At 37.6% G+C, this 106,399-nt stretch overlaps 6 protein-coding genes across 20 annotated transcripts in view; 3 read left to right on the top strand and 3 right to left on the bottom strand.

Moving 5' to 3' along the window:
* The first annotated feature begins 1,444 nt into the window (after window positions 1–1,444).
* Window positions 1,445–43,322, top strand: LOC107673033 (integrin alpha-10-like). Its single transcript, XM_016466461.1, has 31 exons — window positions 1,445–1,687; window positions 2,172–2,383; window positions 7,442–7,553; window positions 7,763–7,872; window positions 7,973–8,061; window positions 14,877–14,991; window positions 15,111–15,238; window positions 17,292–17,440; window positions 23,069–23,219; window positions 28,545–28,710; window positions 30,016–30,089; window positions 30,232–30,376; window positions 30,491–30,639; window positions 33,948–34,091; window positions 34,305–34,508; window positions 36,038–36,168; window positions 36,343–36,509; window positions 36,644–36,786; window positions 36,980–37,090; window positions 37,203–37,288; window positions 37,526–37,667; window positions 38,937–39,029; window positions 39,138–39,214; window positions 39,487–39,576; window positions 40,093–40,177; window positions 40,268–40,381; window positions 40,478–40,585; window positions 41,409–41,522; window positions 41,632–41,727; window positions 42,751–42,864; window positions 42,997–43,322. The coding sequence occupies exons 2-31, from the start codon at window positions 2,332–2,334 to the stop codon at window positions 43,051–43,053; spliced, it is 3,516 nt and encodes a 1,171-aa protein (XP_016321947.1). The 5' UTR covers window positions 1,445–1,687; window positions 2,172–2,331; the 3' UTR covers window positions 43,054–43,322.
* A 95-nt stretch (window positions 43,323–43,417) lies between these two features.
* Window positions 43,418–54,259, bottom strand: LOC107673034 (DNA-directed RNA polymerase III subunit RPC3-like). The gene is made up of 15 exons (XM_016466462.1): window positions 54,146–54,259; window positions 52,968–53,114; window positions 52,579–52,843; window positions 51,626–51,829; window positions 49,214–49,296; window positions 49,020–49,124; window positions 48,719–48,811; window positions 48,434–48,514; window positions 48,266–48,317; window positions 45,857–45,917; window positions 45,623–45,773; window positions 44,504–44,605; window positions 44,368–44,417; window positions 44,130–44,279; window positions 43,418–44,033 (listed from the first exon to the last, which is right to left on the bottom strand). Exons 2-15 carry the CDS (start codon window positions 53,112–53,114, stop codon window positions 43,952–43,954), a joined length of 1,626 nt encoding a protein of 541 aa, XP_016321948.1. The 5' UTR covers window positions 54,146–54,259; the 3' UTR covers window positions 43,418–43,951.
* A 615-nt stretch (window positions 54,260–54,874) lies between these two features.
* LOC107673024 (E3 ubiquitin-protein ligase RNF115-like) lies at window positions 54,875–64,944 on the top strand. Its single transcript, XM_016466442.1, has 9 exons — window positions 54,875–55,003; window positions 56,033–56,091; window positions 59,182–59,236; window positions 59,384–59,652; window positions 61,538–61,606; window positions 62,001–62,073; window positions 62,162–62,255; window positions 62,496–62,611; window positions 64,137–64,944. Exons 1-9 carry the CDS (start codon window positions 54,926–54,928, stop codon window positions 64,254–64,256), a joined length of 933 nt encoding a protein of 310 aa, XP_016321928.1. The 5' UTR covers window positions 54,875–54,925; the 3' UTR covers window positions 64,257–64,944.
* A 28-nt stretch (window positions 64,945–64,972) lies between these two features.
* On the bottom strand, window positions 64,973–77,731 carry LOC107673025 (glucosylceramidase-like). Of its 3 annotated transcripts, XM_016466443.1 has the most exons (14): window positions 76,746–76,921; window positions 76,560–76,619; window positions 75,556–75,645; window positions 75,185–75,302; window positions 73,614–74,221; window positions 73,314–73,502; window positions 70,451–70,597; window positions 70,231–70,364; window positions 68,316–68,488; window positions 67,947–68,184; window positions 67,613–67,837; window positions 66,406–66,569; window positions 65,713–65,829; window positions 64,973–65,635 (listed from the first exon to the last, which is right to left on the bottom strand). In XM_016466443.1, the coding sequence occupies exons 5-14, from the start codon at window positions 73,702–73,704 to the stop codon at window positions 65,530–65,532; spliced, it is 1,584 nt and encodes a 527-aa protein (XP_016321929.1). In that variant the 5' UTR covers window positions 73,705–74,221; window positions 75,185–75,302; window positions 75,556–75,645; window positions 76,560–76,619; window positions 76,746–76,921; the 3' UTR covers window positions 64,973–65,529. The 3 variants fall into 3 exon arrangements, with proteins under 3 accessions (XP_016321929.1, XP_016321931.1, XP_016321930.1); XM_016466445.1 differs by lacking the exons at window positions 73,614–74,221; window positions 75,185–75,302; window positions 75,556–75,645; window positions 76,560–76,619; window positions 76,746–76,921 and adding an exon at window positions 77,355–77,731; XM_016466444.1 differs by lacking the exons at window positions 73,314–73,502; window positions 73,614–74,221; window positions 75,185–75,302; ... (1 more) ...; window positions 76,560–76,619; window positions 76,746–76,921 and adding exons at window positions 71,853–72,041; window positions 72,153–73,140.
* Window positions 77,732–77,783: 52 nt separating this feature from the next.
* LOC107673026 (28S ribosomal protein S29, mitochondrial-like) lies at window positions 77,784–83,376 on the bottom strand. 2 transcript variants are annotated; one of them, XM_016466447.1, is made up of 13 exons: window positions 83,278–83,376; window positions 82,875–82,916; window positions 82,644–82,769; window positions 81,963–82,064; window positions 81,716–81,824; window positions 81,525–81,617; window positions 81,309–81,439; window positions 80,883–80,963; window positions 80,487–80,660; window positions 80,301–80,360; window positions 79,297–79,386; window positions 78,926–79,043; window positions 77,784–77,962 (listed from the first exon to the last, which is right to left on the bottom strand). In XM_016466447.1, exons 2-13 carry the CDS (start codon window positions 82,911–82,913, stop codon window positions 77,877–77,879), a joined length of 1,209 nt encoding a protein of 402 aa, XP_016321933.1. In that variant the 5' UTR covers window positions 82,914–82,916; window positions 83,278–83,376; the 3' UTR covers window positions 77,784–77,876. The 2 variants fall into 2 exon arrangements, with proteins under 2 accessions (XP_016321933.1, XP_016321932.1); XM_016466446.1 differs by having other exon boundaries at window positions 83,224–83,376.
* A 2,396-nt stretch (window positions 83,377–85,772) lies between these two features.
* The window catches only part of LOC107673015 (histone-lysine N-methyltransferase ASH1L-like), a 25,864-nt gene continuing 5,237 nt past the window's right edge, over window positions 85,773–106,399 (top strand). For 2 of the 12 annotated variants that reach the window (XM_016466419.1, XM_016466421.1), the window contains exons 1-13: window positions 85,773–86,062; window positions 89,897–90,541; window positions 91,278–94,785; window positions 98,898–99,585; window positions 99,689–99,792; window positions 100,551–100,624; window positions 101,094–101,139; window positions 101,854–101,956; window positions 102,110–102,212; window positions 102,338–102,405; window positions 102,571–102,749; window positions 105,029–105,157; window positions 105,266–105,320. In XM_016466419.1, the coding sequence (XP_016321905.1) occupies window positions 90,071–90,541; window positions 91,278–94,785; window positions 98,898–99,585; window positions 99,689–99,792; window positions 100,551–100,624; window positions 101,094–101,139; window positions 101,854–101,956; window positions 102,110–102,212; window positions 102,338–102,405; window positions 102,571–102,749; window positions 105,029–105,157; window positions 105,266–105,320 (5,528 nt within the window). In that variant the 5' untranslated portion in view covers window positions 85,773–86,062; window positions 89,897–90,070. Of the gene's footprint in view, window positions 86,063–89,896; window positions 90,542–91,277; window positions 94,786–98,897; window positions 99,586–99,688; window positions 99,793–100,550; window positions 100,625–101,093; window positions 101,166–101,853; window positions 101,957–102,109; window positions 102,213–102,337; window positions 102,406–102,570; window positions 102,750–105,028; window positions 105,158–105,265; window positions 105,326–106,399 lie in introns of those variants that run through there. The other 10 variants (XM_016466420.1, XM_016466422.1, XM_016466423.1 and 7 more) reach the window with 10 other exon arrangements.

A 106,399-nucleotide genomic window follows, 5' to 3' on the forward strand; every position in this document is an offset into this window, starting at 1 on the left:
TTAAAAAATTTTTAAATGTAATTTCCATCTCCTTCACAAAATGTTATCAAACACAACAAATAATCTGAAATGTGGTGAAATGACAGTGTGATGGAAATTTGATTATGGAGAAGAATGAACAGGCAAATAAATTCATAACCATTTAATAGCTAAAACAGAAATAAGATACAATTCTTGTGTTTTTCATAGCTCTCCTACTCCAGCAAAACTAAATGAGTTTTCTGGGTTGTGGTGAACCCAGAGATGACCCAAGGCCCTACAGTGTTTTGACAAAGTCTTAACACACCAGAGCTGATCATATCTGTGGCATGATTGTGGCAAGAAAAAAATCTACCAAATATTGCTTTTTCAGCCTGCATTTCATGTTTATGATGCTCTCTAAGACTGAGGTCTTTATAATAACTTTTGACGAACTGATGCGTTGGATAAGAGTCATAAGCTATGACAACACGATTCTGTCATAAAAACAAAAGGTTTATTTAAAGGGAAAGGCAAACTAATAGGTAGGCTATCTGTTATCGCAACAAGAATGAGTTGCCAAATCCATAATATATTGTTATTATATTCACTCCGGTTGGAAATTTTAATACTATTTTCTTTTCCCCTCAAATCTTTCCAACAAAACCGCATCTGATGTACTTCGCGTAAGATGAGAGTAAAATAGTGTTACACACACAGAGAGAGAAAGAGAGGGGGGGGTATTTGTGGGCCAGTCTCAGAAAGAGGGTCCAGTTGACTGAGGGAGACGAAGGTCTTGCTGCAGAATCAAGGCGCTCTTTCATTTGCTTGCATATATTTTGGAGACTTGGAGACACGTTGCGGTCGAAAGAAAGCAGCTACGAACGCAATGAAATAAATTTCACCTCAGGACAGTTGTGCAAAAAAAATATTTAAGACAATTTCCACATTGCAAATGCAAGGGATAGATGTTTCTTCTCGAACAGCATTGACAAAAAAATTCCCGGGAAATAATTTTGATAGTTATTTTTGCGCATGTATTCATTTCTGAAACCGCTCGTTTGCAGAAGCTGGACTAAATTTACGCGCGCCCTCTTTTGACTACAGCAGGTGTTGGAGCCGCACAAAACTGGATTTTGAATTAACGCTGTTTATGTGGGGAACAAGACGGTAAGTTAACCTTAGTGTTTAATTTGTTGGTTTGTCAAGTAGATACCAGTAAACTGCGTATTTACCCCGAAATATAAAAGTGATTAAAAAAAAAACTCTGTCATACACCCGCATGTTTTACCAAACCAAGTCGTGAGACACAAAAGAGATGTGAATGGACTGAAGACAATTCAAGTCACCAAAAAAAAAGTAGCTAACATATGGGTTTGGATAACATAAGGGTGAATAGTGAATCATAAAAGTATCAGTTTTGGGTCATATGTCATTGTAATATGCCGATATTTATCATTTGTAATCATGACAGTTGTGCAAAAAAAATATTTAAGACAATTTCCACATTGCAAATGCAAGGGATAGATGTTTCTTCTCGAACAGCATTGACAAAAAAATTCCCGGGAAATAATTTTGATAGTTATTTTTGCGCATGTATTCATTTCTGAAACCGCTCGTTTGCAGAAGCTGGACTAAATTTACGCGCGCCCTCTTTTAACTACAGCAGGTGTTGGAGCCGCACAAAACTGGATTTTGAATTAACGCTGTTTATGTGGGGAACAAGACGGTAAGTTAACCTTAGTGTTTAATTTGTTGGTTTGTCAAGTAGATACCAGTAAACTGCGTATTTACCCCGAAATATAAAAGTGATAAAAAAAAAAACTCTGTCATACACCCGCATGTTTTACCAAACCAAGTCGTGAGACACAAAAGAGATGTGAATGGACTGAAGACAATTCAAGTCACCAAAAAAAAAGTAGCTAACATATGGGTTTGGATAACATAAGGGTGAATAGTGAATCATTAAAGTATCAGTTTTGGGTCATATGTCATTGTAATATGCCGATATTTATCATTTGTAATCATTAGCAACTTATGACTGAACATTGTTGTTATTAATTGTAGAAACATGGTAGCCTATATACGCATATATGTGTACTAATTTGAAACATAGTCAAATAATATTTTAGTAGGCTACTTGTTTTGAGCCAAAACGCGTAAAATGTTGCGAGCATGCCAGAATACTATACAGTAATGTCTTTCATGCGCAGGGAATGTGAGAGCGACGCGTGCGCTACAGTACCGCACTACGAGCGCGTGAGTTATGCCACTGGAGAGGAAGCACATCGCCACCTGAGAGAACATTTACAACCACTGCTGAGAATTACAAACTGAAGGAGGAGAAAAAGAAACGCAATCACTTAATGACAAATGGAGAGTCACAAGTATCTGGTGTTGTTCAAGATCACTGTTCTTCTCAAAGGTGAGTTTAGCCAGTTTGAGTGTTTAATTGCATTGATTTGTGCTGTATGCTTTCTCATGTGATGTTGATTAAAATATATATTTTGTGGCGTTTAAAATTTAAAGCTGTCATCTGTAAGATCCCCCCACTTACACTATTGTAACACAAGCTGTCGACTGTGACCCCAAGGACATTATTTATTTGTTCAGCTTAAGTCCTTTTCTACCACAGATTTACGTTATACTGTACAGTAATTACTGATGTGGCTCAGTTAAGTTTAAGAATAGATTTGATTGTATTTAATTAAAGTGTAAAGCATAAAAATCTTTTTATCTAATCATATTCACTTTCCTTGTAGTAGTCTTTTTTACTGGAATTACTTACATTATAGAGTTACAGTATATCCCCTATTAACTGACTTCATCAAGACATGGAGATTGTGAGGGAGACTTTTGTTTAAATTCGACACTGGCAGAAACTAAGATTTTAGATAAAGTAGCCTACTTATCATGGCACTATTAGGTATACAACATCACATATCAAATTACTGTAAACGCTAGAAATACTGCTTTAATGGACCACAGCAGTTGCAGTTTAAGTATTTCCAGACTCTAGTCAAGTTTATTGCCACTAGCCATTCTGTACACACTCATCATACTAGCTGTTTGTATGCATTGTGTCAGCTAGACCGCATACTAGTCATGCAGTCATGCCCTAATGGTTAGAGAGTCTGACTTGTAACCTGAAGGTTGCGGGGTTCAAGTCTCAGGTCCGGCAGGAATTGTCGGTGGGAGGAGTGAATAATCAGCGCTCTCTTCCACCCTCAAAACCATGACTGAGGTGAGACCCTTGAGCAAGGCACGAACCCCCAACTGCTCCCTGGGCGCTGCAGCAATATGGCTGCCGGGTGTGTGTGTGGGTGTGTTCACTACTGTGTGTGTGCACTTGGATGGGTTAAATGCAGAGCACAAAATCTGAGTATGGGTCACCATATTTGACCACACTACTGTAGGTGTTGGTGTCTGTTTTTGAGCATATATGCTGTGGCCGCTGATGGATTCTGCAGATGCTTTGTGATGAGCAAGCTCTCTTGTGTTCGGCTATGTTCTTCTGTGCTTTAGATGGAGAACACAGGTGTGGACTCTGGGAATTCCACCCCCTTGCCCCCTCCATTTCTCCCTACATTTCTCACTCTCAAACCATTCGCCCCCACCACTTATAGGAGAGTGGATTGAGACATAACATGAAAAATAAAGACAACATGAAGCAGAAAAGGAAAACTAGTAGACAGAAGAAATCCACTAAAATGGTTATCAGTAGCAGATGCAGTATATTAAATCTGTTTGGATAGAAGTGTGACTTGAAGACTGAAAGAAACTGACGTGAGAATCCTTGGAATTTGCTTTACACAACATTGCAGAAAGTGAGGGTGAATGAGAGTCTGTTTAAACTCAGGAAGGGTCAGTAATATGGCATAAATTTTTGATATTAATGTAAAATAAAATAAAATGCAATTCATACAATGAGTTGAAAGACATCTTGTATGATGAACATGTTTTTAATGTTTATTTTTTCTGAAGTGAAATTCAGAAAGCTTTTAAAATACAGATAATTTGATCTTTTTTATGACAAATAATGTTAGTTCAGGTTGTAAAATTACATGTGAAGTGAATCCCCAAAAACCTAATGATATTTATTAAAATTGATATTAAACAATATAAATATATTTGTTAATTAATCATTCATGATATTTCTAAAAATTATATATATTCAAAAACATTTTTGAGAATAATGATTAAGATGTGTACACTCACACGTGTTCAAGACATGAGGAAAATGTTATTTATTTATTTAATTTGTTTTACTCTATGGATTCATCCGATGTGAAAGTGTATCTATTGGCAATAGAACTGGTGGCAAATTCATATCTTTTGAGTTGTATGAAAACGTATGATTTTTAGAAGAAAAAAAACGAAACATGAAGGTCCATCTCTAAGCCGACCCCTAAACCTAACCTTCAGGGGGCTGTAAGCAGATTGGACGAAAAACATATGAATTAATACAAAATTCAAACACAATTAAGCCACCAATTCGCCAAATCAGAAAATAGTCACACAAATTGCCATGACATTGTGTTGTTTACATCAATTTTAGTTACTTTAGAATCTTTGAAAAATTCTCAAAAAAAGTATAAAAGTTCTTTAAAACCATTCATACATTTCTAAGAGCCTATGTTTTAAACTAAATTTTGAAAAGGTTTTTAATTTTCTTTATTGTAGACATTCTTATATTTCATTGACCCAAAAATAGCTTACAGAAACGGGAGAGCTCGTGGAAAAGAGAGTTGGAATAACTAAACTGCACCATTTTTAACATGGATAAAATTGTTTCCCATTTGAGTGGGTTTCTTAGTAACATGTTCTCTCTCAGTAATGTGTCCCATATGTGTTCACATATTAGTCATGCTGGCATGACTGAACTGTACATTTGCATTTCTAATAAGACTCATTCAAAGTGATGTCCATCCAGTGGTGGGTGAAAATGACTATGTCTCAATGTGGTGTAGGAATGCATTTATGTTTAAGTGTATGTGTTTTTGTGTGTAAGGAGTGAAAGAATCTGGACTGCTTTTCCAGACTGTTCACCACCAAGCTACATAAATGTTTACAGTTGTCATGACAGAGCCCTGGAGGCATGGACCAAGAAAACCCACAGAGCTGAAACAGAGGACCAAAGATCCTTTACATCTCTTTCACAGATAGAACCAAACATTGATGAATAAGAGCAAAACAAGTGTAAATGAGAAGAATGAGAAGAGGGGAGTATTTGGAGGCTGATTTTTGATGGGGATAATTTGGCAAAGATAAATTACCCCGAAAAGCCACTTTTGGACGCTTAAATCACACTTAAACATGTTTGAATGTCAATGGGTCTGATGACTGAACTCTTCTCAGAACTAACTTCACTTTTCCTAAACATGTTTTCATCTCAGTGTCGTTTTAAATTTATGAAGTTCACACAAGTGTCCTGCAGAGTAAGTGCTGATGTAGTTAACTATGGACATGTTCCACTAACGCAGTGGTTCTAAACCTTTTTGACTTGAAGGACCCCCATTGTCCAACACAATATTCGAAGGCCCCGGTTAGGATATTTCCTATTCTATTTCTGATGTAATTAAGACAATGCTGCTTGTTCTCATTATATGTATAAAAATCTGTCTACTTGTTTTCTTTTATTATATATATATATATATATATAACCCTCTAACACTAGCACACTAGCACTCTCTATTCTATTTTTATTCTACCTACTTTTCTTTTTATTTATTATAAAAATGATCCTCTATCACTAGCACTCTCTATTCTATTTCTATTCTATCTACTTGTTTTCTTTTATTTATTAAAAAAAAACTTAACCTAAATATAGTATATACTGTATATAGTTGAAAGCTTTGCCTTTAAAATGTTAAAATAAATGACACTTTTACATTTTTTGGTATTTTTGTTACATAACACAAAGACATTCTTAAGTGTGGCTTATTGTAGCATCAACATAAAGGTCATGAGTTTGATTCCTTGGGAATACACAAACTGATCCAACATATACTTTGAAAGCACTGCATGTTGTTTTGGATAGAGTGCAAAACAGGGAAAAGGAGAAATAGGAGCACAAGAGAATTGTGAGAAGACAGGTTAAGTTTTGTGAACATTTAGAAGGGGGAATGAATTACAGAGCATGTCCCATTTGTTCTTTGATCCATATGGATCCCCCTCCATGTTCTCATTCCACTGGAAAGAGAGAGAGAGAGGGTGAGAGACTGAAAGAGAGAAATGCAGGGACCCTGTTTTGAGGTCTGTGGGGTTTGGTTCTCTGCCTGCCCCCTTTCTGAATGCCTCCCCTCTGCTTTCTTGGAAAACAATCCTAAGAAATCCACTCAGAGCACAACTTCACCCACAGTGAATGAGACCCCAGTGTGCGTGTGGGTCAAAACCCGTATCACACTAAACAGAGAATTCCCCTCAGATAGGTTTCAGTGTTGGTATTATACTGGGAGTGTGATTGACTGGTCATCTTTGTTCCACAAGTCTGTTTTGGCCAATGGGGTTGTTTTGAGTTACATTTGCCATGAGCTACAAATCCACCGGTGAATTTCTGCTTCAGCTTCTCTCTCTCTCTTTCAGTCAAATAAAAGCCAGGTCTGTTTGTCATAACAGGGAACCACTATGTTCAGTAGTTAGTTATTACAACCGCCACCCTTCCCTCTCTTTTCCCTCTCTTCCCTTCTCTCTTTTGCAAGCTCTTTTTCTCTGGCCTTTTCCTGTCTCTCTGTCTGTCTGTCACTCCATCCGTCCAGTTCATTCATCAACTACAGCTGTTCTTCACTGCTCTTTTTCTCCAGAATCTTGGAAACTTGAGAAGCCAATATGAATCCTTCTTGATATTTGTCTTTATCTTTGCATATGCTTATCACCTAAGCACTTTTGACCGTCATAGATCCTTTTTGAATGTATTGAAGATTTGTGTGTAGAAATGTGAAGAAATTAAATGTACAAAGCAATATAATCCCTTACAATTTACAGCAGTAACTATGTCAGTTTAGTAGAAACTATGGTTACCATGGTAATGTTTTTGTAAAAGTAGTGTTTGTAGTACATTGAGAACATTGGTTTGTGTTGTTATTTTAACTTTTAATTTTTTATTTTGTACATTTTTTTACTTTTAATTTTATTTGTTATATTTAAAATGATATTATTGCTAAAACATATCAAATTCAGCATATTAGAATAATTTCTAATGGATCATGTGATACTGAAGACTGAAACAATGACTGCTGAAAATTCAGTGTTGCCTTTACAGGAATAGATTACATTTTAAAATATATGAAAATAGAAAACTGTTATTTTATATTGTAATAATATTTCATAATAATTCTGTTTTTGCAGCCATGGTGAGCGTAAGAGACTTTTAAAAACATTAAAAACGTCTTACCAAGCCTAAACATTTGAACAGTAGTGTATGTATATTTGTTTTTTATGTTAACCACTGTATGCATTATTTTACTATATGTCTCTGTTTTAGGGCTGTGTGAGTGTTTTAATATTGATGTGAAGAGGCCACGGATCTTCAGTGGGCCTGAAGATGCTCTGTTTGGCTTCTCTGTGTTACAGCATGAGAACAATGGAGAAAAATCGTGAGTACTTTTCGGTACTTTTTTAGTTTTTACTCACATTTAGAAGTTCTTGATGATAAATACCATTTGGATATTAAATATGGACCCTGACTAGATTTTATTATATTAAGATGTCATCAGGTGATCACAAATTATAGCAAAACAGGCTTATAAATACATAATGTTTTGGTTTTTTTTATATTCTGAGTGACTCATTGTTTTATGAACAGAATTCTGGTTGGTGCTCCATGGGATGGACCACAAAATAACAGGAAGGGGGATATTTACAAGTGCATTGTGGGAGATGAGATAAATTCCAATTGCTCAAAAGTTAACCTAGGTATTGGATCAAATCTCAGGCTATGAAAATTTACATTCAATGACTGTGTTGTGCATGGAGTAGTAGTTTACAACATGTTTTTGTGTTTTTCCCTGTATAGGTGAAAATGCATTTCAGAATGTGTCTCGAAATCTTAAAAACTCTCATTTGGGGATGACGCTGACCACTGCTGCTTCAGATGGCTTCCTGGTGAGATTTTATTTGAAATTCTGTAGACTGTATTTAGATTCCAAAAACATCTCATGTTTGAGTACTGACATCACATCAATATTTGGATTATTCAGTCATGTTTATGTTTATATATATATATATATGTGAGTAGGCATGTACTTATTTGTGGTATGGCGGATAGAATGAGTGGTTATGAGATCCCTTCCTCTGTCTCACCCAACCACCACCATCTGTCATGACCACCATCTATGTGCATGTCTCCACCTGCAAAACAGTGGCCACGATTGGAATGACACGTTATAGAGTCAGTGTTTGTCTGGATGGGTGTGTATTTTTAACAAGATATATATCACTTTCTTTCTTGTGTAGAATACAAAATTAGAAATTTAGAGGAATGTGCTCAGTCGCCCGGTTCCATGCAATTACTATGAATGGGGATTGGAGCTTTCAAGAAAAACATATTGTGATAAAATCTGCTGGAAATTTACTTACCCTCAGGCCATCCAAGATGTACAGTAGATGAGTTTCTTTCTTAATCGGAACAGATTTGGAGCAATTTAGCATTACATTAATGGATCCTCTGCAGTGAATGGGTGAAGTCAGAACGAGAGCTCAAACAGCTGATAAAAACATCACAATAATCCACAAGCACTTGATTCTGACAGCACCCATTCACTGCAGAGGATCCATTGGTGAGTAATGCTAAATTGTAATGCTAAATTTCTTAAAACCGATTAAGAAACAAACTCTATAGTATCTACAGTGGAGATCAAAATTAGAAAACAACCTGCAATTTCCTACATTTTAAGGTCACTGCTTAGTCCTATTTGAAGTTATCCTAACAGGAGTAGAAGGGCAGTTTTAAGCATATTTCATAAATTAATCGTATTCTGAAACACAGTATAAAAAACTGAGATATTTGAAAAAGAACTCTGATCAATATTAGGGTGTTTTCACACTTGGGTCCTCTTTAAAAGAACCGAACCCAGGCCCCTTTAAGTGGACCAAGAGGTGGACCAAGTGAAAAAGGGCCCAGTTTTGTTTATGTTCACACTCTCCCTGTTCCTGAAAGAGGACTCAGATCCTTTTTTGGTCCACTTAAGCAGTAATGGTGTCTCATACCTCTTTGTGTTCAGACTGTTGCTTTTTGGATCTAGTCCAGGTCAGAGTTTGATGGCTGACCCTATGGCCTCCACAATTATATCCTATTCACTTATAATGTATGTGCCTCACTAACCAAGAGATTTGTTTGTAAAGATAATTGTTGTTGTGTTTTTAATATTATTATTTTGTAAAGCAATATTGCTACAAATAGCCTACTGTTGAATGAGCTTATACATTTGAACATGGAATATTTCTCTAAATTTATCTTTTGCACAAAAAATATAAGTTTTGTGCACCTTTGTTAAAAAAACACATTTATTTTGAACTGTTTTCCTTGTTTATGTAATCGTGTTTATTTTATAGCACATTGAAGACGTGGAAAAAAATAGGAAAAATTAAATAAATAAAAGAAAATACATTAAACTGCTTTAAATTTTTCAGGTACAGTAGGTATCCTTAAAAGCAGCATTCAAGTATGGAACAATCAAATGTAAAAAATAAAACAGAATATTATTCATAGTATGAATAATATAGATTCTACTCATTGTCATATCAGGCTGTTGTACTAGAACTACAGTAAAGCACAGATCAGTATATTGATAAACATGTGATTTCTTTCCCAGATGTTTACATTTGCTTGAGACAAAACCAACTGTGTTTATGTGAACTATTGGTGTTTTTGACATTTTAAACATAATAGACGCTGAGACTGTAGTTTAGTACCCCCGCCGGGATGTGTGTGCTCGTAGAACCGTATATAAAAAATGGCAAGGTGCACAGCCGCGTTTCTCTTGGAAGCGGTTGAAATTAAAATAAACGAGTGTACATTGTGAGCTAATAATTTGTAGAGATCTGACAGAAGAAGCAGCCATTATGAACAGCTGATTTGTACAGAGACATCCGATGACCAAACTACAACAGAATTCGCGAATGGAAAAATCAAGTGAGCCTGGGCCGATTTGTGTTGATAATGCACGTTTTTAGCGAACCGTACCTTTAGCCGAAAGCGAACCGTACTCAGACCACCTCCCGAGATGGTCTCGGTTCGGTTCGCTTCTGAGGGGTCTGAGATAATTTGGAGTGTTCACATATGGGCCAAAAATCACGCGAACCGCACTCAGACCCCTGAAAAGGACCAAGTGTGAAAACACCCTTAAAGAACACTTCCAGATACCTCCAAGTTATTGGTGTTAATCTGGCACCTGGTGCTAATTTCCTTAATTATATGACAAACCCTATTTAACTGGCAGCATTCCTCCAATTTTCACTGAGATTGCCACTCTAAAGTGACTGAAACCCTGTGACAGGAGGTTCTCCAGATGAAGGCCAAAGGGAAGACCCTTTCAGCCACTGCAAGAGAAGCTGGTCATTCCAAATCTGAGATTTCTTGAATATTGCAGCTTTACAATGACACTAATTCAGTCCACGTAAGACAATTGCATGAGAAGACAGGATAATGCGGAGATTCTCAATGGGGAATCGGTTCAACACTGCAGCTGGAATTGCTCGCCAGTTCATCGATGAACAGGGTAAGGATCTGTCTCGGCATGTATAATAGAAGTCAGACTGAAATCGCACTCTGCAGTGACCAAGCCTCTCATCAGCAGAAATAATCAAAAGGATAGGCTCACCTTTGCTGAGGAGCATGTTGTGTGGATAAAGGAGAACTGGTCCAAAGTTCATTTTAGTGATGAGAGCAAGTTTAATTTATTTGGGTCTGATGGGAAACCTTTTGTTCGGCATCAAACTGGGGAAAGACTGAAGCCTGAGTGCATAAAGAAGTCAGTGAAAGGTGGAGGAGGAAGTATCATGGTTTGGAGAATGTTTTCTGCAGCAGGAGTTGGGTCTCTTATACAGTTACATGGCAGGGTGAAAGCAAATATTTATCAGAACCTCCTTCAGCAACACGTGGTGCCTTCCCTGCAAGCATCTCCCAATCAGCCTGCAATTTTCATGCAGGATAATGCTCCCCGTCACACTGCAAAACGGGTAAAGCAGTTCCTTGAAGCTAAGAGCAATGAAATAATGAAATAGCCGGCCCAGGTACACTGCAAAACAGGTAAAGCAGTTCCTTGAAGCCAAGAACATTGAAATAATGAAATGGCCGGCCCAGAGTCCTGATCTAAACCCAATTGAAAATCCTTGGCGATAAAGTTATGGCTAAGAAACCAACTACATTTACTGAACTATGGAAGAGAGTGGAAGTGGACCAAGATCAAGGTCCTGCCAGGGGCGCGGGAAGATGTTTTCGGTTGGGGGTGCTGTGTGTGTCCATGTTGGGGGGGTCACAGATGTGCTGAAGTCATTCAAATAAAGGGCATCTACACTTCCTACTCATTCCTGACAGCTGTAATCCTCCAACATTTTATTTGCATTCATCTTTCGTGCTACAGTGGTAACTGTTCTCTAATTTTGATCACCGTGTTTTCCACAAAATAAAGGTTTTTGTTGAAATGCCTTGGATTTTTTGGCAAACATGTTAGTAGAACATTGGTATACCTACAGCTTATATTCCTTCAATTTTTGAGCGATGAAGATTAACAATATTTAAAAAAATTTTTATAATAAAGTATTAATAGATTGTTCTCTAATTTTGATCTCCACTGTACATCTAGCATGGTCTAAAGGTAAGTAAATTTTCAACAAATTGTATTCCTTTAACCGAAGTCTTCTAAAGAGACACATTTGCTTCATATGATGAACACGTTTTGATTCATCAATATCGAACAGAACAAACTGTTTGATTCATATGGATTACTTTTGCAATCTCCTCTTGTACTTTTTGATGTCTAAAAGTTTTGGGTCAATGGACATTCAATGGACAGAATCATTGTTTTAGTAAGTTGAAAAAGAGAACCACATCAATTTATAAATGAATCATTCAGACTACTTTCATTGAAAAGATCCAGTTCAGAACAATGAGTTATTCATAAACTGGACACTACTACTTCTCTTATCAATATGCCAAGGAGAACTAGGTCGGATGGCAGGATTTCAATTAATTATGTAATTTGTGATCTGCTTCTCTCTCTCAAAGCTATCGTATGACCTTAAAAGAATTGAAACAGTAGTCTTAAGGAAGTACAACATCCTGATTTGCATTGAAAGAAAAGGAAATCATGTGGGTTTGGAACAACGTAGATGATGACAAAGTTTTCATTTTTGAGTGAACTGTTTATTTAAAGGGGTCATCGGATGCAAAATTAACTTTTCAAGTTGTTTGAACATAAATGTATGTTGGAAGTGTGTGTACACATACATCCTATAATTATAAAAATCCATCCAGTGTTTTTTTTTAAATCCTTATTTTAAAATCCCCTTTCTCAAACCAGGCTGTTCTGAGATTCCTGTCGGAATGACGTAGTTCTGTACAGGCCCCTCCCACGATAGTTGATTGACAGTAGTGTTTCAGCACAGACTGGACTGGTGTCTTACCTTAGACCCACCCTGAGTGAGCTGTCATCAGTCCGCCATTGTGTTGACTCTGGTGCAGGGTAAGACAAGATGTCTCCGATTAAGCGATTGAGGTGCTTTATTGTTGGATGTAATAATGAATCATATCAACTTGTGCAAAATGAGCATCCGATGACCCCTTTAAGACATAGAATTGAAGAATGGATTGATATATGGAGTGGGAGACAAAGACAAAAACAAGCTAAATCCTCACCTGACCCAAAACTCGACCAGAACAGTCAGTCTTCCTCTTAATATTCATGGTTTCAGCCTCTACAATTCTTTTACCCGCACACACACTCTCTCTTCCACATACACAAGGCTTTTTGTGTCGGAAGAACGCAGTGAACCAGATCAGTCCAGTTCTGGAGCCGCTCCGCTGTGGCTTTGGTGGAATTGCTGGGTGGCTTTCGCCAGTAGTCAGACTTTTTATGAGAGCGAGCGAATGTTTTTCGGCGGAGGGGGTCAGGCTATGTGTGTTCAAACAAAAATATGTTTTTGTGTGTGTGTTTGTGTGACAGAGGGTTAAATGGAGAGCAAGTGAGTACAGCTTCTGGGATGGAGTCACACATAGTTCACCGTGGCGTATGCCAACTAAAACTAGCGCTCACAGCACATTGCAGATTCAAGTATTACTAACTGAAGCGTCTCATTGAATATACCTGTTTGAAGATTTGTGAGTCTGTGATTATTCCTTTGGTCAGTGCTATAACAGGATAGGAATGTGACTCAAGCCCTTTGTAATGACAGGCCGTGGAAAAGCCATAGCACCTCTCACCCTCATCGCCACTTCAGTTCTGTCTCTCGCACTCATTCTGTCCTTTCCTTTCCCTTTCACCATCCTCCCATCCCTCTGTTACAGGCCTTCGTAATAACAGGGTAGGGAGTCGCAGAACATTTACCCACCTTCAGTCTAACCACTCCTTCCAAACCCGTCTTTCTTTTGTCTTATTCTCCTCTCTTTCAACTCTTGGTATGTTTTCTTTCTCTTCATTCTTTGCCTCACCAATCCTCACAATGGCTTTTCAGGCAAATAAATGGCACGCTTTGAAGACATACTATTTTTATGTGCTTTTTTGCCCTACTCCCCTCAACTCCCACCAAGAAAATTTAAATTGCTTCATTGCAGGAGTAGCCACCAACTCTTTTAAAGCATTTATGACAATAACAATAACAACAGTTCTCTATTCATACCGTTCCTTCTCATTTCCCTTCTCTTCTCAGTCTTATTCTTTCTCTTTCTAACCCATTTTTGTGATTATTTCACATAAGAAAAGAAAAATCACAAAGAAGATCTTTTCAAAATCTCTTTCCTTTCTCTTTCTCCAGAGAAAGAGACTCAAATATTCAACTTTTATATAAGCCAACTTTTACGTTTCAAAGATCTCAACAAAACTTGAACTCTGTTTAGACCAATATAACTTCAATATCAACTCAAATATGTCTCATCAAATTAAGTCTCATATGTGCATCAAGTCTGCATTTATTTGATCAAAAGTAGAGTAAAAGTAATATTGTGGAATATTTGAAATAACTGTTTTCTATCTTAATGTATATTAAAATTTAATTTATTTCTGTGATGCTAAAGCTAAATTTTCATCAGTCATTACTCCAGTCTTCAGTGTCACATGATTCTTCAGAAATCATTCTAATATGCTGATTTGGCGCTCAAGAAACATTTATTATCATCATCAATGTTGAAAACAGTTGAGCTTCTTAATATATTTGTGGAAACAATTTTTTCAAAAGAACATTTGAAATAGAAATATTTTGTAACATATAAATGTCTTTAATGTCACCTTTAAAATTTATATCAATATTAATTTATTTACAAAAAGCTTACTGACCCCAAACTTTTGAATGGTAGTGTAATGAAAGAGAAACTTCTGAGCCATAAAATATTCCTCTGTGCTTTTTCATGACCACTTTCTCTTTGCTTCTCTCTTTCTTTCTGTTTCTCTCTCCTACTTTCCCTGGATCACTTCACTTCAGTAGATTTTATTGGTCTGACCAGCACACAGCACTTGCCTCCTTTTTAAACAGAAGACATTAAAAGGCCCAAATACCAGACTTCACATTTACACAGAAATTGAACATGCAATACTAACAAAATCACTGATTTGTGCACATATCATCCACATGCTCTATGAGTTAATGCTGTTCATAATAAGTCTGTAAGGTACCAGTAGTGTTAAAAAATTGTGTAAAGCATAAAGGTGGTGCTACAGACGCTGAATGAGAACTGTATATACAGACTTTCTCTGTATAATCTTTAGGCCTGCGCTCCACTTTGGTCCCAGGAATGTGGTACATCTCTGTTCAGCACAGGAATCTGTGCATCTGTCACCAATGACATGGAGCCCAAGGACGTCATTGCACCCACTGCCCAGAGTGAGATAAACATCCTCTGTCCATCTGACCTATTGGATTGAATAAAATGACTGCACTAAGTTATGCAGTCTTAGCATTTAGCAATTTAACTGAACAAATTTTGTGTTTGTTTTTCACAGGATGCACCACATACATGGACATAGTGATTGTTTTAGATGGTTCTAATAGTATCTACCCCTGGTACGAGGTGCAGAACTTCCTTAGCAACATTCTCAGCAAGTTCCACATAAGTCCTGAGCAAATGCAGGTATATGTTTGTTTTTCCTGAATGATGTAGTTCCTGTTTGTTTAGTATTTTAACGTGGGTTTAGAGGATTTGTTTGTGATTAAAAAAACACATTACAGTATGTTTCTTCTTTACATTACATTTACATTTAGTCATTTAGCAGACGCTTTTATCCAAAGCGACTTACAAATGAGGACAGTAGAAGCAATCAAAACTAACAAAAGAGCAACAATATGTAAGTGCAAATGACAAGTCTCGGTTAGCCTAACGCAGTACAAGTAGCAAGGTATTTTTTTAAATATATATATATATATATATATACACACACACACACACAGAAAAACAAGTAGACAGAATAGAAAAAATAGAAAACTAGTGGTTTTGTAGGCAAACATTAATGCCTTGAATTTTATGCGAGCAGCTATTGGTAGCCAGTGCAAACTGATAAACAGAGGTGACGAGCATTCTTTTCGGCTCGTTAAAAATTAATCTTGCTGCCGCGTTCTGGATTAATTGTAAAGGTTTGATAGAACTGGCTGGAAGACCTCAGCTATCGTCGGATCATCAGGATGGAATGAGAGGTAGAGTTGAGTGTCATCAGCATAGCAGTGACATGAAAAGCCATGTTTCTGAATGACAGAACCTAGTGATGCCATGTAGACAGAGAAGAGAAGTGGTCCAAGAACTGAGCCCTAAGGCACCCCAGTAGCTAGATGTTGCGACTTGGACACCTCACCTCTCCAAGATAGATTGATCTTTAGATTGTTTTGATCAGGGGTGGGCAAACTTTGCCCTTCCAGGTCACTTTCCTTCAGAGTTTAGCTCCAACTCTAATAAAACACACCTGAACCAGCTAATCATTGTCTTCAAGGCTACTAGAAAGCTACAGGCAGGTGAGTTTTATCAGGGTTGGATCAAATCTCTGCAGGAAAGTGGCCTGGAAGGGCCAAGTTTGCCCATCACTGGTTTTGATGATTCTTTTTGATTTAATTTTTGCTTTTAACAGTTTTAAATGAGTAACTCATCTTAGCGTGACAGTTGGACGTATTCAGTCCTCTAAAAAAGGCCTAGAAAAGTATTGACAATTAGTCAAATCTTAAAAGGTCATGGAAAATTCTGTACTTAATGCCACTTTTTCTATTTATTTGCAGGTATGAAGTCTTGCTTAAGTTAGAAATGACTCTTTGTGTGTGCAAAAAGTACTTTTAAAAAACCTCATCCATTTCCTATCCAGTCATTACAAATATTTGGTAAAGTTATGGAAAAATCTTGAAAATTCATTGGTGTATGCATAAACATTCATCAAAGTGAGTGAGCAAAATCTTTACTCTCAAACTGTGTGCTTTTAGGTAACAGAGACCTGGCTGCAGTTTTGACAGATATGTAGAACTGCCTTTTAACTTTAAATCCTGTCATCAACAGCTCCAACGCCCATCTAGCTTTGATGCATTGAGCCAGTATGAACGACTGTGAGGAACAGAACCACAAGCCAGTCCGCAGAGAGAAATGAGCCCAAACAGAAACAGTGCTGACAGGCTGGGGAAAATAAATGACAATATTAATGTGAACAGACAGAAGTTGTGGTTTCTATAGGAGAAGGACAGAGGGGACAGAATTAGAAATGTCTGGGGGCAACATGAGGTAAAAGGAAATTCCTCTGCTTTGTGGAGCATTTCTTCTCATCTACATCTCATTCTGGAGTTATCCGTTCTGCACAAATTACTGCTGCTGTGTGATTTAAAGCAAATTACCTCAAACATCTGCTAGACCATTTTTTTTTAATGGCATGGACCCCCAAATATGAGGATCATCTTCTCCTCATATTTGATCATAGCCTCATCATAGCCTCTAGTTACAAATAGCACAACCCCTAGATTCAGGCTGTTGGTTGAGACAATGTTACTATGTTGGGCTGATCAGGATGCTCGAACAAACACATCAATGTTTTGAAAGCACCACAGAAATGTCTTTATGATGTTTTAATAAAATGTTTCTGCAAACTGAGATGAGAGAAATGTTATCATTAGAAATTATATGCACCACCTTTAACTTTACTGTTTGCGACTGTTTGTAGGTAGGTGTCCTGCAGTATGGGGAGATCTCGGTCCATGAGTGGTCTCTCAGGGACTATCAGACAACACAGGATGTGGTTGAAGCTGCCAAGAACATCAGTCGTCAAGAGGGACGGGAGACCCGCACTGCGTACGCCGTCCAAATGGCCTGGTATGGTGACCCACTGCTCATTAAAAACAAATGTAGCACGGCCCACTCTCTCACTCCTTTATGTACATTCTGACCTTTTCATGATCCCCACCATATCCAGAGAAAATGTAAAGTGTGTAACATAGTTGAATCTATATGGTCAATAGTGCTTTTGTTTTTATGTTGATACTTGTGAAGGTGCCTCCTCAGAACTGTAATTCCATTCCTTCCCCTGAGACTCTCATGCAGGAACAAAGATTTGTTTAAAGAGATTCCTATTCGTTGCACTCTGAGTCCCATGCACACTCTCTTCATTCCTGTAGTGTCTGCTTCTGTCATTCTTCTTTATTGTTATCCTAATACCCTCCAACACACACATATGCACACATATTGGATGCTAACCATAGCAGGCGCTTGCTGACCACAAAAGCAAAGCCTCACAAAATGAAACAAGTCTCAGATTTTCAGTGACTGCTGGGAAGAAACTTTCTACTGTCTGAAAATGAGATTTGAACAATCCAGTCTAATTAAAGTCAAGCTATACATCTTAAAAGGACCATATCATGGAAAACAGAATTTCACTTGCTCTTTTGAAATGAATTAATAACACAGAACTCTGTCCTCAGTACATTTATTGCCATGGAATCGTTTAGATCAAGGTGTATTTTAAAAAAAATTGAGAAACCAAATGACAACACCGCTATTGAATCTAGCGAAGTGAAGTGAAGTGACGTGTGGCCAAGTATGGTGACCCATACTTGGAATTTGTGCTCCGCATTTAACCCATTCAAGTTCACACACACACCGTGAACTAACACCCGGAGCAGTGGGCAGCCAATGCTGCGGCGCCCAGGGAGCAGTTGGGGGTTCGGTGCCTTGCTCAAGGGTCTCACCTCAGTCGTGGTATTGAAGGTGGAGAAAGCGCTGGTTTTTCACTCCCCCCACCGACAATTCCTGCCAGACCTGAGACTCGAACCCGCGACCTTACTAGTCCGACTCTCTATCCATTAGGCCACGACTGCCCCTTTTCTAGAACATGAAACATAACAGCACGACTAGTGTAATCTGATTCCTGAATAAATTACTCTTATGAGTCGGTTCGTTTTAGTTAATCGACAACATACATGTACAGTGTGACCAGTGCAGTCTGATTCCTGACCAAATAACTTTGAGTCGGTTCTTTTAGTGAATCAAAAACAAAGAGCGCAAGCAGTGTTTGATTCCCGAACAAAAATCTCTTCTGAGTCGGTTCTTTTTATTGTAAATCAGAAACATAATGAACTATGTAGCCTGATTCCAAAAACAAATGGCTCTTGTGAGCAAATCTTTATAGTGAATGAAAAACGTACAGTGCAAATGTACAGCCAGTGCTGCCCCATTCCCAAACAAATGACTCTTATGAGCTGATTTAATTGAGTAAATCAGAAACATACAGTAAATAGTGTAGTCTGATTCCAGATTGAATGACTCTTATGAACCAGTTCTTTTTAGTGAATCAAAAACATAGAACACAACAAATGTAGTTTAATCCAAGAGCAAATTAATCTGGTTTCTTTTTAGTGAATAAATATATATTAGGTTATATTATGATGTGTAATGTGTAATATACAATTTGAAAACAATGAAACTGTAACAAGGAAAATGTTCAGGAGTCTAGTCTAAAATCTCTGTCAGTGCTAAACACACAATCCTTCATTTTGTCTTGCACAGAAGTTCATGGATATTTTTTTGTTTATACCAGGTTCTTCAGCTCCCTTACTGTGAGAGTTTGTTTGTGTTTGTGGTGTGTGTCTTTGAGTTTCTACACAATTAAAGACTCATTTAAGACTTTCCACTCTTTGTAAGGCACGCATTAGACTGACACACTCTCTCACGGTAGATGAAGTGATAGCAGTAGTTGGCTGAGGTGAGGAAGGTTGTCATAACATTCAGGTTTGCTGAGCCAGAGAAGGATAGCTGGCTCAGCAGAGCCGCAGGTGTGGTCACCATCCAGTAGACGCAGCCTTCGCCCATGCTGCTGTTTAAACACACATGACCGTGTTGATACAGTACAGTCACACACTCAAACATGAACGTGAGAGAGTTCAAATATAGTAATTAATTCAAACTCGCAGTAAAACAAAAGAGTGTGAGTTAAAAACCACACAAGTCCAGATGTATCACTCAATAAAAGCACAGCAGCATTCTAATAACACCAGCCCCAGCAATTAACAGACTTCTCTGCTCAAATCACTTTCCCTGCAACTTTCTTTCTTTCTTGCTTTCTTTCTTTCTTGCTTTCTTTCTTGCTTTCTTTCTTTCTCTCTTTCTTTCTTGCTTGCTTGCTTGCTTTCTTTCTTGCTTCACCAAAAGAAGTACACGTTAGCATGCTTTTAAAAAGAGAACTTAATACTCTTATTAGTAAGATATCCTTAAGTGCAAACTGAATGTATTGTTATTTACAAATACAGTTAGTTGAAATTAAGAGTGCTTTTTGACCCATATAAGTAGGATTTAAGTACACCTTTATATGTAATTTTATTATTACTTCTACTGTCATAAAATTTTGGTAAAAGTGTATTGTCAAATGTATGGACAAGCATTTATTGTGAACAAAAATCTACTTTATGTAATTTCTATTGGAAATTGTCATGTATTTAAATATATTTGTAATTACAGATTTGTAATGGTGAAGTTGCAGTTTAGTAAAATATATTAACTTTAAATGTAATATTAAATAAAAAACACACTACAGTTAAAATTTCAATGAAATACTTAAAGTATGACTTTTAATTTGACATTATTACAAAGCACACTTTTTAAACATTACGAAATATCGTCATGAAAGTGTAGTCTCTCTAAGTACATTTAAGTGGCCTTTTATTTTATTAATATTATATTATCTGCAAATATAGTTTTTTAAAATACTCTAAACATTTGAAATACACTACAAGTGCACATTCAATACAATTAAAGGGATAGTTCACCCAAAAATGAAAATGACCCCATGATTTACTCACCCTCAAGCCATCCTAGGTGTTTATGACATTCTTCTTTCAGATGAATACAATCGGAGTTATATTAAATAATGTCCAGACTAATCCATGCTTTATAATGGGAGTGGATGGTAGCCCAAAATTTGAAGTCGAAAAAATTGCATTCATCCATTATAATGCGTTTGTGTAAGAAAAATATCCATATTTACAACTTTATAAACGTTAATCTCTAACTTCCGCTAACTGTCGTACGCACGTTTACGAGAGAGTGGCGTCCAGCGGATGACGTAAGACGTAGGCGTAGCGTAAACTCCGGTGAGAATATGCTAGTCTCGCGAGAAACAAGGTTTGTTTACAGCAAAGTAAAACCAGTGTCCTCTTGGCTTATATCGAAATCCTCAGACATTTTTCTTTACAAATCCTCGTTTTGTACTTCTAATAAGTGACCGTTGTTTTGTTTTGATCTCTCCGTTGCACTTCCGCGTTCGTCATTTCTGAGCGGCGCATGCGCAACACCGACCTCATACGTCATACGCCCGGAACTGCTTCCAGTGTACAACAGTGAGCGCAAGCTACATTAAAGTGATTATTACGTTTTAAATATCGACATTTTTCTTGCAAAAACGCATCGATTCGCTACAGGAGGCCTTTGTTCACCCCCCCCCCCTAACTGTCGTACGCACGTTTACGAGAGAGTGGCGTCCAGCGGATGACGTAAGACGTAGGCGTAGCGTAAACTCCGGTGAGAATATGCTAGTCTCGCGAGAAACAAGGTTTGTTTACAGCAAAGTAAAACCAGTGTCCTCTTGGCTTATATCGAAATCCTCAGACATTTTTCTTTACAAATCCTCATTTTGTACTACTAATTCTTGACCAGTGTCACCGCGTTTGCCTACGTCATCCGCTGGACGCTACTCTCTCGTGAACGCACGTACGACAGTTAGCGGAAGCTAGAGATAAAAGGTTTATAAAGTTGTAAATATGGATATTTTTCTTACACAAACGCATTGCGTCGCTTCAGAAGGTCTTTATTAACCCCCCGGGGCCGTGTGGACTTCTTTTAAATTTTGGGCTACCATCCACTCCCATTATACAGCTTGGAAGAGCCAGGACAATTTTTAATATAACTCCGATTGGATTCGTCTGAAAGAAGAAAGTCATGTACACCTGCTTGAGGGTGAGTAAATAACAAGCTAATTTGCATTTTTGGGTGAACTATCCCTTTAAGCACATTGTTTTCACAATGGTTCTTGCTTGTTTTCTTTCTAAATCCCTTTAAAAAGTTTTCATAATCACTAAAATCCCACTGAAACATCTGCGTAACAAATTGTGTATCTTTCTCATAATCAAGAATTTTTTCAAGATTTTCTTCCTCACAACATAAATATCTTAATGGAACAAACATTCTTCTCCAACATTAAAACCTGCCTTCTATTTTTCACATACCACAAAACATTTTTCATTTCTCCTTTCGTCCCTCTGTGTGAAAAATCAGAGTGCCATTTTTTTTCACATGACTTTGATTCTATGTCAATCACAGATAGTATATTCAACATTGTGTTTGTGTTTTCACTGTTGTTTGCTTCCTTACAACATTTACCGTTATTCTCCTCTCCTCTCCGCTTTCACTGGATGTGATTAGCCATAAGGCTGCTGGTTGTTTTTAAACTCTGCACTCTTGCGGGCAGCCACATAGTTATATTTAGCTAGAAACTGGACAACCGCCTGAAAATCACTAAGTTGACTAATGCTGGCTGTGCCACGAAACTTACATCTTGAAAAATGCAGGTTACCCTCACACAAACAGCACAGAAACCTGCTGCATGTATCGGCTGCTTCACAGATAGAAAATTATTTAAATTAATTTGTGTGAATTTTAATATGAAATATGGACGGTTTTCAGCCTGATATATGTCTTGAATTTACAGGAATTATACAGGGGTCCCAAAAAGTATAAACTTAAAATTTAGGCCACACCTAAAATGTAATAATATTTTGCTATTTAACAAAATATTAAACCATATGGCATTTATTTTACATGTGCATATATAGCACAAAAACACTATTCAAGCAAAAGTTTTGGGGCAACTATACATGTCTCATTCATAAATGTTATTAAAAAATTACTTAATAATAAATAAAACAATAATAATAACACAATACTATGTATAATACTGTTGAGTATTGGGGCCAGTAAGATTTATTTATTTATTAAGTTTTTGTCATAAAAAGTATTTTATGCTCACCCAGCCAATCAAGTAAAAACTGTAATATTATTTAAAATTTAAATAACTGTTTTCTATTTTAAATGTATTTTGAAATATGCATTTTATTCCTGTGATGGCAAAGCTGAATTTTCTGCAGCCATTACTTCAGTCTTCAGTGTCACATGATCCTTGAGAAATCAAATGTTGAATTGGTCACTAAATATTTCTTATTATTATCAATGTTGAAAACAGCTTTTGTGCAAAACTCTTTGTGAAAACTGTGATATCTTTTTTAGGATCATTTGATAAACAGAAAGTTAAAGAGATCTGTGTTTATTCGAAATCTTCTAGTAACATTATAAATTGCATTATAATTTTTTTTTCTGTTACTTTTGATCAATTTAAGGCACCCTTTACCAAAAAAAACATTTATGTTTAACTGTTCTCTTTTTCTCACTCATGTGTAGCACGGAGGCCTTTAGTCCAGACAGAGGAGCGAGGGAAGGGGCCACTAAAGTGATGATAGTCGTGACAGATGGAGAGTCCCATGATGGTGAAGACCTTCCTGAGTCCCTGGCTGAATGTGAGAAACGTAACATCACCAGATACGCCATCGCTGTAAGTACAAATACACATTCCTACCATAATTAAACCTGACCCCTGATGTAGGCTGGAAAAACCTACAACCCTTCCTAAGAAAACCAGCGAGCAGCAGAATGTATGCCTGAATATCAGATCTCCACTTAAACAGACCATAATTGGCACTGCTCTATTTTCAGTGTCTCTGCTCAGCTCCACCCGGTTCTCTCGCTCTCTGTCTCTGTTTGAATAATAAAACTGTCTTCCCTCATTCTTTAAACAATCATAACCACATTATTGCTGCTCAGAAATAGACTTAAATGGGGTTCCTTGCCATAAGAGGAATGAACCACACCCAAAAACCTCTCGACACCGACACCCTGCCCCTCTGGGTGGGTCAGTGGGTGGGCGACACTCCTTTACTGCAACCCTAAACCACGACAGGGCAAGAAAAAGACAAAGTGAAGCTGCCACCATCAGAGCCTGGGGTGTCAGTGTAGCCAAAATGGCTTCCCAACTTCAATAGACTGTCTAAAAAAAGTGCTGTAAACAAAACAAAGATGACTGAAGTAAGTTTTACAAAAAAATACTATTTCAGTCTTTCTACTTAAAAAGTTCATGTTTAATTTAATGTTTTTTGCCATTTCTTTGTAATTATTTATGAAATTTACTAGCAAGTTCAGAGTGAAAATAGTTTTAAACTAAATCCTAAACCATTTTTTTTTCAGTGTACTTGCACTTATTGTTGAAATATAGAAACAACATTATTATTGGTATTCCCTAAAGTCCCCCTGAGAAGTCATATTGTTATGCTGAAAATATATTTTTATGTAATAAATTAAAAAATAATACAAATATATGTATTTTTTACAAACAAATAAATAGTATATTTGTTTTATATTTTATATTTGTCCGTAAAGCATCCAAAAGCTGATATTAATACTTACAACATCAACACTTATTTCATATAGAGCTAAGGGCCGGACTAATTCACGTTGGCTCAACCGATGAAGTAAATTTGGTGTAGGTCTAACTGCCTGTTTAACCAATGGAAGGCGTTTTTTTTTTTTTAAAGGGGTCATATGATGTTGCTAAAAAGAACATTATTTTGTGTATTTGGTGTAATGAAATGTGTTTATGCGGTATAAGGTTCAAAAAACACATTATTTTCCACATACTGTACATTATTGTTTCTCCTCTATGCCCAGCCTTTCTGAAACGCGTCGATTTTTACAAAGCTCATCGGTCTGAAAAGCGAGGTGTGCTCTGACTGGCCAGCTATCCAGTGCGTTGTGATTGGCCGAATACCTCAAGCGTGTGACGGAAATGTTACGCCCTTATCATACTGCGATGCCCTGTCAGGCCGGAGCGTAACATAAAACCATGTCTGCATTTGTGATCGCAGAAATGACAAACAACAAGCGCTACTCTACACTGCATTTCTAGTCGTGTCCACTTTCGGAAGGCCAAACAAAGTAGTTTCGCTTTCACAACGAAACACAGCGTCACACCGGTGGCCTAGAGTGAGGAATGGCTAGCGGGCTGAGTGAGAGGAGGCCGGTGGGCTTGACGAACGGTGTGGCCGGCGGATTCGACGAAGGAGCGTTCGGCGGGCTTGCGGCAACCACATGTGACGACCCCGGGCTGGACTCCGCTTCGTCCACAGTGAAAGCCGATCCGGCGTTCCACAGAGCGAAGTTGTAGTATTTCCTCAGCAACCAGTATGGATCAGCTCCAGGCATGACGAAGCAGATATCGTCCTCTTTTGGAAGACCAAACAAAGTAGTTTCGCTTTCACAACGAAACACAGTGTCTCCACGGCATGGCGGCGGCGGCAACAATACTACAGCGAGAATAAAAGTTACGCCTTCTTTCTTTGCGTGAACATTTGGGGATGTTATGCAAATCTTCCCACATCGTGACGTAGATATGTGGGGGCGTGTTAGAACGAGCCGTTTTAGGTAGGCGTGGTTGACTCTTAACTTTTATAAAGAATATCTCTTTGGATTTGAGACTTTAGTCTTTACAACTTTACAGATATTCTTTATGCACCAAGAGCTTGTAACACTCCAAAAAGAAAGGAAAAATTGAAATCGCATCATATGACCCCTTTAAACTTGCATCTTGGAAACTTGAAAGCAGTCTTTATTTTAGCATTTCTGTTTGGTGCAGTCCGCTAGTGGTGCAGAAGTTACACACTTCACCTTTAAAATATTCTGACAGTAGAACTGAGTCTGAACTCCTCACCCGATATTGGTTTCCTTTCATCAGGCTATTCATGATTACAGTCATATGTTATAATGTCTGAAGGCAAACAAGTTTTTTTTCTACAATCTGAGACCATTCCAACAGAACAGATTTTACACAGGAGGAAAGCTGATATCTTTTTCTAATTCATGGATGATTCAGGGAGAGCTCTTGTATATTTTAATTCTGGTATTTGCAATAAGACCATGGTGACCACAGGTAAAACCATTCATGATCCCTCATTACCATGACTGGATATGGCTATAGTTTCTACAAAAAAAACATTTTCAACATTTCTAAGTTTTCATGTTTATTTTATTTAATTCAGCTTTATTTCACTTAACAAAAAATTTATAGTTTTAGTTTTAGTTAACAATAAGACTGATTGTTATTTCCATATTAAATTATATATAATGAAACGTATAATAGTACTTAGTAAGCTATTTAACATTGTCCATTTGGCAGTGCAGATAGTGGCTTAGTGCTGGGGTTTTTTTCAAAGAGTGGTGCAGTTTTAAATTTTCCCCAGTGCAATCTGTAACAAAATTGAATATAAGCCCATTGGATATACAGTGCAGCTAATCCACAAGAAAGAGTCCAAAGAATTAAAAAGAACCAGAATAAATGTCAAACAGTCTGAAAGTCATTTACTGTTCAATTTTAACTGCCTCTCACTGCTGTCCTGGGTGATTTGATATTTCTACTGTACTCCACTCATTGGAACGGAGCACAGCGTGTAAACCTGCTCCTGAATGAGCTTGTGTTTTCCTCTCTTAGACAATCAATGCCAGAATAGTGTCTGGATCTGCAGAGTCATCTGGGTAATATGTCTCTCTGCGTCTCCTCTTGGGAACTGTGGAATAAAATTATGACAGCTGGTTTTAATGACCCACCAGCCAAAGCATAGCTTTCATGTTTTGATGTGTTTTATGTTCTCCCTCTCTCCTTTCTCGTTCTCTTCCTCCTGCACAGAACTAGGGAACGGATGGAAATGTAAAACACTCGTAGGAGAGAAGAGAAACTTCTGAATTGGTGTGGTGTGGCGCAGCCAGGATATGTTTTAGACATTACAGGATAGAGATGCTGGGAATGTGAACATGGTGGGAGGGGAAGCGGGTGGGAGTTCAAACAAGATAGTAGGAATGTGCAGCAATTCACTGTAAATTACCGCAGATATGAACTAAAATAGACTGAATATTGTAGATTTAATTGCTTATTTATTTCTTATGATCTCAAATATCCTCCTTTGCGTGACTACCTTGGCACTAGTTGGGAACATGCTTGGAAAGTTTCTACCAGTTGCATTGTGTTTGAGAGCAGGAATCTGCCCCAGACTCAGATGAGACCCAGTAAGAAATCCTCAGATCTCTGTCCAGGGTGCTGAGCCATCATCTATCATTGATAGCATGAACACGCCTTACATCCAAGAAGGACAGGACAGTATAGATAATTCACAGGAAGGAAAGTGAGAGAGAAGAGGGCAGGGTCAGGAAAGGACCACAAGTCAGGACTCGAACATAGCACTTTCCATGAGGCTATGGGGTCTGACCAATATACAGTAAATGTGGCAGATTATTTTGAGAGCTCTTAAATCTCTAAACTGCAAGAGATAAAGTCACATTGCAAGTTATTTAGTCACATTTTGGCATACAGTATAAAGTCATATTGTGAGATTTGGGGCCCAATTTACTAACAGCTTGTGCCACTTTTGGTATTAAAATATTACAGTCAGGAAAGGCACACTTTCAAAAAATAGCAATGAAAAGATGTGGACACTGTTATTTTTTCAGCTCACCTTACTGCATATGCAATTGAAGGAGTTCCCTTTCAGGCCCAACATTTATGGGAGGAGAGTGTTTAAATGAATCATACTACAGTCTGTGGTAGTCAGTTTACTGGTATTTTTGCCATTATTTAACGCCCCAAAAAAACACGTCTTAACCCATTTGCACCTATGTTGTTAGTAGATTTCATGCACCTGATTATCATTGGCTCTGCTTGTTTGTGCTAATCTTGGTAGGTTTGCGTTCATCATAATGAAAATGCGAATGGAAAAAAGTGCCCCTATTATGCCTTTTCGAATATTACCTTTCATGCAGTGTGCCATGTAGCTGTATGTGAACTTAAACTATCTGCAAAGTTGTGAAGCTGACAGTGCACGATAAATAAAGTTATTGTCTATCAAAAAAAAGACTCAGCTCGCAATCACCTAAACGAGTCCGCTGTACGCGGTAGACCAATCCAGAGCCAATCTCTCTACGGGTCTGGACCAATCACAAAAGACTGCGCCATCTGGCCAATCACAGCAGTGAGGGCTCACAGAAAGGAGGGGTTTAGAGAGACTGATTCTTTGAACTGCTTCGCACGAGTCGTTTACAAATCATTTAGAAATTAGGTAAAATTAAATCTATTTTTTGAGAAAACTAACGTGTTTTTTGACCTTGCATGCATGTAAACCTGTTTTAGGAGACTCATAAAACAATATTAGCAACCTTAAAAATGGCATAGGGGCACTTTAATTTGCGCATTGTCAGTAGGCCTAGATCACCTGCAAAACTTTCCACTCCCATTGGAGCTTTTATGGGATTGCAGATCCAGACCTTCATAAATTTGAAAGATGAGAACAAATATCTATGACTGGACAAAAATTTAGACCCATATTTCTCATGTTGACTGGAAGTGGTATATCCAGTCATCATATCCAACCAGCTGAAGTCTTGTTGGGAAAGTTAGGTGACGTAGGTACATGTCAGTAGAGAGTGAACTCATGACCTGGCAATGATGGTTTTCAGGGCCTGTCATTAGTGGTGTGCTGCCAGTGAATATGAGTGATGGTCTCTCTGTTTCTTCTGCGTAGGTGTTTTGTTTCTAAGATGAGTTTCCTCTGAGTCCTGTATCCCATCATTAATTGATCTATCAGATCGTCTGCTTTCACCCTAATGGTGTGGAGGAGGTGTTGGCTCTCTAGATGAGAAAATCTATGTTGTTGTTCTTCTCCCTCTACTATCTGACTGGTCTCTAACATGGCTAGTGAACAAAAGCCTAAGGAATCAGCATTTCCGATTAATTTTCGATCAGTGTATACTTTAAACAATTTACTCTCTCTCTCTTCCACAGGTATTAGGTCACTACATCCGCAGACAGCAAGACCCAGAGACTTTTATCAATGAAATTAAGTACATTGCCAGTGACCCCGATGAGAAATACTTCTTCAATGTGACGGATGAGGCTGCTCTAAATGATATTGTGGATGCATTGGGGGATCGCATTTTTAGTCTAGAGGGTAAGAGGAAGAATATTCATCCTTAATGACCGTAGAAAAAAACCCCCAGACAAACAGATTTTCTTTCCTTGAAAAGAAACACCTAAAGAAAAATCGGACTTGCTTTTCATTGAGGATGTTGATGTTGTTTTTTCAACATATTTGGACACTTTAACCATACTTGAAAATGTATGCAAATACACAACATATCAGACCAAGCAACATTTATTAAATCCATATTTAATATGAATTATCCTTTTTGGATATAAAGTGGCTATGGGACTTGTATTTTAGGAATGAGTATATTGCAAGATAAGCAACGTTTTACCCCAAAAATGCATAAACATCATGAAAACCGGGAAAGAAACAGGACAAGATATTATTTCAGAAAAATAATTCCCATAAGAACAAGGTGTGACACTTGTGCCATCTTGATTCTGAGGAAAGCCAGGCAGGAAGGATGGAAGGGAGGAGATGGATGACCTTAAAAGTGGGCACAGCTGTGCATCCACAGGATACATAGGTTAGAAGTACAGGAAGAAATATGATTAGCCAATGCTGTGCTGTGAACTGGAATTTACATTGTATGTAGCCTGCTGTATATTGTGCAGTCAAATATGTTGTACTGCCATTGATAATGATTACTGATCCTGTTTTATACATTTTCCACTTTTCAGGATATGTTTTATTTTTATTTAGTTTTTGTACAGTAAAACGGTGCGTTGGTTAGCCAAGATATAATGAGTGTACTTTTTCTTGAACTTTAATGCTCCAGCTCAGCAGATTTCTGCTGGTAAGACGTTTTTGAAAGAAGTATCTTATGCTCACAAAGGCTGCATTTATTTGATGAAAAATGCAGTAATAATGTGAAATATTATTACAATTAAAATAACTGGTTTTAATACATTTTAAAAAGTAATTTATTCCTGTGATGAAAACGCTGAATTTTCAGTAGCCAGTCTTCAGTGTCACATATTCCTACAGAAATCATTCTAATATGCTGATTTGATGCTCAAGAAACAGTTTGTATCATTATCACAGTTGAAAACAGATTCCCTGATGAATAAAAAGTTCAAAATAACAGCATTTATTTGAAATAAATATTTTGTAACATTATACATGTCTTTTTTTCTTTTCTTTTTACCTATTTAATGTGTTCTTGCTGAATAAAAGTATTCTTTCATTTTTTCTGACCTCAAACATTTGAACGGTAGTGGGAAAAGTTTATTGATATAAATGACATTTACATTGTAATTTGTTGACAGAACTTGTATGTGTATTCATTAACAGTGTGTAATGAAGTGTTAATGTGTTCTGCTGTTACAGGGACCCTGGGATACAATGAAAGTGCCTTTCTCATGGAGATGTCTCAGATTGGTTTTTCAACACACATATTGGATGTGAGTTTCAGCGTACTTTATGTCCACATGCATTTGTGCCTGTTTAAATATATGAAATTATAAACTGAGATATATGTACAGTAGATGACATAAAATTGCAATCATGCTGTACTGAATTATACTATTTTGGATCATACTGTAGGATGGCATCTTGTTTGGCATGGTGGGTGCATATGACTGGGAGGGAGGCGTCCTGAAGGAGAGCAAAGAAGGGCAGCTTAAGCCCTCAAGAGAGGCCTTTGAGAAAGAGTTCCCATTGGAGCTGAAGAATCATGCAGCCTACCTAGGTAAAATTTTACTTTATAAAACCAACCACCAAATAACTAATGCTTCAAATTTGTACCTTAACATAACATTTACAACTTACTAATGCTTAGATGTGGACGTGTAAATTTTTGCAGGTTACACAGTGTCCTCAGTGGTTGTAGGTGACTGGAGGAGGCTGTATGTTGCTGGTGCGCCTAGATTCAAGCACAAAGGAAAGGTCATCCTGTTTGACCTCACCCCTGAAGGCGATGTCATAATCACACAGGCCCTAAATGGAGAACAGGTGGAGCTCTCTCTTCATTCTTATATTTATTGATACTTACACGCTCCACTTTCACACACTATGTCTCTGGTCCACAAATGAAATCTACATCAAACCCTTGTGTGAAGTCCAATTCTTTGAGTTTTACATTATCCTTCTTTTCCCAGTTGCTCTTTTATTGCTTTTCCTCACTCAGCCCTTCTTTCACACCACATTCCTTCTCTCTCACAATTAATGAGTTTATTTTCTTATTCAACAAAAGCAACCAGGTTTTATTTTCTCAGACCGCTCCTAAAATCAAAGTGATACTTAGAGCAAAATCCAGAGGTTCAGGGTTCCTACAGTCATGGAAAACCTGAATAAATCAGGGGATTTTTAAATTGGATTTTCTAGGCCTGAAAAGGTCACAGAAATTAATCAAATCTTTTCTATAATGAATGTAAATTTTTCTGGTTATGATCCCTAAAATATTTCATCAGCTATATACTGCTTTTGTTTAGAGCATTTGTAGAGTGAAACTTGCTTGCATGCTTTGATTTGTGAAAGATTTATTGTTCTGAGTCGGTTCTTTTCACTGAATCATTCAAATGGGTTCACATATAAGTCTAAATGATTCATTATTGAATCAGTCTAAATCAAAATGATTTTTCTTTCATTCTTAACATAGACCATCAATATTGATCCATACTGTGTGCGTGTATATATACAGTATATATATATATAGTATATGCTGTATATATATTTCTGTCATGACAACTCTCTGAAAGTTTAGCATGGTAATGTACATGACAATGTTAAAGGGGTCCTATTAAGCTCTTTTACAAAGTCTTGATTTTGTTTTGGGGGTGTACTAGAACAGGCTAGGTTGGTCATACTAGGTTGTTCGAAAAACACATTACTTTTCACATATTATACATTATTACAACACCTCTCTCCCCAGTCTGGCATGAACGGCTCGAATAGTTCCTGTATCAAATGAAGGCCCGCCTTCTGAAATACGAAATGTGCTGTGATTGGTTAGCTGGGCCAGTGTGTGTTGTGATTGGCAGCACTCGGCGCCTGGTTGGGAAATGTCATGCTCCTTCCCATTGCCGCCTGCCAGCTTCAGTGTAAATATTGCGTCAATATCAAATCAATTTGAGCGCGATTTAAACCTGGATGATTGTAACCACTCTAAGTTCGTCTGCCTTGAGGAAACTAGCTTGGGGTACATATGTACTGCTGCTGCTTCAAAGATCCATGTGAACTGCATGTATTACTATCTATGTGTGCCTGGGCTACCATGCCGACCGGCTTAACACTAGTTAGAATGCGCATTATGTGTAGAGACTGTTAAATCCAAGACTGTTAAACATGACGCTTAGTTTAAAACTTGTTTTGTTGTTGCTCATTTAAAAGTTAATAAGGCAGACCACGCAATATGCACAGTGAAATGGAGTATAAGAGCGTTCACTTATCTTAGATGTTGATGTCAGATGCTTTCTGAAGCGAGCTGCAACTGCTACAGCAAGCACAAGCCGAGGATTTGGATGTTGAGCAGGAAGCTCATTGGCTGCTAATGCTAAAAGAAACCTATCAGCTGCATGTGAACTATGATGTGTGTGTGTATGTATATATTATATGTGTGTGTGTATGTATATAATATATATTAAATATGTATGTATGTATGTATATGTATCAGGGGCGGTTCTAGGATTTCATCCACAGGGGGGCTGAGCCCTCAGACAGACCATTAGATACAAAGATACAAATTACTTAAATAAACTTTATAGTACTTGTGAAAACTGTATAATTGTATGAAGTAAATATATACAAATATCCATTAAAGCTACAGAAGTTACTTAGTTAAGAGCAGCGAGTGATTCTGTGTTTTTCTTTTGTTGTTTGATCAACATTAACATAAGAAAAGCACGGGTCCGTTATATTAATGCACATCCGATATTTTCTTAACTGTTTACGTTCACTTAAGACGTAACTGTTTTTACGTTAATACTTGTGAAGACAGCCATTCTGACATAATTTTGTGCCCAGTGGCATGCACAGGGGGGCCGGGGGGGCTCGAGCCCCTGCCCATTTAATCGCAGATGCTAATGTGCTCTTTCGGTCCACGGACAGCGATTTCTACCCCCGATTGTGCCCTCGTCACGCCACTTCTCCCCTGCCCCTCCAGAGGACTATGCATGCCACTGTTTGTGCCTATTTGCTGAAGACGTGAAAGAGAACTCAATTTGGTATTTGCGTGCTGTCTGAGAGACAGCTTTTTTGTGTACGTGATCTATGACAGCACGCGAGTACTGCTTTGAGATCTCTTTCGCGCCATCTTGCGCTTGAATAGCTTAAAATTGCTTAATGTTTAAACTGACAAACCTTAATACACATGAGAATGATAAACTTTCTTGAGGAAGCAGCACTGGCCCGATCGTTCAGATAGATTTAGGGGGGCTGAGACGAAAGACAGGGTGGTTGAAGCCCACCTAAAAAGGGCCTAGAACCAACCCTGATATGTATAGAGACAGATTACCTGCTAAATGTAAAATTTATCATATCTCAAAAAGAAATTAAAATGTTGTTATGGCTAAATTAATTTTTTTATGAAAAACATACACTACTGTACGGAGCCCCACACATGACATGCAAGAAAAAATTTATAATTTGTGTACACGATTTACTAATTCGTTCCCTCAATGTACTAAAACGTGCACACGATTACTATTTTGTTCCCTCGATTTACTAATACGTTCCCTCGATTTGCATCGAAATGGTAAATCGTGCGCACGATTTAGCCTACTATTTTTTTCCTGCATGCCATGTGCGGGGCTCTGTACTACTGTTCAAAAGTTTGGGGTTGGTAAGATTTTGGGTATGAAGTCTCTTGTGCTCAAAAACTGTGTTTATTTGATCAGAAATACAGTAAAACTAATATTGTGAAATATCATTAGAATTTAGCAGCTATTCTCCAGTCTTCAGTGTCACATGATCCTTCAGAAATCATTCCAATATGCTGATTGCTGCTCAAGAAACATTTCTAACTGCTATCAATGTTGAGAACAGATTTGTTGCTTAATATTTTTGTGGAAATCTTGATACTTTTTCAGCATTATTTGATGGATAGAAAAATCTTACTGACAGCAAATGTTTTTAACGGATTAGTATATATTGTTCAGTATTGGTCATTTATCAGTTATCAGCCATAACATCAACATAATTTTAGGCTTATCATATCTACCATAGTTTTAATATCATTGCATCCCTAATGGAAATACATTGGCCAAAAGTGTGGGAACCTTCAGATTGCTTAACATCTTTTATCTCTCTCTCTCTCTCTTCAGATTGGCTCATATTTTGGCAGTGAGGTGTGTGTGGTGGATGTGGATCAGGACGGAATAACAGATATCCTGCTCATAGCTGCTCCCATGTTCCTGGGAGCAGGAAACAAAGAAAAAGGCAAAGTCTATATCTACTGTTTGGATGGGGTGAGAACCACAGTGGCAGTACTGTTTGTGTGATGTACTGTATATGTGAGAGACATACAGAGAGAGATTCATGCTACCATGCTAAACAACTTCCTCTAGTCTTAAACTTACGCCATTTCAGAAAATTAATGTCTAATTGCATAAACATTTTATTTGAAATCTGCTCCCCACTATTTCGCTCTCTGATTCTATATTTGTCTCTCTCTCTACCAGGATGGTTTTGCCCCTAACGGTACGCTACATTCTCAGAAGAAAGCACAGGATGCACGCTTTGGTTATGCTATGGCAGTAGCCCCTGACTTAAACCATGACGGATATGCTGACCTGCTTGTGGGAGCTCCACTAGAGGATGACCACCAGGGAGCTCTTTACATCTACCATGGGGACGAATACTACATCATACCGCATTATAAACAAGTAAATATATCACTAGTTCATGTGTGCAACCAACCACAAGTCTGAGACCACTGAGACCAGACAATCTGTAGACATCACCAAAAAAAAATTTATATGTAAAATAAATAAAAAATACGCTTACTAGAAATGTAATAGATTTATTTTTTTAGTTGAACTTGAACTGAAATTGATAGGCTAAGTATTGAATTTGTAATAAAAAAAATTGAATTCAGTTTTGAGAATGTACACTACTGTTCAAAAATTTGGGGTCAGTAAGATTTTTTTAACATTTGTGACCCTGTCTGTGAAATCCAAGTCTCAAAATCTAATTATGAGATAACAAGCATCAAAGTTTGATTTCAACCATTAATTTCACTATGATTTCAATCTTTGACACGGCCTTACTCAGTCAATATTAAAGATATCAAGGTTATATTTTCACAGAATGTTCTTTACATATGAATAATCACACACACAAAAAAAGACTTTAGCTGTGATTTCACTGGCAGGGTCACATTAAAAGAAAAAAAAAACTCATGCTCAACAAGGGTGCATTTTTTTAAATCAAAAATATGGTAAAAAATACAGTAATATTGTGAAATATGATTAAAATTTTCTTTTTTATATATTTTTAAAATGTAATTTATTCCTGAATCCCTAAAGCTGAATGTTTAGCATCACTTCAGTCTTCAGTGTCAAATGATCCTTAAAAAAAATCATTCTAATATGCTGATTTGGTGCTCAAGAAACTTTCTTATTATTATCAATATTGAAAACAGTTGTGCTGCTTAATTTTTGTTTAAACTGTGATATATTTTTCAGGATTCTTTAATGAATAGTTATAAAAGTTAAAAAGAAATACAGAGTTCTGGCATGAAACTCTAGATGGCGCAGTCCGATAGGTCTAACTCAATCTGACCTAATGACATCATTATCACATGGCACAGCTGGTTGGTTCTCTCTTGTATTGGTAGCCAATGAGCTCGATGCTCAACATTCAAATATATGACTAGTGCTTGCCGTAGCAGTTGCAGCTTGCTTCAGAAACCCTCCACCTTCCCCAGCTCCACCTGTATAGATCTGCTACGAGGTGATTCGTGTATGCTATATGGGGGTTATTTCATGTATGTTATATTTGCAGCAGCAATATTTCTTACATGCTCACAGCAGCATGTTGTAGATGTATTGGCAGTAGCAAGTCTCGGTACTTGCTCTGCCGCAGCGTAGCAGATCTATTCCGCCAAGGCCAGACACATTAACATTGTCATGTACATTACCATGCCAATCCCTCTGAGAGTTGTTATGACAGAACAGCATTTATTGGAAAAAGAATCCTTTTTTTAACATTATACATGTTTTTACTAACTTTTGGTCAATTTAATGCACCCATGCTGAATAAAATGAATTTCTTAAAACAAAACAAAAAACTGACCCCGAATTTTTGAATATTACTGTAAAACCAGTGACCACTTTTACTAGTGGTCTTTAACTTTTAGACCCCTGTAAATTATACTTTGCCTCCTAATAAACCTGTCTTTTTCTCTCTGTAGCGTATCCCAGGCTCCTCTCTCTCTGCAGGCCTGCAGTATTTTGGCCGTAGCCTGAGCGCTCTGCTGGATCTGGATGGGGATGAGTTACTGGATCTTGCTGTGGGAGCACAGGGCACTGCCGTCCTGCTGAAGTACTCAATGCATCATTACAGTCTTGTGTTTTTATGCATCATCTAAACACTGCAATCATTCAAGTTGCCAATTCGTCACGTTAAATTGTGTGTCAAACAGTAGTAAAGTCAAGTTCGATTATGACCCGTGGTAACAACTTTGCTCGACTTCTGACCTCTCACTGAACTCTACAGGTCACTCAGTATAGTGCAGATCAACGTCAGCCTGTCCTTCCAGCCACACTCCATCAATGTGATACAGAAGAACTGCCACAGGGCTGGCCGAGATTCTGCATGCCTTAATGTCACGGTTTGCTTTCTGGCTCTGTCTCGCTCTCCTGGCTCTTACGGCACATATTTTGGTAAAGTGTCATGTAACCAAAAAGCTTTTTTGTTCTATTGCTGTAATAAATTCCTTTCATGTACGGCATGTCTATTAATAACAACTCTGATACACTTCCTAAACTATCCTAAACACATCTGCTTATTTTTGTAGATATGCAGATGGGGGCCATGTTGGATGACAGAAAGATCTTGGCTCGTGCTCTGTTTGACTACAACTCCCAGCGGCAGACCCTAATGGGCGTCAGTGTTCGTGTAGGCCAGACCATGTGCTACACGCTACCATTTCATGTCTTTGTAAGTCAAAATGTCTTTAAAAAATCAATGAAGTAAAGGGTAATGTACAATTAACCGGTCGATATCGCAAAAAGGGGTTGTCTTGCCCTAATGGCCGACGGACTGTACATTATCCTTCTTATTACATGAGTACTTACTGATTGTTTTCAAGGAAAAGTGTTCTCTCTGTTTCTGTCTTCCTTTATATATCTAGGATACAGCTGATTACATCCGACCAATCAGCTTCACTTTGCGCTTCAAAATCAATGACACAGAGAGCGGCCCGGTACTAGATGAGGGCTGGCCAACAACATTCAAGAAGTCTGTGAGTGCTATTCAACTGCACTATTCCTTTGAAAAATAGGAATATAAATAAATGTTTTTTTTCCCTCATACTGCTGGCTAACGTAAAGTTTGATCTCTTTTATTGCCTTTAGATCCCATTCTTCAAAGACTGTGGGGAGGATGACGTGTGTGTAACTGATCTGGTTTTGCAGGCCCATATGGACATTTCTGGAACAAGGTAACCGAGAAACTGTCCTCCTGCTGTTTGCATGTGTAGAATACACCTAATGATCCACAACTAGTCTAAATATGTTGACCATTGGCAGAACTAGTTTCAATAGTTAAAATAGAAATATTTAGAGTAGCCATAGCAAACATTTTTAAAGATTTAACATGTTCAGTGACTGCTAAACAGTGATTGAAATAGCATGTGTTGTGCATGTAATGTCAATGTTGCTCTTATCTGTTCTTGCAGGCAGCAACCGTATGTTATACGCAGCCCTCGGCGACGGCTTGCAGTAGAAGTGCAGCTACAAAACCGGCTAGAAAATGCATATAACACTAGCCTCACTCTTCATTACTCCAAAAATCTGCACTTCAGCAGTCTGAGTATACGGGTACCACCTCAATCTCTCCTCTTAACTCATACAAGCATATTGATACAAACACATCAGCATATGTGTTAAATATGGCAGTGTGATTGTATTTGCCAAATGAGTAATATAGTTGATACTTCACTAATAAAGATCACAAATATATATATATATATATATATATATATATACACACACACAAAATATACACTACCATTTAATAATTTGAGGTCAGATATTTAAGACATTAATAATTTTATTCAGCAAAGATGCATTAAATTAATTAAAAATAAAAACATTTATAATGTCACGAAAATGTATTTCAAATAAATTCTGTTCTTCTGAAATTTCTATTCATCAAAGAATCCTGAGAAAATGTATCATGGCTAAAAAAAAAAAAAAAAAAAATTAGAATATTAGTGTAACGAAGCGTCACTCGAAGTGGGATCCATAAGCAGGCTTTATTACAATCGTGGTCAAACAGGCAATGGTCACATACCAGCAAACACAGTGACGGGGGGCAAACACAATCGTTGTCAGTAAACAGGCTAAAAGTCGGGGCAGGTGGCAATGAATCACAACTCGGAGACAAGGCGGATAATTCAGAAGGCAGGTAGCAGAGTATCATAAACGAAGTACAGACAGGGTCACAACAGGCAGGCAAAACAGAGAAAACCGCTCAGAAACGTAAACCGCAGTAAAACAAGACTTTGCAATGAGCTGGAAGGAACAGACTGTTTATATAGGCCAGCTGATGGGCTACAGCTGGGCTAGGTGATCAGTGCCAGATACGGTGCTGATGGGAAATGTAGTGTGAGAGTGTAAGAGTCAATATTTGGGTGAGGGAGCCCTCTGATGGTCGGAAGAGGGAATAATTGTGCATTCACAATTAGAATGATTTCTGAAGGATCACGTGACACTAAAGAGACTGGAGTAAAGGCTGCTGAATATTCAGCTTTTTATCACAGGAATAAAGTACATTTTAAAATATAGTTATTTTATTTGTGATAATATTTCACAATATTACTTTTTTACTGTATTTCTGATCAAATAAATGCAGTGTTGATGAGCACAAGACATTGTTTAAATAAAAAAATTGTAAACTTTTTAAAGTTAAACTTTTAAACGGTAGTGTAAGTAAACAAAATATTCTTATTTGTACACATAATTTATACAAAAGTACAGTACAATCCACTATTTCATGAATCACACTTGGTCTTGCTTCTTACAGTAATTTCTCTTTCTGCCTCTTTTTTTTCTTGCCTCTTTCTTTCTCTCCTTCTCTCTCTGTAGGAAGACGCCCAGTTTAAGATTGAATGCACAGCTCTAAGCTCCAACAGTCACTCCTGTAATGTCAGTTACCCAGTGTTCCGCTCTCAGTCGAAGGTAAGCCTCTGAAAGGACAAAGTTTTGTTGTCATGATTCATTGAAACAATCATTGAGCTGTTTTGGTTCATTGACCAGTGATTCTCCCAACTGCCTCATTTTTCTCAGGTGAACTTCATGTTGGAATTTGAGTTCAGTTGTACGTCTCTCATCAGTAAGATCCAGATGAAGCTTGTTGCTTCCAGGTACACACACACACACACACACACACACACACACAAACATACCTTAAACCATTAGCAAATGGCACTGCCCAAGGATGTTATGGCCATTTATTTTTAATAATTAAATTTTGAAGATGCATTTGAAGTCATTTTCGACATTGTGGCATGACACTTCTGTGTCATTCTGCGTACAGCACCCAAACATTCAACACAACATTTGCAAATGCACATCTACAGATGTAAACAAGCATGTGTTATGTTAAAATGTATACTAAATGTGTGTTTTTCCACAGTGACAGTGTGGAGAGTGAAGGCACACTTTCAGACAACAGTGTTCAGTTACAGAGTATTGTACAGTATGAGCCCGATCTCTTCATCACAAGGTTAGATACTTAATGTGAAGATCCAGTACACACGTCTGAATGTCTGCTTTTCTTAATAGTTGACCACTAATGCGAACTTCAGTACTTACAGTACTTACAGTAGTAGCAGCACACATCTTTATTCGACAAAATGATAATAATAATATAAATATTATTGTTGTTATTATTATTATGCCAAAAAGAATAATTTTAATTACAAAAGAGTAATGAAAATGCTGCTACTCAAAGTCCTTTTATAGTTCATTCAATTCAATTGTTTTATTAAATAGCCATGAGTAAATAAAGGCTTTTTACATTTTCTTAATCCCGAGTGCCTTGGCCTTATATGTTTTTACGCTGTTTCATCCCTTATCCAAAGAGCACTAATAATAAATAATAATAAATTATTATTATTTCCTTTATACGTTTCCCAACATCACCTTCCCTTTTACACCTAAGTACAACCTTAAAAAATGTATGCATGTTCAGTGTACAGTATGCATATGTGGTTGTCTTATTTCGGTTAATTTCACTCAGTGACTCCAACCTAAACCGCTATGAGGTTCACCCGACCAGGACCGTGTCCGAGGGGACAGGACCCGAGTTCCACACACATTTCAAGGTGGGTGAAAGTAAACCTGATCGGCTCATTGGTTTATATTTAAAAAATCAGAAAGCTCATGAGTACATGCGAGTATGTTTTTGTTATCAGGTGCAGAATCTGGGCTGTTACGCTGTCGGTAATCTGGAGCTGAGCGTCAATTTGCCTGCCGTGGCTTCAGGAGACAGAGTTTTTGCGACTGTGGTTGATGCTTTCTCTCATAATGTTAGTATCACGTGCATGCGTGTATACAGTCTTACTGTAATTCATATGCATCTTTGTGTTCTTGTAGTTGTTGATGGTTTTTCTGTTTATTTGTAGTCTTCAGGTGTGAACTGCACTATAATCAGTGATCTTTCGAAGTTAAAGTCCAGTCAGAGAGATGTACGTCCACTTCACCCAGAAGACATGAAGAAAACTGAACTATTGGTGAGAATACAGATACTATGTTCACTCCCGGTTTGGTTATGAAAGAAATTAACAACTGCGTTCTATAACTGAAGTAAATCCATTGAGTTTTCAGGACTAACAACGGAATTTTGAGAGTGAGTTTAGTTGATTTGTGCTGAATGGACTTGAAATTGACAACTTGCTGTCTCTGCATAGACATTGCTCTTTGTCTGGTTAAAAAGTGGGATAAAATTCCTGTTAAGTGTTTGATTTGACGAGAGAATAAAATAAAAACAAACTGGAATGAACCAGAGAGTTTTGGCTGCATATCTACGAAATAGAGAGGGATACCCACCCTAAAATTTAAAATGCATCTATTTGTTTTGTTTTTTTTTGTATAAAGATGCAATTTATACTTGTAATTAATAAAGTAATTATATATATATTACATTTCATTTGGAAATAAATTAAGTTACATTATTACATTTTTAGTTGATTTGTATTAATTTATTTACTAAATAATTTACTTATTTTAATTAAGTAAATAAATTAAGTAAATTAAGTCATTTTAATTAAGTAAATAAATGTACTTATTTATTTTAAGCACATTTTATTTATTCATTCATTTTAATATTATTTTTATTATTTATTATTATTTTTTTCTTTTTTTTTTATAGTTTTTCTTTAAACATTTCCACAGACTCCCAAGCACTTCCTTGTAAACACTAGTTTGAAAACCCCTGACCTAAAGTACCAGGGCCGAAACCACCATCAGAGGGTGCATGAAATGATTCTATATGTAAAAATAACCGTTAATTTATGTACTGCTGTTAAGCATCTTATCTTTTGCTTTCATATTTAGAATTGCACTTCCTCTTGGTGTGTGGAGGTCGTGTGTCACATCCAGCAGCTACTGAAGGGACAGACAGCCTTGATTCGCATCACCAGGAGGATACACGACAACTTCTTCAGACAGGTGACATCTCTCAGACTTTAGTACGCACAGGCAGATGGCTACAGAGGTGAGATGTGTTTACTGGGATGTGTTTGTGTTTCAGTCTCTAACTACTGTGTGCTTCTGTCAGGCCAAGTTTAAAGCAGTGACAATTGTGGGCTCTTACCAGCTGTCAGCTCGAGAGTCCAGTCTGATTACAATGGGAAGTGCTGCCCTCTTGAGGGAGGTGAGAAAACTGACAGGACATAAACTCCTAAACCAGGGGTGTTCAGACCTGTTCCTGAAGGGCCACTGTCTGGCAGAGTTTAGCTCCAAACTTAATTAAACACACCTGAACCAGCCATTTAAGGTCTTCAGACTCACTAGAAACTTCTTGGCAAGTGTGTTGAAGCTGGTTGGCGCTAAACTGTGCAGGACGTTGGCCTTCCAGGAGCAGGATTTGACACCCCTGTCAAATTAACATTGAATAAACCATTGAAAGACAGTTACACAGGGGTCCAAAAGAGTGAGACCACCTGTGAAATGATTTTCTTATTTTAATTTTATGAAATGTTTCTGTTTTACTTTAGCATGACAATTTGAGCGAAAACTTGAATTCACAAAATCTCAAATTTACTTGATTAGTGACCAAGAAACTGTTCATTCATTCGTTTGTTCGTTCATTCATTCATTCATTCATCCATCCATTTATGCAAAATACTTAAACCTTATTTTCAGGATTAAATTACATTTTGTATCTGAGGTTTTAAACTTTTGGAGGCCACTGTACTTTACGTTAAATAATGTATGCACATTTAATGTAATTTCTGCACTTTCTATTAGTTGTCTCTGTTAGTGTTAAAAAAATAAGCTTGTTGACAAAAATGAAATCCTTCCCTACTAGGCAGTGCCTGCTCAAAAATATTGAATGAGAAAATGATCCACAGTACAAAAATAAAACACAAATATTATGAAATTGGTTATTGAGAATGAATGAGTAGATAAAGCCTCCATCACACTATGATTGGCCTATTACTGTATGTTGTTCACGTAATAAATCCCTCCTATTGTTTCTGTTAGCATTCCATATCCGCAGATAAATCTTAATAAATTATGGTGTTAATGGGAAGACTTATTAAAAAGTAGTAACCCACTCACTTATATATTGCTGCTGTTACATCAACATCAAACTTGAAATGACTTGCGAGCCGTTTCCTACAAATCCAGAGTTTTGTACCTGTAAACTCTCTTGATGTCTTTGTATGTATAGACGGTTTTGGAAGTGCTGAAGGGGCGTTCAATCCCAATCTCTCTCTGGATTCTGATTGGCAGCATCATTGGAGGACTGCTGCTTCTTGCACTCTTAGTATTTATCCTTTGGAAGGTACTGAGCACAACACATAAGCAGGCATACAGCGGCTACATCTGAAGCGCATTACTACCCCAAACACTTCATATTTACTAAAACTACTAGCACTCAGCAGTCTTAAGCCATGTGTTGAATATTTCTTCACAGTTGGGGTTTTTCACAAGGAAACAGAGGAAGGATGAGGATGAGAACGATGACAACTGACACTGCAGAGCAGACTGAGCAGTTTCCTTTACAACCAGGAGAAATGCCTTTTGTAGTCATTACTTCCACTTTGAGACATGGCACTTCTGCTCCAGGACCACAAAATATCCATTATCAAGTCCAGGTGGAATCTACAGACTTATTCTTCATTTTCTTTGCTGATTTTGGGGGGAAATCTGCAGAATGGATTTAAACCTGATGAAATATTTTACATGGAGCTGAGAGTGCTAAAAAATGTGCCAAAGTATTTAATAAATGGACACATAAAGGGGTGCATGATGTGTAAAGCTTTGCGAATGACGGGTGTATCAGTTCTTGCAGGTCAGTTGAGTCCATTATTCAGCTTGATGCCGGGTCATAGGTTCTCACACCTAACGTTTTATTTGGATTCTGTTGAGGCACAAAAAAGCACACGAATCCCAGTGTTGCAAAAGGTTTTACCGAAAGAACGAGCAGGAAAACAAGCAAATGCACTATTTGTGAAAAAGAAAATAATGAAATTTGTATTTAAGTTGAAAACATATGTAGTAATACCAAGCGATCAGTTTATTTCATTTTTTTTCTTAACAGAAATAACAATGTCTGTTTCAGTCTTCATGTTCAAGGCACATGCTTTTTTGACATCAAGACAAATTATTAAATAAAAAAATTGTAAACCATTAAATAAAAGAATTACATCTTTATTTTTCCTGTGGAAAATAAAATGGTTCACAACTACACAAAATACTCACACTATTAAATACAAATCAGTCACTGATTTGTAGCAAAAGAAATAAACATCTCCGTTTGAAAACAGCAATAGCCCCATCTACTCTTCTTTAGCCACCAATTTCACCTCTTTTCAAACAAACATCAACAACTTTGTTTTCTGAACTAGCCTACAGTTGCATGAAATCTGTCAGCGAGAGGCCTGTGTAGAGTTAATGTAGGATTTCAGAAGAAATATGGTCTCATCCACCTGGTTTTCACTGGAATCCAACCTGCCACCACGAGCACAAAGAGAAAAGATTAATGACTGGCCGAACATGAATCACGTGACTGATTCATATGCAGAGAGTAACTGGTTTGTGTGGTACTTGTTGATGTGGTGCCGTAGGGACTCGAGCTGCTGTCTTTCTGGAACTGTGATCATCTCCTCCACCTCCGTCAGCTGGGCCGCCTCTGCCCCTGTGGCCTGCAAGGATGCCAGGATGGCCTCAATTCGCTGGGACTTTTCCAAAAGTCGCCTGTCAAAATCAATTAACAGATTAATGACGTAATTAAGAACTAGTACTTAGATTAAATGTTTTTTTATTGACAAAAGGAGGGACTTACTTGTTCTCTTTGGTCTCGTACAGCCGCCTCTCGATCAGGTTGCCAACGGTCTGTATGGGGTCCGCATACAAATATGTCAAAACATTTTAAAAAGACCTGAACAAACACTCCAAGGACGTTTGTATGAGCTCTGTACCTTGTAGCAGTGTTGCAGAAGTAGTCTGGCAGTGGGCAGCTGATTAACTGTGTACAGGTAAAAGGTGCGAGATGGGGCGTAGTCTGGCGTTTTTGGGATTTCCTGTACATACAATACAAAGAGTGGTATGAAGCCTTTTCCAGGGTTATTACAGTTAACTACAACTAAAACCATAAAAAAAATAAATAAATAAATAAAATAAATGTTAACAGAAATAAGATATTTAAAAACTTTATTTCAGCTAGTTGACAAGGCAACCTTTCCTTTTTTTCTTTTATATTTTATACTAAAATCCATCTCAGGTGGTCTAATCACGAGTGGACAGCACTTAATACAGGTGAAAACATGGTCCAAAATGTTTTGTGATCACAAACTACTTTTGAAGGTAGTCAGAAAGTAAAAAACGTATTGTAGTGTAAATGCAAATCCATCCCAAAGTATCTCAGACAGCATCAAATGACACATACTCACCTGTCAATCATCCAATGAGCTAAGACAGTGGTATAAACTATGCTGATTATGTGTAGCTTTAAATTAAAACAACCATCCAAACAAAACTTTTGACTTTTTAAAATAAATGTTGCATTAGTGGTAATAATAATTATTAATAATTAAACTTTTTTATTAAAAGCTTGTGAGGAAAACTACTACATTGTATGTGAAAAACAGTATGCCAAAAAAAAAAAACACTAGGTGAAAAGTACCCAGATGGCATAATATTTCCGAAGAGATTCTGGAGTGTGCATTCAAAGGACACTTTACTATCCCATAAGGCCATGGGAGTGTGAATGGCAGGTAAGCAATGCAACTGGTGCTGTGTCAAATCAAACATGGCGAATGTAGTACGGATTGTCTTCATACTACCCACACATGTACTATATCCATATGACACCAGAGGCCTTGCACATTCAAGGTAAAAAAGGCTGTTTCTCGCTAAAAATAAGGTGGATAGAACATACATTTTTTAATGGTCGCGAATTTTGTCATGAAATATCATAGTACCTAGTTTTTTGTGGGTTTTTTTACTTTGAGCTTTAGAAACATTCACTGACATAGTGAGAAATGCTGCTGTAAATCTGTTGTCATCTGTAATATGAACAGAACCTGTGAGTGTGTTACCTGGAGCTGGACCAGGTTCTCAGACAGGAGTTTGTACAGCATGTCTTTAGCCTCTTTGGCTGGAATCATGGCAAAATCCTCCACCTGCTTCTGTTCCAGGTGCCGTTTCCGCAGTAACAGACGAAAGATTCGAGCTGAGCGGGAACCAAACCTGACATAAAGCATAGCCACATCATTCAACTAAGAACTAAATCAAAAGATTTCAGGAAGCTAAAACACTACGACTCTACTAACCTCTCTTGGACCACAGACTCCAGGGTGGCTCTGGCCAGGTTAGCCAGTGCACGGTGTAGATCTGACCACAGGGTCAAGGGTCAACCAATTTATTATTAGTTGCCTACTTTTGAAAGAAGCCTCTTATGTTCACCAAGGCTGCATTTATTTGATCAAAAACACAGCAAAATCAGTAATAATAGTGTATTACTAATAGAAGTAATGTTTCTATATTAATACCTTTTAATGGTTAATTTTTTAATGTATGTATGCTGATTTGCTGCTCAAGAAACATTTCTTATTGTAATTGAATTATTTTGTGGAAACTGTAAAATTAAAATATCTTAGGATTCCTTGATTAATAGAAAGTTCAGAAGGACTGCATTTATTTAACACCGAAATCTCAGTAACATTGCAAATATCTTTACTGTCACATTTAATCAATTTAATGCATCCTTCCTAAAAAAAAAAAAAAAAAACTTACTAACCCAAACCCCATACTTTTGAAAAATAAATAAATAAATAAAAACAATTTGCAGTTAGACATGGAAAGTATCCTTTTGTCCTTCAGGTGGTGTTTTAAAGGGATACTGACGACATACATTCCTCCTCCACTGTCGCCTGTCTTCCCCACAAATTCCATCTAGTAGAAAAAAATAGATATACATTTTGAAGTCATTTAAAACATTCTAAAGTCATTTAACTCCTGTATAAATAGCAACTATAAAGTAGTGTGTAGTGTGTATCCCTTTGCTTTACCGGATCATCCACCAGGAGAGAGAGGTATTGATCTAAAATTGGTCTGGCGTCTGGCGATCTGGATAGAAGAGCTCGGAAAATCTGATGGAAAACAGTAAGGCTTTGATCACACTTCACATCAATCTGGTTTGGTCTTCTAAGCTGATCTTTAGGACCGACTGTTCACACAGTCATTTGTCATTTTAAACACAAATGAACTCAATCCTAAAATAATTCGTCATATCACTTTAAATGTTTCTCAGTAAGGGCCCTTACGAAACAAAAATGTGCATGTCTGTCCATTACCTCGTTGGCTGAAAGAGCTTGTGTGAAAGCAGCGTGAGCCGGCGTGGTACCTTCACTCATCCGTAACATGGTTCTAACAATCTCACTGCTACTCTACAGGGGAGAAACAGAGAGAAATTTAGCCGATAAAGACCTACATTCTACCAACTACTTATTTCCCTGGGGGAGAAAGTCTAAATGTGAGAATCCAGAACATTCTGTCTCAGATACAGCCGTGAAAGAATATTCAGTCCACAACCTAATTATATCTCACAGCACATCTTAGATTATTTGATATATACAGAGCAGTGGTTATAGTCACCTGATCAAGTTTACAGGAAACAGCACTAATGATGGCCTGGTCCCTGAAGTGCAGGTGAAAGCGTTGAAAATTCACCTGCCAATAGATCCCGTCGTCATCACCACACTGGAGAGTGGAGAAAACAGATGTACAATGCAAAAAAACTCAACTAATGAACATGTGAATGGGTGAAGTCGTTATCACAATCGTAATACCTCACTATTGTCTGTCCGGGCTTTCTTTGCCGCACACTGGTCAGCTTCACCATCCTCGCTTGAGCGTCTGCGTTTTCCTTGACCTGAATGAACACAATTCAACCCCCTAAGTTTTATTCTCAATACAAAAATGTGCATGTCTGTCCATTAGGCAGAAAGAGCTTGTGTGATAGCAGCGTGAGCCGGCATGGTAACTTCACTCATCCGTAACATGGTTCTAACACCCCCCCCGCATGAAGACTGAAACTGCACTTCCAGGTTTTGAACAGTATATTAAATGTGATACCAGAAAGAATAGGACTTTGGACAAATGCTATGGAAATTTAAAACATGCATATGCAGCCGTAGCTAAACCGCCCTTGTCTAACTCTGACCATAATACTGTTCATCTGATTCCTACAGCCCTAAATAGTTGTAAACCCTTGGTCAAAACTATCAATGTATGGTCAGAAGACAGCATAGAAACACTGAAAGGTTGTTTTTTTATGCATGGACTGGGATATTTTCTCTAGGGAGCTAAGCCTGGATAATGCCACAGAAACTACCACGGAATACATAAAATTCTGTGTTGATACTGTGATTCCAAAACGGAAAATAAAAGTCTACCCCAACAACAAACCTTACATTACAAAGGAGGTGAAGGACTGTATTAACAGGAAAAAAAAGGCATTTAAGATCAGAGATCACCTACAACTTAAAACTGTACAAAAAGAGTACATTTAATCAATTTAATGCATCCTTGCTAAATAAAAGATTTAAAAAAAAAACTAAAAAAAAAACTTACTAACCCAAACCCCATACTTTTGAAAAATAAATAAATAAATAAAAACAATTTGCAGTTAGACATGGAAAGTATCCTTTTGTCCTTCAGGTGGTGTTTTAAAGGGATACTGACGACATACATTCCTCCTCCACTGTCGCCTGTCTTCCCCACAAATTCCATCTAGTAGAAAAAAATAGATATACATTTTGAAGTCATTTAAAACATTCTAAAGTCATTTAACTCCTGTATAAATAGCAACTATAAAGTAGTGTGTATCCGTGTAAGCTTTGCTTTACCGGATCATCCACCAGGAGAGAGAGGTATTGATCTAAAATTGGTCTGGCGATGTTGTAACTGGATAGAAGAGCTCGGAAAATCTGATGGAAAACAGTAAGGCTTTGATCACACTTCACATCAATCTGGTTTGGTCTTCTAAGCTGATCTTTAGGACCGACTGTTCACACAGTCATTTGTCATTTTAAACACAAATGAACTCAATCCTAAAATAATTCGTCATATCACTTTAAATGTTTCTCAGTAAGGGCCCTTACGAAACAAAAATGTGCATGTCTGTCCATTACCTCGTTGGCTGAAAGAGCTTGTGTGAAAGCAGCGTGAGCCGGCGTGGTAACTTCACTCATCCGTAACATGGTTCTAACAATCTCACTGCTACTCTACAGGGGAGAAACAGAGAGAAATTTAGCCGATAAAGACCTACATTCTACCAACTACTTATTTCCCTGGGGGAGAAAGTCTAAATGTGAGAATCCAGAACATTCTGTCTCAGATACAGCCGTGAAAGAATATTCAGTCCACAACCTAATTATATCTCACAGCACATCTTAGATTATTTGATATATACAGAGCAGTGGTTATAGTCACCTGATCAAGTTTACAGGAAACAGCACTAATGATGGCCTGGTCCCTGAAGTGCAGGTGAAAGCGTTGAAAATTCACCTGCCAATAGATCCCGTCGTCATCACCACACTGGAGAGTGGAGAAAACAGATGTACAATGCAAAAAAACTCAACTAATGAACATGTGAATGGGTGAAGTCGTTATCACAATCGTAATACCTCACTATTGTCTGTCCGGGCTTTCTTTGCCGCACACTGGTCAGCTTCACCATCCTCGCTTGAGCGTCTGCGTTTTCCTTGACCTGAATGAACACAATTCAACCCCCTAAGTTTTATTCTCAATACAAAAATGTGCATGTCTGTCCATTAGGCAGAAAGAGCTTGTGTGATAGCAGCGTGAGCCGGCATGGTAACTTCACTCATCCGTAACATGGTTCTAACACCCCCCCCGCATGAAGACTGAAACTGCACTTCCAGGTTTTGAACAGTATATTAAATGTGATACCAGAAAGAATAGGACTTTGGACAAATGCTATGGAAATTTAAAACATGCATATGCAGCCGTAGCTAAACCGCCCTTGTCTAACTCTGACCATAATACTGTTCATCTGATTCCTACAGCCCTAAATAGTTGTAAACCCTTGGTCAAAACTATCAATGTATGGTCAGAAGACAGCATAGAAACACTGAAAGGTTGTTTTTTTATGCATGGACTGGGATATTTTCTCTAGGGAGCTAAGCCTGGATAATGCCACAGAAACTACCACGGAATACATAAAATTCTGTGTTGATACTGTGATTCCAAAACGGAAAATAAAAGTCTACCCCAACAACAAACCTTACATTACAAAGGAGGTGAAGGACTGTATTAACAGGAAAAAACAGGCATTTAAGATCAGAGATCACTTACAACTTAAAACTGTACAAAAAGAGTTGAACCAGAAACTCAAAGAAGCAAAGGAACATCATAGGGGGTCAATAGAGGAAAACCTCCAAACTATGAACTCTAAAAAATAATGGGACTCAATGAAAATAGCCACCAACATGAAACTTACTAAGAAATCTTTGAATGTTGTAGATGAACTGGAAAAAGCAAATGAGTTGAATTATTTTTATAAGAGGTTTGACAATCATGATTTCTAAGTTGAATGTGATATGGTGCTTGATAATATTGCTATTGATGAAACTGATAGGCTAGAGATTGACCCTAAATCTATCAACAAGATTCTTAAGCAAATCAATGTCAATAAGGCCACAAGTCCAGACGGCATCTCTGCTTTTCTATTAAGAACATGTGCAGATGAACTGATACCTGCCTGGTGCCCCATTTTCCAGAGGTCCCTGCATTCTCACACTGTACCGACACAATGGAAAAAGGCAATTATTACACCTGTCCCTAAGAAACCCTGCCCGCAGGAAAATAACGATTTTAGACCTATTGCCTTAACTTCTGTTGTGATGAAGTGCATGGAAAAGCTCATTATGAGCAAACTACAGCTTGATGTAGGCCCACAGTTAGATCCCTACCAGTTTGCATATAAACACCAGAGAGGCACTGATGATGCAATCAACAGTATAGTGCACCTAGTGACTAAACATCTTGAGAATCCTAAGGCCTATGCCAGACTGTTGTTTGTAGATTTTACTTCAGCCTTTAACACTCTGCAGCCTCATGTTCTCTTGAAAACACTGCAGCGGATGAATGTCAACCCTTTTATTATTAAGTGGTTCCACTCATTTCTAACTAATCGTAGTCAGCAGGTCAGGGTGAATAGGACGTTGTCTAAATCTTTGACCATCAGCACTAGTGCTCCTCGGGGGTGTGTTAGTTCCCCGGTACTGTTCACACTGTACACTAATGAATGTACATGTAGTACTGCTAACAATTACATGATTAAGTTCTCTGATGATACAGCTATCCTGGGTCTCATATTAGATACATCAGATTCCGTTGCATATAAACATGAGGTTCAGAACTCTGTTCAGTGGTGCGACAAGCATTCTCTCATCATCAACACTAAGAAAACAGTGGATCCCAAATCCATTGGAGACCACTTACCAGTGGCCATCAATGACCAGAACATAGTCCAGGTTGATTCCTACAGATATCTAGGCATACACTTTGATAACAAGCTGACATGGAGTGTCCAGTTAGAAAACATCTGTACTAAGGTTCAACAGCGACTACACTTTCTACGTAGGCTGAGGGTCTTTGGTGTTAACCAGAGAGTGTTGCTTTTCTTCTATCATGCTGTAATTGAGAGCCTTCTCATGGCATCTCTGCCTGGTTTGGCAATCTCAGTGTACAGCTGAAAGCACAGATTACACAGTTAACACAGAGAGCCATGAAAATCATGGGAGTTAAGCAGCATCCCACACTTCAGGCTGTCTTTGCTGAAACTATCATCAGACAGGCCCGAAAAATTATTTCAGATCCCACCCATGTCCTCCACCCTGAGTATCAGCTTCTTCCCTCGGGGAGACGCTTTAGACTTCCCCAGTGCAGGCTTAACCGCTTTAAGAATTCCTTCGACCCTCTGTCCATCAAAGCTTTAAATGATAAGTCAGCCAGAGGTTGACCACTAAAAAGTTTCTTAGTATGTGATGAGTGTTTTGACTGAAGTAACTGACCGGTGAGATTGATATAGGGTAGTTTGTAGCAGTCTGGGTGGCTCTCTGGTTCAGTGGGCTGTGTTGCAACCGGAAGGGGGGTGTCGACTGCTCCTGAGCTTGATGATCCTGCTGAGGCCAAAGGAGGACAACGCTGCAGGAAATGAGTCTCAACCAACTGGGAAAACACAGAGACAACCTCACTGTAGTCCATACTCTGGCCCTCTGTTGCAAAAAAAAAAAAAAAGAATTTCAATAGGTACATCTCAAATAGAAGTCAAGACATAAGAAAGTAGGGCTGCACGATAAATCGCATGCGATATTTAACGCGCATCTTGTCAGGAAGTCGGTTCTTTAATCAGCGGTAAATCTCCATCACCTGCGTGCTTTCACATTGAGCAGCATTAACTACACAGAGCCGTTGTTCACTGATGAGCTGCGCAAAAAATCACGCGAATATGAACGTGGTTTCGCGCAACTCGTCAGTGAACAACGGCTCTGTGTAGTTAATGCTGTTCAATGTAAAAGCCCGCAGGTGATGGAGATTTACGCTGATTAGAGAACCGGTTTTTCTGACAAGATGCGCGTTAAATATCGCATGCGATTTATCGTGCAGCCCTATAAGAAAGTGGATGGAGCATATTTCAGATGTAATAATAATAGGGCCTTTCGCACCGCGGGAACCTTTTCATAGTACTAGAACTAATTGTGGAACTACCCACTTTTTGGCGTTTTCGCACCGCCGGAACTGGGTGAGGAGGTAATTCTGACTTTGCCATGACCATACCAATATGGCCTCAGTTAAGTTTGGTTTAAAGGGGCTGAGTATGCTTTAAAGTTTATATACTTTATACTGTTTATATCACATATACTGTAAGCCAAAATCCTTTAAAAATATATATTTTTTTAAATCCTGTTTTGTTTACATATATGAATTAGCCCTTCAGTCTACTTGTATTCTTATAGTTTCTCACCTGGCATATTGTGGGTCAGCCGGTCTGCTACAGTCTTGACTGTGCTGCTCATAGTCATATGTCCTCTCTGCAGTATCTCCTCAACAATGAGCTCGCCTGTGTCTCCATAAAGACTCTTGGCGGTGTAGATGTAGCGTGGATAACGGAGCATGTGGAAGACGTGCTCACAGTTGATGCGATATTCCACAGGTCCTGCTGGACCACGACGCCCAGCACCAAACGTACACATCCCATGCTGCACCAGCACACACAGAGACTTCTTGACCTAGCAGGAGAAGAGTGTGTTAAAGAGAACACGATGAATTTACTGGCTCTGTAAATGGAAGACAGAAAGAATGAGACAAGAGAGAAAAGGGTGTGATAGAGAAAGTTTAAGTACATGACATTACCAGGTCAAGAGGAAGTTTGGTCTCATGGGCAAGAGCTCGCAAGGTCAGAACTCCACTGCGGATGAGATGCGTGCCCACTTTCTCCACCACATTTCCAAAGTGCTCCTGCAGTAACAGCCCACATAAACGCACCTCCTGCGTTGTCATCTGCAGAAAAGAGAGGAACAACAGATTAAATACCTGATGAAATAACATGGTTTTATAAACACAAATTTTGCAGGACCGACAAAGGAGCGGAATCATATTTTTTTGTGACAAAATATAAGCTTTCAGGACAGACCATAAACTCTGAGGCAGTTACGCAGGGTTGTAGCAGCCCAGAGTCTTTGTAGTTTCAATTTCATTTTTTTAAACTCATCTTTAATTGATGAATTCCCAATGAATAACTACACTACCCATAATCCTGAAGAACGATCCACCAATCAGAAAAGTTGCTGTAACTAAAGAAACAAAAACTCCCATGAAGCATTGTGAATGATGTAACTGATGAATGCCTTCACTCTCAAACTACTGGTACGTATTTTAATATTTTACAATAAATTAGTTTTAGTAATAAGTAATGTTGAATAAAAGGTAAATAAATACATTTAAATAAACTTTAACATACAGTTTTTTATAAATATAAACAATGACTGTGAGTTCAAAATCTGTATTACACAGTCGTTTCTAAACTGACTGCATCATTAAATTGTTTCATTCCAGAGGCATGACCCAGACAGCAACATAGTGTTGGCCCAGATCCGGCCCACATCAACTGTCTGCTGTGTCTGCTGTCGTCAGTGTTGATCTACTGCCAATAATCCCAGTTATTTTTACTACTATATAACCATAACAGATAAATATGATATATTCTTGATGTGAACTATATATAAATTATGACTAATTCTAATGTCTAGTAACAACATTTTCTTTTGTATCTGTAACTAAATTAGCACAGATCACAGTGTTGTAAGCTGTAGCTACAGTAAAAGCGGCATATTAATAGCACTAAAAGAACATCATATTCAAAACGTATAGGAATAATTATTCATATTTAGGTTCTAGGTGATACTCGTTACACAAACTAACACATGAAAGCAGCATTAGTTGCTGTCTAGCCGTTCTACAACTCAAACATCTCATGTAGCCTAACATTGCACAAAAAGACAAATCATGCACATGCACAAACATGAACCTACCTCTAAAAAGTATCTAGCTGTAGGTGTTTTGAGTTTTAATTTCACTTTTTAATCTCACATGTGTTGTTCAGGCGGTGTCTAATGATCAGTGACGAATTTCCGTGTTCATGTGGAGTTCCAGTGTGATGCCTGATCAGCGAACGAATCGTTGCAATTAACTGATTCTTTTAATGATTCAGAAGAACCGAATGTGAATCGCTCGACTATAAAAACTATGTTCTGAGAGTAAAACAATTAGATGCATGACATATTGAAAACATAAACATAATATACGACAATGTCCAACAAAAATATCAATTTCGCTAGAAAAAGAGACATATTGAGAGCAGTGCCGTCCTAGCTGCGCAGGGCCCGGTACGAGGTAGGGAGCGGGGTCCCCCTCGGTCCGTTCACCGCGGGGCCCGGTGCAGCCACACCAGTTTCATCCCCCTAAGGACGGCCCTGATTGAGACAGGAACACATTTTGAGCTATTTAATTTCATTTTTTTATATTCATTATTGTTTATTAATCACTCCCTTGATTTTCATTTTACTATTTACAGTCTGAGGCTTGTAGAAAACACATTTCACTGCAGCTGTAAGGATGTGTGACAAATAAACTTGACTCTGAATCACTGTATCGTTTTGACCAGTTCATTTAACCGTCCGAGTGAATCGACTCGCTACAATGAATCGGACTTCCGAACGCTCAATGTCAGAGCGCCTCCTTCTGCAGTGGGCGGACCGATGGCCTGCGCTGCTGCTGTTTGGGACACAGACAGAGACAGTCTCACGGAAAACATGGCGGAGGCTGCGGCGGTCCCTCCGCATCGCTTCTTCTGTCACTGTTGTAAGGGTGAAGTGAGCCCCAAACTGCCGGTGAGTCCGCGTCGCTTGTAACGCACAGCCGGTTCATCTTAGTCGGTTTCTGTACTCCCGCTATCGCTTTGGCAGGTTTGGCTGTTGTGCTAAAGTTAGCATGGTAGCAGTGTATCAACTTGATGTGGGCGAAAGGCCTGTCGTGCCTTGTTGTTTGTATATACACACTGAAAATAAACGTATTTATCGATGACCGGTGTTTTTAAACATAAGACTGGTGCTCGTACACGGGAAAACTGACGTGTTTTACCTTCAGCACAAATGCTACACTGTCTTGTGTTTTCGTGCTATCTTTCTTTACAAATAGTGACTTATTCACATTTTAAGACATGTTAGGCTTTAATAAATTTTCAGTTCATGCTGTTACCGTTGAGAGATGTTCAAAAACGTCTTTAAATCCTGAACTCTTTTCAAAAGCGAAACCGGAATACCAAATATTTCTGTTTCTGTTTTAAGTTAGTTGTCATATGACGTGCATCGCAAATCTGTCAATTACTGTTTAATTTAAGCACTTGTTGGTCAGTGTGTCAGTAAGTCAATCCATCATGAGCTGTTCCGGTGAGGATGAGTTGTGTGCAATCCCTTGTTTACTACCCATTTAACTTAGTAAACGTCATACTGTATTTAGAAGATGAATCATAACTGGTTCGTGCTTGGTGTATATCGTGTGAATGAGGCAGAACAGTGTTCCGAGTTGTGCTGCATGTCAAGATAAGCAGCCATTGTCCTACTTTTGTTGGAGACCCACAGGATGATGACCTGTCTTGACCTGTTCAAATCGGAGAAAAAAAAAAATAGGGAAGCAGCCTCTTAAATCAGCCAGCAATTGTTCTGACACACATTACAGGGAGTGTCTCTCCTCATACGGGAATATTTGTTTTAAAATTAAAATAAATGTGTGTTGTGGTGCTATGCAAATGTGTGTGTCCTCACAAAAGCACAGCTATCTTGTTTGTTAGTTTTCAGTGTTGATGTCAACAGTGTGATTTTCAGACATTGTATTCTAATTGTGATTTTGCTTGTGTTCAGGAGTATATCTGTCCCAGATGTGACTCGGGCTTCATCGAGGAGGTTACAGAAGACTCCAGGTGAGCTTTTCAATGGCTGCACTTCCTCATTCGTTGTCTCCGGTGGCATGTTGCAACTCATGCACTGCTGCATTAACATGGCAGCTCTTTCAGTGCCTTCTGGAGAATATAAATAAGTTGATTGTGTCACCTGGATTCGTAGCACCACCAAACGGACATGAGAAGTAAAAGATGTGAACACAGAGCTGTGATGTAATTTTTTAGTATTGATACATCAAGAAAAGTTGTAGATCATTCATAGATTGTGCATCCATTCTGCCAGAGGAACATGAAGGATTTGTTGAATTCCAGCTCAGTTTAGTTTGTCATTTTGGAATTTATTGGGGAATTTAGATCAGTGGTTCTCAATCCTGGTCTTAGATTTCCAGCATACTGCACATTGTGGATGTCTCCTCTTTTTATTTATATGATTAGGTCTTTAGTAGACCTGTGCTGTCTCTGAAATCATTATATTCAGTGCATACTGTGAAAATACATGAAGAACCTCTCGACTGTTATTGATTCAAGTACTTTTGAATGCTATGAATGCATTGCTGGACATACCACATCTTAGTGCTGGGCGGTATGACCAAAAATTTATATCACGGTATTTTCCAAAATTATACCGGTTTCACGGTACATGACGGTATTTGTTTTTCATGCATGACCGGGTGTTAACCATATTTTCTACTGATTGAGAGAGGAAATACTGCAGTATATTGACTGAGAATGCCCTATTTTACTGTCATGATGAGTGAATATTGTCAAAAAATACCACACTAAATAGTGACTAAACACAACCCCTTTAATGTTAACCAGGAGTCACTCACATTTATAATCGCGGCATCGTCTGATAAAATCAACATGCATCTACACTAAAGAGCGGCTATGCGGTTGTTTTGGCTATATTACTTTTTTGTCTCATGCAGCGCACTGCCTGCACCTGAGTAACAAACTTTAAAAAAACAACAAACAAAAAACGTGCATGTGATATGAACTACGCTCATATTTATAATTCCAAACAATCAGTAAGCAACAGGTGCTAGGAAACGCTGTTTTGTACTCATTTATTGATGAGTCGGCTGCGGTGCGGCCAACTGAATGCGCTGCTTCTCTGCCGCTCACTGCACAGAACAGACGCCGAGAGAGGCGACACTTCTCCGGGAAAGTCAGACCTCGCGTTCGCGGGACAGCACTGGCGAAATCTTCCAACTGAACCATAGCTAAGGTTTATCCAAAAGTCACTAGGTTTGTCAGTATGTATATTCTATGGGAAAAACCGCTAAAAGGGTCTGAAAGTTGCTAAAGTCGCGCTCGTGTGTGTGAGACGCGGGAGCTGATGGCAGGGGGCGGTGGATATTTGTGGCAGTCAATGTGGATATTGTGGATGAGTTCTTCTGTGTCATCATCACGTTCTATTAGTTCTGCAGCTTCAGTTTCGGAACTTTCACGCTTAGTAACGCATACAGCTGTTCCCTCACCACAGTGCAACAGTGAAAAGGGACCCCTTTCAAACAGTGTCGCGTTCCGAACATTGTTTAAGCGACATACACCGGTATTGCGGTATTTAAAAAATTCATATCATAACAAAAATAAACACCGGTATTCGGTATGAACCGGTATACCGCCCAGCACTACCACATCTCCCATGTTGCCATTGTCATTGACTCTATATTCTTTTGCTTAAGATTTACTAGCAGTAACCTTGTTAACTAGCAGTAACCTTGAAAATTGTTAAATTTGTGATTTGTTAAAAGATTTTGGCAGATCTATTCATTTATTTGAAATACATAAAACATTTAATTTATACAGTGATTTGAAAGAAAAAAAAACATTAAGTGGTTTGGCATGATCTTTTATTATTGTTTCCTAGGGGAAAAAACAATGAAGTTTTGTTGATTGAATTTTTTTGTTTGAAAGTCATGTGGTGCAACTGATGTGCAGAAAAATGCCGAAAAAAAGCATAAAACAGGAAATTATATCATAGACCTTGCAGACCCTAATGACTGTGTGTCAAGGTTGCAAATGTCTCTAAAAATATAACTTGATCATTTTATGGTACAGCAAGGTTAGTTCAAGTTGTGGAATGTCATGTGGTGCAACCCTTCAAAAAGCTTATGTAATAAACTAAATAAATTATTGGAATTAATAATTCAGAATATTTGCTTTAAAAAATTAAATAAAGAAATAGGTGTGGGCATTTTCATTTTTTCAAGGTGTAAAGAAAATTTGTTATTACCTTTCTCTTGATGGTTACAACGCAAGACATTTTAAGTCATTATTAAATTGAAACTTTTCTTGAAAATTGTATAAAAGTGTTTCAAAACCATAAGAAACTATCATGAATAAGTTCACTTCTGAGAACTTGGCACGTGTTAAAAACTAGATTTATAAAATGATTTTTTTTATTTCTTTATTGGACACTCTTATTTGTCATTGACCTACTTACACTAGAAAAGAGTTGCTCAACTCACAGCTCTCTCAACTTTTCAAATCTGATGACTCCTCAGCTGCTTTGGCATTGTAGGATAGCAAAGTGTCCACTGATTGAATGCAATCTCCGCTGATGAAGTCAGTCATTTGGGTAATGTTCACTTACTGTTTCTGTTCTATTCATACTATGTAGTAGGGAAGTGCTGGTCATCTTTTGAAGGCAGCAGAGGTGCCTATGGTATCTCACGATCCTGCTTGTGTAGTTCAGCTGTTGAATATGGTATCTGAAAATAAATGAATGAAAAGCTAAATAAATTAATTCACGAATTTTTGTATTATTTTAACGCATATCACCATTCCTAACAAACAATAAACATTGCAGTCATTAAATATTTGCTTGGTTATGACTACAGCTCACATGAAAACAGACGTAACCAGTGCCATCACACTAAAAGACTTCTGTGAAGTCATTGTCTGGGCACCATGGGTAGCGAGGCAGCTGTGTTAGCCTTCAAATGAGTGAGACATCCAAATTGTGCAGTTCTGGATTGAGAAGCACTGGTAGGTCAATGACTCCCTCACTCTGACAGTCAGCTGTACTGCAGTGAATGTTGCCAAGTTCCATGAAACAGCAATATGTAGCCAGATCTGACATGAATGTGATTGTTTCATCCTTAGTCTTCTGGACAGTAGTTCAAATAGCCTTGATGACACAGCTTCACAGTTTGCTGAGGTATGTTGACCCCTTCCTTCTACAACATCTTTCCTGCCTGAGATACAGATTGTGTAGCTGTTGAAAAGGAGTTGTTGACTAAGTTTGAATGAGGTACATTGTACTTCTCATTCATAACTATCTCTTTTATGCCCTCTTTGTCTGTAGCTATGGCAGCTGTTATTCGTGGAGAGGCCGTTCAGTATGGATCTAGATAGTCCTGACTCTGAGCGGGTCCCGGGAGGTGGCAGTGGGTCTGGGAGTCTCGGAACAGGGCCATTCGGCGGTTCTGTCCCAGGTGGGCTTGGTGGGTCCCTGGGTGGCCCTCTAGGCGGAGGAGAGCACTGGGGTCCTGGTCGTCCTCCACGCCTGCACACGCAGAGGAGGTACCGATCCAGAGGAAGCAGTCGACCGGAGCGCTCTCCCGCTGTTGAGGGGTAAGTTAAATATCTCAGTTTTTCATTTGGTCATGTTCTGTATACCAAATCAGTGGATTTGTTTTCATTCTCTTTTCTCTGAGGTTGCCCTGTCATAGTTTCTTTTATGAATTTTAACTGAATCTCTGCTGAAGGCCTGTTCACACCAAATGTGAGATCAGCATGAATGTTTGGCATGCTTAATCAAGATCAAATTGTCTCCCATGCAAGGAGCTGACAGTCAGACAGTAAAGTGGCATTTTGCAGATTAATCAAGCTGTTGTGATGCATTAAGGAATATAGAATCATTTTGTTTGCAAGTAAAGTACAATGTTGCATAAATCTACTTCTGACTGGTATATACAGTGGGTACGGAAAGTATTCAGACCCCCTTCAATTATGTATATATATATGCACATATCATAGGTTGCTGTACATGGCTGCTTTTTAATGCAAGGATATTATAATACAAGGTACAGATATAATAATTAATAAATATAAATTAAATCATGAATCTGAAGAATAAACACTAGGTAAAAATAATATCCTATAAATAATAGCTATCCTTACATTAAATAATATTATTGATAATAATAAATATAGCTGCAAGCAGCGATATGGGGCCAAGACCCTGAAGGGGCTGTAGCGCAGTACAGAGCAGGAAAAACAAAAACAGTGGAAATAGAATGTACGTAAAAAAGTTCAGATGAGAATGAACAAAAACACATGATTATGAAACACATGAAAACACTGATTGGAGATGAACACACATGGAAGATCCAACATCTGGAACAGAAGCAACTTTCGCACCATTACTGGCCACAGTACAGGTGCATCTCAATAAATTAGAATGTCGTGGAAAAGTTCTATGACTTAGCATGCTAACCAGATTAGCATGCTAAGCTAACTTAATGCTAACGTAGCTTATGGTTAACCTGATAGCTGAAGAGCTACATTAGAAAGAATGCTATGCCATGCTATGCTAACTGGCATAAGTCAACAAACACAGGCACAGTCTATTTTGGAGAGGTATTTCTTGGGAATGGTAGCAAATCTCAAAAATCTGGTCAGTCATTTCTGTGCGGCTCAGTTGAAAAATCATCTGATCCGTTTTTGGACAAAGTTGGACAAAATTTGAAAATTTTGAAAATTTGGAGTAGCGAAAAAACTGTTTTTCATTTACTTCAGTATGACAGACAGGCACATTAATGGAAAATTACAAATGAGATATCGTCAGCATTGGCATAACCCAGGGAACGAAAGAATACAAAAATAACAGAATTTGGACAATGTTTTCAAAAGTGATCCCTACTGATTTTTGTGCAGATACTTTAAAGGTTCAAAAGATATTGCAATTTATGACAAATTTTAAAATGGTGGACAGGCGCTTGGTCAAAATCGACATCCACAGTTTCGGCATGACCCAAGGAATCCATAGACACCAAGATCATGATTTTGTAACAAACTGTTCAAAATTGACTAGAGCATATGATATTGTATATTTCTAAATGGCAGGACATTTAGATTTCTTCAAAAACAATGAAGTAAACTTAACAAACTGAATATAGGCATAATGAGTAGCAAATAAAGGTAAAAAAAGGGTAATAAATAAGCCAATAAATGTAGGTCTACCACAGTATTACAATAGGTAGTAAACTTCTTATACATGAATGAAACTGTTCTTCTCAACAAAAATGTGTAAAACCAGTTTGTTCCACAAAAAATGTGGGGAACAAAATCTGTAGTCCTGAAGTTACTGGCAATATTTTCATGTACTGCATGTGGGTCAGATGACTGATTAAAACAGCTCAGGAAATGTCAATAAAAAAAAAATGAAGGAAGTTGGCAGAATTCCCCAACACCAATATCAGTTCCTCACTGATGTCTCTCTCCTCTTTCCTTCTAGAATAGTACAGCAGTTTCTCGCAGGCCTTTTTGCCAATTCAGGAGTACCAGGCTCTCCTCCACTGTCATGGTAAAGACTTTCCCTCAGTATTTTGCAGCTATGTAGTTTGGGCAGTCAGTATATATAGATAGATAAATGTATTTATATGTTTGGTTGATTTTTAATTAAAGAAATTATGACAGTGACATATGTCTTCTAGATGTCACATCTAGTGGTCTTTTAATTTAAATTAAATTTAATGAGTATTTGCTATATGCAGTAATTGATATTTCAGAGTTGTTGAGCTTCACTGAATTATGGCATACAAAGGCTGATTTTTATTATATATAATACATTACATATAGTTATTTATATTATATGTTGAGGGTCATATAATATAAATTAGCTTTATAAAGGGCAAGTGTGTATTTTGTTTTTTCTCCAATCTTATCTGTGTGTGTGTGTGTGTGTGTGTGTGTGTTAGGACGGGCATGCTGCACTCAAACCCTGGGGACTACGCCTGGGGACAGGGGGGTCTGGATGCAGTCATCACACAGGTAGCCGAGCACGGGTTGTTTGTGCACGTTACCTGATCCATGGCTTTGTGCATATAAGCTAATCATCTGTGTGTTGTCTCTCACACAGTTATTGGGTCAGTTTGAGAACACAGGTCCTCCTCCTGCTGAGAAAGAGAAAATTTCCTCCCTCCCCACTGTTATCATCACTCAGGAACACACTAGTTAGTTTCTCCTCTCTCTTCCCTTTTCTTTGAAGCTCTTGTTTTTTTTTTTTTTCTTCTGGTCTGTAAGAGGCACAGTGTGTCATTTTAGTTATGATTTAAGGCTCTCAGACTCAGTGAAGGTCATTGACCTACCAGTATGAGTCTTGTGTGGTGATTAATTATAATTCCTATTTAAGGCACTGAAATCTCATTATTCTCACCCCCTGCACGTTGTCTCTCTCTCCTCACTTCTCCTAGACTGCAATATGGAGTGCCCTGTATGTAAGGAAGACTACAAGGTCGGTGAGCCGGTCAGGCAGCTGCCCTGTAATCACATCTTCCATAGTGACTGCATCGTGCCCTGGCTTGAACTGGTGAGAGAAACAATAGGAAGGAAGGAACTGGACTAAAGGGAGAGAAGGGGGAAAAGACATAGGAAAAGGTCATGAATGCAGATATGAGAATCTTTTGAAGTAATAAAAATGATGAACGGTAATGGAAATATTCCTAGATATCTAGTAAGCACTAGAAAGCATGTTATTTTATTTGTGTACAAACATCTGATAATTATAATTAAAAGATTGGAGTCACAGTTCAAAATTATAAATGTAAAACATCTGAAACATTTTTATTGCAGATAGTGCAAAGAGTCTTTTTTCAAACACACATTTTATTGACTCGGCAACATCCATGTGATTTGCATTGTAGTAAAGACATCAAAACTATAAAATATCACAGGTGGAAGTAACAAAATGTGAACAAGAAAATGTAACAAAAAAAAAAAAAGTAGTTTGGCTAGACCAGGTTTTTTAAAAAACTTTTGAATGCCATGAATTCCAAAAATAGGACGATCCACTTGATCATCTTCCTCGTAGGCAGCTATGTATTTTCCACATTTATACAATGTTGACTACTGTGCAAATGTTTGGGGTTGGTTAGTTTATTTTTTTGTTTTTTTTTTAAGAACTCTGAAGAGTGCTGTATTTATTTGATCAAAAATACACTTAAACAGTCATATTATGAAATATTACAATTTAAAATATCTGGGGGGGTTTTCTTGTGATTACAAAGCTGAATATTCTGCATGCATTACTTCAGTCTTCAGTGTCACAAGAAGTCACAGAACCCATTCTAATATACTGAGTTGCTGCTCAAGAAACATTTATCAATGTTGAAAACAGTTGTGCTGCTTAATATTTTTGTTGAAACTGATAGTTTTTTCAGGATTCTTTAATGAACAGAAAGCAAAAAAAACACTATTTATTTGAAATAGTAAAGACATTTAAAATGTTTAATTTGTTCCTATTGAATAAAAGTATTAATTTCGTTTTTTTTTGTTGTTGTTGTTGTTGTTGTTTTGTTAAAGTACTTCAAAACCTCAAACTTTTGAACGGTAGTGTAAGTGTAATATTTAAAAAAAGACAGGGTTGTTTGTTAAATTCAATAACTAGCTTATATATTATTGTTCTGAAGCCAAGGCAAATTAAGTAAATATTATCTGGAAAATATTGACTTTTGTATTAAGTTGACTGACGGTGCAGGTGTGTTCCAGATGCAAAGGATGTTATAAGCAGTAGACATGAGAAATTGTGCTGCCTTACAAAAAGCAGTTCTATCCAAAATTCATTTGTAGTTTTAGCCAAAAAAGTCATCATATGTTTGAATCTATTGTTATAGTTCACTGTTCACTATAGTTCCCTGATACCAACACTGCAAACAGCATCGGGGTGAATAGTAATTATATTTTGTTCAGAACTGGACAATTTGTATTTTTGTGCTTATTAGATCCAGTCATGCTCAGATTTATCACATTACATGAGGTTCAATCTCAGTTTTAACTATATTTTCAAGGTCATGAATTGTCACCGACATACCTTTCTTTTTTCTTCCTCTCTGAAGCACGACACGTGTCCTGTGTGCAGGAAGAGCCTGAATGGGGATGAAAGCGGCACTCAGTCCTCATCAGAGCCTTCCTCCTTAAACACTGATCCTCGCACACCGGAGAGATGGTCCTTCTGAAACACACGCACACACGTCCGTCCATCTTATCCGGGCTCTCTGTCTTAACCCAAGCTATTTGTCTCTCTTTGCTTTTTTTGTCTATCCTTTATGTTCATCCCACCATGCTGGTATATTTTACTATGGTTTGTTTACTTCCGTTCTCTAACACAGAAACATTAGTATAGACAAAACTGAGAAGGACTGTGTCTTTCAGACGTCTTTGATCCCCTCCACAGTTTTCCACACAGAATTTTGACTAGTATTCCCTTCCCTTATTCCTACTCTGAGTGAACATACAAACAGTGCAGGATGAGGATAGGCTCGGGCACATATTGTTGCTATAGCAGCACAACTCCCAACCCACATTTAGATGGTCCCAGAGACGAGCTGTACTCCCCAGATAGCGCCTTTTATCGTTCAATGTGAATTCTCATTGGGATGGGGTGCCGTGTCTTTGCGGTTTATGAACGTTGCTTTTCTTCCCTAGGTTTTTTTGTTGTTCTCGCATCCCTTTTGTTCAGGAGATCATGAGGTTTTGTCTCTCTCTCCTTTTTGATTCCAACTCTGGTGTGTATATATCACAAACCTATCTATGTCATTCAGTTTAATTTGATTTAGTCCTTTTCACTCTCATTTCTATTACAGTTTCCTCTAATGTAAATAATTTTAGTTGGAAAACTCATTTAAGGAAGACAAAAAAAAAAACATTGATGATGAAAATGATGATGAATTGCTAAATATTAAAGTATATATATTATATGATGTGTATGACCATGATGTATTAATAATAAAACTGACTAAACACCAGGAAACATGTTGATCTTATGGCACAGATGAACAACAAATGCATTCAGACCTTCCTATTGATTTTTGTTGACATAAATATGCATTCTCAGACGAGATGAAAAGTTGCATTTATTGTGTCTTGTTAATTCTTAGTGTCTTCAGTGCAAGGAATTTTATACATCAAGTTTTTTCCAGGAATGTTGGCATTACTTGTTAAAACATGACTCAATCACATTATTTTTTTAATTGCCTTTAAAATTGATAATTGACCCCATAAATCATCTTTTGACTGCCAAATCCTAGCATGCTCAAAAACAGCTTGCCTTAAGATTTATCAAGCGAGATGGATAGATTATAAACCACCATTGACTCCAGTGAAATTTCTTTGTAATCGTGGTTGTTGCAGTTATTTGAAATGTTACTGGCTTAAAGCTTGACTGAAATTATTTGAGTTACTCATTAAGGTGCATATGTGGCTTACTGACGCAGTGTTTGGTTCAGCCATTCAGCGTCTGCTCCACAGTAGGGTGAGGATGGAGTGAGCTGGAGCTCTTTCTGACAAAAAGCCCAGCGTTTGATCCCAAACCTCAAACTGCATCTCTTCTTCAGACCTGCAATTTCACAACATTATATACACCTGGACTGATGTAACAACACCAGTTGAGAGTAAATTATCACATTCTTTTACCTGTTGAGAACGATTAACACGGCTGAAGCATCAGGTCTGATATAGACAGAAATTTCCATGCTGGTGTGCTGACTGTAGGACACGCCCACTCTCTGTGACCCCTCCCACAGGAACTTGCTGTCGGGTACAAAAAGTTACTCAGATGGAAGCTAAGACACAGTTCTGAATATTGTATAGAAGAATGCTGTGTTTGGATTATATAACAGATTTATAAAATAAATCATGTGCATACTTGCTTGCCTCTGTTAGCGCTTAAATAACAGTAATAGCTGTTTTGCAGCAAACATGTATGCTAGTGAAAGCTATATTTAATAGCAAAACTTAAGCTTTGCATCAGGTCTGATATAGACAGAAATTTCCATGCTGGTGTGCTGACTGTATGACATGCCCACTCTCTGTGACCCCTCCCACAGGAACTTGCTGTCGGGTACAAAAAGTTACTCAGATGGAAGCTAAGACACAGTTCTGAATACTGTATAGAAGAATGCTGTGTTTGGATTATATAACAGATTTATAAAATAAATCATGTGCATGCTTGCCTCTGTTAGCGCTTAAATAACAGTAATAGCTGTTTTGCAGCAAACATGTATGCTAGTGAAAGCTATATTTAATAGCAAAACTTAAGCTTTAGAAACCATTTTTGTGCAAGAGCTGAATCGTGTCACTGTTAACGGTGCCTTGAATGAGTCTTACCTGAAGTGGGCCATGCTGTAGAAGGTGGGCTGCTTGTAGAAGACGTCTTTACTTGGGTCCACAATAATAGGGCTGTCCACAAAGTTCTTAACCCAATTTGGCCCTCCATCCTGATTAAGGGCCAAGTTCCAGTCTGTCCAGCCTGTCACATAGTTATTCAGGTCCTAAATAAAGAGTTGTAGAAAGAGAAGGTACATTATAATATTTTTTACATAATTACATAAAACGTTTTCTATATATTATATTGCAACCACTTTGTATATTAGTGGCAGTGCAAAAATATATTTCTAAAAATATACTTTATAATCCTTTTTAGGGGAACAAAAGAGATGAGGGAGGAAAAGGCTTACAGTTACATCTAAAAAAAATAGAATATCATGAAAAAGGTCAATATTTTTTGTCACTCATTTCAGAAAGTGAAACCCATATATTATATAGATTCATTACACACAGAGTGAAATATTTCAAGCCTTTATTTCTTGAAATTTTGATGATTATGGCTTACAGATAATGAAAACCCAAAATTCAGTGTCTCAGAAAATTAGAATATTGTGGAAAAAGTTCAATATTGGAAAGTCATGGTGTCACACCCTAATCAGCTAATTACCTCAAAACATCTGCAAAGGTTTCCTGAGCCTTTAAATGGTCTCTCAGTCTGGGTCAGTAGGCTACACAATCATGGGGAAGACTGCTGACTTGACAGAAGTCAATGACGCCCTCCACAAGGAGGGTAAGCCACAAAATGTCATTGCTAAAGAAGCTGGTTGTTCATTTCATGATATTCTAATTTTTTTAGATGTACCTGTATATATAATTAAATATTTAATAGATATAATATGAATTAATAATTTTAAATATTTATAAATAACATTAAATATTAATAAACTCTACATTTAATTCGTTTTTAATCCACATTAAATAATAACAATAATACATATTTTTTATTTCCTTCTGAATCTAAAACCTTAAAATCATAATAACATAATAAACATGTAAGACTTTAAAACAGTTACAAATCATAATCTCCCGGTTGTTATCTTAAAGTAAACCCCTTCAGGGCGATACAAGATCACCTTTTCGGGGTTTATTCTGCGATATCAACTGGCTAGATATACATTATCCCTTAAATATTTTATTTTATGTACATATATTGTTATTATATACAGTAAATAATCATTTTTATTTACATTCCAAATACACCCTGTACCTGTATGATGTCATGTGCATAGTCTTCTGCTCTGTCCCAGCTGCCCAGACGCACCCCACGATCCAGCGGATTCCACCCAGAACACGCCTCTGTTGCAAACAGGAAGTACTCTGGGTAGAGGTGGTGTGTGGCTGTCAGGGTGAAGTCAGGTGGCGCAAGGTTGTTCAGATACCAGTGAAAACCAATCCCGTGTACATAACGTGCTGCTTGTACGTCACTCAGAACCTACAGCAGGGATGAGAGGTGGAGAGACGGAGATGAATGGACTTTTGCCACCACCTACATCTTCATGAACATCCTCCCATCCCTCTTTTGGTCCACTATCCTCACTTACCACTTTGGCCCAGTGTGGAAGCAGAAGTCGGTTGTCATCAAGGATCATAAGGCGAGTTTGGGGAAAGGATGAGGAATGGAGTCCTGGACCCAGATCCAGGGCAATCCAGTTGCGCTGTGTCTCCGGAGTAAAACCCAAAGCCTGAAAACTGTAATTTGTCATTTCGCCTGCAGTGGGCTCGTTTCCTGATGTCAACCCCCAGAATGAAAGATTATATTTTCCATACTCCTCTAGAAATCTGAATAGGACAGGTAAAAGTCATTGTTAAAAAGGCTGGAAATGTAGTTGATACCATTATAAAAAACAATATTATAGTCTGTTTAGTTAAGAAAATTGTATTTAAATACAGTTTTAGGTTCCTTCATGCACCTAATGTAGTACTGAGCCCAGGTCTTATGCTCTTTGCCTCCTGGCTTGCCTTTGAGGGAGCCTTTGCCAATCAGTGCACCATTGGTCTTCAGCCAGGCGGGGCCGCTCCAGGCACTGGCAAATAGATTGAGAGGCTGAGCAGAGAGAGCCTGTGCCCGCTGCAGCAGGGGAATCTGGGAGAGAAAGATGACATGCATCAGAATATGATATCTGTGGTGGTGTGATTAGGCATGTGCTAAAATGCATTGTCTACGAATATATCGTAATTGCTGTTTTACCAATTTGTGAGCAGATGTCACTCACTTTGCAAAAACCAAACAAAATCAGATCTCGAGAGTCAATGCATTGACTTTGGCGTAGCCTATTAGAACGCACTTAGAATGCCAATGAAAATAGTTCCAAACAAAGCTGGAGCAAAACTGTTGAATGTCACATCGGTTCATTACCGAATGAATCTGTGTTTATGAAAGAATCAATTGAGTGAATGATTCAATCACCATCCATAAAGACAGTCACTACATGCTAGGTTTCTGAATTCATCAGCAGTTTTGAACATTTAAATGGAGGATTCAATGAATCAACTCATTAAGACAGGGACTTGCTGCCACCTACTGACAGTTTTAGTTTCATATTTAAAAATAAAAATATATATTTTTTAAATTTCATATTTTAATATTTACAAGTTTTCTCTCTATATATATTTTTTTATTATTATTATTATATATTGTTTTATTATTCTGATTGAATTTATTGATTGAATGTAAGAATTTGAAAAATAATATACTTGGGGACTTGCCACCACCTACCGGCAGTTTAAGTTTTTAATTAATTTTTTTAATTATTTCATATTTTAAAACACTACGGAGTCTTATTGTTCTGATAGAATTTGATTAATCAGAAGAATTTGACATAGATGACATACATTTATTAATTTTAGAAATAAATTGCCCTTATAAGAAATAATTGCCCAGCCTTCCCAAGAAGACCATCAGACAGCTGCAGCTCACCCAGAATGCTGCTGCCAGAATTCTGACTAGAACCAGAAAATCTGAGCATATTACACCAGTCCTCAGGTCCTTACACTGGCTTCCAGTTATATTTAGGATTGATTTTAAAGTACTTTTACTCGTTTATAAATCACTCAATGGCCTAGGACCTAAATACATAGTAGATATGTTCACTGAATATAACCCTAACAGACCACTCAGATCATTAGGATCGAGTCAGTTAGAAATACCAAGGGTTCACACAAAACAAGGGGAGTCTGCTTTTAGTTATTATGCCGCCCGCAGTTGGAATCAGCTTCCAGAAGAGATCAGATGTGCTAAAACATTAGTCACATTTAAATCTAGACTCAAAACTCATCTGTTTAGCTGTGCATTTATTGAATGAGCACTGTGCGATGTCCGAACTGATTGCACTATATTTTATGTATAATCGTTTTCTTAAATTCATTTTAAACCTCTTAAATCAATTTTTTAAATCATTTTCAAAGTTTTTAAATTCCTTGTTTTATTGTTGTGATTATTTTTTTTCTTTTCTTTTATGTAAAGCACTTTGAATTACCATTGTGTATGAAATGTGCTATATAAATAAACTTGCCTTGCCTTGCCTTATAAAGGTATAATATATAAATGCCCCTGAAAATCAAATATTGCCCCTTAATGGAAAAGTTGATTTCTGTCAATTAATTGCTGTGAACTAACCACTGCGCAGAATATAAAGAATATGCAAAGCTTTAGCAGTCAACGGTCCACGACAGGCCTAAACCAGCAAAAGTCCCAGCACAAAAACACACTCAGCAAAATATTGCCTAACTATTGTTATCAGCAAAATCCTCCAAAATTTCAAGACAATTTTTGGTTAATATCACACACCTGTAACTGTGATGGTGTGTTTTGTTTGTGTATGATACCTTCATGTGAATATCCTCTTCAGTCAGCGTGAAGTTCTGGAGACTGTAGTCGTCTGGAGTGTCAGCATATGTGTAGAGGCGAGTTGAGAAATCACAACTGGCCATCGGCACTCTCACGAAACGGTACTCTATACCTGTGACAGAGAGGGATGTGCACCATTCAGAACTCAGAATTCTGAACCTATTTTCTTTACCCTTTCTAAATCTCTGTCCCTCTCACCATCTGGGGAGAAGTACTGTCTGAGCAGCTGGTCCTGAGCTCCAGAGGACAGGGACAGAATATTCATGGCTGCTGCATCTGTCATGGCTCCCCCGAATCCTTTAATGCGCTGATACTTCTGACTGGGATTCAGAGTGATTCTGAGAGCTGAGATTGAGGCGACAAAAAAGAGAGGTTCAGGGGTTTGACTGGATATTAATTATATATATTTATATTTATTAATTTAATACTTCTTTCTCTACTTATCTTTTCTTCCTTCTTTTATCAAAAGCCACGAAGGACAAAATGTAAAATTACATTTGCTGTACATTAACTGTCACAAGCTTGGAATAATTAAGCTTTTTTAATGTTTTTCTTTTTTTAAAGAAGTCTCATGCTCACTAAGGCTGCATCAAAAAAAAAAAAAAGTCATAATATGAAATAAACTTATAATTTAAATGAACTATTTTCTATTTTAATATATTTTAAAATGTAATTTATTCCTGTGATGCAAAGCTGAATTTTCAGCATCATTACTCCAGTCTTCAGTGTCACAAGATTCTTCAGAATCATTTTAATATGCTGATTTGGTGCTCAATTATTATCAGTTGTTACTTTTGATTAATTATTAGTAATGGTTCCTATTATCTATGTTGAAAACGGTTTTTGCTGGTTAATTTTTTGTGGAAACTGAGATCATTTTTTTCACTGTCCTTTAATATATTGAAAGCTTTAGTGTTTACGTTTGATGAGCTCTATGTTTGTGAGTTTATCAGTGTTTACATGTGAGGTCTAAATTAAATCTTTTTATCATATAAAGCTATCTGTCTCTTTAGAAGACCGCTCGATTCATATGGATTACTTTTTAGTCTTTTTGTACTTTTTTTTTTTTTTTTTTAAGCGTGAAAGTTTGGTTGTGCTGACTTTCAACAGATGGAAAAAAATATCTGGTAACACTTTACAATAAGGTGTCATTTGTTAACATTAGTTAAAGTATTAACTAACATGAATGAACAATGAACAATACATGTATTACAGTATTTATTAACCTTTGTTAATGTTAGTTAATAAAAATACAATCATTCATTGTTCATGTTAGTTTACAGTGCATTAACTAATGTTAACACAACTTGAAATTTTAATAATGCTTTAGTGAATGCTGAAATTAACATTAACTAAATGCAGCAGAAGTATTGTTAATTCTTAGTTCATGTAAACTAATGTAGTTAACTAATGAACCTTATTGTAAAGTGTTACCAAATATCTTAATTTGTGTTGCAAAAGATGAACACAAGTCTTATGGTTTTGTATTGACACAAATCATGAGGGTGAGTAAATTATGAAAGATTTTCATTTTGTGGTGATGAACTAACCTTTAAGCCACATATTGATATTAGTTGCACATCGTTTTTAAAACCCTCACCTGCACCTGTGCTGTTCTTCTGAAACTGGCCTCGACTCTTTACGAGTCTGCTGCCAGCTTTACTGCTGACATAAGACAAAAACTGACCGGGATATGGCAACCCAGTGCGGCCCACCGAGTCGCAGTATGTCGCATTGCACAAGCACACAACCGAACCATGACCGAAATTCAGTGCTCGACAGTCGTCAGCTGGACATATGAAACAAAGTGACACAAATAAGCAGGACAGATACAAATAAAACAGCAGATCGACATATCTCGTATATTATTTATCTGATTACATTTACTTAATAAACACACCTCTTGCTATAGCGATTACTCCAGTCAGCAGAATGAAAAGAACCGTTTCTCTCATTCTGTCGACGAGATGCAGTGGAGATTCTTGTTGCATGTAAAAACAACAACGCGCAATCTTAAAACTTAGCAGACAAACGCTTCTTTGTATTTAACGTTTATCCGACGCTTAAAAATGGAAATATTAATATCATTACTGTCCTCTAAATGTTGTTAAAAATAACCATCTTCATCTTTCAACAATTGTACATACAGTTTCTAGACTGTAAACAGTCAATCACGCACCATGGACCGAGTTCCGGGAGACTGCGATCACATGACCACCTCTTTCACCACGTGACACCCAAAAACAATATTTTTTTAAGTGAAGTACAGTTTTATCAAGTAAGTTCAAGTCAAATCATACCTTTACAAAAAGGCGGTAGACATTTTTCAAGTTATTCTAAATGGTTTTATTATGAAAAAAGTTGCATACTTATACATTTGTTGAATTCACATGATATACAGTTGCAAGAATAAGCAAATGTGCATTACAAGGCGGCACACAATCGTTCCAGGATGGATGGGTTTTTGTTGCAGAGAAAGATAAGCTCTTTCTTTCCTTCTTCAGATCGACCTGTTGGTAAAAGATAAGAAATAATAAAAATAGGTATCTAGTAACATATGCATGAAAGGTTATTCTTCCTTGAAGAATGAACTCTCATAAACTTAGCTTGTTCAATTAGAATTCAGAGCTGGAACTATCTGATTTATAAAGGCCTTTTGTGAGGTGGGCAGGGGGAAGGTGGGGGGGGGAGCTATAAAGCTTGTCAGAAAAATATTACTCATTTAGACCATGAGTTTTCAATCTTTTAGATGCCACAGACCTCTAAATATTATCATCCTCATGTGAGGGACTGCCAATCCTAAAATTTTAAAATAATTTTTTTTTACCACAATTTTTTTTCGTTTAATTTTCCTGTTTAAAGTGGTCCTATTATGCTCTTTTACAAAGTCTTGATTTTGTATCTTAATTTGTGTTGCAAAAGATGAACACAAGTCTTATGGTTTTGTATTGACACAAATCATGAGGGTGAGTAAATTATGAAAGATTTTCATTTTGTGGTGATGAACTAACCTTTAAGCCACATATTGATATTAGTTGCACATCGTTTTTAAAACCCTCACCTGCACCTGTGCTGTTCTTCTGAAACTGGCCTCGACTCTTTACGAGTCTGCTGCCAGCTTTACTGCTGACATAAGACAAAAACTGACCGGGATATGGCAACCCAGTGCGGCCCACCGAGTCGCAGTATGTCGCATTGCACAAGCACACAACCGAACCATGACCGAAATTCAGTGCTCGACAGTCGTCAGCTGGACATATGAAACAAAGTGACACAAATAAGCAGGACAGATACAAATAAAACAGCAGATCGACATATCTCGTATATTATTTATCTGATTACATTTACTTAATAAACACACCTCTTGCTATAGCGATTACTCCAGTCAGCAGAATGAAAAGAACCGTTTCTCTCATTCTGTCGACGAGATGCAGTGGAGATTCTTGTTGCATGTAAAAACAACAACGCGCAATCTTAAAACTTAGCAGACAAACGCTTCTTTGTATTTAACGTTTATCCGACGCTTAAAAATGGAAATATTAATATCATTACTGTCCTCTAAATGTTGTTAAAAATAACCATCTTCATCTTTCAACAATTGTACATAGTTTCTAGACTGTAAACAGTCAATCACGCACCATGGACCGAGTTCCGGGAGACTGCGATCACATGACCACCTCTTTCACCACGTGACACCCAAAAACAATATTTTTTTAAGTGAAGTACAGTTTTATCAAGTAAGTTCAAGTCAAATCATACCTTTACAAAAAGGCGGTAGACATTTTTCAAGTTATTCTAAATGGTTTTATTATGAAAAAAGTTGCATACTTATACATTTGTTGAATTCACATGATATACAGTTGCAAGAATAAGCAAATGTGCATTACAAGGCGGCACACAATCGTTCCAGGATGGATGGGTTTTTGTTGCAGAGAAAGATAAGCTCTTTCTTTCCTTCTTCAGATCGACCTGTTGGTAAAAGATAAGAAATAATAAAAATAGGTATCTAGTAACATATGCATGAAAGGTTATTCTTCCTTGAAGAATGAACTCTCATAAACTTAGCTTGTTCAATTAGAATTCAGAGCTGGAACTATCTGATTTATAAAGGCCTTTTGTGAGGTGGGCAGGGGGAAGGTGGGGGGGGGAGCTATAAAGCTTGTCAGAAAAATATTACTCATTTAGACCATGAGTTTTCAATCTTTTAGATGCCACAGACCTCTAAATATTATCATCCTCATGTGAGGGACTGCCAATCCTAAAATTTTAAAATAATTTTTTTTTACCACAATTTTTTTTCGTTTAATTTTCCTGTTTAAAGTGGTCCTATTATGCTCTTTTACAAAGTCTTGATTTTGTTTTGGGGGTGTACTAGAACAGGCTCTCATACTAGGTTGTTCGAAAAACCATTTTTCAAATATTTTACATTATTACAACAATCAGTATATGGGGATGATTAGGAGGCCATGATGATGGACAGAGGCTAATGGGCGAATTTGGCTAGGATACCGGGGTTACACCCCTACTCTTTTTCACAGGACATCCTGGGATTTTTAATGACCACAGAGAGTCAGGACCTCTGTTTAATGTCTCATCCGAAGGACGGTGCTTTTTGACAGTATAGTGTCCCCGTCACTATACTGAGGCATCAGAACCCACACAGACCACAGGGTGAGAACCCCCTGCTGGCCTCACTAGCACCTCTTCCAACAGCAACCTAGCTTTACTAGTAGGTCTCCCATCCAGGTACTAACCAGGCTCAACCCTGCTTAGCTTCAGTGGGCAACCAGTCTTGGGCTACAGGGTGATATGGCGTACCGACAATTATAAATTGGAACTTCCTACATTTTATATGGCCTCATTATTCTCTTTACACACAGCACTGCCAATTACCACTGCTCAGACTCCAGGCAAACAAATACACAAACTTACTGTGTGGATGCTGCAGCCAGCTGCGGTCTAAATAGTATAGATAACAGCTCTCAAACTCCTTCTCATTGTAGTTGGACACAGAAACTGGCACAAAAGGTTCCATACTATCAAACCCCTCCTGAAAGACAGAAGGCATAAACAAATTGGGAGGAGGAAAGAGAAAAAGTGCAAATATATTGAGCCCTTTTAACAAATCTATACAACATGCACAACAGATCATAATAGGTGCCTCTAAACTTTATTTTGCTAATTCTTCAAAGTCTATTGTTGATGTAAAAAGGAAAACTAAACTCTCTTAACTTAAGGCATTTACTCAGTAGTTTAATGAACAAAGGCATAATGTGGTTGTTTTGTGTGTGAGGGCTGCTGACCTCTCCTAGTAGCTCATTGGGAAGGTAAGCAGACCGTGGTTTGAACACAGAGCCGGTCTGAGACAAAGCTGTGAGAATGGCACCTCCACTCTATGACAGAGAGCAATGTAAAGTAAATTGAGTGTGAACAACTCACTGAGCATTAAATCTATTAAAGTTATAGTTTACCCAAAAATACAAATTTGCTGAAAATTACATGTAGATTAGTTTGTTTCTTCATTGCAGATTTGGAGACATTTTGCATTACATCACTTCCTCACCAATGGATCCTCTGCAGTGAATGGGTGCCGTCAGAATGAGATTCCAAACAGCTGAGAAAAACACTGCAATAATCCACACGACTCCAGTCCATCAATAAATGTCTTGTGCAATGAAAAGCTGCATGTTTGTAAGAACCAAATCCATCATAAACTGTCGCTTATGGCCAAAATAGCAGTCCATAATCCATAATAACGCTTCGTCTAGTGTTAGCCTTTCCCCGTTATCCTCTCAATTTTGTTTTAACTGTTTTTGTTTAATGGTACTTTGCTTTTGCAAACTCATTTTGTTTTTACTTAAATGGTAAACTGTACTTGATATGAGCATATTTCTCTCCTGATTTAGAATAGAGATGACTTTTTCACAGGAGAAAGCAATATTATAGATAGAGGCCTCATATTTTAGCTGGAAGCAACAGTTAAAAGGTAAAAATGTCTTGATGATATATTTGTTTATTACACACGCAGCTTTTCACTTCACAAGATGTAAACTGATGGACTGGAGTTGTGTCGATTATTTGTGGATTGTTTTATCAGATAAACTCTTATTCTGGCAGCACCCATTCACTGCAGAGTATCCGTTGGTGAGCAAGTGATGTAATGCTAAATTTCTCCAAATCCGTTTTAATATGAAAAAGAAAAAAAACTCTACATCTCGGGCGGCCTGAGGGTGAGTGCATTTTTTAGCAAATTCTCATTTTTGGGTGAACTATTCCTTCAAGTAAGAGTGTGTTTTGTTTTTTTTACCCAATTGTTTTTCATCATCTTCCTCAGATTATGAATCAAAGTCAGTTCCTCTGGCTCACACTCCATAAAAAGGAAAAGAAAGCAGGATGTCAAACAAATGCACAAATTATTTAATAAAATGAGTATAATTATGTAAATATTTTTGAATTCATTTTCACTTATTCTGGCTAATTTACACCAACAAACCATAGTTCTGTCCTCCTTTTTAAGAGATGTTTTGCCCCACAGAGCATTTACTCCATCCACAGCCACGGTCAGTTTAAAGGCCCCCTCGCCCTCTGTGGTGCCCCCTGCTTGCAGCCTCAGCTCTCGCAGCACTGCGCCCACCACATCACTGCTGCTCTTCATGCGATTCACACCCTGTTCAAATGAAATCAAATGATTAAAAATAGTTAACTAAAAACTATACTATACATTTTTTTTAAACTATACATGTATATATATATATATATACACACACTGAACAAAATTATAAACGCAACACTTTTGTTTTTGCCCCCATTTTTCATGAGCTGAACTCAAAGATCTAAGACTTTTTCTATGTATACAAAAGGCCTATTTCTCTCAAATATTGTTCACAAATCTGTCTAAATCTGTGTTAGTGAGCACTTCTCCTTTGCCGAGATAATCCATCCACCTCACAGGTGTGGCATATCAAGATGCTGATTAGACAGCATGATTATTGCACAGGTGTGCCTTAGGCTGGCCACAATAAAAGGCCACTCTAAAAATAAAACAGCAGATCGACATATCTCGTATATTATTTATCTGATTACATTTACTTAATAAACACACCTCTTGCTATAGCGATTACTCCAGTCAGCAGAATGAAAAGAACCGTTTCTCTCATTCTGTCGACGAGATGCAGTGGAGATTCTTGTTGCATGTAAAAACAACAACGCGCAATCTTAAAACTTAGCAGACAAACGCTTCTTTGTATTTAACGTTTATCCGACGCTTAAAAATGGAAATATTAATATCATTACTGTCCTCTAAATGTTGTTAAAAATAACCATCTTCATCTTTCAACAATTGTACATAGTTTCTAGACTGTAAACAGTCAATCACGCACCATGGACCGAGTTCCGGGAGACTGCGATCACATGACCACCTCTTTCACCACGTGACACCCAAAAACAATATTTTTTTAAGTGAAGTACAGTTTTATCAAGTAAGTTCAAGTCAAATCATACCTTTACAAAAAGGCGGTAGACATTTTTCAAGTTATTCTAAATGGTTTTATTATGAAAAAAGTTGCATACTTATACATTTGTTGAATTCACATGATATACAGTTGCAAGAATAAGCAAATGTGCATTACAAGGCGGCACACAATCGTTCCAGGATGGATGGGTTTTTGTTGCAGAGAAAGATAAGCTCTTTCTTTCCTTCTTCAGATCGACCTGTTGGTAAAAGATAAGAAATAATAAAAATAGGTATCTAGTAACATATGCATGAAAGGTTATTCTTCCTTGAAGAATGAACTCTCATAAACTTAGCTTGTTCAATTAGAATTCAGAGCTGGAACTATCTGATTTATAAAGGCCTTTTGTGAGGTGGGCAGGGGGAAGGTGGGGGGGGGAGCTATAAAGCTTGTCAGAAAAATATTACTCATTTAGACCATGAGTTTTCAATCTTTTAGATGCCACAGACCTCTAAATATTATCATCCTCATGTGAGGGACTGCCAATCCTAAAATTTTAAAATAATTTTTTTTTACCACAATTTTTTTTCGTTTAATTTTCCTGTTTAAAGTGGTCCTATTATGCTCTTTTACAAAGTCTTGATTTTGTTTTGGGGGTGTACTAGAACAGGCTCTCATACTAGGTTGTTCGAAAAACCATTTTTCAAATATTTTACATTATTACAACAATCAGTATATGGGGATGATTAGGAGGCCATGATGATGGACAGAGGCTAATGGGCGAATTTGGCTAGGATACCGGGGTTACACCCCTACTCTTTTTCACAGGACATCCTGGGATTTTTAATGACCACAGAGAGTCAGGACCTCTGTTTAATGTCTCATCCGAAGGACGGTGCTTTTTGACAGTATAGTGTCCCCGTCACTATACTGAGGCATCAGAACCCACACAGACCACAGGGTGAGAACCCCCTGCTGGCCTCACTAGCACCTCTTCCAACAGCAACCTAGCTTTACTAGTAGGTCTCCCATCCAGGTACTAACCAGGCTCAACCCTGCTTAGCTTCAGTGGGCAACCAGTCTTGGGCTACAGGGTGATATGGCGTACCGACAATTATAAATTGGAACTTCCTACATTTTATATGGCCTCATTATTCTCTTTACACACAGCACTGCCAATTACCACTGCTCAGACTCCAGGCAAACAAATACACAAACTTACTGTGTGGATGCTGCAGCCAGCTGCGGTCTAAATAGTATAGATAACAGCTCTCAAACTCCTTCTCATTGTAGTTGGACACAGAAACTGGCACAAAAGGTTCCATACTATCAAACCCCTCCTGAAAGACAGAAGGCATAAACAAATTGGGAGGAGGAAAGAGAAAAAGTGCAAATATATTGAGCCCTTTTAACAAATCTATACAACATGCACAACAGATCATAATAGGTGCCTCTAAACTTTATTTTGCTAATTCTTCAAAGTCTATTGTTGATGTAAAAAGGAAAACTAAACTCTCTTAACTTAAGGCATTTACTCAGTAGTTTAATGAACAAAGGCATAATGTGGTTGTTTTGTGTGTGAGGGCTGCTGACCTCTCCTAGTAGCTCATTGGGAAGGTAAGCAGACCGTGGTTTGAACACAGAGCCGGTCTGAGACAAAGCTGTGAGAATGGCACCTCCACTCTATGACAGAGAGCAATGTAAAGTAAATTGAGTGTGAACAACTCACTGAGCATTAAATCTATTAAAGTTATAGTTTACCCAAAAATACAAATTTGCTGAAAATTACATGTAGATTAGTTTGTTTCTTCATTGCAGATTTGGAGACATTTTGCATTACATCACTTCCTCACCAATGGATCCTCTGCAGTGAATGGGTGCCGTCAGAATGAGATTCCAAACAGCTGAGAAAAACACTGCAATAATCCACACGACTCCAGTCCATCAATAAATGTCTTGTGCAATGAAAAGCTGCATGTTTGTAAGAACCAAATCCATCATAAACTGTCGCTTATGGCCAAAATAGCAGTCCATAATCCATAATAACGCTTCGTCTAGTGTTAGCCTTTCCCCGTTATCCTCTCAATTTTGTTTTAACTGTTTTTGTTTAATGGTACTTTGCTTTTGCAAACTCATTTTGTTTTTACTTAAATGGTAAACTGTACTTGATATGAGCATATTTCTCTCCTGATTTAGAATAGAGATGACTTTTTCACAGGAGAAAGCAATATTATAGATAGAGGCCTCATATTTTAGCTGGAAGCAACAGTTAAAAGGTAAAAATGTCTTGATGATATATTTGTTTATTACACACGCAGCTTTTCACTTCACAAGATGTAAACTGATGGACTGGAGTTGTGTCGATTATTTGTGGATTGTTTTATCAGATAAACTCTTATTCTGGCAGCACCCATTCACTGCAGAGGATCCGTTGGTGAGCAAGTGATGTAATGCTAAATTTCTCCAAATCCGTTTTAATATGAAAAAGAAAAAAAACTCTACATCTCGGGCGGCCTGAGGGTGAGTGCATTTTTTAGCAAATTCTCATTTTTGGGTGAACTATTCCTTCAAGTAAGAGTGTGTTTTGTTTTTTTTACCCAATTGTTTTTCATCATCTTCCTCAGATTATGAATCAAAGTCAGTTCCTCTGGCTCACACTACATAAAAAGGAAAAGAAAGCAGGATGTCAAACAAATGCACAAATTATTTAATAAAATGAGTATAATTATGTAAATATTTTTGAATTCATTTTCACTTATTCTGGCTAATTTACACCAACAAACCATAGTTCTGTCCTCCTTTTTAAGAGATGTTTTGCCCCACAGAGCATTTACTCCATCCACAGCCACGGTCAGTTTAAAGGCCCCCTCGCCCTCTGTGGTGCCCCCTGCTTGCAGCCTCAGCTCTCGCAGCACTGCGCCCACCACATCACTGCTGCTCTTCATGCGATTCACACCCTGTTCAAATGAAATCAAATGATTAAAAATAGTTAACTAAAAACTATACTATACATTTTTTTTAAACTATACATGTATATATATATATATATACACACACTGAACAAAATTATAAACGCAAAACTACAAAAATGACTGAGAAGTTAGTCAAGTTAGAATATAGTCAATTTGAGGTAGTGGTAATGGGGAATTTTTAATATGATGATGATGAATAAAACTCACCTGATCAATAAGCTCCCCTAAAGGCTGCCCCTTTTTAGTACTCTCTCTCTTTGTCCACACATACCGCTGTGTTGTCTTTAACTGTTAATTGGTAAGATTGACATCAGAGCAGCTCAAATAATAAATAAGTGATAAATAAAAAACATTAAATAACATCTCCTCCCATACACAAGGAGGGAGCTAATGGATTATATATTGTGAAATTTTAATTTCTACAATTTTACCATTTTAAAATACTTTTTTTTATATATATTTTGAAGTTAGACAACGTAAGCAAGTCCATATTTTGTTAAAATAAAAAAATAAATATTAATTTATAATATTAATAAATATGAATAAAAACAATGTGATAAGGTGATTAACGCACAAAAAAACTCACTTGCATACTTATAAACCCTACAATACAATAAACACATCAAGTTGTACCTTGGATAAAAAGCGTTCATTTGTGATTTTGAAGTTCTTCAGCCATTGGGATGCCTGGATCGGCTGGTCGAAGCGTGAGGGGCGGGAAGAAGATGGCAGCAGCTCTTTACAGTTCTTGATCCACAGATGAGCTATAAAAAAAACATCATAGCAACATCAGACACCAAACTTCACATCACCGTACATTTTGATTGAATGAGGGTCAGCGGAGCTCACCATCGGGTATGTGCACGATCAGCCAGCCCTGTGTGTAGCAGTAATGCAGGACGTGACACAAAGACATGGTCTTTCCAGTGCCAATATCTCCATCTAAAGCACACTGTCAAGGAATTTGTGAAATATCAGTGTGGAAAAACATGCACAAAGTAAAAGAGCTCACTGGATTGGATTTTTGTATTTGAGGATACGGAGTACATAACGCAGGGGAGGCTTGCTGTAATCAGCTCTTTTAAGATATGAGATAAGCTCCAGCGCCGGCGGCCTCACCATCACACAGCCTTCATTAAACGTTTTAATCTGAAACAAGAGCACAAACATGCATTAGTTGTCCAGGCAACTTCAGCCACAAATCATGACAATGGCACTTCTATTTGGACTATATTAAATCAATGCAAATGTGCTCCACACACATATACTACAGTACTGTTCCCAAACCTGCAACTGAAAGCGTGGAGGCAGTCCATAAGGGAAGAGTTTTTGGATGTGAGCCGGTGGGAGCATGTAATACTGCCCAGTATGTCCTTCTGAATGGTACGTCTGAAAAAGGAAAGAGCAAGGAGGATTGAATGTAATAAGAATGTAATATGATTTCCAGAACATATTTTACATGCAGTTTCAAGGGGCAGCTCAGCAAGTAAATATTTAAATAATAGGTAAATTACCGAGCAATTAATTTATTTATTTCATGTATGAATGTATTTCTTATTTAGTAAAAGTCTGCTGGATCACACAAAATCCTTCATTTTGCATCAACCGGTGGACTTTTGACATCTCCAGGGAATGTTAAAAATACAGATCAAACTTCCTCATTTTTGTATTCTGACCATGGACAGTCCGATGACAGAGGGATGTTGTCAAAATTAAATAAAAAATGCATTATAGGTCTTAAAGTTTATTGGAAAAATGGAACGCCACAGACCCTTTTCTTTGTCTTCTCTAGTCATGTACCACAGACTTTTTTCATGCTCATACTGCACAGAGAATCAAGATTTATAAAAACCCATCTTGCCAGTGGTGATTTTCCCCTTTAAGGTCAACTTCATGAATAGGTATATTTGAAAGCTACTGATAAACGTCTATATAAGACACTACACAGTTTCTATTTTTAGGACGTACTGGATCTTGCTCTGAAGTTCTGAAGACTGACAGCGGATTTGGTTCAGCTGATGCTGTTTCCAAAGCAACTGCCTCCAGCTGCTGGCCACTGCTTGGAATGTGGAGATGCCTGAACTTCTGCGTTGCCTGATAATGACATATAATGGTTATGAGCGTTATATCCTGTAAAGTGTTCTTAACTGTAATATACTTTATATAAAAATATAAAATAATATATGAAATGACACTTACTGTTGGGCACAGTCGCGAGGACAGTTTGTGCAGATTCATGTTCTGAAACAAAAGTAAAGCAATTTGTACATTTGGCCAAAGAGGTTCTCTTAATGTAACAATCAAGTTGACCAAACTATGCTCACATTAAAACTGATAGCTTGTTATGCAAGTGTCTACTTATGGACAGTGATATATTTCCTAAATTAAAGGAAATTCCTTTTTATAATGTTAATCTCAGAGAGAGGGAGTCTGGGATCATGATGTCTGTCACCTTGCGAGAGACATGCTGGCTGAAAGCATGAAAGTGCATGAGGTATGATGCGGCTTCAACGTGAAGCACAAAAAACGCAATAAGACATTAACTTACCCCTAGAGAAAAGTCGACAGATACGTAGAAAACAACTTGTCATTCAAGGGTTACATGTACAGCGATAACCACGTATTGCTGGTTGATGCGAACGGGTCGTACTGTCACGAGCCACGGCCGATGGAGGTCGCCATCATTGTTCCAACAGACGTCGGAAGTTACGTCATTACGTAAATGACGAAGACTTTTGACCAAAAGGTCAATTGTTTGGCTGGTTAGCTTTAGATATGAATTATGTTTAATATTAAATTAATACGAAATACGTAATCTGTGATCACCTGACCTGTTAGCCTCTGCTAGTTGATAACTCTTATACTTCATCTTTCTCTCTCTCTCTCTCTCTATATATATATATATAATTATTTTTTTCCCCTTTTGGTGTCACATTAAAACTGTCTTGCAAACTTTTTTACAGTGCCTTTGTAAGCTTCGATACTTTTTATTCTTTGTTGTTGTACCCAGACCCATTCAGTCTTAAATTAAATTAAGTTACATATAAATTACTACATATTGCATTACATTACATTAACACACAAAACTACGACAATATATCAAAAAAGATATAAATAAACCATTTGCCCCATTACTTTGGTCGAAATTAAAATTAAAAGCATTCATTGTATACGACGACATTTGGAGCGCTGCTCCTGGTGTCAAAGGAACAAACATAGGCTATAACAATAGCAAAAATACAATAAAGTAAATAAGACTTTTAAAAAATACAACGAAAAAAAAGACACGAACCAATTTACATAAAGTGCAATAGCTTGGCGTAAGTAGGCCTATTAATGCTCCCCTGAGGTACATTTCAAAATAAAGAAAAAATTTGGTAAATATCACTTGTTTTTATATTTTCATTCTGCATAATTTACAATTAAGTTGCACTGTTGTCAATTTCTGCTTTATTGGTGCAGTTTAGTGAACCTTTCTTTAGCTAGTACACCAGTAGGTGACCACAATTGACTGTCTTTTTGTGCATTATGAATGAGTCATTGTTTCATTCATTCGAATGATTCATTCAGAAACACTGATTTATTCAGGAATGAATCATCGTGTGTTGCTCGGAGACCTGCAAAGTGACTTTGGAAGTATTTTCAGAGCAAAGATGGCAGCCTCCAAATACAGCAGGTAAACAACTTCCACTGAAATTGTATTGTTGTGAGTTACATTTTTGTTTAAAAAAATCAATGCACTTGGCATATTGTTGTAGGTATTAAAAGATAGGCCTATCTAAACAGTTGTTTTGGGGTTAAATTGATGTGATTTATAACGTGCAGTAATCAAAATATTAGATCTCACTTCGTTAATATCTCTACTCTTAAAATGAAAAGTGTTTGAATAAAAATATTAATAAAAATAAATACAAATAATTGTTACTCTGACACAAAATAAACTAAATAGGTGTCCTTTAAAATTGCTCGCAGAAGGTATCATGAGAAAGAAACAATAGCACTTTCATTTGGATGTAGATTACAATTGCTCTTTTTGTAATTCTAAAAGAGACACCATTTATTTTTTTAATGTCCTTGTTCTTCTCCCTTTTGCATGATGTCATTTCTGAGTTTCAAAATTACATTTGTGACTTAAATTAATCTATCAACACTTTTACTTTACTCAAATGAAGATGACATTTCAAACAGATAAGTATATATTATTGATCTGTTTTTTGTTATTAGGAAAATGTAATATTTGTCAAAGCAAGTGTGACTCAAAACCTGCTTAATTGTTTTGTATTTTTGCAAGTCAGTAAAATACTGAGATGAATTGCAATGCTAGCAGTTGGCACTCTCAAAGAGAGAAATGATTGATATAATTCACAACAACACGTTTGTAGTTTAAATATAGCATCCTCTATGCTTTCTACTTTTGAGTTTCAGCTGAGACTCACCTAAACCTGGCTAATAAACAAGAATTTGTCGATAGGCCTACTTAAAGCACAAATTGAACCTTTGTTATTGTAGGCTAGCTCTTGGTTGCAAATCCTTTTCCGATTTCGTAGATTATTGTATGAATTGAATTCCTACCATATTCTTAGTCTAACATGTACATTATTTGCATGTATTTAGGATTTTTTTAGTTTGTAAGTATCTATGAACTGAATTATGTTTGCACTACCACCTAGATCACTGGCAGTAAGTGCGCAGTTATGCCGTTTAATATTATGTTTCATGTTGTAATACACCGTAATGCAAGTAAAGAAAAGTCAAAAAATAGATGTTGGCAATAGATTTCATGGTAATTTGAAAACCAACAGAGTGCGAGATTTCCAGTGATGATTTGCCTGGATAATAGTAAATAAAATTCCAAAATATTAACTCAATCAATAAACAATAACCTTTTATCTTTAAACTGAACGACGCAGGTTGGCCCACAATTCAATTACATCATTGCTCATCATTTCAAAGTCGGCCATCTCGGGTTAGATCATTCGATATCATTTTCTAACACACACATGCGAACATCTCGTGTTATTGGTGGGTAAATTTAGCTCAAGTTGCAGGCATCAGCTCAGTAACCGAACATATACAGAGCATGGTCAGACTCATCGCTCTCCTCTGTCTCCCCTCATCGGTTTACTTGGGTTGTGGCTATTGGGTACACAATGTACGACCATGCTTTTGATGTAAAACAACTGCGCAAGAGACGAATAGAAACGGGGGCGAAGAGAAGAAGAAGGGGGGACGTGAGTATCGTGTGGTGTTGCACAATGTTCATCTTCATGGGTCCTTCGCTTCGCGCAATGGACACGCAACATCTCTCCATTTATCGTTTCAGCTCGTTGCGCACACTTGTAAATTAGCTGCTCCTTTTCTTGCGATACGTCCTCTTTGCAGCTCGGGTAAGTCATTTTTCATTTCGTGAAGCAATGTGGAAATGGTTGTTGTTGTTGTTGTTGTTTTCTCAAATCTCCGACGAGTTTTACAGCACATATTTTGGAGTGTACTACTCTCGTTGCTTAATAAAAATGTAATTCGAAACGGGGCAGTCATCTGTTAGGGCCTCGCGCATAAATACGCAACGACACTTTTTATCGTAAATATTCGCGCGTGCTGTATCGCATACTATTTGAGCTTTTCAAATAATAACGCAGTAAACAGCTCGAAATAGGCGATGATAGATTAGAAAGCTGGGTCGCGGTCTCCCTATCCTATTTTTGCCACTTCCCCGTTAACTTTTATATCGATTCTGCATTCGGTCTGTAGATAACAGGATCGTATTGACATTTGACGGTTTTCTTTTCACTAGAAAAAAAACTGTTTCTTTTGATTCTACCTATAGCGAGGGGAACAGTAACTTATTACATCCTACTTATTATGTTTAATCAATCAAGACCTATTCACTCTGCATTGACATACTGTGTTTGTCTGCTCGAGCGGCCAGCCAACTAAAACATTGTTGTCATAGACTCCTAATTATTTGTCCATATCTCTGTCATATTTTCATATAATGCTCTGGTTTTCTGCTATTTTTGGAGCACCCGGCTATATCTAGGTCACAGAGGAGCCTGTAGAATTTAAACAGCTTTATCCCCATTTTGTGTTTTCACATTTGGCAGATGGATTTGCGGGCAAATCACGGTCGATTCTCTGAGTTTGCCCAGAGAACCCTTAAGTCCTGTCAGGGAGAAAAGCTTTGCCAAATGAAGGGCAGTGCTCAGTGATGTCATCTTGTTTTGCTACTCTAATGCACTTCAGACTATTGTATGCTACTTTCACATTGTACCGATTAACAATATTTGACTGAATCAGCTTGACAAGTGAAACAGAGGAAGAGCTTAGCAGGTCTGCTTAACTGACAAACGCTGGTGTTAACCTGCCTATTGCTGTCTCATTGTACATAACAGGACAGAAGACCCCATTGGGTTGAACAGTATAAGATAACCGTTTGTAATGAGATAACATACATAAACTGAAACATAGTGAAACCTAATAACTTCCTGGAGACTCATTGCACTTGACGCTGAAGGGCCGGATTGAGAATACATTGGGTAAAGATCAATAAAACTGACACTGCAAAGAAAAATTTGGGGAAATGGGAGGGGAAGAACGAAAGGAAAATGCAGAATATTTCTAGATGACAAGAACAGTGATTTTCTGTTACGAGATTTTCGCGTGTTTGCAAAGATTTGTATCAGCAACACCAAAACAGATTTTTAAGGAAGAGCATATGGTTTTGATTTACGGGGAAACAGTGACTTATTTAACCGCTCAGTGTGGTCTGCTTTGGAAATATAGTGTAAAAGAGAGAGCTAATTATATACTGAAAGGAAAAATTATGAACAAAAATAGCCTAAATGAAATGGAAGTACACGAAAAAGGAAGAGAATGAAGGGATAGAAACTTGCTGATAGAGGGAACGTTGAAGCAGTACAAGAAAATGAATAATTATGGTAAATGTTTAAAAGTAGGCTTATGTCCCAGGGAGAGAAAGACCCTCAAACGTCCTTCTCACATTGCTTCTGAACTGTGCTACTAATAGCCACAGAGCTCCCTCTTCTGCTCTCTACACACACACATCATTGTACTTTGCTCTCTCTCCTCTCCTCAGGCCATTTTTCTTTTCAAGCGTTCCATTGGGATTGTTTTCTTAGCACCAAATCCTAAAGGAGGAGCTGAGAAGATTTTGTCTTCTTTATAAGAATTAGCAAAGACTGAAACAACCTGCAATAGGTGTTACTTTTACTAGCTAGAAACGGTTGCTAAAGCACTTCACAAAATGATTCACGACAGGAGATCAGGGTGGGAAACTTTACCTTATGGTTAGGCGAGATTGTATGAGTGAATAGAAAGTTATTGGAAGTTCTTTGACAGAGTCCAGGCGAAAACCCACAGATGGCTCAGGCTACCGATGCTGGGCTTTATTAGCGTGTTCCTCCCTGCAGCCTGGAGGTCAGCCGCCTGATTTTATGGGTCCCCTGTGCAAGTTAACGCACTGAGGTCATCGTGCAGAATCTTCCATAGAATGACCTCACTCTGTGTGGGAAAGCACCTGCCTTTCAGACAACTCAAAACAGAGTTTCAGCCAGCCTTTCGCAGTTGCTGGGGATTTTTATGTGTGTATGTCCCGAGGGAACTGGTCTATAGGAGATTAAGATGTTTCGTGCTCTTCATGTACCTTATTATGTAGGTTAAAAGATTTGTATTGTAGGTTAAGAGTTAACTTGAAAGTAGACACCACTTGGCTAACCTACTTCTCTTCACTGTTACTGTAAAGCTTCCTTTAGAGTTCAAATAATTGTAATTGATTCTTTAGATTTAAGAACTATACTTTGTTAGATAAAGCTATCTGGATTTTTTAAAGATGAAGTCTTCATTTCTATTGCATCATCACTCACCATGCTGCCCTTCTATTACACCAAATTTGGAAATATTCTGAACTGTTCCAACAGGGCAACAAATAGAGAAACCACAATCAAGCTGAAAATGTGCATGTCTTTGGGGAGCAGAGGGATCATTGCATTTCGACTCAGTTAAAAGTAGTAACAAGACATTCCTCCCTTCTACATTAAAAGTGAAAGGTTCCAGTTGAAAAGTATTGTCAAAGTTGTAGCAATAGGTTAGTTGATGCACCTCATTTTTATGAACTGCATGGTTTTAACAAACATTCCCTTTAAGATTGTTACCATTTTTATCACCTTAATGCAATCTGTTGATTGACCATACAGTACAGCAGTGCTTCTCAACCTTTTTGACTCCAAGGCCTCCCATTGTTCACAACAATATTGGAAGGCCCGAGACTCCTAGTTTCTGTAAATTAAATGGCAGGATTCAAAAAGTTTTAGAAATTTTTAAGTTTTAGAGTTAAGAGAAAAAAAGTTTTAAAATTAAGTTTCATCATGTATCCATGATTATCAAGACTGTGGGAACCCTGATTCTTCAAAGAAAATAAAATGAGTTAAGTAAAATACGAAATATCTTCTTGTAATATTTTTGTTGTTTTAGCTCATTTTAATTTTGAATTGTTTTAAGTCATCCTGCGGCCTCCTTAGAAGTTTGCTGAAGCCCTCTAGAGGGCCCTGACCCCTGTTGAGAACCACTGCTGCAGACCAAAAAGCTGTTACAGCTTGTACTAAGTCATAGTTTAATGCTAAATTTGCAAATATTTATTATAAATATTTTACATGACAGTACACATTTTTGAATTTAGTTGCAATCAAACATAGTTGAAAACATGCCGAACAGATTAATCCAAAAGAATTACTCTATGCATACTTTTTTTTTAGTTCAGTAATCTTGCATTGTGACAATTTAATTTTATGTTTTAAAGATAGAGTATAACATGTCACACTGCAGGACGTCTACTTTCTAAAAGTATTTCTTGTCAGCTACTCAATAACTAATTCCATTAGCATCTGAATCGGCCTGTTCAGAGCCAGCTGCACATGCTTTGATAATCCATGCCTCTAAATTGAGCACTAAGTATTTGAACTGGTAGTCAGCAATAGCTCAGGTAACTGGACAGTTGAGTATAAAGTTGCAGGCTTTTTTAACAAGAGATGTGTTTTGATCTGGGTAAATGTTGAAATATGTAGCATTTTCTGGTGTACTGCCTGCATATCTAATCTTCTCACTATGTGGTGAGGTTTTCCTATGAAAATGTCACATATTATGTGATACACTGTGAGTAAACTGTGACTAATGTTCTTCTCTTTCTTGTTTTTACTTTTTTATAGCCCCTTCCATGGTACCAATACCTTATTACTCTCTCAAGTCAAGTGAGATGATAGAAGAGTATTAAATAAGACTGAAAAACATAACATTTCCTCATAAGCTGAACATTAATTATTGACAAAACTTTGACCATCAAAGTACTTCTCCCATTTGCATCTACTACTCTGAAAGTTCAAATGGATAAGAAAAGGCAAAAGACAACAGAAGACAGGAAGAAGATGAGAAAACTCAAAGAGGCTGAACCAGAAGCTTCCTCAAAGAGTGTTACCAGTGACGTTAAGCAGCAGCAGCAGACTAGTCTGAGGGAGTTAACAGATACAAAGTCCGACCAGTCAGATGGAAATTTAAGAATGAAGATTGGGGTTGGAGCGAAACGGACAAAGAAGCCCCCAAAGAGCCTTGAGAACTTCATATGCAGGCCCACAATCAGAATCTCTCAGAGGCTTGCACATGGAGATGGACATAGTTCATGTGGAGGTGAAGTCTCCAGTCCTGATATCAGAGTGGCCAAGCAGTCACATCGCGAGATTCAGAAAAAAGATAGGAACGATTGCATTTCTCCAAAAGCATCTACAAGGCTGAGTGTCCCACTTCCCACATCATCCAAAAAAGCTGACTCTAAACCAGTCATTACAGCCTCTAAAAAGGTAAGTCTTTCTCAGTTCTTTTCTTTATTGCTTTCATTTTTTCCCCCAGTTTATATATAGTGGCAAATGCTTGTTACTATTTTTGTCTGTATCTTTCCATTTTTAGCCACCAGTGGTTTGACATTTTTTATCTATTTTTACATCCCTTCATTTTATCACGTTGTCTCTGTCTTTTTTGCTCACTCAGATCTTGTTCTTTTTTTTTCTTTTTTTTTTACTGTCGTTCTCACTCTTTTTGTCTCCCTCTCCCATACACTGAAAAATATGTAGCTGGAGGTCCTTTATCTGCACTCTGTTATTCATTTTTGTTGGTTCTTATGACCTGCAAACAGTTACTGGAAAGTCTCAAGCTAAATGTATTCCTCCCATTTGTTTTATTTTTGCTCAAATGTCATGTGCCATGTCCTTCTGTCTCATTCACCCAGATTCTTCTAAAATCCTCAGATCATAGTACCATGGAGTGGTTACACAAAAAGAGTATTAAATAAAAAAATTAAATTAAAACCTTTTTTACCATGACTCTTAGTGATGTGTTATTATAAAATGTCAGTGAAATTAAGTCAAAGTCTGTCAAAGTCATCATCTAATGAAGCCTGTCAAATTTCCTCAAATTTATAGCTACTCCAGACTGGCTTTGATTTAATTTGACCGGACATCCTTGAATGACCTGAATGACTGAATATCTTCAAACATTTCCTGATGAATTCTGGTCAGCACATGTCCTCTCTTCCAACAGGCTCCATCAAAACACATGAGGAAGACTGACTCAAAGTCATTATTAACATCAGATGGACCTTCGTATGCAGTTCAACCACAGACAGATAGCAAAGTACCACTTTCAGATAAGATAACCTCCTCTACATTGCTGAAGCAGACATATTCACCTCCAGCTGTCCCTTCTCCACCTTCCTCTTTACAACAGAACTCCAGTCCACAAGACAGCACCCAAGTTTTAAATGCTCAAAAAGAGAAAGGTGAAAATCTCCCAACTGGAGAAGCAATGACCTCCTCCCTCAGTTCACATGGTTCAAATGATATGATGCTAAATGCTCAGACATCTCAGCAGTCTTCTTCCAGTATTGAAAATGACAGAGAAAGCACATCGTTTCCAATATCATGTAGTGAGAATTTAGGAAAGCAAACTCCCTGCCCTCCAAAAAAGAGTAGAATCAAGGAAAGTAATGTTGACAAGGTTTTAAATGCAACAGAGAAAGAATATAGAGATTCTGCATGTTCCAAAAACATGAGTAGCACCATAACTATCAGTAGGAGTAAGGAAAATGGTTTATTGCATCAGCAAAGTCCCTCTATCAAGACACCATTGCTCCTTACTGCTTCAGATAAATCTGCTGAATCAGCAACTCCTGAGAACAGCACTTGTATGCCAGAGTTACTGGAGAGCAGAGGAAGGAATAAGTATAATGAAAGTGAAGTCATAGATGATTCCAGAAAGATGACTATGGAACCTACCCAAGCTGTTGCTGTCCAGCCAAAAGATGGCAGCAGGGTGGGGCAAATCACTGACAAGAATAAGAAAAGAGCTAGGCATAGTTCAAACCAAGACGAAGATGTGCAGTGTTCCTCTCAACCCTCTGGGTGTGCAGATTCTCAGTTTAACAGTTCCGTTCCAAGTGATGAGCCACCTTTACATCCAAAACAAAACATCATATCACAGAAGAAACAAAAAGCTGTTCAGATGACAAAGATGGAAAATCCAGGCGAGAAGGTGGATCTGGTGAAGACCGCCAATGTTAGTTCCACTGCCTGTAAAAAGATACCACAAAAATCAAACCTTAAAAAAATCCCTTCCATTAAGTCGTCAAAGGCGTTGTCATTGCAATCAAGACAAGCTGGACAACCTCCTACATCTAAACAACTACAAAATGTATCACCCAGATCAGAAACCTTTTCCTTTGAGCCCCCTCCTAAGAAAAGGGGTCGTCCAAAAATTACCAAGTTGGAAAAGACTCCTCAGGAAAGTAAGTCTCAAAAGTCATCGACTAAATTCCCCATACTTGAAGATGCAAATGTCCCTGATCCAGAGAATGGCCTGAAACTCCCAAAGCCAACTCGCAAAACACTAGGTCATCCCAAATGTTCCTCCACTGTCCAGAAAAAGAGATCTAAATCACTAGACTCAGCATCTGGGAAGAAGGGTGCTGCAGGAAAACTCAAACCCTCTTTGTCTAAAGCTAGAGATGCTCAAATCAACCGCAAACGAAATAGGTTGATAATGAAGACAATTATCACAAATATCAATAAGATGAGAGTGAAGAAGAAGGATAAAGTACTCACACAGTTTCTTTCAGGGCAAAGCCAAAGCTACAAATCTGATTTTGCTCAGAAAGACAATGAAGGTGATGCTGATTGTTCAGTTTCAGATGGAACACACACTTTATCCTCACTTGTTACCTCTTTTGGAGGAAAATTTGGTTCACAAATTAATATCAGCAAACGTGGGACTATCTACATAGGAAAAAGGAGAGGTCGTAAACCTAAAACTCAAAGAGAAACTTCTGGCCAAGACTCTGAACAAGTTATGGGTCAAAAGTCTCAGCAAGTCTTGGCAGAATCTTCTAATCAGTTGAACTCTTGGTCCACCTCTGATGAACACAGCCATTCATTTGATGGCCAGTCTGCTTTGGGCAGCTCTCCTTATTCTTTTAAACATCTTGTGTCCCCTTCGCCCACTTCGTCCCCTTCTTTACAAAGAAAGCTTCATCTTGGCAACCGTGAATATGATCAACGTTCTGCTCCAAAGGTAACCAGTTCCCAAAGGGTTAAAGCAGTGCAAGAAGAGAAATCGAAACTTCCTTCCTCCTCGCAGTCTTCACCATCCCCTTCAGCCACATCCCAGTTAGGCTCTGTAAGGATTCAAGACCGCAGAACTACACACCTTGGACGATCAGTATTAATGGAGAAAGAAAGACTCAAATACAAGTGCCAAAAAAAAGCTCATAATTGTTTTAGCCATGATAAGTTTAGGAGACATCAACACAAATGTAAGAAAAAGTATCTTCAACTCAGGGCCAAAAGGCAAGACCCAGCCTTTCTGGCAGAGATTGAGGAATTAGTGGTCAGACTTAGTGAGATTCGTATTGTGCATCATATCTCATCACGAGGGTGTGGGGATGAAGCAAAATCTGGAAGGAAGAGTGGGAAAGGAAAAGCTCATCCTCACGTTCTTCAGTGTCTACCACAAAACCTTCATCATCCAGCTATGTTTCAAATCAACTTCAGTGGTTACTACTCACCTCAGTCAGACTTTTCTCGTGACTCTCTGCATTATGTTGGAATGGCAGATTTTAAGAGGAACAATGGGTGTCCCTCACAACCAGGTGAACATATTGTCACACATTGCCCAGTAGTGCACAAACTTGGCTTCCCACTGTCAGGAGGTGGTTGTTACCACTCGCCATACAAAATGCCACTCTCTACTACTTCATTTGGTTTTGGACTTTATAGAGGATACCCTCCATCTGCAACTATATACCCTTCGTCACCCTTTTTACCTTCTTATGTGCACCCCTACTCCAAAAATCCAATTTTAAGCCCATCAAAGTTCCATAAAAGGAAGCACAAGTTTCTGAGACGTGATTCTCTACTTTGTGGCGGGATGCCACAGGGGACCTATGCTAATGTAACATCTCATTCGCCTGACTGGTTCAATAGAAATAGCTGGCAACGAGAAGACAACGGAGAGCAGGCTAGAGATAAAAGGTTTGTGGATGATAGACTTCGAGAAAGAGACGGAATAGAGGGTTTACTAGGACAAAGTAAGCTCAGAAAAGACCATTTCAGAAGGGGTCCACCCTCAAATCCTCCCTGCTCTTCCTCAACACCCTCAAAACAAGCAGACAAACACAAAACTTCACCACTTTCATATATAGGACTTGCACATCTGAGACCGATATCAAAAGTTAGGTGGGCAGAGCATCAGCAGCCATGGAGGTGGAGAGAGAGCACACAGGTAGAGCCGGGGAACAGGGTTTTAAACCAAGAAGCTGAGTCAGGGTACCAGGAGGATGATGATGAAGGTGATGAAGACCTGCCATCACCTCCCCTAGCAGATAGAGCCATCCATCATCACAGTTTCCTGAGGAACCCCAACCTTGCTAGTAGTGCGTACAGTCGAATGACAGCTCAAATGAGTGTTGGTGAAGTTCGGTCTGCTTCAAGGAACTTAATGAGACCTGGAGGCTCATTGATGAAGGATTGCTCAGCTGGAGGCATAAGAACATCAGGTGAGATGGCATGAGATTATTTTTTGTTTGCATGTAACAAACAACCATCACTGCTCAGGTGACATTCTACAGAACATATTATTTTTTGAGGGTGCAATCTAAAAATAATTTAGTGTTTGGCATTGAAAAGTTCAGTTGTAACATTCAGTATCCTTTTGTTCCTATTAACTAGGTGAGAAAATGCTTGGAATGCTTGTAGAAATAATTACAGACTTTGAAGAGTGAAATAAGACTATTTTATTACAGAATTGAGAGTCTATGGTCTTATTTATCTCCCGCTGTTTTACTAGTTAGGTACCAAAATGGAGCTCGATTTTGCTCTGCATGTAATTGGCTACACAGATTTTCCTTGGCAGGGAATCTGTTTAGCAGTCCACTGAGAGGTATATGGTCTCTCTTGTGTGTAAATATTGTGAAGCATTAGCTCTACACATTATGTGGTATTCTGGCATTGATGTTGCTATCATTATGCACTTGTTTTGTGTTATGTACTCTTAGATAGTTGTTTGATGGAGTGATGTGTGAGGGAACTGCAAAATGTGTGTGTGTTTTTAATGTCTCTATGTATGTTATCTCATTCTATCATGTGTCTGTGGCTCACAGTCCACAGTAGCACCGGTGGAAAATGTGATTTATTGCCAAGTTGAATAGAATTTGATATTTGTTTTTACCACAGATAATTGTATTTGACATGAAACAAAGTGTGAATCAATGCTTAAGTCTTTTCTCTGCAAATACACACCTTTAGAATAAAAAGAAATGCATATTTGGCTAATTAGCATTCCTGAAAGCATATGGTAAGAAATAAATACCAGCATGCGAAGAACTTCTCACAGCAGGAAGACTGGGACATTTGGTGTTGTGTAGTGTGTGGTGTCTGCCTGTCTTTGTGGATGCAGCTTTTACTGTTTAAGTACCAGCCCATCAGGGGCGCTTTTTCTGAGGAAGAGCCAGACACACACACAAAAATTGTAAGAGAAAGTAGCATTCATTTTTCTAAAGCAACACTCTCGAACAGCCTTCAGAGTGCAGCAATATTTTTTGCAGTCCTTGAGCTCATCATGTTCACATCACTGAGGTGCAAAATACAGGCGAAATGTCCCAGCGATGCCTTCATGTCACCGTGAATGACTGATAACCTTGTCAGTTGGATGATTCCTGCTTGTCATTATCATCACTATGATTGGCTAATTACTCTAAGCGATAGTGCCTGCCTATCATGTTTGCATCCAGTCTGTGAATTGGACTCAATGAGTCAAACTAATGCATATCGATGTGCTAATTACAAAGTTAAAAGCTCATTTACTTGGACATCTCCACTTTCGGTCACATCTGAATCGAAGTTAACTTGAAATGATGATCTGTGAGTAACAAGTATTTTGTTACTGGTTGCTTGTTGATAGTCCCTAACTGTCAAGGAAAAATGAATCTGGAACATGAATTTTCATAGTACTAAAAACCAAACCCAGAGAGGGGTTTTTCTTCTCATTTCAGAAGTCTGTGTCACTCCTGCCTATTAACGCCAAAAAAGGCAAACTGCCAATCATGAAGCCGATTCTCAACAAAAATGTTTTGTTTTTCCTGATTTCCTTAAGGAAATACCAGTTCTTGCAAGGAAGTAAAAGAATAGTGTTAACATTTCTGTTAACATAATCTTAGATTTTAGGTTTAGATAATGAATTGCTTCATTAGAACCACTTTGCTTTTATTTAATTTCACTCACTAGTCTAGCACACAAAATCAACACTTTCTGGATATAAATGCCTGGATATAAACTAAGGTACTACAGGGATTTTCATAGTCTGTATCACTGAGCAGCCTAGTTCTTGCACTGGTTCTTTTTTTGTCATGCTGACTCTGTATTTTCAGTGGGCATGGATTCAGATAGGGTATCAAAATTGCTTTTACATTTCAGTGAGGTATGAAAGTGCTTATTTATAAGTGTAAACAAGCTTTATTTTTAATACTTGACATTTGAGTATTTCTGTAAAAGGGAACTACCCAGATTTCTGCTATACATTTAACCGTTATGAATTATATGCTTATTCTGTCATGTTCCTGCCAAAGAATTTCCATTTAAGACTCTGCCATAGACCTTCTGTCAGCCTGTGGCCAAAACAGTCTGTTTGATTTGGAAAGGGTGAATAAGAAAAAAGCAGGCATTCAGCAGCGGTAAGGACATGTGGTGATGCTAGTGGAAAGGACGAAATCTGAGCATGGAAATGTACAAGTGAAATGTGAAAAATTATTGACAGAAATAATAGGGGAAAGCAAGGAATGTTTTTTTAAGCGCAAGCGAATAAATGGCAATAACACGTTTTGTAATCAGAGCCAGATGTGCCCTAAAAATGCCACTCTTGTGTATTTACTCTGCCTCAAAATGTTATTAAAACTGAGTATATCTGATATATCAGACGTTAATGTGTCCACACACTTTCTTTCAGAGCTGATGGATGTTTTTTGTAGTCTAGGTTTGGCTGTCATCCAGAGACCAGAAATAGCTCCTTTGTAGATGCTTGTGGAAACAACTACATAGGTCATTTTCTTTTCTTTTTTCACCTTTTTCTATCTTTTTGTGACTTTCTTTCTTCTTTCCTTTTTGTCTCTCAGATAATTTTTAGAGGGATAACAGCGATGTGATGTTAACCGTATTATACAGCTTTTATTCTCACTGCCTGTCTTTGTGTCAGATGTGTTATTTATCACTATAATAAAGTCCGTTCAAGAACACACCCTTTCTTCATCTCACGATCGCTGTGCTGGAGATCCAGGGTATGGCTCGCTGTGGAATGCACTCCAGTAGGGCTCTGTGAAATTGATTTAGTGTTGTATCTAAATTAGCAGTACTGGTGGAGGAGAGTGGAATTTGCAGTAAAGGAGTGAATACTGGCAGTATAATTCCCACGGTTTTCAACACTTTCATGAGCAATAGTGCTGTCTCACAGGTTCTCCAAATTTTAGTACTGGTTTAGTTAGAAAGATGCTTCATGATGATGACTTAGTTTTGCTCTTCTTTGGAAACAGGAAGGAAACTTTCCTTCTTTTAATTCCATCACTGTAATTGTCATTTGTACCAACAGTAATTGCAATCATTGTGGTATAATTGTAATTACAGTTCATCTGTATGCTGTGTTTAGACGGTGTCCAAGGTTGTTGAAACGTTCTTGCTTGGTATTGCAATGGAAATATAATTTTGCAGTGGGGATGTGGGCAGACTGCATGAAATCTGAACTTGATTGAACACTGGGGGGTGAATGCACTAAATTAGTGGCTCTCAAACTGTGCCTGTGCTCTATATGCACAAAAACCCATGACATTAACAAAATCTTTAAAAGAAAGATGTTCATTTTATTCAAATAGTTATTTTTCCATGTTTATTTCTGATTACTTTAGAATTCTGTTAATTAAATGTATATAATATATAAATGTATGCATACACAGTGGAAGACTTGTGCATCTCTGCGAGTCTACATTAATGAGACAGAGGAATGAAATTGTTGGAATCACTTTAATAGATGATGAACGATAAAAACATTGTCAGCCAATCAGAATCCACTCAACTTTAAAGAGTGCAAGCATTTAAAGTGAATGACGCTTAATAAATAAAAAATAATAAACAGTGTTATCGTTGGTTGGTGTGGATGCAAATGCAGTTATCGTCATAGTTATCTTTATAGTGTGAATGGGCCTTTATTCACATACTGCATTTTTCAAAAAAAAAAAAGTCCTTTCTATGTAACAGGTTCTCATTGTAGATGTTATTTGTGAAATTCTGCCGGTTTTAAAAATCCAATTCAGGAATCTAAATCCCAGTTGAGAAGTGATGCTGTACAGTCCTTATAAAATTTGCAAGATTGCAGGGTGCTGCATCCATCACAACTTAGCACTCAGAACTGACCTGAAATCCAAGGGAATTGCATCATGGAAGTTACATTCAGCACAGCTATTTGGTCATTTGGGTATTAACTGATTTACATAATTCCTTTGGTGAAACTGGTTCTAGTGTAGACAATGTGTGCAAATTAAAGATGCCATCAGTGGGTGCAGTTAATCCTTAGTGAATTTCCCCCATGTGATTGCTTAATGCTTACATCTTTACTTTTCTATTTCAGAGAGTTTCCAGCCTGGCGGTTCACTCTTCTCTGAGCACTATCCGCATGCCAGTCCCTCTCTTAATGAAGGACAAGAGAGAGGAGGAAAAGAGAAAAGACCCAACATCAGCAGAACACACTTTCAGACCAACGATATCAGGCCTTTTTCCTCTTGTACTGCGACCAAAGTCAGCCTTTCTCATTTAAATAAAACTAAAAATGCAATTCCAAACAAGAGTAAACTGAAACATGTCAAAAAGCCTCTCAAGAAAAAGAATCCCAAAGGTCAAGAGGTCACAGGAAGTGAGGTGAAGAGGAGAGGACGAGGTCGACCAAGGAAAAACCCTGCACCATGCTTTTCTCCACCTTTACCTGCCACACCTTTACATCATGAAACCACGGAGTGTCCTGCAAAATGTAAAAAAGGAGATGACTATACAGTACTCAATGCGACTGAGTCCATGGCTCAACATGAGAAAAGGAAAAGAAAGAAAAAAAGAGATGAAACAAAGAGCAATGATGGGCAGGTAGATGAAGGAAAAGACTCCGCTCTGAGCCAAGAGCCCTCACAATCGCACATCGACACATCCTCACCTTCCCAGGATCTAGCAGTGTCTGTAAACAGCCAATCAGAGAAGAGGTCTGACGTGGCAACTGAAAAGAAATATGAGTGGGCGGGGCTTTACTCGGATGCGTATAAAAGCGAGAAGTGAGGGAGCTCTTACATATTTATAAACAAGTATTAAGAATATTTGTTTAAATGCAGCCTTTATTTAGAGAGCTCTTGACAAATCCTCTGTCTGTTTGTTTAGTCCGCACAACCCCACGAGTCTGTCCTCTCCAGTACACACAGACTGCCTTGACTATGATCCTGAAGAACATGAGCACGTTCTACTTCCTGCACCTATACACGTAGGTAAGTTTGTGTATGTGTGTGTGTGTGTGTGTGTTTATTGGGGTCATTTGGAGGTCACTGTAAAAGTTGAACTGAAAAAGTGTTCTCTGTCAGTCAGTAATGAGCTGGAATTAAGTCCAAACTTGATTTCTTGGTTCAAACACACAAGTGGTATTTGAAGTGGGAGGGGCCACTGAAAAGCTCGTTATGATGTCATGGCATGGCAATGACTTTGCTAATGAATAATGATGAGTAATAATAAATAAATAATAATCAATTAATATTAATTGAGCTGACATTTCTAGATAACCTTACATTCATGGTAAAAAAGAAATTGCATCAAATCAGTATAGCAATGATTTCTGAAGGATCATGTAATGTATTATGATTATTGAGTAATGACTGCTGAAAATTCAACTTTGCATCACAGAAATAAAATACATTTTAAAATATATTAAAAATATAAAAACAGTTATTTTATATTGTAATAATATTTCACATTATTATTATTTTTACATTTTTTTTTGTTTGTTTTTTTTTTGCTCAAATTAATGCAGCCTTGGTGAGCATAAGAGACTTTTTTTCAAAAACAAAAAAAATCTTACCAACCTAGAGCTTTTGAACTCCTCAGTAATTTGCAATCTTTCTATTCTCTAAGTTTAAGTGTGCAGATATGTATGGCATTAGTGTGAACTTTTTACACCTCTCAGAATAGTTTAAAATAGAGGGAGCGATAAAGAGAAGAATTTCAATACATTCATAACCTGTGTGTGTGACAGGAAAGTATCTGAGGCTGAAACGGATTGACTTTCAGTTGCCCTATGACATATATCGACTCTGTGCACAGGAAAAGGTATTTTTTAAATTATTTAAAAAAACATAAAACATGAATGGTCTGTCATTATTTGTTGGCCCTCATGTCATTCCATAAACCTATATGTCTTTGTTCTGCAATAGAAAAGGTGGAATTTTGTCTAACTTCCCTTTTCCATAAATACACTTATGTACACTTAATTAGACAAAATCTACCTGAGCTATGAAGTGCGATAATTTTGTGCGAGGAACCTTAAGTCTAAATTATTTGCTGAAAATCCTTCAGTGTAGATCTTGAATTTCATTCACTATTGTGCACATTCAAAAATGGTCCGTCACAATTGGTAACAAGACATGTGAGAACCAGTGATCACTGGGTCATGGGTCATCGGTTGTTGGAGGTTTTGAATGACATTAGGATGAGTAATTGATGAAAATTTAAATTTTTGAGTGAACTATCCCTTCAAATATTTCGTACAATAATCATGACAATCTCTGTTCCAATACAGCGTCCCAAAAAGTCACGAAAGACCCCACGAAAGACGGCCCCATCCAGTGAGTAGACTTACCTGCTAATTTGTGTAAGCGTGTTTGTGTGTATTTGCATGTGTCTGTGTTTGTGTATGTAGGTATAAGAAAGGCCTAAATCAATAAATAAACCATTTCAGTCACAGGTCTGTATGGAAGTCTATTTGTGCCACATAACAAAAAAAAAATCATGCTATGGTAAATTATGATTGGCATAAAAAGTCGAAATTATGACAAACTAAATCATAATTCTGAGATAAAAAGTTGAAATTATAACATACTAAATCATAAGATTAAAAGTTATTATTATGATATAAAAGTTGACAAAAGTATTATCATTTACTGTGTCAATTATGACGATCAATTTAGACTTTTTTTACATAATTATGACTTTTTCATCATTTTATCATTTTATCTCATAATTATGACTTTATATCTCATAATTTGTACTTTTTTCCCTCATAATTATTCTTTTTTATGTCATAATAATTTTCCAAAGCATTTTTTTCTTATGTGTTAGAAATGGGCTTCCATATGTCTGGAGCAATGCAAACACAAAAAACTAATCAATACAGAATGTGAAGCTCTTGAACTGCCACTTGGCCAATCAAATCTGATTACTGGCACTGACTACTGTGTAATATTACATTTAAAATGGCTTTGTTCTCTGAAGTAAGTGTGTAGAAGCAATTCATATTGTGTAAACATATTCTTCTTTGTTTCTTGCTCTGTCTCTTTGAGATGGATCTGTTGATGTAATGTCTCGCACTCAGACCGAAGACAGTTCCTGTAAACATCAGAAGCTCAGTGTGACTCGTGACTGCATTTCTGAAAGCCTTAATAGGTAAATAAACACACACATACACAAGCACATTCATCATTTATTGCTGAATTTAAAGTGGAGATAAATTCTCTCAGGCTGTTTGGCCACTTGGTTTCAATTGTTTAGTCCAAAACTGATTTTATGCTATCCCATAACCTTTTTTTCTTATCTTAGGAATGTTAGCGCTAGACCTAATACAGAAGAGGTTGAAAAAGAAATGAGTGAAACAGACATTGATAATAATCTTCCCAATCAACCTGACCCTCCCAAACAGCAGGTATAAAGCATGTTTAGACTTCACTACTAATTCCATTACAACATGCCTGAAAGTGACTGCATCATTGTGAATTAGTTTAAAACACATGGTCAGTTTGGTCACGTTGCGAATGACTTTATCTGCAGGAGAAAGGCAATGATGCTGAAAATATCCCCTCCCCTCTCCTGATGATGCCCTTGCCTTGTGAGGAGAGGCAAGAACACACATAAACACCGACAATAGCATTTCTATACCCAATAGCATAGCTCACCCTCTTTATGTTTATGCTCTTCTCTTACTTGTACACTCATATTTCTCATTATCTTATACTCCTTACATTTGTGCTTACATCTTTGATTTGCTCTTATTCCACTGATAGGAGCTTTGTCTTGGAACATGGCATTTTTCTGGTGAGAAACTATGAGAAAATGAGAGACAGACAGGCATTGCTCCTGAGGGAGGAGGTGACCGAGCGAGAGGAAGGAAACGAAGAAGATAGAGGGAGCAGCCAGAAGGGGGATCAGAAAGGGGATCTTGAAGACACCAGCACTAAGTCAGGTCCAGCAGTGTGTATAGCTGTAAAATGTGTGTGTGTGTGTGTGTGTGTGTGTGTGTGTGTGTGTGTGGTGTCACATTGTTCTTAGCTATTAAAGGGATAGATGACCTGAAAAAATTATTATATTTCAATCTACTTTGACTCTTATTAATTGTGCAGGCTGCTGTGTCTTTAAAGGGGTCATGAACTGGCTTTTTTTTATTATTTTATATTGTTGTCTGAGGTTCACTTATGACGTTCGCCTGGTTTTTAGATTCAAAAACATCAAAATCATTAAGTAATAGGTTTTTATGGGCGTGCCACATTGAAAACTTGGAAGTGTAAATGCCCACTGCTATGATTGGATAACATTTTTGCATAGTAAACTAACTTTCTGTGTCAGTTTGACAAGCTACGTCTTTCATAGTTGGAGCCTTTTGTGACTTTTGTTAGACATGTACACATAATCAGGACCTATCAAGCGATCTCAAACAAAGCAATAGTGTGGAGGCATTGTTTCACCTATTTATTACGTCATTCATAGGCACATTCCAGGATCTGGCGTTCACTGGGCCTGGTGTCAATAAAAGCTTTTATTTCAGTAACAAGGATGTTTTGAGTTCTGAAACTAGCAGGATATTATTCTTTTAGTACGATGATCTCTTATATATCAAAAGCTCAAGTAAAAGATAATTTCTCAATTTATGACCCCTTTAAGACTCTTCACATCTGCAACAAGCACATGCTGCACTTTTACTCACAAACTGCGAGTTTGCTGTTCAACATAGTTCCCTTGTGATAAAGAAGTGCGCTTAATTGCATCGAATGTGCACTTGTAGTGTACTTCAGCTTTCAAATTTTACTTTGAAGTACATTTGAACTCACAGTTTTAATAATCTTTTGTTGTGCTTTAAAGAAGTACACTTAATTTGATGTGTTGACTAACATAAGGCACATTTAAAGTAGTTGATTATAATTTTAGCTAATGTGTTATTTGATATTACAGTTATACAGTATATTCTTAAAATGTACTGAATTGCAACTTCATCATTACATATTTGTGATTACAAATATATATTTGATTACATGACATAAAAGAATAGAAATTACTTAAGTATTTAATTACTTAATTAAATTAAGTATTTTTAGTTTAACATATTTATATACATAAGTCTTATCTAAGTGGGCCAAAGAAGCACTCTAAAGTTAAATTTAACACGTTTAATACATTTAAACTATAATACATATTAATTTAATTGAAATGAACACAATGAAGTGTCAGAAAACATTGCATTCAGTTTGCACTTAAGTATATTCCTTTAAAGTATATTATTTCTGTATTAAGTACTCATGAAGTATGTTGAAGTATACTTCTTTTTCATTTGGGTTCCCTTTATCTTTCAGTAACAGGTTCTGTGTGAAACGTGCAGGTCAAATTGTGTAAAGATCAGACTTGTTAAAAAGTATTTAGAAGAGAAAAATAAGTATCTATCCAGATTTTACCTTAATATGGGCCAAGTTTCTGAATACCAAATAGATAAAACTTTGCACCATGTCCATCTGTCTAAGGTGTTTCCCTGCCTGTGGCCCTAGATGCTTGCCAGTATCTTTGGAAAATGGATGGATGGCCATTATGTATTCGAGTTGCAGAAGTACAAATCAAGTCATTTTATCTATAGGAATTTTTAGCATTATAAACTCTTAAAAATATCCAGCAATTAATCCCTCATGAAATGACTTGTTTAATATTATTAATTTTAAGCTTTTGGCTGAAGTGTATTTGTTTGTCAGGAAGGCTCACCTTAACCTAACCGTATGTACTAGTGCTACCAAAGTACATTTACATTAAGTAGGACAGTCTGTTTATAGCGCTTTTTGTGACCTGAGGCGGTTTCTTGATGAAGAACATGGCATCAACTATTCCTCCTCCTCTCCTCTCCCTCCTTCACGCTCAGCGGGCTGTAGCTGTGGAGCAGCTCCCAAAACCACCTCAATTCTATTTCCACTCAGCATTAGTGAGAAGGTCAGAAGAGGACATGTGGTTAACGGCTAGCGTAGCTGGCACGTACAAGCTACTGTGTCCCGTTGAGTTCATGGAAAAAGTGTATAAAGTGCATTCCGATTATTGCACTTAAAATAAAGATGACAGACTATGAGAGACTTCAGATTACAGTCCTTTACTAAATGTGCATTGAATAGTCTGTGAGTTGATGGCTGCACATTTTTCAAATGTGTGTATCATGTACGTGTAATAAGACAATATTCGGTGTGTGTAAGAGGATGTGTGTTCTGCACATTACAGACCAGCGCCTGACTCACTCGAGTCCACAGTCAGAAAACAGGGAGGGAGACGAGGAGGGGAGAAGTGTACAGAGCAGAAACCTCACGCAAACACTCCAGGGGATCTATGACGTCATTGTCAGTCACAAGGGTACGTCTGTTGATTTTATTAATAGAGACGTGTTGCAAAAGAGTGAGACAGAGGATCAGTGTGAAGACCAGCACAGCTGATCACTCTTTCTGTCATTTGTGTTTTTAGGGTCATCTGGACAAACCCTCGCCTCTCCACTGCTGAACCTGTGCTCCAGGAAGAGGTTTGTACGGATGTGTGTGTGTCTGTGTGTGCTTTTCCACTCACCAGTGTTGTTTACTCAGCGGCTCTCCTACTGTTCTCTTCACAGTCTTCAGATGATTAGAGAATCAGGGAAACTGGGAGTTAAAACCTCTTCCCACTGGCAGCTACAGTAGATTGCAGAATGTTCTTAAAGTGACGATGTGGTGATGATCATATTTAGGGATGTCAATTGTCAGTATTGATTAATTAATGTTAATGCTGCAAAAATTTGATTAATGTATTTAAAGAATGAAAACATTTTCTTTCATTAATACATTCCCAGTCTAATGTACTTTAATGCATTTATATTTAGCAATTTATTATCCATTTATTATCATTAAAATTAATGTTGATAGAAAATACAGATATACTCCAATGGACTATAAAATATTTTGGACAGTACTTTTTATTTGGAACTTTAAATTCAACTTATTACACAGAAGGAAGTTATCTGGTTTTATTCAACTCCTGCTTCTGATTGGGGTCAATCATGGTTTAGAATTTTAGAGTGGCACCTGCCATGGCCAGTTAAATTTAGGAGGCCATTCACCTGGACACGCCCCTATCTTTAAGGAATAGTTCACTAAAAAATTTAAATTCAGTCAGTTGCCAGTTGGTGTCACCAAACACACACAGATGAACCATGAATTGCTCCTTGGTATTGCTAGTCGGAGACAGATGATACCAATCATTCAAAAGTTTGTGGTCAGTAGGATTTTTAATGTTTTTGAAAAAAGTATCTTGTGCTCACCAAGGCTGCAATTATTTGATTGAATTAAAAAAAGAAAGAAAGAAAAAACAAGAAAAAAAAACTCTTTTTCGGATGTAAGCGTCAAAACAATGCCCTACCGTATTGCAACGCGTCAAGCAGTCAATACAACACAGTCAAGAATAACTTAAAGGGGTCATATGATGCTTTTTTAAAGATCATTATTTTGTGTATTTGGTGTAACAGAATATGTTGACATGCTTTAATGTTCAAAAAACACATTATTTTTCAAATACTGTACATTATTGTAGGTCCTATATGCCCCGCCTCTCTCAAACGCTTCGTTTTCT

The sequence above is a fragment of the Sinocyclocheilus anshuiensis genome, unplaced genomic scaffold, assembly GCF_001515605.1.
Source record: "Sinocyclocheilus anshuiensis isolate Anshui unplaced genomic scaffold, SAMN03320099.WGS_v1.1 scaffold248, whole genome shotgun sequence".
Classification (NCBI taxonomy): Eukaryota; Metazoa; Chordata; class Actinopteri; order Cypriniformes; family Cyprinidae; genus Sinocyclocheilus; species Sinocyclocheilus anshuiensis.

Excerpts from the sequence above, each read along its gene's own strand:
- LOC107673025 (XM_016466445.1), bottom strand. The coding sequence starts at position 77,445 with ATGCAACAAGAATCTCCACTGCATCTCGTCGACAGAATGAGAGAAACG. Across the intron at positions 73,503-77,354 it reads AGTAATCGCTATAGCAAGAG|CTGACGACTGTCGAGCACTG; the intron begins GTGTGTTTATTA and ends TCATATGTCCAG. Across the intron at positions 65,830-66,405 it reads TACAGCATGGCCCACTTCAG|CAAGTTCCTGTGGGAGGGGT; the intron begins GTAAGACTCATT and ends TGTACCCGACAG.
- LOC107673033 (XM_016466461.1), top strand. The coding sequence starts at position 2,332 with ATGGAGAGTCACAAGTATCTGGTGTTGTTCAAGATCACTGTTCTTCTC. Across the intron at positions 8,062-14,876 it reads CTGCTTCAGATGGCTTCCTG|GCCTGCGCTCCACTTTGGTC; the intron begins GTGAGATTTTAT and ends TATAATCTTTAG. Across the intron at positions 39,030-39,137 it reads TGTTCCGCTCTCAGTCGAAG|GTGAACTTCATGTTGGAATT; the intron begins GTAAGCCTCTGA and ends CATTTTTCTCAG.
- LOC107673026 (XM_016466447.1), bottom strand. The coding sequence starts at position 82,913 with ATGAATCTGCACAAACTGTCCTCGCGACTGTGCCCAACA. Across the intron at positions 82,770-82,874 it reads CCTCGCGACTGTGCCCAACA|GCAACGCAGAAGTTCAGGCA; the intron begins GTAAGTGTCATT and ends TGTCATTATCAG. Across the intron at positions 79,044-79,296 it reads CCAATGAGCTACTAGGAGAG|GAGGGGTTTGATAGTATGGA; the intron begins GTCAGCAGCCCT and ends TCTGTCTTTCAG.
- LOC107673034 (XM_016466462.1), bottom strand. The coding sequence starts at position 53,114 with ATGACAACGCAGGAGGTGCGTTTATGTGGGCTGTTACTGCAGGAGCAC. Across the intron at positions 45,774-45,856 it reads GAGTCTGTGGTCCAAGAGAG|GTTTGGTTCCCGCTCAGCTC; the intron begins GTTAGTAGAGTC and ends GCTTTATGTCAG. Across the intron at positions 44,418-44,503 it reads TTCTGCAACACTGCTACAAG|ACCGTTGGCAACCTGATCGA; the intron begins GTACAGAGCTCA and ends GACCCCATACAG.
- LOC107673024 (XM_016466442.1), top strand. The coding sequence starts at position 54,926 with ATGGCGGAGGCTGCGGCGGTCCCTCCGCATCGCTTCTTCTGTCACTGT. Across the intron at positions 59,237-59,383 it reads CAGCTTCACAGTTTGCTGAG|CTATGGCAGCTGTTATTCGT; the intron begins GTATGTTGACCC and ends CTTTGTCTGTAG. Across the intron at positions 62,256-62,495 it reads CATCACTCAGGAACACACTA|ACTGCAATATGGAGTGCCCT; the intron begins GTTAGTTTCTCC and ends CACTTCTCCTAG.